This window comes from Physella acuta, unplaced genomic scaffold, assembly GCF_028476545.2.
Source record: "Physella acuta isolate Inbredline_101_S28 unplaced genomic scaffold, ASM2847654v3 ptg000123l, whole genome shotgun sequence".
Taxonomy (NCBI): Eukaryota; Metazoa; Mollusca; class Gastropoda; family Physidae; genus Physella; species Physella acuta.
Genome location: NW_026731642.1, coordinates 25,472 through 138,203, shown reverse-complemented (window position 1 = coordinate 138,203; position 112,732 = coordinate 25,472). Strand labels below are relative to the sequence as shown.

At 37.4% G+C, this 112,732-nt stretch overlaps 6 protein-coding genes and 1 pseudogene across 6 annotated transcripts; 3 read left to right on the top strand and 4 right to left on the bottom strand.

The window, feature by feature from the left end:
• Positions 1-7,936: 7,936 nt before the first annotated feature.
• LOC131934927 (adhesion G protein-coupled receptor L4) lies at positions 7,937-48,027 on the top strand. Its single transcript, XM_059291194.1, has 20 exons — positions 7,937-8,045; positions 21,469-21,584; positions 25,808-25,919; positions 26,801-26,874; positions 28,407-28,598; positions 29,988-30,153; positions 30,588-30,707; positions 31,244-31,307; positions 32,307-32,424; positions 32,612-32,658; positions 33,771-33,888; positions 36,141-36,241; positions 36,385-36,487; positions 37,205-37,355; positions 39,257-39,326; positions 41,460-41,526; positions 42,983-43,068; positions 46,081-46,207; positions 47,171-47,212; positions 47,578-48,027. Exons 1-20 carry the CDS (start codon positions 7,958-7,960, stop codon positions 47,656-47,658), a joined length of 2,043 nt encoding a protein of 680 aa, XP_059147177.1. The 5' UTR covers positions 7,937-7,957; the 3' UTR covers positions 47,659-48,027.
• Positions 8,261-18,245, bottom strand: LOC131934928 (uncharacterized). Its single transcript, XM_059291196.1, has 6 exons — positions 18,100-18,245; positions 13,201-13,288; positions 12,515-12,723; positions 11,864-12,071; positions 10,124-10,207; positions 8,261-9,202 (listed from the first exon to the last, which is right to left on the bottom strand). Exons 2-6 carry the CDS (start codon positions 13,253-13,255, stop codon positions 9,138-9,140), a joined length of 621 nt encoding a protein of 206 aa, XP_059147179.1. The 5' UTR covers positions 13,256-13,288; positions 18,100-18,245; the 3' UTR covers positions 8,261-9,137.
• Positions 48,028-51,676: 3,649 nt separating the features above from the next.
• On the top strand, positions 51,677-67,804 carry LOC131934937 (uncharacterized). The gene is made up of 5 exons (XM_059291207.1): positions 51,677-51,742; positions 61,092-62,244; positions 64,181-64,452; positions 65,395-65,707; positions 66,560-67,804. Exons 2-5 carry the CDS (start codon positions 61,189-61,191, stop codon positions 66,737-66,739), a joined length of 1,821 nt encoding a protein of 606 aa, XP_059147190.1. The 5' UTR covers positions 51,677-51,742; positions 61,092-61,188; the 3' UTR covers positions 66,740-67,804.
• On the bottom strand, positions 54,250-55,494 carry LOC131934940 (tetra-peptide repeat homeobox protein 1-like). Its single transcript, XM_059291210.1, has 2 exons — positions 55,408-55,494; positions 54,250-54,882 (listed from the first exon to the last, which is right to left on the bottom strand). The coding sequence occupies exons 1-2, from the start codon at positions 55,492-55,494 to the stop codon at positions 54,250-54,252; spliced, it is 720 nt and encodes a 239-aa protein (XP_059147193.1).
• A 4,638-nt stretch (positions 67,805-72,442) lies between the features above and the next one.
• LOC131934939 (solute carrier family 22 member 13-like) lies at positions 72,443-79,427 on the bottom strand. The gene is made up of 6 exons (XM_059291209.1): positions 79,284-79,427; positions 78,787-79,017; positions 75,036-75,178; positions 74,048-74,134; positions 73,234-73,322; positions 72,443-72,555 (listed from the first exon to the last, which is right to left on the bottom strand). The coding sequence occupies exons 1-6, from the start codon at positions 79,425-79,427 to the stop codon at positions 72,443-72,445; spliced, it is 807 nt and encodes a 268-aa protein (XP_059147192.1).
• A 273-nt stretch (positions 79,428-79,700) lies between these two features.
• Positions 79,701-80,961, top strand: LOC131934920 (coiled-coil domain-containing protein 1-like). The gene is made up of 2 exons (XM_059291185.1): positions 79,701-79,735; positions 80,490-80,961. The coding sequence occupies exons 1-2, from the start codon at positions 79,701-79,703 to the stop codon at positions 80,959-80,961; spliced, it is 507 nt and encodes a 168-aa protein (XP_059147168.1).
• A 16,128-nt stretch (positions 80,962-97,089) lies between these two features.
• Positions 97,090-108,273, bottom strand: LOC131934936 (solute carrier family 22 member 3-like; annotated as a pseudogene).
• Between the last annotated feature and the right edge of the window lie 4,459 nt (positions 108,274-112,732).

The window sequence follows — 112,732 nt, the reverse complement described above, 5'->3', positions numbered from 1 at the left end:
CACACACACTTTTAATTGACTGATCAAAACATACTTCATTTATAGTTATAGGCCTGCTAATTAACGTTCAACGTGTAGGCTATGTGACCTGGAGGCGGAGTCTTCTTGAAGAACTGAAGCCAACAGGGATGTCTTGGGAGATGTCAAAATTAATAGCCGAGGATAGGAAGAAATGGAAGGAAATGGTGGAGGCCCTATGCTCCATAAGGAGCAAAGAGGACTAAGTCATGTAGGCTATGTGTACCTTGTAAGGCTAAAAAAAAAGATGTTTTGTATGGCAATGGAAAAATCTATAATGAATTGCGAACAATAAATAAATGTCATAAAGAGAAGATCTCTAAACGTGGGTGGGCTGGTCAAATAAATGTCATAAAGAGAAGATCTCTAAACGTGGGTGGGCTGGTCAAATAAATGTCATAAAGAGAAGATCTCTAAACGTGGGTAGGCTGGTCAAATAAATGTCATAAAGAGAAGATCTCTAAACGTGAGTGGGCTGGTCAAATAAATGTCATAAAGAGAAGATCTCTAAACGTGGGTGGGCTGGTTAAATAAATGTCATAAAGAGATCTCTAAACGTGGGTGGGCTGGTCAAATAAATGTCATAATGAGAAGATCTCTAAACGTGGATGGGCTGGTCAAATAAATGTCATAAAGAGATCAATAAACGTGGGTGGGCTGGTCAAATAAATGTCATAAAGAGAAGATCTCTAAACGTGGGTGGGCTGGGCAAATAAATGTCATAAAGAGAAGATCTCTAAACGTGGGTGGGCTGGTCAAATAAATGTCATAAAGAGAAGATCTCTAAACGTGGGTAGGCTGGTCAAATAAATGTCATAAAGAGATCTCTAAACGTGGGTGGGCTGGTCAAATAAATGTCATAAAGAGAAGATCTCTAAACGTGGGTGGGCTGGTCAAATAAATGTCATAAAGAGAAGATCTCTAAACGTGGGTGGGCTGGTCAAATAAATGTCATAAAGAGATCTTTAAACGTGGGTGGGCTGGTCAAATAAATGTCATAAAGAGAAGATCTCTAAACGTGGGTGGGCTGGTCAAATAAATGTCATAAAGAGAAGATCTCTAAACGTGGGTGGGCTGGTCAAATAAATGTCATAAAGAGATCTTTAAACGTGGGTGGGCTGGTCAAATAAATGTGATAAAGAGAAGATCTCTAAACGTGGGTGGGCTGGTCAAATAAATGTCATAAAGAGAAGATCTCTAAACGTGGGTGGGCTGGTCAAATAAATGTCATAAAGAGAAGATCTCTAAACGTGGGTGGGCTGGTCAAATAAATGTCATAATGAGAAGATCTCTAAACGTGGGTGGGCTGGTCAAATAAATGTCATAAAGAGAAGATCTCTAAACGTGGGTGGGCTGGTCAAATAAATGTCATAAAGAGAAGATCTCTAAACGTGGGTGGGCTGGTCAAATAAATGTCATAAAGAGAAGATCTCTAAACGTGGGTGGGCTGGTCAAATAAATGTCATAAAGAGAAGATCTCTAAACGTGGGTGGGCTGGTCAAATAAATGTAATAAAGAGAAGATCTCTAAACGTGGGTGGGCTGGTCAAATAAATGTCATAAAGAGAAGATCTCTAAACAAGAGTGGGCTGGTCAAAAAAATCCCGATGGGCCCCAAGACAAAATCTTGGTGGGTTCCCAAGAAAAAATTTCGAGGGCTCACAGGAAAAAAATCGAGGTGGGCCCTCAGGAAAAATGTTGGTGGGCCCTCAGGAAAAATATCGGTGGGACCTCAGGAAAAATCTTGGTGGGCCCACAGGAAAAAATCTTGGTGGGCCCTCAGGAAAAATTTCGGTGGGCCGACAAAAAAAAATTCCCTGTAGACGCATCTGATGTATTAAATTAGTTTTTTTTTAAATAAACAGTTTGTTGGTATTACTCCATTTTACCATTCCTTCATACTAATTCGGAATATTCATTTTGATGGGTTATAAAATGCTCGGTGAAAAATTCTCTCCACAGTTGGGAGCCGCTTTGAACATTCTCCGGGCCGCTTAGACAAAGCCATTTCTACCTTGTGCCTGTAAATTAGACGCAGAGTTTCTTCCAGGCAACTCTACCCCCCCCCCCCCAAGCGAAATATAATTTATATAGAAAATATATACTTTTGACAGTGTCCGCCCCCCCCCCCCCCCCAACCCGAAATTTTTAGTCGTCGTCGTCGTCCCCCCCCCCCCCCGGAGAAAAAAGTCTGGTAGAAAATTTGAATAGACGGTGGCGCTGTCAACAGTTTTTTTTTTACTGCCAGTCACACTCGGAGACCTTATTGTTTTTTTTTTTGCCCAGCTGGTCGCTGTGACCCCACGATGTGACCCCGGGCGGTGACCCCATGCGGTGACCCCAGTAAATATATTCTTGTCTTGATGTCACTCTGACCCTGATAATGGCAAAGCAATAATTATATAATAATACAATGGCACTACGAGAGTTAGAATAAATAGGGCTTTAAATGCCACGTTTCAGCACGCAGATCGTTAGACTTTAACAATAAAATTCCCAGCGAGTTTAAAAATTACACATCTTGACAGCCGAAACAATAGTTTGAACTAAAAATCAAAATGTAACCTTGGCGTTGAAGTTTACCCGCACTCTGTAATTCTCCCCCCCCCCCCCCAAAAAAAAAGGGGGGGGGGGTTGTAGACAGTGTCGTTAAACCACATTTTCCCACATTGTGGGGTGTAGAGTTTCTTGTTGTGGGGTGTAGAGTATCTTGGTGTGGGGTGTAGAGTATCTTGGTGTGGAGTGTAGAGTATCTTGATGTGGGGTGTAGAGTATCTTATTGTGGGGTGTAGAGGATCTTGATGTGGAGTGTAGAGGATCTTGATGTGGTGTGGTGTAGAGTATCTTGATGTGGGGTGTAGAGTATCTTGTTGTGGGGTGTAGAGTATCTTGTTGTGGGGTGTAGAGTATCTTGATGTGGGGTGTAGAGTATCTTGTTGTGGGGTGTAGAGTATCTTGTTGTGGGGTGTAGAGTATCTTGTTGTGGGGTGTAGATTATCTTGATGTGGGGTGTAGAGTATCTTGTTGTGGGGTGTAGAGTATCTTGGTGTGGGGTGTAGAGTATCTTGATGAGGGGTGTAGAGTATTTTGGTGTGGGGTGTAAAGTATCTGGATGTGGGGTGGTGTAGAGTATCTTGGTGTGGGGCGGGGTGGTGTAGAGAATCTTGTTGTGGGGTGTAGAGTATCTTGGTGTGGGGTGTAGAGTATCTTGATGTGGGGTGTAGAGTATCTTGTTGTGGGGTGTAAGGTATCTTGTTGTGGGGTGTAGAGTATCTTGGTGTGGGGTGGTGTAGAATATCTTGATGTGGGGTGGAGAGTATCTTGATGTGGGGTGGTGTAGAGTATCTTGTTGTGGGCTATAGAGTATCTTGGTGTGGGGTGGTGTAGAGTATCTTGTTGTGGGCTATAGAGTATCTTGGTGTGGGGTGGTGTAGAGTATCTTGATGTAGGGTGTAGAGTATCTTGGTGTGGAGTGTAGACTATTTTGATGTGGGGTGTAGAGTATCTTTGTGTGTGGTGTAGAGTGTAGAGTATCATGGTGTGGGGTGTAATCTTGTTGTGGGGTGTAGAGTATCTTGGTGTGGAGTGTAGAGTATCTTGGTGTGTGGTGTAATCTTGTTGTGGGGTGTAGAGTATCTTGTTGTTGGGTGTAGAGTATCTTGGTGTGGAGTGTAGAGTATCTTGGTGTGTGGTGTAATCTTGTTGTGGGGTGTAGAGTATCTTGTTGTTGGGTGTAGAGTATCTTATTGTGGGGGGTAGAGTATCTTGATGTGGGGTGTAGAGTATCTTGATGTGGGTTGGTGTAGAGTATCTTATTGTGGGGTGTAGAGTATCTTGATGTGGGGTGGTGTAGAGTATCTTGATGTGGGGTGGTGTAGAGTATCTTATTGTGGGGTGTAGAGTATCTTGATGTGGGGTGTAGAGTATCTTGATGTGGGGTGTAGAGTATCTTGTTGTTGGGTGTAGAGTATCTTGGTGTGGGGTGGTGTAGAGTATCTTATTGTGGGGTGTAGAGTATCTTGATGTGGGGTGGTGTAGAGTATCTTGATGTGGGGTGGTGTAGAGTATCTTATTGTGGGGTGTAGAGTATCTTGATGTGGGGTGTAGAGTATCTTGATGTGGGGTGTAGAGTATCTTGTTGTTGGGTGTAGAGTATCTTGGTGTGGGGTGTAGAGTATCTTGATGTGGGGTGTAGAGTATCTTGGTGTGGAGTGTAGACTATTTTGATGTGGGGTGGTGTAGAGTATCTTTGTGTGGAGTGTAGAGTATCTTGGTGTGTGGTGTAGAGTGTAGAGTATCATGGTGTGGGGTGTAATCTTGTTGTGGGGTGTAGAGTATCTTGGTGTGGAGTGTAGAGTATCTTGTTGTGGGGTGTAGAGTATCTTGGTGTGTGGTGTAATCTTGTTGTGGGGTGTAGAGTATCTTGATGTGGGGTGTAGAGTATCTTGTTGTGGGGTGTAGAGTATCTTGTTGTGGAGTGTAGAGTATCTTGATGTGGGGTGGTGTAGAGTATCTTGTTATGGGGTGGTGTAGAGTATCTTGGTGTGGGGTGGTGTAGAGTATCTTGTTGTGGAGTGTAGAGTATCTTGTTGTGGGGTGGTGTAGAGTATCTTGATGTGGGGTGTAGAGTATCTTGTTGTGGGGTGTAGAGTATCTTGTTGTGGGGTGGTGTAGAGTATCTTAGTGTGGGATGTAGAGTATCTTGATGTGGGGTGGAGAGTATCTTGATGTGGGGTGGTGTAGAGTATCTTGTTGTTGGGTTTAGAGTATCTTATTGTGGGGTGTAGAGTATCTTGATGTGGGGTGTATAGGATCTTGATGTGGGGTGGTGTAGAGTATCTTGTTGTGGGGTGTAGAGTATCTTGTTGTGGGGTGTAGAGTATCTTCATGTGGGGTGTATAGGATCTTGATGTGGGGTGGTGTAGAGTATCTTGTTGTGGGGTGTAGAGTATCTTGGTGTGTGGTGTAATCTTGTTGTGGTATGTAGATTATCTTGATGTGGGGTGTAGAGTATCTTGATGTGGGGTGTAGAGTATCTTGGTGTGGGGTGTAGAGTATCTTGTTGTGGGGTGTAGAGTATCTTGGTGTGGGGTGTAGAGTATCTTGGTTTGAGGTGGTATAGAGTATCTTGTTGTGGGGTGTGTAGCATTCTGGGGTGGGTGTTTAGCATTCTGGGGTGGGTGTTTAGCATTCTGGGGTAAGGTGTATTGCATTTTGGGGTGGGTGAACAGCATTTTGGGGTGGGTGTATAGTATTTTGTGGGGGGTGTATAGTATTTTGGGGTGGGATGTATAGCATTCTGGGGTGGGTTGTAACCAATTAATGTACACCGTAACCTCACTCAACTTAAAAAAAACCCGTCAAGCAGACTGACTTAATGTTTAGCAAATGATAGGCTATCGACTGAGCTTTATTTGGGCATCAAACTGAAAGTGTCATTCAAATGCGACACAAAAATAATAGTCTCGGACCCATAAACGTCGACACTTGATTTCTTAAATACCTCGTTAACTTACTTCCCCTGAATATAATGTCCGAAACTCTTCGCCAACTTCATTTTCCTGCATACGATTCTCATATTGTTTAGATCGAGCTAGCCTTTGTATCAGCCTTTGTGAAGATCAGAGCGTTTAGAGGTATCATGGCGATTGTCCCATCACACATTGGGCTGTTGCTACTGACCAGTTTCTCGTTACGTGTTCAGATCACGGTATGTAATGTCAATTTTAAATATATTATTATTTTTATTATTTTTATTGATAGTACCGTGGTAAAGATATCCGTTGATAGAATTATTTGCTGAATTTTTAGATCATTTCAATAGGGTCCCGCTTTTTGGACCATTTCAATAGGGTCCCGCTGGACCATTTCAATAGGGTCCCGTTTTTTGGACAATTTTATCCTCATCGTCAGACATCGTCACGAAAACTAAGACCCCCCCCTCCACCTCTTAGTTAAAGTATTTAATCTTTGAAACTGCTTAGTCAACATCAGTGCTTTTGTCCAAAAACGAACAGTTTTTATTTGAACACAAGTCTGTTGTTAAATGAATTAAAACGCGAACATCCACGTTTTAAAATAGATTCTTCTTTCCGTCTTTGACATCAGTAATAGAGTACATGAATATTTTGCTTACGTTGCAAAAGTAAATTTTAAATTAAATAAAAACACTTGTCAAAGATTAAAAATCCTCGAAGTTGTGGATTAATTAATGAAATACAACAGAATTTATTCTTTGAAAAAGGTACCTGCTTTAATTGAGTGAGGTGAAACACCTCAAGATAGTCATTAAAATGAAGATAATTGGCTTATCCCTACAAGCACCCACCATCTCCCACCATCTCCCACCATTTCCCACCAGCAGCCACTAGCACCCACCATCTCCCACCAGCACCCACCATCTCCCACCAGCACCTACCATTTCCCACCAGCACCCACCATCTCCCACCAGCACCTACCAGCACCCACCATCTCCCACCAGCACCCACTAGCACCCACCATCTCCCACCAGCACCCACTTTCTCTCACCAGCACCCAACATCTCCAACTAGCACCCAACATCTCCAACTAGCACCCAACATCTCCAACTAGCACCCACCATCTCCCACCAGCACCCACTTTCTCTCACCAGCACCCAACATCTCCAACTAGCACCCAACATCTCCAACTAGCACCCACCATCTCCCACCAGCACCCACTTTCTCTCACCAGCACCCACCATCTCCCACCAGCACCCACCATCTCCCCCAAGCACCCACCAGCACCCACCATCTCCCCCAAGCACCCACCATCTCCCCCAAGCACCCACCATCTCCCCCAAGCACCCACCATCTCCCCCAAGCACCCACCATGTGACAGTTATATTAAATTGTCAGTTATGTTAAAGTGACAGCTATGTTAAAGTGACACTTATGTTAAAGTGACAGCTATGTTAAAGTGACACTTATGTTAAAGTGACAGCTATGTTAAAGTGACACTTATGTTAAAGTGACAGCTATGTTAAAGTGACACTTATGTTAAAGTGACAGCTATGTTAAAGTGACACTTATGTTAAAGTGACAGTTATGTTAAAGTGACACTTATGTTAAAGTGACAGCTATGTTAAAGTGACACTTATGTTAAAGTGACAGCTATGTTAAAGTGACACTTATGTTAAAGTGACAGCTATGTTAAAGTGACACTTATGTTAAAGTGACAGCTATGTTAAAGTGACACTTATGTTAAAGTGAAAGGTATGTTAAATAGACCGTTATGTTAAAGTGACAGTTATGTTAAAGTGACAGTTATGTTAAAGTGACACTTATGTTAAAGTGAAAGGTATGTTAAATAGACCGTTATGTTAAAGTGACAGTTATGTTAAAGTGACAGTTATGTTAAAGTGACAGCTATGTTAAAGTGACACTTATGTTAAAGTGAAAGTTATGTTAAAGTGAAAGGTATGTTAAATAGACCGTTATGTTAAAGTGACAGTTATATTAAAGTGACAGTTATGTTAATGTGACAGTTATGTTAAAGTGACAGTTATGTTAATGTGACAGTTATGTTAAAGTGACACTTATGTTAAAGTGACACTTATGTTAAAGTGACAGTTATGTTAAAGTGACAGAAACTATCAATTTATCGCCCCTTGCATTTATTTTAGTCTATAAAATAAAAATGACAAGAACACATCTACTGAAAATCATTACATTTTTATTAAAATAGAAATGTTTCATTTTTTAAAATTGCATATAAGAAACACACAGCATAACTAATGGCACTTTTAAATTGTTTGTTTGTAGAAGATGTTTTTGTTTCTGTAGGCGGAAGAAGGACCGAACAACCTTATGACAAATACTTCAAGACAACAGCAGTTACGATTCTTTCGAAGCTGTTACACATTTCGGACAGATGATGACAGTTATATTTCTCATTATGTTCACCGGATCAACGATGATGTGATGTTTAACTACTGTATTCAGACAGACTGTGTCCATCTCATAGACCCAAGTGGTGCCTTTGAAGAAATACATCTGACAACTACGTCTAGTAAGTGCCAGCTCATTTAGTATCTTTCTATCAAATTGTTATTCCATGGAACAGTGGCGTAGCCAGGAATTGATCATGGGAGGGGTTCAAACATTTTTTGATATATATATATATATATATATATATATATATATATATATATATATATATATATATATATATATATATATATATATATATATATATATATATATATATATAAAGGAGTCCATGGGAGGGGTTATAGCCCCCCATCCCCTAACGCCCCCTTGCCTACGCCACTGCCATGGAACTCATTTAAAAAACTTTTCATTGCAATTGTTGAGCACAAGTTATTTGACGCAATCGATGCAAACAATAGATTATAATTTTTTAATCTTGTGTATTATATAGACTTGAGTAATATAGACTTGTGTAATATAGACTTGTGTAATATAGACATGTGTAATATAGACTTGTGTAATATAGACTGGGAATACTTTGAGTAAAATCAAATCGTTAGATTTAACATAGTTTGAAAATGAATGAATTATTAGACACAGTTTGCTTGCACTTGTTTCTAATGAAGTTGAAGCAAGCAGTTTTCACACACAGTGATGTAGTTCCTAAACTAGTGTTCGTAGTAAAACCAATTATTTTTTCTTTTGCAAACTGTGTTGTCTCTCGTAGAAGAATGGTGAGGGTGGGGTCGGGTGTATACTGAATGATATAAGATTTGGGCAGTCTAAGAAAACATGTTTTACAAATAGAATACCCTGTAATAGTAATGGAATTCTCCAAAACAGATGCTAGGTGAGTTCGCAGGTTTAGCACATTTTCATATCGACTATTTTAACATTAAGAATTTATTGAATATTGTATGGTACACACTATCTTTTAGTGCACGTTGCTAGTTGAAAGAACAAATTAGATGCTTGTTATCAAGTCATTACAGAATTTAAACTATCACAAATTAAGCGCGTTGTTCTATTCCTGATAAAAATCGAGTTATTTCAATTGGTTCTGACGTTTTCATTTTTTTAACATTGTGAAATTTTTTTTTATTACACTTCGCTTTACTAACACAACCTAGCTGTATGTGGTCTCCATTCTATAAGGGGTTTTGTTTCTTTGTTAAGCAAGAACTTTCTGGGCGAGGAAGATGTTGACCAGTGCTCCCATTACCAGTAAGATGAACTCTGTGGAATACATAAAACATGTTCACGAAATACCCACAAACATGAACACATACAATCTTGTTTAAAAAAATTCGGTGTAGGCCTATACAGAAATGTTTATTAATCTGCTCTATCTTGAAAACGTAATGAATGTGTGCGCTATATTGCTATATGGGGATTAGATGTTTATTTTTGTGTTAAAAATGCAGTTCAAGTTAATGTTTCATTTTAAACGAGTCAGGCACACACAAACTTTTTTTTATTGTTGTGCTTAAGTTAGTTTGTATTGGTGAGCTTAAGTTGGTTTGTATTGGTGAGCTTAAGTTAGTTCTTTTATTGGTGAGCTTAAGTTGATTTGTATTGGTGAGCTTAAGTTGATTTGTATTGGTGAGCTTAATTAAGTTGGTTTGTATTTTTGAGCTTAAGTTTGTTTGTTTCGGTGAGCTTAAATTGGTTTGTATTGGTGAGCTTAAGCTAGTTCTTTTATTGGTGAGCTTAAGTTAGTTTGTATTGGTGAGCTTACGTTGGTTGGTATTGCTGAGCTTAAGCTGGTTTGTATTGGTGAGCTTAAGTTGGTTTGTATTGGTGAGCTTAAGTTGATTTGTATTGGTGAGCTTAAGTTGTTTTGTATTGGTGAGCTTAAGTTGGTTTTTTGGTGAGCTTAAGTTGGTTTGTATTGGTGAGCTTAAGTTGGTTCTTTTATTGGTGAGCTTAAGTTGATTTGTATTGGTGAACTTAAGTATTATTAGTTACCCTCTGGTAGGTCTCGAGATAAAAGGCTGAAATTCGCTACCGATTTATATGCACATATTTAATTTAAATGTAAGCAAATACCTGGATGTAACGATTAATTTATATGTAAGCAAATACCTGGATGTAAAACTTAATTTAAATGTAAGCAAATACCTGGATGTAACGATTAATTTATATGTAAGCAAGTACCTGGATGTAACCGACTTTCTCCATTCAGCGACGCCATTGAATACGAGGTTTTCAATCTAGGACGTTCTAGGGGATCATAGTTAGCTGCAAGTAAATAATTGAAACTGCAGTCCTCTACTTTTTCCGATTTTGACGTGTTGGCAACCCTAATTAGTTATAGTACAACGACAACCACAGCAGCAAGTGTTATTGACATATAGTTATATTTCCAAGACAACCACAGAACCACGGGTTGTGGTCTTGGAATGATTGGTCCATGACTATCACAGAATCACAGTTTAGCGACATTCCTCTGTTGTTATCTGGATTCATTTTAAGGACATGCCTCATCTATTGCCCTTTTCGTGTTTCAATTATTTCGGAAACTGCTTCAATTTCCATCTCACCTAGTAGTCTATCATTTGAGATGGTGTTAGGCCAGTGGATGCCTTTTATCCTTCACAAGCACTTAGTTTGGAAAGAATCCGGTGATCTGCCGAAGGAGGTTGTTACTTTCCAGCATTCGCTGCCATATAGTAGGGCATAACTTCTAAAAGTCTGTATCTGGTCGTGGAGGAGATTTTTCTACGATCACGTTTTTTGCATGGCTGTAAAGGCTTGTTAGGCTTTAGAGATGCGTGTTTTAATTTCAGAGGTCCAGTGAAATAATGTTTAGTTTGAGTCCAACTCCTCGTGGCAAGTTGTTAGTGTCCATCTGATGCCTCTCGCTTCGTTTATATTTTGTGTCATCAACCTATCAATTGCTAGGTTTAAAAAATGGGGACAGAACACACCCTTGTTTCACTCCAGTCTGAACCAGTGATATTTGCTACCACATATAACTTTGCATTAGAACCCTTCATATGTGATTTTGACGGTATTTATGATTTTGTTTTGGAAAAAAAAGATGCCATAGTATGATTTTCCAGAGGCTGTTTCTCCCTAGACCACTAAAAGCCTTTTCAAAATAAAAAAATGATGCAGAGGGGTTCTTCCATTAATAGTTTTTTTTCTAGTGTTTGTCGCAAGGTAAACATGTGGTCAATGCATGATACGTTGCCATTACTCGTTTACCGTGTAATATATATATATATATATATATATATATATATATATATATATATATATATATATATATATATATATATATATATATATATATATATAATACAAATATAAAATAAAATTTTTAAGTTAGATTATCTATGATTCCATGTTGTTAGACAAAAAAAGGCTTACATTATCGTTTACTTTAGCACAACATATAAAGAGAAATTCTTCTGGGAGCTAGGCAGCATTCGTTGACACAAGCTGTAGTAAAATATCAGTTACCATAGTGACTGACACAAGCTGTAGTAAAATATCAGTTACCATAGTAACTGACACAAGTTGTAGTAAAATATCAGTTACCATAGTGACTGACACAAGTTGTAGTAAAATATCAGTTACCATAGTGACTGACACAAGCTGTAGTAAAATATCAGTTACCATAGTAACTGACACAAGCTGTAGTAAAATATCAGTTACCATAGTGACTGACACAAGCTGTAGTAAAATATCAGTTACCATAGTAACTGACACAAGTTGTAGTAAAATATCAGTTACCATAGTAACTGACACAAGTTGTAGTAAAATATCAGTTACCATAGTGACTGACACAAGTTGTAGTAAAATATCAGTTACCATAGTAACTGACACAAGTTGTAGTAAAATATCAGTTACCATAGTGACTGGCACAAGCTGTAGTAAAATATCAGTTACCTGGTTTGAGTGAAGAGTCGAAGATGTTGCTACAGTTCATAAATCTCACTCTTCTAGGTTTACCATAAGGTTCTATTCCTGTTATGCGATACAACGCATTTTCAACCAAGGGGAAGAACTTGATTGACACGGGGTAGCTGCCAGAGCAGTAACAGGGGTACGTTATAAATTTGCAATCCTCGGGACCGCACCAATAGAGTGGACAAAGCTAAAAAAAAAGTTTATAAAATGTCAATAGCATTTTTAATTAAAGAACTTTGATATTATGTCATAATGATAAAAGTAATCACCACAGTTGTAAACAGGTAGGTGACGTCTAATCTATATCCGTAAAATTGGATACCAAATTGTGTTCGGCGTGGTTAAAGTTTATGGTTGCCAAAGTCCCGAGTTTGAACCCCCGGGCAGTTAACGCTAGATAGCTGGGAAAATCTACCCTTCTAGGAGAGAAAAAAAATCAAGCAACTGCTGTCTTTATCCATACTTTCTTCTTGGATGGACAAAGACTTAGGAGTCGATAGCCGTTATGGCGAATAGCTAGCATTTTTGTAATACTTATTGTGTTGGAGAAACGCCGTCCAACATTACAATTAAAAACAAAGAAGAAGAAGTTTACCAAATTAATATTAAAAATACCGAATAGCAACCAACCAGTTTCCATGATGTATGTATAGAACAGTTATCTTTCTTTTCACATGCTGCGACGTATATCAACCCCAAGCAATCGGTGTCTGATGGTACATACTCCTCGTAAAGACCAATGCTCCCAATGATTTTGCCTGTGTGGCGGCAACTATAATTGACACAATCTTTCTCAAATTCTGTGATCTTCATATCATATGCCCGCATGGTGACGATATCTGAGGGAAAATTATGTACATTCATTTCATGCAGCTAAGCCAAACTGAGATAAGTTTCGAGTCAAAATATATATTAAAAGGAAAATCGGTTTTTACAAAATTAAGTGCAATAGGCTCATATAATGATTTAAAAATTGTCCTAAGACTTGCCTTTAGTTTTAGTATTTCGGTTTTCTATAATCCAGACGTCTACTGCTAAACTTAATCATTGATAATTTATTTACATAAAAAATAGCAGACATTTTAAGGATCACCGAGAAAATCGTGAAGCTAATTAGTATACATACCATGAAAGTTATTTGTACAGATTTTAAAAAAAACTTTATTTTAAAAAATAAGTATTTATTTTAATTTTTTTTATTTCTTTGTAATAAAAATACATTTTTTTTTTGACAAATGTAATGTTAATGTAAAAGAGGGTTGTACATTCGACTAAAATTGTGTCTAAAGACGTAACTACTTTCGGAAACTACCTACCGAGTAAGCACACCATACAAACAAGGAATATTGAAACCTTCAGAACTTTTTCCATTTTGTTTTGTTCATGCGTATGTGGGAATTCAACCTAAAATGTTAAAATGTTAAGTTAGATTCGAAGCAGTTATTTCCATAGAAGAACAAATTATAACCCAACGTATCATTTATATATGAATATCTATATCATTAACCCTACACGGATGGCTCTATCTAATTCAGAGGCGTAGCGACCCTTCCCGGCGCACAGGGACAAACTTTCAATTCGGCGCCCCCCCTCCGGGAACAGACTTTCAATTTGCAATTTGCACCCCCCCCCCTCAAACCTTCAATTTGCACACCCCCTTCAAACTTTCAATTTGCACCCCCCATCAAACTTTCAATTTGACCCCCCCCCCCCACCATATTAAAAAAAAGTATAATTCAAAACTGTAGCTAAAATGAGATTTTAATTTGTTTTTACAACCCATTTTGGCGCCCCCTAAGGTCGGCGCCCGGGGAACATATGTACCCCCCGCACCCCGTCAAAAGAGCGCACGACAAAAGAGCGCCGACATAAGAGCGCAGACAAAAGAGCGCACTAATTTCCCTACAAAAGAGCGCCGACATTAGAGCGCAAACCAAAGATCGAAAAACCATATTTAATAAATAGGAACAAGAAAATTAACTCAGATCAGAAGGCATTGTTTGATGTTAACTCTTTATTGTTTCATTAAAAAACTAATTGTTCAGTTTCTTTAACTAAAATACTGATATAATCAACGTGAAGTCCAATTATTCAAAACGCAATCTAATAACACATACATAGATTTTAAATGTTAGGCCTAAAGTGAGAATATAAACTGAAATGAAATGTAACAAAATGAAAATAAGTTCAAAGTAATAAAACGTTTCTTTATAGTTGCATTTATATTGCTAAGTTGTGGGCTATACCTCGTAGGTAGTCCATCATTGAATCATTAGCATAGGTTGAAGCAATCGTCTGCAATCTTCGGTTCAGCTGAACATATTTGTTCTTTGAAGTTTCTGGTTGATTATTTCCAGCTAGATTACGTTCCAGTTCCTCGACGGTTTTTCCTTTGCCTCCCAATAATCTACCAGTGGCATAATTGCTGCAGGACTAGCTTCTACCAAATGCTCGAATGCAGTACAGACATCATTTACAGGAACAAAACTTAAGGCAAGCAGCATCTTCACTGTCATTCGACATCTGTAGCCTTCGACCAATATAATAACCTTCAATTTCTGTGATTCCATCTTCTCCATGTTACTTGGGTTAGAAATATTTTCAAACTGCATTCATAACATATTAAACATAATATATAAATAAACACATGTCGTTTTATCGTACCGCCGATTGTTTAATTAAAACAAGTGTTAACCATGTCATATTCGTTTAGCATTTTTTTTAATTGGCTGCGCTCTTATGTCGGCGCTCTTTTGTCTGCGCTCTTATGTCGGCGCTCTTTTGTCGTGCGCTCTTTTGACGGGTCACCGTCTGAACTAATTCAAAACACTAGCTCTGATCCTAACATTAATCTTTAACCAAAACTAACAAACATCAGTTAAAAAAAAGTAATGTTTCCATACCAAACCTGACGGTCTACGGGGAAAGTGAAGTAGATATGAAGAAATAGTGTGGTCAGCACTATGCCCAGCCGCCTTTACTTTTACTAACGTGAGTAAGTACCCATCAGGTGAACACCAAATAAAATGTGCATAATAGTGCGCAATATTATTAGTACTTTATAAATTCACATGCCTTTTTTGAGAAATCGGAAATTGCGAAAATTACTACTTCCGGTCAACGGAAATTACTCAAAATTTGATAGAAGGCAGATAATTACTTTCATTTATCTATCTGAAATAGTACTCAAGTTATAGGTTTTGAAAAATTCAAAGTAGAAAAAGATTTTAATACTTATATATGAAATTTCATCAACCTAGCTGTAATGGTACTCAAGTTATCGTGTTTACACATACACACACACAGACACATAGACACACATACACACACAGAGACATACGGACAAGATTGCAAAACTATGTTTTTTCGACTCAGGGAGCTGTAAAACGTCGAGGTTTGCGAAAATCTCGATTTTTTTTGCTCGATTACAAGACTTTCTCTATACTTCGTATATACGAGAAAGTAAAAATTAACCATCGCGAGCTCCTTACCTATTTCCATCTCTATCCCTGAAGTTTTACTTTAGTAAGACAAACATCGATTGGCTGTATAGAAACACCTCTAATGTATTTCTAAAATCCTTAAAGTTTTAGTAATCTGTACAGAAAACAAGTGAACTCTACTTCACTTGCCCCATAGACCGTCAAGTTTGAAAGGGAAACTTTTACTTTTAATCTGTACTCAAAACATTACCAGTAAATTTGAAAAATAAACCTATGCTTTTGAACATCACGTGATCTAGTTTCACCAATTTTATTTTATATCTATAAAAGCAAATTAGATTCTGTCCGCCTGTTATTCGCACCTATAAGATCTGGTGTTTGCAGGTAAGTATAAGAGGAATTCTCTTGCCGAACTGTGTAGTTACTCCTATACTAGCGGGAAAACTACAGCCATCTCAATAATCGTGTTGAAAGTGACCGAAGACTGACCTAGACTGACCGCGGCCTTATATAAACTATACATTTTTTCAAGTGCTTGAATTAGATCGACCCAGTGGCGTAGCCAGGATCGTCTAATTGGGGGGGGGGATTCAAATTTTTCCAGCATTTTATATATATATATATATATATATATATATATATATATATATATATATATATATATATATATATATATATATATATATATATATATAGAGGGGTCTATGGGGGGAGGTTGTAAACCCCCCCCCCCCTACGCCACTGGATCGACCACTTGGAAAAGCGACTTCAACTTAATATCAGGTTAGGAGATAACACTGGTGCCTTAGGCAACGGGAAAACTATCAGATTATCAGAAAAGTTATATGGAGGGGTTGAAAATAGAACTGCTTAGCCGCGTACTTTTACCTAATAAACTTGTTATTTCACCGTTCTTTTACTACACATACAAATACACGAAGAAAACATTTAGACAAAAGAAAAATTCTTTTGAATGTTATACTAAACTGTTCTCGTGTACATTTAGAGCGCAATTATTTTTAATCATGCAACAATATGGTTTTAGAAATGCTTAAAACGTTTCAATAACAAGCTTTAATTTAATAATGAACGAAAAAGGAAAAACAATAAACCGGGAGTAGTCTCCCCTAAACTTTCTCGAATATTCTTATATGACACTCCGGGAGATGGCACATAGCGATTTAGACATGATTTTTAATTCATTCAACTTTAAAAAATAGAATAGAATCTCGTAGAAAAAAGAATTGCGCATCAAGTGAACTCCAAACAATATGTGTATAATAGTGGGGAATATTACTAGTAATCAGAGAAGTAGCGAGGGAGGGGGGGGGGGGGGGGGCGGAGGGTGCGGACCGAACCAAGTGTCACCATTTAGGGGGTGGCACCAAGGCAAAAAATAGCAAAACATATACAGAAAAATGATAACTTCACCTAATTAAATGATTAATTAGAGTGAATTAAATAGTCTTTTAAGAGCAAAATGGACAAATCCCGACACGGGTGGAGGGGGGAAGGGGTGACAACATGAAGTAAACCTGCTAATGATAAGGAAAACATGCAACATTCAGCTGAATTTATAACTGATTATAGATACAAAACGTTAGTATTATCTGAGCACAGTTTAAAACAATCACCGTGGGGGTGACTGGGGAGGGGGGATGTGAAAGTTACATCAACTCAACGTTGCAATATATAAGCCTGAGGGAAACGGTTTGGTTAAAAATCGTAATAACCTATATGTAAATCCATGTATACACATACGTATACACATCTTACAAGTGTATATGGAATATATATATATATATATATATATATATATATATATATATATATATATATATATATTTATGTTTATGTTTGTCTTACGGGGGGGGGGGGGTTACACCGGGTGACACTCGACCTCGCTACGCCCCTGTTTGTACTTTATAAATTCACATGCGTTTTTTTTTTTTTTTGAAAAATCTGAAATAGAGGAACGTTCTACTTCCATTCACCGGTAATTACTCAAAATTCCGGGTACTTTAAGTTAGGTTTTAATATAATTATCTATTATTAATTAATAGGGACTAGTGGCTTTTATTTTTATAGTAGATGTTAAATATTGTATGTGTTTAATGTTCTGTTACAATTTCTTATAGTAGTTTTCATTGGGGTTTTTTTCCGTTCACTGTTACATGATACTATTGTGATATTATATTTTTGTATATTTAATTATATCACATGATGTTGTTCGCAAGGAGATGGAAAGTAAGTAACAAGCTATTTTCTGTTTCATTATTTGACTCTGATGCTTATTTAATTTGTGTAAAGAACCGAACTATTGAGGAATGGCAGTTGTTGTGTAAGTTAATTTTTAGAATTACGTTACATTGTACGCTTCGCTATTTTGGGGTTAGCTTTACGCAATACACGTTATATTTTCTTAAAACATTTTGTAAACATACGAACATATCAGCGTTAACATTAAACTATAGATATAACTATAATTGACTGGAGCAAAGCCTAGCCGGTAACGGCTAGTTATGAAAAGGTTAGATAAAACCAACAAATCGCTTTTAGCTTTTTTAAATAATTTAATTTTTGTGCGAAAATAGACCTAAAACACCAAATACGCCTAATGCTGAATAAATTGCAACCAAATGGACCATTTGAGACTTTCCCCGTTGTGATCCATTGACAGGTGGTAGATCTAGTCTAGGTCTAGATCTAATATCTTGGTATTGTGACCTATGTAAGAAATAGATCTATCTTTCAATAACAATAAGTTTGTACCTGTGTTTTAGACTAAATCCAAGAATATCCTTTAACCCCACTCCATTTAGCTTTGGTTAAAACGGTACTACTTATATAGATCTTTGTAGCGTAATCTTTGATTGAGCTAAATCAGTCGCGTTGTGAATCCTACGTCCAAGATTGACGCACTCAAGATAGTGCTTTCTGGCTCAAGTTTAAATGCGCTCGGAATTCACAAAGTTTTGCGCACCAAATCAACATGAATGTGCGGTAAATAGTACTTTACATAGAATAGTGTAAATAATTCATTAAAAATTAATTATGCATCTGTAATAATGCATTATTGACCTACTATATAAATAACTGTAAAGAAAAGTGTGGGTCATTATTATATGTATTGAATACCTTTACTAGAATTCAAGTAGCGACCAACGCTTTTATTTCTAGTATTTAAGTAGTAGTTCATTATTATATAGAATGATATATGTTCAAAAAATAGTTTTTTAGAGAGTATAGAGAAAGTCTTGTAATCGTGCAAAAGAAAATCGAGATTTTTACAAATCTCGACGTTTTACACCTCACTGATACGGAAAAACATAATTTTGCAATCTTGTCCGTATGTCTGTGTGTGTGTGTGGTCTGTGTGTGTCTGTGTGTGTAAACACGATAACTTGAGTACCGTTACAGCTAGGTTGATGAAATTTCATATATAGGTATTTTATCAAAATCGTAGATAAGTAACAAATTTTGAGCGATTTCCGATAACCGGAAGTGGTTCTTTTTCTACTTTGAATTTTTCAAAAGCCTATAACTTGAGTACTATTTCAGATACATAAATGAAATTTCACATGTAAGTAAAAGTTCTAATTCTCTATCTTCTGTCAAATTTTGAGTAATTTCCGTTGACCGGAAGTACTAATTTACGCTATTTCCGATTTCTCAAAAAAACGCATGTAAATTTATAAAGTACTAATAAAATTGCGCACTCTTATGCACATTTTGTTTTGGCGTTCGCTTGGTGCGCAATTCTTTTTTCTAGTAGATTTTATTCTATTTTTAAAAGTTTAAGTAAACAAAAATCATGTCTATATTCAGAGTTGCCATCCCACGTAGTGTTATATTAGAATATTCGAGAAAGTTTAGGGGAGATCACTCCCGGTTTATTTTTAGTACATTATTACATAAAAGCTTGTTATTGAAACATTTAAGCATTTTTAAAAATACAATACAGTTGGAGGACAAGAATTATTGCGCTCGAAACATCCAAGAGAATAGTTTAGTATAAAATTTATAAAAGGAATTCTTCTTGTATCCAGTAACACCATCGCAGTGGGAAACCACCGTTCGTCATTGATTGTTGTAACCCACCGCACCGTAATGCACGACGCTCTTTAATAAACCGATAGTGATCTCTCCTAAACTTTCTCAAATATTGTTATATAAAACTACGGGGGATGGCAACTCGGGGTAAAGACATGATTTTTAATCCATTTTTAATTACTTAAACTTTTTAAAATAGAATAGAATCTCGTAAAATAAAGAATTGCGCACCAAGTGAATGGCAGACAATATGTGTATAATAGTGCGGAATATTATTAGTACTTTTATAAATTCATTTTCGTTTTTTTGAGAAATCGGAAATAGCTTAAATTAATATTTCCGGTCGTTGGAAATTACTCACAATTCGACAAAAGACAGAGAATTAGATATTTTATTTACATGTGAAATTTCATTTATCTGTCCACCCAACTCTGATGGGTACCTAACTCACGTTAGGGAAAGTATAGGCGGCTGGGCATAGTGCTGACCACACTATTCTCTTCATATGCCGAGGTCATAACAGAAACAAATGAACTCTACTTCACTTGCCCTATAGACCGTCAGGTTTGTAAAGGGAACTTTACTTTTTTAAATCTGAAATAATACTCGAGTTATAGGCTTTTGAAAAATTGAAAGTAGAATAAGTTTAACTTCCGGTTACACACAAACACACACACACACACACATACACACACATTTTTAGTCCTTTAGCACTCTTTCCGTCCCTTGATCAATTAAGAAAACACAATTACTTCACTTTAAAAAACACCTGGAGAAAAAAAAAATACTTTTTATTACTTGGTTTTGGTATTGGGAACAAAAATAATTACATAATTAGCGAGGATTGATCAAGTAAAATGTGGTAAGTAAAACACAGATATTTTAAATACTGCCTTTTATTTATTTTCTACACTAAACATACTGTTTGCTAATTATTTTTTTAAAATCGATAACAGTTTAAAAGCCAGCTCCTAATTTCCTCTATGTTTATTTCTATCTTTCCGTTTGCGGATAAGCTTGAGGTATTATAGTCGTTCACGAAATTGAATCAGGCGCGTCCGCCGGCGCCCTTGCACGGTTCGATTTGGCACCCTGGGCTATCATGTGAGCGCTATGGTGCAGAATTTTGTTTTAAACAGTGCGATAGACTATGGATAAGAAAGGTTACTATAGTCTTTAACTGAATCGAATTCGGGTGTCCTCCGGTGCCCCGACAGCGTGTTATTTGGCGCCTCGCGCCATCCCGTGTTAGCTATGGCGTTTACGTTCGATTTAGTGAGTGCAAAAGACTATGAATAGATTGGGGTACTACATTCCTTTACTAAGTTGAATCAAGCAGTTCCACCGGCGCCCCAGCATGGTGCGATTTGGCGCCCCGGGCTAAACTGTGAGCACTTTGCGTTTATATTAAAATTTTCATTTAAGATTGTTTTATGTTTGCATTTATATGCATTATTTGCGTTTAGGTTGGCCTTTGTGTTTCTTTTTGTATTTGCGTTTGTGTTTCCTTTTTTGTTTGCGTTTGTGTTTTCCTTGAGTTTGGGTTTGGGTTTCCGTTGGTTGGGTTTGTGTTTGGATTTTGGTTTATTTTGGTTTGCTTTTTTGTTTGCGTTTGTGTTTTCTTTGTGTTTGAATTTGTGTTTGCGTTTGCGTTTGTGTTTGTATTCGTGTTTGCGTTATGTTTGCATTTTTTGTGTGTTTTGGTTTTGGTTGCTTGCAGTTAGGGTTAATTCGAAATGTAATATATTTCCTAAACCCGGGCAATGCCAGGTACATGCTGATTACTAAAGTCAGGGTCTTTTCTGATATGTTTTCAACAGAGGCCAGTTCAGGGCCTGGTCAGGTAGTTCTTAATATAATTATTATCATTAAAATATTTTGCCAACTAATTTTTAGACCTGGTTATACTTTTTTTTAGAAATATTTTGTCTGAGAGATTATGTCATTGATATATTTACTTGGCAAATGATTGTCATTTAACCGTACTATGTAGGACGATTTATATAATTTAGTGGAATAATAAACTTACCTCTAAACTGAGTACGATTAATAAAATGTTTAATAAAAGCAACACAAAACTTGTTACAGATCCAAACAACACGGAATGCTTTCGGTTCAATGAGAATAACCCAAAGGGCATTATTCTGGCCTCTTTTTCCTACCATGGCCAAAACTGCACAGACCCATTTATATTTGAGATGAAAGTAAGTAAAAAAAAATGCAAACCTTTTTACAAGCTTTTATTTAACTCACTTCCTCTGTCGTAAGTCGTCAGTCGACAGTCTGTCGTCAGTCTAGATAGAAACGTAGGAGTGAAAATTCGGACAGTTCTACTTGACCGATACGATTCACACTTGGCACGTGGGTCAAGACATGAAGACAATGCAATCTGAAACTAAATTTGACTTAATTGGATGCCTAATTAATTTTTTATTAATTAATTAAAATTTGGACCGAATCAATAAGCATGTCTATCCAACCACACCACACGCGTCATCACGTTCAATAGCTGCGCCATCACCTTCAGTAGGCGCGCCATCACGTTCAATAGACGCGCAATGGTTTTTAGTCATGTCACACTATTGTAAATAAAACATGTAAAGTACTGAAATTTTTTTTCATAAAAAACGTTTTAATAACAAGGTTTTATGTAATGATGCACTAAAAAGTAGAAAATAAATTATACACTACTATTTAAATTACTATAAAGAAAAGCGTGGGTCTCTTCTCAAATATTAGTAAAGGTATCCAATAGGTACTAAAGTACTAAAGTGACCCACGCTTTTCTTTATAGTTATTTAAATAGTAGTGTATAATTTATTTTCTACTTTTTAGTGCATCATTACATAAAAGCTTGTTATTAAAACGTTTTTTTATGATTTTTTTACAAGCTTTTATTTAACTCACTTCCTCTGTCGACAGTCTGTCAGTCGTCAGTCTGTCTAGACCGAAACGCCGGAGTGAAAATTCGGAAACTTCTACTTGACCGATACGATTCACACTTGGCACGTGGGTCAAGACATGAAGACAATGCAATCTGAAATTAAATTTGACTTAATTGGATGCCTAATTAACTTTTTATGAATTAATTACAATTTGGACCCAATTAGTAGGCATGTCTATCCAACCACACCACACGCGTCATCACGTTCAATAGCTGCGCATCACGTTCAATGGCTGCGCCATCACGTTCAGTAGGCGCGCAATGGGTTTTAGTCATGTAACTCTATTGTAATAAAACATGTAAAGTACTGAATAAAAATTCATAAAAAACGTTTTAATAACAAGCTTTTATGTACTAATGCACTAAAAAGTAGAAAATAAATTATACACTACTATTTAAATTACTATAAAGAAAAGCGTGGGTCTCTTCTCAAATATTAGTAAAGGTATCCAATAGGTACTAAAGTAATAAAGTGACCTACGCTTTTCTTTATAGTAATTTAAATAGCAGTGTATAATTTATTTTCTACTTTTTAGTGCATTAGTACATAAAAGCTTGTTATTAAAACTTTTTTTATGAATTATTTTACAAGCTTTTATTTAACTCACTTCCTCGTCAGTCTGTCGTCAGTCGCCAGTCTGTCTAGATCGAAACGCCCGAGCGAAATTGCAGGCACTTCTAACTAACAGATACGGTTCGTAGTTGGTACGTGGGTCAAGACATGAAGACAATGCAACATGACATTAAATTTGACTTAATTAGATGCCTAATTAATTTGTTATGAATTAATTAAAATTTTGATCAAATTAGAATTCCAGTCTTATCCAACGACTTTGCACTATTATACACGCATCATCGCGTTCAATAGCGCATCATAACGTTTAATAGGTGCGCAATGGTTTTTAGTCATGCAACACAAGTGTAAATAAAACATGTAAAGTACTTAATGTTTTTTTTTTCATAAAAAAACGTTTTAATAACAAGCTTTTATGTAATAATGCACTAAAAGTAGAAAATAAATTATAGACTACTATTTAAAAAACTATAAAGATAAGCGTGGGTCTCTTCCTAAATATTAGTAAAGGTATCCAATACATACTTAAGTGGCCCACGCTTTTCTTTATAGTTATTTAAATAGTAGTCTATAATTTATTTACTACTTTTTAGTGCATTATTACATAAAAGCTTGATATTAAAACGTTTTGTATGAAATTTGTTTTTGAAATATTTATATGCTCCTTAAAATAGTAAGTATAGTTCCCTTTTCAAATCTGACGGTCTATAGGGCAAGTGAAGTAGAGTTTGCTTGTCTCTGTGACATCGACATATGCCCAGCCGCCTCTATTTTCCCTAACGTGAGTTAGGTATCCATCAGAGTTGGATGGACTCAGGGACTGTCTACTGACTTGAACTTGATTCGAACTCGTGACTTACGGTTTAGCAGTCCAGCTCTCTACCGCTAGACCACTCCGTCCATATATGCTTCTTGCATATATCTAAATGCTATATAGTTGTTGAAGTCAAGAGATTAAACAACATCACATAAGATGCATTACACTGGCGCACCAACGAAAAATGAAAATTGGGTAGATCTAGATAAAAAACAAACACGGAAAAGATATGCTGTCAGAAAGCATAAGCATAAATCACAGAAATAATCCATAGGAATGATAAGTGATGGGTAGATAAATGAATGATAGGATGAATGGATGAATGGATGAATGGATGAATGGACGAATGGACGAATGGACGAATGGACGAATGGACGAATGGACGAATGGACGAACGGACGAATATATAAATGGATGAATGGATGAATAGATGAAAGATAAATAGATGAATGGAGGAATTGAGGAGTGGAGCAATGGCGGATTTTATGAACGGGTGAATGAATGAATGGATGAATGGATGAACAGATGAATGGACGAATGGACGAATGGACGAATGGACGAATGGACGAATGGATGAATGGATGAATGGATGAATGGATGAATGGATGAATGGATGAATGGATGAATGGATGAATGGATGAATGGATGAATGGATGAATGGATGAATGGATGAATGGATGAATGGATGAATGGATGAATGGATGAATGGATGAATGGATGAATGGATGAATGGATGAATGGATGAATGAATGAATGGATGAATGGATGAATGGATGAATGGACGAATGGACGAATGGACGAATGGATGAATGGATGAACGGAAGAACGGATGAATGGACGAATGGACGAATGAATGAATGGATGAATGGATGAATGGATGAATGGATGAATGTAAGGGTGTTTGGGTAGTTGAATGGATGGTAGTTAGATGGACTGATTGTAAATATATATTTTAATAGATTTATTTTGTAATTTATGTATTTCATCTAATATATAAAGCTCAATTCTGTATGTAAAAATACATATGTTTGTCGTTGACATACTTCGATGTATTAAAGTGTTAGATAATTACAGTCCTTTTGGTCTAAATTTATGAGTTAAAAAATTAATATTGAAAGTTTTGGGAAATAATTTTCATTTATCAAACTGAAAGTAATAATTGTCGGCACGTTCATTAAACACAAGTTTTAAAAAAATATCATCTTTTACAAAAATTCTAATTATGTCTTCATTTAGTCCTATAGCACTTACTTCCCTTTGATAAATTAGAAAAACACAATTACTTCCCTTTATAAAACCATTGCATTAGTGGAAAAGAATTTACTTTTTATTACTTTGTTTTGGTGTTGGGAAAAAAAATAATTACATAATTAGCGGGGATTGATCAAGTGCAAATTTTGTAGGTATTTTACGGATAAGCTTGGAGTATTATAATTGTTCATTAAATTGAAACAGGCGCTTTCGTTTAAGTGAGTGCAAAAGACTATGAATAAGTTGGGGTACTATAGTCGTTCATTAAGCTAAAACAGGTGATTCCGCCCCGGGCGTTTATGTTCGCGTTAGTGTTTTCTTTGTGTTTAGGTGGGTTTGCGTTAGTGGTTGCGTTTTGATTTGGTTCGTTTTTGTTCTTTCTTTTTTCGTTTTTGTTTGTGTTTTTTTCTTTGGGTTTGTATTTGTGTTTTTGGTTGGTTTTGCGTTTGGATTTGGTTTGTTTTCGTTTGCTTTTTCGTTGTTTTTTGTGTGTTGGTATTGGTGTTTGTGGTTGTGGTTGGGTTTGTTGTTAGGTTTTTGTTTTCGTTTGCTTTTTTGTTTGTTTTTTCTTTGTGTTTATATTGGTGTTTGTGGTTGTGGTTGGGTTTGTTGTTAGGTTTTTGTTTTCGTTTGTATTTGTAATTGTGTTAGAGTTATGTTTGCGTTTTGTTGTTTTGGTTTTGGTTGGTTGTGGTTTGGGTGGGTAATGCCGGGTTTATGATGATTACTAAACACACAGGTAATGGTCTTTAACAGGAAGGTTTTTCACAGAAGCCAGAGCAGGGCCTGGCCGGGACGGCTAGTAATAATATATGATATGGATGAATATAATTTTTTTCAGGCAAACAATACAGCATCTACAAGCGTTTGCTTTTCTGCAGAAATCCCGAGTTTGTGTGATTGTGACGCCATATTGAACGCAACGAGAGAGACACCAACAACAATATCACCAGGTAAGGACGCATGCACTATTGTCACATTTTTGTTTGCTGCTCAAAATTAAATAACACATAGTCAATTGTCTGGCGGATCAAGATGCATGAGCACAAAGAATAGGTAGCTAGAAATTTCCGCATGTCCTTATAAAATGTAAAATAAAATTTCGTCTACTTTCCTTCTCTTAAACCATAATTTTGTTCGTTTTAGGTAAATCTCTAGTAACACGGCATCACGTCACTACAGTGGCGTCACTATGTCGGGTGTTATCCGATGCGGCATTTCGCGGTGGTCACCACCCCTCCCCATGAAACAATGTATATATATATATATATATATATATATATATATATATATATATATATATATATATATATATATATATATATATATATATATATATATATATATATATATATGTGCGTGTGTGTGTGTGTATGTGTGTTGTGTGTGTGGACCTACATAGGCCTGTAATTTAAATATATGCCACATACATACGCGAACATGTATGTTTACAAGCTTTAATAGCTGAAGACGTAATTGCTACGATGTTTAATCTTTACTTTGTTAATAACATATTTGGATGTAGCATAGTTTTCTCTATAGTTAGCAAGTTTACGTCATAGTGTCAGTCCACCCCCTTGTTTTAATGGTTGATTTGTACTTAAAAGACTATTTAACTTTAATTAATTAATTAATTAACTGGCAAAAAAGTAGTTTTTATTTGTAAAGTTTGCAATATTTTAGTGTCACCGCCAACCCCCTAAATGGTGTCACCCGGTGCGTCCCGAAACCCCGCCCCGACCTTGCTATGCCTCTGAGTTACGATTTTGCAACATTAAACAATGTATAGCCTATAACTAAACAGTTAAACGATTGTTTTTTTTTTAATTTAAAGCTCCGACTCATAGTACCTCAACTGCATTGGTGGATCAGACTGGCAAAAGAAGTTTTTTAAAGGCAATGGAATTGGTACGATTTCTGTATTTCCTGGAAAGTACATAGATCTAGATAATTTGAGTGACCATTACCATTTATCTATGTTTAATTATATTTCAAAATTGTGTTGTAGATCTATTTAGATATTTTACTACATTGTTGTGGTATATTTTAAGGGGATATGCTCAATTTATTTCTACTTTTTACAATTTAAGATCTAAAACCTTTTGAATACTTTTACCATGTTTGCACATGAAAGTAAGTATTAAACAGAAAAAAGGGGGTTAAAAAAAATTTTGGTCGTCATGGAAACCCAAAAAAAAACCTCCGTCTTTTTGATATACAAAAATGGACCAGGTATAAAAAAAAATGCAAGAAACACGTTATGACGAAAAAGTAGGATTTTTGTGATTTTGTAATGAACTTATCCTCCTAAAACTTTAAATCTTTATTATAAAACTATAGTTTTCCCCTCAAATGCATTCCAATACGACACACATTTCTTTGTTTATTTTTTGTAGCTCTATTTCAGTGTTTTGTCATCTAACTATATAAAACTAATTGAAGCTCTATGTTTATTCTTTGTAAAATTTCGTTAAACAGAATACATATTGACAATAACTTACGTTCTACATTCAATATTTGTGTTAAATGATCACAATCTTTTATTATTACAAGCTTTCATTTAACTTGCTTCCTATGTCCTAATCCTGTCCAAATCACCGACCTAATCATGTCTAGCTCGAAACGCGAAAGCGAAATTTCGGGCACTTCTAAACGATCAATTTCTTTGAAAATTGGCACGTGGGTCAAGACCCGATGGCAACGCAATACCTATTAAGAAAAGCGTGGGTCGCTTCTTAAATATTAGTAAAAGTATCCAATACATATTATAGCCGGGTCTACGACAAACTCCCGAAAGACACTTGCCCGAATGCCGTTTGCCCGAAGTCCGATTACCCGAATGGACACTTCGGGCAAGTGTCCTTTCGGGCATTTGTTATTAAAACGTTTTTATGCATTTATTAAAAGCAATGTTTTGACAAAAATTATTACAGGTTAAATCGTTATTAATATTTTGGAAAAAATTAAAATAAATTTCTGTTCAAGGTAAATGTTATATCAGTTTTACCGTGTTAGATGGGCATGATGTCTAAAAATAGTTTTGATTAATTTTGAGTAATGCGTATATTTATACACACCAAAAAGGATCCCCATCTGAAAAAAAATCATACCAGTGCCAACTTTGAATCCAATCTGTCAGTTAGAACTGCCCGAAATTTCTCTCGAGCGTTTTGATCTATGGCGACAGCCAGACTGACGACAGACTGGACGAGGGAGCAAATTAAATAGATGCTTGTAAAAAATCCTGATAGACAAAAAAAAAATATATCTGTATATAGATATAATTCGCAGCAAATGTCAAATAAATATTTCATTTTTGACATTGCATTTTATCGTTTACTTTGATTATCCTTAATTTTGCTTTTATTAAAGTTTGTAACAACACAGTCGTACTCGCTATCTTCTATATATAATTATAATTAAACAAGCTGCTATTTTAGGTCAACTCTCTACAAAATGAAAGCATGATCGCCGAGCAAGCAAGTAGGATCATACGTCTAATAGCCCAAGAGCTCAACACTAGCTTTCAAGTAAACTTCACAGCACGGCCCGTAGATATCGTTGTCATTCTACACGCGATAGCTGCCAAGCTGAAATCCCCAGAAATTACCATGCAACCAGATTCATTACGGGTAATGAAATTGATGTAACAAACCTATTTTTGATTAAATTTTAAAGCGATTAAAATTGTATGTGGATTCTTAATTTTTGCTTAATGTCGCTGCTATATTGTTATTAATATGTTCCGTATATAATTTTTAATATTTTTGTTTTTAGTTTATATTTTCTTAATTTTTCTGTTGTTACTATGTTAGTATAGCGTTAATCTGACAACAGAGGCGTATTTAGGGTGGGGGGTAGGGGGCGTGCGTGGCGGCCGTCCCCGGCGCCGACGTAGGGGGCGACGTTGGGGGCGGCAACGGGGTGAAGGTAATCAAAAGCACATTTTGAGCTGTATTACTGAACTATACAGTCTAAATTAAAAAAAAAGACCGCTACTTGGCTTCAGAGTTTCTTCCAGGCATCTCTTCGGCCCCCCCCCCCGAAATTTGTTTACCGCCCCCCTTCCGAACGAAATGAAATTTATATAATTTATATAGAAAATATATACTTTTAACAGTGTCCGCCCCCCGAAGAAAGTCTACCGCCCCCCCCCCCCCCCCCCGAAAATTTCAAGTGCCCCCCCCCGGAGAAAAAAGTCTGGAAGAAACACTGCTTGGCTTTACAGACTCATCTGATTGTTTTCTACATTCATTATGTGACACCAAAGTAAGGCGCAAAACTGATAGTTCAAATTCGCGCAAAATGAGTTTGCTACTTCTATGACTGACAATGTCTTTTTGTTTCAATTTATGTTTTTCTACTGCAGTGCCGGAACTAGACTAGACAAGCTATTTTGGATATAAGACCTTCGTGCCAGAGGCGAAGCGAGGGGGAGCGGGGGAGGGGGTACATATGTCCCCGTGCGCCGACCCTTGGGGGCGCCAAAATGGGTTGGAAAAAGAAATTAAAATCTCTTTTTAGCTGCAGTTTTGCATCATAAATATATGAGGGGGCTGCAAATTGAAAATTTAAAGGGGGGGGGGGGGTGCAAATTGAAAATTGAAATGAAAGGTTGTTCTCGAAGGGGGCGCCTAATTGAAAGTTTGTCCCCTGGCGCCGGGAAAGGTCACTACGCCTCTGCTTCGTGCGTCCACATATCATTTCAGTGCAAAATATTTTCTTAAGAAAAATACTTTGACAAAAAGTGTGACTATAATTGCTATAGAAAGATAGCTCGTCCTCCACAATGGTTTGAAAAATAACAAACTATATGTTAAAAATAGATATGCCTACCACATACTATAGAAAATAAACTTTGGAGGAGGGGAGGGGGAGGAAGGCAATAAAGCGGGTCCCTTATAGATAGCTTGTTCAGTTTATACGTGCATCCGGCACGGTTGTACTGTCTAGTTTTAGTTGTTTGCTAATGTATTCCTACATTATTTTCATCTTATACACAATTTGTTTTTTTCGTTTAGACTTTTGCTTTGGCTGCAGACATTCTTGCGGGTAGCAAAAGGGTAGAAGGCAACGATGCCAGTCAGCAAGATCTGTCAGAAGTGATGTTGTCCCTGGAGGAAATAGTTAAAGGAAGTTTAAACTCTTTGGAGGAGGAAAAATCTGAAATGTCATTCACCAACTTGTGTATGCTAATTTATTTATTCTTTAAATTTCTCAACTCCTACAGAAGCCGATTATTCTAACTCAATGTTTTTGTTAAGATTTGTACAACCTTATGTTGAAAAAAAAACAAACGTCATGTCAGAAATTTCTGTCCATATCTCAGTCTATTATTACACTTTACAATTCACTAAACACTCAGTATAAAATATATCCTTAAATCCTTGTTGTGAACATTAAAAAAAAACCTAAAGTTAACAACAATATGGTTCTGACTCTAAATCTACCATTTTGTCACGAGATCTTGAAGATACGTTTATCGAGATATATTTTGCGTCAACGGGGACAAATTGTTGAATAGGCTTTAAAGTTCAATTTTCTAATAACAATTGTACAGTAATATAATTCAGTGATATAAACTAAGCTTTTTTTCTTTAATACTCATCGAAAACAAACAGTCGTTGGAAGATACATTGGCGTCGGAAAAATAAGCTTCCCAGATGGAGAAATCTTGGAGACCCACGACTGGTCACCAAGCATGGAGAATCAGATAGTCTTAACATTAGATCCCAAAGAAGGTATTATTTTAATATTGATATGTTAAAAAAAAAACCAAGAAGATAAAAATTGAAATATTAAGGGATCGTCCATAAATGAAGTCTCACTCGTATAGGGGAGGAAGGGGTGGTCTGTAATTTTGTCACGATGTGTGTATGTTATCAGTCATTTCGCAGTTTTAGATAACTGTTTTAACAAACTGAAATAGAAATGGATTCAATATCTTAATTTGACCGAGCCCAATCAATATTTCAGAAAAATGAAGTCGATATTTTAAAAAAGAATTCAATTGCATATTTTAAGAGGTATGATGTCATTTTGAGGAGGGGGAGTCTGGCTTTTTGTGACGATGTGTAACGGAGGGGATGGGGAGGTAAAAATCTTCAAAAAAGCGTGACGTCATTTGTGGATGACCCCAATGTCAATAAAAAAATAATTTGGAAACGATTTTTCCCTTAGTAATATATCTCTGATGGTACCGCTATATTCCAGGATAATAATATGCTTATGTTTAAACAGCTGCTGCTTAGTAAAATATTTGACTGTCTTATTTCAGGTACAAAAAAGGTCTCATTTGTCATATTTCGCCAACGTGAAAACCAAATAGTTCCAGATAAAGGGTATTGTTGCTATACTTTTATTTCAAATTTTTTAAACATGTTCAAAACTAAAGATTACAGTTATAAAGTGAGCTCCCCTAAACTTTCTTGAATATTCTTGATTGAATACCTGTATTAAAACTTAATTTGCGAATGTTGCAGAAGTGTTTGAAGTATTATATATTTAAAGAAAATAATTTATTTTCTTCTGTTTTAGCGCATACATATTTTAAACCTTGTTAGTATGAATTAAAAAAAAATCTATTGCTTTTTCCAACAATTTTTATATGATGTCACCAGTAGCTTTTTAACACATCTAGTTTAAACTATTTTAATCAATACTTAAAGTCGTATGTCAAAATTTTTAAATCTCTCAATATTAAAATCAATCGAGTTAAGTGACGTCCGATTTTCTTTTCTTTGGTTACTCCATTCGCCATTCACTGTCTATTTGTTATACTTAATTTCCCAGTGTAACATTGGTTTCTACACATACCAAACAGTAAAAAGGTTTTTGCAGGGAATTATTGACAACGCCTTCCGGATTTGGCGATACATAGGACAGATGAAGTAGAGTTCTCCTATTTCAGTGATTATCAGCACTATTAGCAACCGCCTTTACCGTGAGTCTGGCACTAATTAAAGCTGAGTCGACTCAGGAACGTCCGAACGGATCTAGACCGGGATCCAAATTCCAGACTTTCGACCACGCGTCCCACTAAAACTTCTGTATATGCTTACGTTAGGAAAGTATTTTAGAACAGAAAAGTTCACTCTAGTCTTTTATAGATCATCATCATTCCTTTGTGGCCCCTGGGGAGCAAAGGGCTGCAACCACACATCTCCAGCGGACTCGGTTTTGGGCTGCTCCTCTAATCTGTGCCCATGTGAGCCCAGCTGTTTTCGCCTCTTCTTCAACCGTTCTTCTCCATGTCTTCCTTTGCCGGCCCACCCTCCTTTTTCCCTGGGGATTCCAGTCTTTTACAGATGCTCATATATTTTTTTAATAAACATATTTAGAATACTTGGGAGTCCTTCCCATGACAGAACTATGAGTGTCGCCTCGAATGTCGTTTCGGTGACAGCATTGGATGTAGCTGGAGAAATAAAAGTTGATTTGGTGTTTTCCGTACAAAATGTAAGCTAAAGCCACCCAAAGCAATTGCAAAACATTAAAATCGAAAGATTTTAAGATATATTGTTATGTTCTATTTATAGAAATGAAATATATTCAGAATACTTAAATTTAATTAGATGCTATTTTTGCCAGAAATGAAAATTTAAATTTTGTGAATAATTTTTCTTATCTTTATTATGCGTTTTAGCCCCATCTCAACCATTCTGTTTGTGCCTTTTTGGATGCCTCTTTTGGGTATTATTCTTTTAATATTAGTACATTATATAAGTTAATATTTGGAAATGTAGAATTCGGGCTCTGCTTAGATGCCCGTTGACTATAGGACAATACAAATGAATTAAAGAAAAAAAAATTCTAGGCAAACCTAAAATTAAACAAAATAAAATAAAATACTGATGAATTCAACTAACGATTTATTCTTAAACAAAATATTACTTGGTTATTTTTTAAATAAAATTTAATTTTAGCATTAGAAAACAACTTTTATGAATAGGACAACAACCTACTTAACTTTTAACTATATCGAGAGAAAGTAAAGTGTAAAGTTTCCCTTTCAAACCTGACGGTCTATGGGGCAAGTGAAGTAGAGTTCCCTTGTATCTGTGACCTTGGCATTGGAAGAGATAGTGTGGTCAGCACTATGCCCAGCCGCCTTTACTTTCCCATCAGAGTTAGAAGGACTGAGGGACGGTCTACTGACTTGAACCCGGATTCGAACTCGAGACTTACGGGTTAACAGTCCAGCTCTCTACCGCTAGACCACTCCGTCCGCATATTGAGAGAAAATAAATAAATAATAATAAATAATTTAGCCGTATCAGCCGAAATGCACCCATTTCTAATGTTAGTAGTAAAGCAAATTTACGTTTGATTTTGCCATAGAAAGAAAACAAATCCACTTTTAACTTTAGCTTTGGAAAATAAATTATGTGTAGTTTTAGTAATGGAAAATAAATATAACTACTGTTTGCAATGGCAATGGGAAAAATAATTCTGCTTTTGGTTTTAGCAATTGAAAACAAAATTTAATTTACTTTTAACTGTGTCCATGGAAAATAAATTTACCTTTAATTATAGCAACGGAAAAGAAATAACTTTTAATTTTATCAATGGAAAATAAATTTAATTTTAATATTAGCCATGAATGTTTAAATTTTAGCAATGTGAAAATAATAATTTTTAGCAATAAAAAAATTTAGTTTAACTTTCAGCCATGGAAAACAAATTTATATTTTCTTTTAGCCATGGGAAAAAAAAATTATATTTTCTTTTAGCCCTCGAAAACAATTTGCTTTACTTTTAATTATAGCAATAGAAAACTTAAAATTTTATACTCTTAATTTTAGAAATGGAAAACACTGGTCCGATGCAGGCTGCACAATCACAGCCGAAAATGTGACACACGTAACATGTAGATGCGTGCATCTGACCAACTTTGCCATACTGTTCCGCCCTGGAAGTAACGTAAGCATTAGACACGTATAAAGCTTTGGTTACTAAAATATGTAAAAGATCTCATGAGTGACCAAAGTTTTTATGAAAGATATCAAATTAGTTTTATTTTCTTATTTTCTTATTTTCAATGCATTTAAAAGCTTGTTGATATAAAAGTTTTTTTATATTTATTTTACCTTCTAGTTTTTAGTTATTCCTAATTTATTAAGTCGCCATGACTAAAAATATTTGCTTTAAAACACTATCAGTAGATTGCGATATCTAGAAAACTATTATTTGACCCGTGAAAGCAGCCGTCCGAGACTATATTTTACAGACGACAGTAGGTTCTTAATTTTTATTATCTGCCCCTTTTAGCTTTCACTAGATCGACAGCCTCCATGATTATAAACATTCGGCGTGAACCACAGCTCACCAGACTAGCTAATTATCTCCTCTTCTACTATTTAATAAAGTGATCCTACTAATGATTTTTATTTTATTATCTCCCCTTAGTTCCAAAATTGTTTTATTTATTTTAATGACTAATTGAACATCTACTTAAATATAAAAAAAAATTAAGATTTTATATTGTCATCGAAGTGGAACGTACCTGGAAAGTTTGAAAGAAATCGCTGCATTAGAAGTGGGTCAAAATTAACTTACAAGATTTGCCGCTAACTCACAACTAACTACAAACAAACAATCAAACAAACACATTGCGAACTACATCATAGCACAATCAGAAATACCGCCGAACACTACGCTGAACAGTGACAGGACACAGACTTTGACTTGACCGCTGCTCTTTAACGATCCATTCCAGGATATTTTGGACCGAACACAGATTTCACTATGTTAAAGTTTTACCGCAATTTTCTATCGTTCTATCGTTCAGGTTTAGCGAAATGAAAGTAGATACCATTCATAACAGTACGAATTGCACACCGATATATATATATATATATATATATATATATATATATATATATATATATATATATATATACATATATATATATATATACATATATATATATATATACATATATATATATATATATATATATATATATATATATATATATATAAATCTTTATATATGTATATTTATAATATATGTATATAAATAAATAATTATATATATATATATATATATTACATATATATATATATATATATATATATATATATATATAAATTAATAATAATAGTTTCGCTGTCTGTCTATGTATCTATGTATCTATCTATCTATCTGAACAAGAACGCTCTAGAGAAAACACAAGCAAATTAAACTTTCACAGTAAAGCGGAAGCGAAATATGACGTCATATTCAGCACATAGTAGAAAAAAGTCGGCAGCCGGGAGAGTGCACAACATAATATGACGTCATTGATTCTCGAGTAGAGTAAACATTGAATTAAAAAGCCAATTTTGTCTAATTTAAGTGGTTTGCGTGCAGAGTTTCTTTCATGCACTTGTTCGGGTAGTGGCTAAGCGCGACACCAGTGTTTCATTCAGACTTTTTCCTCCCCGGAGGGGAGAACTTTTTCTAATCTAAAAAGTGTTTAGCGTGCACCGTGTTATTCATGCATCTCTTCCGGTAGGGGCGAAGCACCGCCCAGATTCTTTCTTTAGTTTGTATGATCTACAAATGCGACCAGTGTTTCTTTCAGACTTTTTCCTCCCCGGCGAGGGGTGGGGGTACTTGAAATTTTGGGGGGCGGGGGTAGAATTTTCTGGAAGGGGGCGGACACTGGAAAAATTATATAATTATATTTCGTTGAATGGGACGGTAGACATGTTTTGGGGTGTGTGTGTGGGGGGGGGGGGGGGGCGGAGCCACCTCCTCCCAAGTAGAGTTGCCTGAAAGAAACTTTTGTCATGAATGAGATTAGGTGCACGGCTTAGGGATATGCCTATGACTATATTTTGTATAAATTAAAGTACCAATTCTGGATAAAAATCCGTTTTCAATGTCATTTTTTTGTTTCCGGTTAAATTAAATTAAGATTGGTGATTTTTGGTTTTGGTTTTAGTTTAGAGAAAATAGACAGCACTATCAACATAGCGCCCGTTGTATCCTTCCTCAACGGGTCATTTTTCTCGTATATATATATACAGATATAAAGATATAAAGATATAAAGATATATATTTTATATATATTTTATATATATATATATATATATATATATATATATATATATATATATATATATATATATATATATATATATATATATATATATATATATATATATAATTGTATTAATTGTTCTAGAGACAAGCTGACCCTGCACTTTCATGGATGACTAAAATAGGAGTCTACTTTTCAATGGCTTGTTTGGCCACAGCTTGCCTGATCTACTTTCTAGTTTGGAAGTACGTGGTACACACTTGCAGACATCACTGGTGTTCACTACACTCTTTATACATCGTACAGGATTGTCATATCATACTACATTTTAATCCTTCCTTTGCCTGAAAGTGCACAGTGTTACTGAATAGTTTTTATCGTTCCACAGGGATGTAAAAGATTGTCACACAATTTTGCATGTTAATTTATCAGCGTGCCTGATAGTGAGCTACATCATTTTCGTGGCAGGTAGCGAAAGGATTGAGAGCAGAGTATGTATTTTATTATTTATGTTTCAGTTTAAAACACAAAAAAAAAATAATTTAGGATTTTGTTATCAAAGCCACACTCGGTAGTCTTTTTCTGCGTTTCATAAAATTAAATCAGCTCCTCATTCAACTGAATGGAAATGATCTTTATATGGGATTTACACCACAGTTTTCATACATAGAGTTCACTTGTTTCTGTGACCTCGGCATATAAATAGATAGTGTCATCAGCAGTATGCCCAGCCGCCTTTACTTACCCTAACGTGAGTTAGGTACCCATCAGAGCTGGGTGGACTCAGGGACGGTCTACTGACTTGAACCCGGATTCGAACTCGAGACATACGGATTAGTAGTCGAGCTCTATACTCTGTATACGAAAAAAACAACTGTGCATCTTGAGATAAAGAGACCCGACATATCGCGTTGAATGAATTTTCGATATCTCAAATACCCAAGCGCTGTAATCGATTATAAAATGAGGAAGTAGAAAGCAACCCTAGGTAGTAAAGATGGCCAATGAAGTTTTAGCTTGAGGAACATACTACAGCCCTCTTTTAAACTAAAATGCTATTGGTAATCATTAATTAAGGTCCATATTGAATCCGCCTGTTTTTGAAAATTCTAAACAAATATAATCATATACACATATATGCCTACAAACACATACGCATATTATAACATGTCTTTTATATTAAGTATGTTAACAAAATCTGTCAACAGTTGCTGTGCAAGTTTATAGCTATCCTCCTGCACTATTGTTTCCTCGCCGTCTTCTTTTTAATGTTGGCGGAGGGAGTACACATTTTAAAAACTGTAGTTTTTGTTTTCAACAATACTTCTGTGCTGAAATATTACATATCCGTGGCATATGGTAAGTTTTAATTATAAAAACATAATGTTAACTATTAATGAATATTTATAAATATATATCGTATTTGCTAAACCAAAAAGTCTCGAGTTCGATTCCTCGTTGGATGAGGCTCAAAAACCCATTTATTAGAGGCAACTCCAAAATTTAATAGAAATGGAGCCCCTAAGGCAGGGGTTCCCAACCTTTTTTTACTCTAGAGCACATTCTAAAATATCGGTAGGGTGGCGGGCACCACCTGTTTTAAATCGACAAACTCCTTCCATAGGCGTAGCGACCCTTCCCGTCACCCGGGGACAAAACTTTCAATTTGCACCCCCCCCTCAAACTTTCGATTTGCACCCCCCCCTCAAATCTCAAATTTTCGATTTGCACCCCCCCTCAAACTTTCGATTTCCATCCCCTTCAACCTTTCAATAATGTTTATGAAATAAATTATGTCTCTGTCGAATAGTGAGAGTCGGGCACATACAAATCCTTCGGCGGGCGCCATGGCGCCCGCGGGCACGGGGTTGGGAACCCCTGCCCTAAGGTGATAGGATTACCAACTCCAGTTTCCATTGGGCAGCTCCTGCGACACTGCTGATTCCATGTTGTATAGGCATTGCTTCTCCCTTGGGTACATCGTTGAGTGGTGAGAGGGTGCCAGATACAAGGTTGGGTACATCGTTGAGTGGTGAGAGGGTGCCAGATACAGGGTTGGGTACATCGTTGAGTGGTGAGAGGGTGCCAGATACAGGGTTGGGTACATCGTTGAGTGGTGAGAGGGTGCCAGATACAGGGTTGGGTACATCGTTGAGTGGTGAGAGGGTGCCAGATACAGGGTTGGGTACATCGTTGAGTGGTGAGAGGGTGCCAGATACAGGGTTGGGTACATCGTTGAGTGGTGAGAGGGTGCCAGATACAGGGTTGGGTACATCGTTGAGTGGTGAGAGGGTGCCAGATACAGGGTTGGGTACATCGTTGAGTGGTGAGAGGGTGCCAGATACAGGGTTGGGTACATCGTTGAGTGGTGAGAGGGTGCCAGATACAGGGTTGGGTACATCGTTGAGTGGTGAGAGGGTGCCAGATACAGGGTTGGGTACATCGTTGAGTGGTGAAAGGGTGCCAGATACAGGGTTGGGTACATCGTTGAGTGGTGAGAGGGTGCCAGATACAGGGTTGGGTACATCGTTGAGTGGTGAGAGGGTGCCAGATACAGGGTTGGGTACATCGTTGAGTGGTGAAAGGGTGCCAGATACAGGGTTGGGTACATCGTTGAGTGGTGAGAGGGTGCCAGATACAGGGTTGGGTACATCGTTGAGTGTTGAGAGGGTGCCAGATACAGGGGTCAGATCTGGATATAGTCATCTTACTGCCTAGGCAGAATAGGTATGCGTATACGTATAGGTATACGTGGTGGTATAACTATAGGTATACGCTTACCTTTACGTATACGTATACATGTACGCAGGGGCGTAGCGAGGGGGGGGCGGGGGGGTGCGGACCGCACCGGGTGACACCATTTAGGGGGGTGACACCAAGGCAAAAAATAGCAAAATATATAGAGAAAAACTCGAGGGGGGTGCAAATCGAAAGTTTGAGGAGGGGGGGGGGTGCAAATCGAAAGTTTGAGGGGGGGGGGGTGCAAATCGAAAATTTGAAAGTTTGTCCCTGGGAAGGGTCTCTTTGCCTCTGGGGGGGGGGGGGGGGGTGACACCATTAAGTGCCGCACCGGGTGACACCCGACCTCGCTACGCCACTGCGTGTACGTGTAGGCATACAATTGTGAATGCGCATTTGCATGCATATGCGTATACCGTTTACAGTATACCGTATACGACTGCGTATGCGTATGCGTTTACGTATATGTACATAAATATATATTCTTTATTAATGTTATGTTTTATTGCTGCTTATTCTAGGAGGACCTTTCATAATTGTGGCGGTGTCCCTTATTGTTTCCGGATCACAAGGCTATGGGGATCACACAACGTTAGTTCCATTCCTTACATTAACAATTAAGTTTAATTTACAAGCTTTCATTTTTCGATATCGGATTTAAGATTTACTCTTAAATCATACCTCAGTTGAATTTGTGGAAACAACTTTTGAATATATTGACATGCTTATCCTTGCTTAGTACACGTACACAGATGGACACACATACCTATCTATATCTGGCGACAGGAGAAATGATCTCAGGCAAAGTACCTCACGGACAATAAATGATCTCAGCGTAGACGTATACAGGTTTTCGGTTTAGGGGGAGCGTCAAACCGAGAAAAAGGCGCCATATATATATATATATATATATATATATATATATATATATATATATATATATATATATATATATATATATATATATATATATATATATATATATATATATATATATATATATATATATATATATATATAAACAGTGTATTGACAAAAATCGCACCCCCCGGGCGCCGCCTTTGAGAAATTTTTATTATTTTTTATTATTTTCGCAGAAACCTTCTCGAGAGTATTCCCATCAACTTCCCAAAGTTCGATGGTGATCGGATGAACGGTGTCAAACAGAAATCTACTTTTATTTTTATAAACCGCATAGAGACAAGAATGGAATCACGCTCTTTAATACATACAAGACAAACAGACTTTGTATAAATATAGACTAGCGTACCTGTCCCACGCGTTGCCGCGGAAATAAAATAAAGAAGGGTTTCATAAATTCGTCATAAATCCTATATTCTTAGACGCGTGACCTTGTTTTCTTAAACTCAGTTATTTAAATGTAAACAATGCATGCTCTAGGATCATAAATATCGGGACACGGGTTTACCTACACTACCTCATGTAAACCTTGAGTGTACGTTAATCACTCACCTAAATAATGGTGTAGAGTACACTTCGGTAACCGCCCGTGTGTCAGGGACGTAGAAGGGCGCTCTCAGGAGCCCCCCGATTACACTACCGTAGAGGCGCTACGTACAGCCCCTGGCTACTTAAAACTAACATAGGCGCCATAGCGCTCACGGTATAGCCCAGAGCTCCAAATAGCATCCTGAAACAATGATCCAGATTGCGTCATTCGCTAACGTGCACAAATCAACATGATTTTTCTTTAACACGTAGACTTTTTTTTTATTTGACATGCTATAAACATCAGTGTGACTGATGCAATTTGTTAGCGTAACTAATGGTGTATTATTAGAAGCCCGATCTTAATTTCCGATTGGATAATCTAAAAATAGATGCTAATTGCATCATTCGCAAAGTGACGAACCGGGATGTTTTTAAAGGACAAAAGGAAACAAACCAGTTAATAATCTAACCTTGGTTAATTTTTGTGATTATTTTTAAAAAAGTATTACAGGGCCCTCAGCGGCCCATTTTAGCCTTTGGGGGCCGAAACTGTAATTTTTGTTCGCAGCCGATTCGCACCGTACCAGGCCGCCGGCGGACAAGCCTGTTTCAATTTAGTGAGCAACAGTAGCGCCCCATCTTATCCATTGTCTATCACACTGTTTAGAACGAACGTAGTCGCCAAAAAAAAAAAAAGCCAAAACGCATCCTGCCAGGAGCCGCCAGTTCCAAATTAAATCAACCCCCCCCCCCAGAAACCTTCTCGGGAGTATTCATCAACTCCCTAAACTTTTATGGCACTCGGATTAACGGTTTCGAACCGCATCCGACATTTTTCAATACATCATATATAGAGAAGAAATGCATCCTCCCGGGGCGCCGCCCTTGCAAAATTAAAAATGACTTTTTTTTTACAGAAATCTCAACAGGAGTGTTCCAATCGACTTCCCAAAGTTTGATAGCGATTGGATGAACGGTGTCAAACCGCAATCGACTTTTATTTTTAAAAACCGTATATAGAGAAAATAGCACCCTCCCGGGGCGCCGTCTTGCAAATTTGAAATATTTTTTTCGCATAAACCTCCCCAGGAATATTCTCAACAACTTCCCAAAGTTTCACGGCGATGTGATGAGAGGTATAATAATGCATACAAGACAGACACACACACACAGACATACATTGCTTTTTATATGTAGATATCTTTTAACAAAAGAATATTACACGTATAAAAGCAGCTGGCTAACACGAAATTCTTTTCCTCGCCCTCTCAGTTGCTGGTTGAGTCCTGATCAAGGTCTTGTCTGGGCGTTCATAGGACCTGTGATTCTGATAATGGCAGTAAGTGACATGGACATCAGCGATACATACAAGAGGGGGGGGGGGGGAGGGGATCAACAAAAATAACTCGGCTGTAATTTTATGGCTGGCTAGTCCGGCTCAAGTGGAGATATTTGAGTGTTGTCTGACCGGAGTCTGACTGACAAATGAGTGACATCTATGTGAAATCTGACTGACATCCGACTGACATCTGACCGACATCTGACTGACAGTAAAGGGAAAGTATAGGCGGCTGGGCAATGTACTGACCACACCTTTATAGAGCTGAAGTTCAAATGAAATCTACTTCATCTACCCGCTAGATCCGTTGGTCTAAAGAGTATTTTTTTACTTTACATGTATAAATAATGTCTATTATCATCGAAATTTAATGGATTAAAAATCGAATCAATATTGTTTTGCTGAGTTGCTTTCTAGATCAACATGTTCAGAGACTTAATAGTAATTTGAATGTTAAAACAGAACGTAACTAGAGCAAGCTTTGAGATTCCACATAATTTACGTATCAAACATGACGACTGTTAAACATAAATAACTAATTAAACTTACTAGAGAGAAATTGAACAAATTCACATTTTGCTTTGTTTGTTTTCAATGTAAAACTCTAAACATGGCGTCCAACATAGAGAGTCGCTTCCCTTTATATATCTAGATATTGACTCAAAAGTTGTGTATAACATGAAAAGTAACTGAGTTGCCCACATGTTTAAAGCTCTGACACTCTTATTTCCTTACAGAAAGCCTACGCTTCAAATCTAAATCTGGGGTCGGCGTGGTCGAGTCGGTAAAGCTCATGGTTGCTAAACCGAAAAGTCTCGAGTTCGAACCCTCAGATGAGGCTGGTTAGCTACAGCCACTCTTCTAGGAGAGACAACTCCAAAATTAAACAACTGCTGCCTTGTAGTTTGTTCTTGGTTGGACAAAGGCTATGGAAGCAAATCCAAAAAAAAAGCAGGCTGAAATCGGAGTCAATGGCCTCAATCAGTGTTTCTTCCAGACTTTTTTCTCCGGGAGGGCACTTGAAATCTTCGGGGGGGGGGGGGGCGGACACTGTTAAAAGTATATATTTTCTATATAAATTATATATATTTCATTTCGTTCGGGGGGTCGGTAAAAAAATTTCGGGGGGGCTTCGCCCCCCCCCCCGAAGAGATGCCTGGAAGAAAATCTGGCCTCAATGGCGCATAACCAGTTGACACGTAACGCTTAATTGTGTTGGAGGCGTGGTCGAATCGGCAAAAAGCTCATGGATGATAAAGTCTCGCGTTCAAACCCACTGGCAGATAAATCTCGATCCCCTCTAACACTAATAATTAAGAACGAAGAAGAAGAAGAATAAGAAATCTAGATCTAACTACTCTTCTAAAATACAGAAACTCACTCTGTATGGATGTGCTCTTAAATACTCAATAGCTTGTACTATTAAAAGACAATTTTCGTTATATTTTCATGCCAGATAAACTTCACAATTCTTGCCATCATTGTTGTGACGTTAATGAGGACCCGAACGCTAAGAGACACGTCACGATTCGTCAAAGCAAAGTAAGATTTTCTAAACATCTTAATGATCTTCTTTGCATGAATTCCCTAATCAAGAAAAAAACCTACATCGTGGAGTTAGATATTTTTAAATTTTTGAATAAATTGTTTAAACCCCATGTCTTTCGAGTTAGGTGTTCTAGGAATTTAAGAACATGTTAGGAAAAAAAATGTTAATTTCAAATAATTCTGAAATTGTGTTTGTATTATAACGTCTAATATAAGCAAACAATGTTACCCATAACCAAATATGTAGCTTTATATTACAATATTACGTCACCAGTTACCTTTTAGTACTACTGTTGGAAACGTAACCCCTTTTAGACACCCGGGATTCAAATAGATTATTGAGAGCAAGCAGGATGAAAACTGAAATGTTATCGTTAACCTGTAGCTAAATCGAAGTTGCTATTAAGAGGAAATTAGTAATAAAACAGATAGTGTTAGGTTTTGCGCACAAGTAAGATCGCTTCTAATTTATATCTTAGATGTTGTTCACAAGTAAGATTGCTTTTAATTTCAAATTAAAACTTAGAGTTTTGTTCACGAGTTAAATTGCCTCTAATTTTAAATATGATCTTAAGTTTTCCTTGTAAGGTAAATGACACCTTAAAAATTAGATCAGTCGCCAATTCAAACCCCTTTCGATAAAATGATGTTACGTTTTAGCCTAAGCCCGCATCTCCAAAGTACAATCAAATCAACTATTTCCGTCTAACAAAATAGCAGTTTTAAGTCAACAATAGGTAATTGGACTATGTTTATTACTATTCACAAAAAAGATGTCTTTAAAAATGGGAAATATTTTTCTAAATAAAATTCAGTTTAAAAACGTGTTTTCAAATGCAGACGTGTGCCGTAGATCGTTCTGACTATCCGGCCCAAACATCTCCATCGCTGGGAGTGTGACGTCATTTGTACACATCTTTTATACGAGAAAAATGGCCCGTTTAGGAAGGATACAACGGGCGCTAGGCTGATAGTGCTGTCTCTTTTCTCTAAACTAAAACCACCCCACCCCCCACACCCCCCACCCCCCCCACCCCCCAAAAAAATTGTCTACTGTCCCATTCAACGAAATATAATTATATACTTTTTCCAGTGTCCGCCCCCTCCCCGAAAATTCTACCCCCGCCCCCGAAAATTTCAAATACCCCCACCCCTCTCCGGGGAGGAAAAAGTCTGAAAGAAACACTGGTGTCGCGCTTAGCCACTACCCGAAGAATTGCATTAAAGAAATTGCAAGAAAACCACTTTTTAGATTAGACACATTAATTAGGCGGTAATTTTATTATAGAGTATCGATGAAGAAATTTCTTTTGAGTTAGGGAGGGGGGGGGGGGCTCAGACGTTCTTACGCGGGGGTGGGGCTTCGCCCCTACCCGAAGAATTGTATGCAAGAAACTCTTCACGCAAACCACTTAGATTAGACAAAATTTCCTTTTTATTCAATGTTTACTCGAGAATCAATGACGTCATATTACTGTGTGCACTCTCCGGCTTGAGATTATTTTCTACTCTGTGCTAAATGTGACGACGTCATACTTCGTTTTTCGAATTACTATGCATGTTTTTAATTTGCTTGTGTTTTCTCTAGAGCGTTCTTGTTAGATACACAGACAGACAGCGAAACTATTAGTATTAATCGTTTTAGCGTGCCAGTCTCCCGCGCTTTGCTATGGGTTCAGAAGAAGGGCTGATGAAATATTTCAAGATGATTTCATCAATACCTTATCAATCATAAATTTTTAAACGCGTGAACTTGTTTTCAAAAACCGAATTAACTCAATGTAAACAAAGCGGGCGCTATATTTATTGGATCATAGTTGTTGAGCCGCGAGTTTGTCCAGTTTATCGTCCAGACGCCTTAGGGCGGCTGTGAAGCCTAGCGTGTACGTTAATCACCCTCCGTAATAGTGAGGTAGAACACATTTCAGCGACCACCCCCTACAGGGTTAGGGATGTAGCGGGACGCTCTCGGGAACCACCAGTTACGAATCGCCTACTGCCGGGGCGCCGCCACTGAAAAATTTAAACATTTAAATCTCGCAGAAACCTTCCCATGAGTATTTGTAATAACTCCCCAAAGTTTCATGACACTCGGATGAACGTTATCATACCGAATCCTACTTTTATTTTTATTTACAGTATAATATAGAGAAGAATCGCATCGCACCCTGCTGGTGTGCCAGCCTTGAGAAACTGACATCATTTTTTTCGCAGAAACTTTTCTTGCAGTATTTTCACCAACTCACAATAGCGTTATGGCGATAGGATGAAAGGTGTAGTCATGCATAAAGGATAAACCCACAAACCCACAAACATACTTTCATTTATATATAGGCATATATATATATATATATATATATATATATATATATATATATATATATATATATATATATATATATATATATATGTATATATATATATATATATATATATATGTATATATATATATATATATATATATATATATATATATATATATATATATATATATATATATATATATATATATATATATAATGCGATAAATATAGAAAATTATTATTTCCCAGCGATATAGTAGTCTTGTTTATTATCCGTTTTTAGCCGTGGCAGAGGCGTAGCGACCATTCCGGCGCCCGAGGTGAACTATCAATTTCACGCCCACCCCGCTTTTCTATTAACCTACATAATTTGTGACATACTCCCCTCCCCTCTATTTACCGTTCACTTTTCCATTTTATTATGGTGATATAGAAAACAGTTTTAAAAGTCTGTAAAGCCAATAAAACGTTCATTTTACTAACTTCGACTGTGGATAATTAACTAATGCAGCTTCGGACGAATTTTTTTTTAGTTCATAATGCAGCTTCGGAGGAAATTAATTTCCACCTCGTTTGGCACCGCCTTGAGATCGGCGCCCGGGTCGGACGCCCCACTAGCCCTCCCCTCGCTACCCATCTAAACCGAGGTGAGTCAAGCAAAAACTAAAACACACTTAAGTTTTTAAATTGACCTTACTTCCAGAATAGCACTGCGAGCAATCCTCATCCTTAACGGTATCTTGGGGAGCTCATGGTCTATGGGCATCTTCACTCTCATCAATGATTCCATCATACCGCAATATGTCTTTGTAGTGCTGAGTCTCTTACAGGTAGGATTTTTAAAGTGTTTTTTGTATATATAAACCAGTCACATGTATCTGAATTCAATACATTGATATAAAATAGTTTCAAAATAAATTTTCAAAGGTAAGTGGATAAAGATATAGGCCAATATATAAATGTGTATAAATAATTAAAAAAATGAATGAATGAATGAATGAATGAATGAATGAATGAATGAATGAATGAATGAATGAATGAATGAATGAATGAATGAATGAATGAATGAATGAATGAATGAATGAATGAATGAATGAATGAATGAATGAATGAATGAATGAATGAATGAATGAATGAATGAATGAATGAGTGAATGAGTGAATGAGTGAATGAGTGAATGAGTGAATGAGTGAATGAGTGAATGAGTGAATGAGTGAATGAGTGAATGAGTGAATGAGTGAATGAGTGAATGAGTGAATGAGTGAATGAGTGAATGAGTGAATGAGTGAATGAGTGAATGAGTGAATGAGTGAATGAGTGAATGAGTGAGCGAGTGAGCGAGTGAGCGAGGGAGCGAGGGAGCGAGGGAGCGAGGGAGGGAGCGAGGGAGGGAGGGAGGGAGGGAGGGAGTGAGTGAGTGAGTGAGTGAGTGAGTGAGTGAGTGAGTGAGTGAGTGAGTGAGTGAGTGAGTGAGTGAGTGAGTGAGTGAGTGAGTGAGTGAGTGAGTGAGTGAGTGAGTGAGTGAGTGAGTGAGTGAGTGAGTGAGTGAGTGAGTGAGTGAGTGAGTGAGTGAGTGAGTGAGTGAGTGAGTGAATTAATTAATTAATTAATTAATTAATTAATTAATTAATTAATGAAAAATAAAAATAATATAAATAAATGAATAAATGAAATATAAATAAATAAATAAACAAGCAAAATTATATATATATATATATATATATATATATATATATATATATATATATATATATATATATATATATATATATATATAAACATGAAATTTTCAGGGCGTCTCAATCCTGTGCTTTCAGTGTTTGTTTAACCATGAGGTACGTTGCTGCTTCGGTTTACGTTTTATTTCATTTTTTTGAGCTTTTTCTTGTTTTATCTGGGTTTTTTAGGCGTTATATTATTAGAATTTAATCAAACAGTATGACTGAAATAAATTTATCACTACAACCACCGTATAGACTCTTCAGTAAATGTTCATTTTGTTCAAAATTATCAAACAAGCTACATTACTGAAATAATGTTAGCAACAACACCATTTAATGAAAATTATTAGCCTATATGTTTATATTTATATTCTCATGTCTAAAACAGTATCAGACATTTGTTATAAGTGAATCTACCACATTTGTAACGGTTTGGAAGTACCTAATTGTTTTTTTTTTCTATCAATTTACAATTCTAGGTCCGACAGGGATTAAAAAAAATATTCTGCAAAAAAAATAATTCAATTGACGTCGCTGTTCTGGGATTGAGCTCTTTCTAAAAGCAAGAGTTTAACTTGAAAAACATAAGATGCCAAGAATTCTTATTTCTTTTAAATAATTTCCAGGAGTTCTTTTACCAAATCCAAATTTAGATTATAAAAGAACAACTTACTAAAACATTATTTGTTCGTTTTCATATAGTTTTATTTTTGTTTGGACTATATTAAGTGTATGGCCTCTCTACTGTCTATGGTTTTTGTACTGCTGTACACAGCAAAAATCTACACTAAGGCAATTTTTGTACATATTATATCCAGCAACCGTCCAATGTAAAGACCACTCTGATCTAAATTGTGTTCTAAATAAATACATTATGTTTGCATGTAATATGTCGTTCAGTTTGGTTTATTAGAATATACACTGATCCAATTACTCTGATTCATCTGTATATATATTGTAATATTTGTCTGATTATTAATAGTGTAATTGTTTGTAAAATCTGTGAAAGATGTATTCCATTTTAGCTAACACGTTATTGGCATTTATATACTCTTATATATATATATATATATATATATATATATATATATATATATATATATATATATATATATATATATATATATATATATATATATATATATATATTTATCTTAACATTTTAAGATATGTAGTATTATTTTAAATTTAATCTCCTTACCTGACACTTAAATAATTGCATTTATCCTTAAAAAAAAGAACAATTTTATGTTTGTATTATTTTGTATTATTTGTTTATTTTCTCCAATTATTAGAACTACCTTTAAATGTAAAACTTGATTGTACATAGCTTTTTTAAATCTATAAAATTAAGTTCAAATCTCAAATTTTTCATCACATAAATTAATTTAATTCATATTCATAAACTTATATTCAAATGATATGCCATATACAATTCATAAAACTGCATTTTAATGCCATGCCTTATTTTTATTGTAAATAGATGTATTTATTTAATAAAACTGAGTTTAAATGGCATACCATATTGTTCAGTACTTAGCTTTATTAATTTCATACAATTTTGTACAAATGCCGTTTCCTACTTTTCTTAACATAGATTTGTTTAATTTAATTCATATTTGTTGTACATGGCTTAATTAAATTCATAAAACTACATTAAATCACATTGATTTTCTGTACAAATAGTTTAAATATCATACCATTTTTTTTCCTGTAGATAGCTTTATTTCATTCATAAAACTGTGCTTTGAATTTTGTTTTTGTTTTTGTATATAAAGTTATACAATTAAAAACAAACAAACTTTAAATGACGTTATTTTTTCTGTAACAAGATATATTAAATTAAAAAAAATGCCTTCGTTTATATGCCATAAAATCTATAAGTTGGTTAATAAGACGTATTCTTTATTAAATTCATAACGATGTGTAATTTACGTGACTTATACACACCTCCACCTAACTTGTGGGCTTTACTCTATAGTTGAGTCATCGTATACCCAACAGCCCTTGCTTCTCCATCCACTGTCCTTCTCCAAGATTGCTGGCCGACGTTTCTTTTCCCAAGAAAGAAGTGTACTTTGTCACGTTGAAGAATTCACTTTCACCAACAATGCTCAAGCATAATAAAAAAACAACTGTTAAAATTTTTTTTGTGTTCTTTTAAAAATATTTTGAATTGTGTGTCTACAATGATATAATTTGAATGATAAGTGTGTAAGAATAATCTAAGAAATAAACACGCTTGTCAAAGTTTAAAAACACTCGAATTGATGGTTTCATTAATTGATAGCAGCTGAGGTCATTAGATGTAAACGGTGCTTGCAATTACTGGATTATAGTAATTAAACGAGGCTATATTGGCTAATCCCTACAAGTTCCAACCAGCACCCATCAGCACCTACCAGCACCCACAAGCACATGAGAGAGAGTGAGAGAGAGAGAGAGAGAGAGAGAGAGAGAGAGAGAGAGAGACCCGACCTAGCGACGCCACTCACTGCTACATTACTTAAACAGACACAGTTCTCTGAGTTAAACCTTAGTACTTTATTCTTATAAACAGACAGCTATCTGTCTCTGACTCTACCTTTCGTTAACGGACTAACAGGTACACATCAACAACACACAACGGAAAACACAGTGAACACTCAAGGGACGTGACCACGATATACATAATACAAGGGACGTAACAATGACAATCAAGACATCATGTAACAAAGACTGGTAATATTGCTTTATCTTTGTGTATATAAGAAGCGAATGCAGGCTTTCTCTAAATGGGACTCAAGATTTGAAATGTTTTGTATTTTGTAAATTTATCAATCAGAAATGAAAAGAATTGTGGGAATGATATTACGTGTGCATTTAAAGGTAATTGTCAAAGTCATGTCATCAGTTTGTATAGCCTAGAATGTACACTAGCTCAATTTGCGTGGGGTCTATTATTATGTACACACTCTGGAACGTCAATGTTATCTGGTTAACCCAGTGGCGTAGCGAGGTCGGGTGTCACCCGGTGCGGCACTTAATGGTGTCACCCCCCCCCCCCCAGAGGCATAGAGACCCTTCCCAGGGACAAACTTTCAAATTTTCGATTTGCACCCCCCCTCGAGTTTTCGATTTGCACCCCTCTCAAACTTTCGATTTGCACCCCCCCCTCGAGTTTTTCTCTATATATTTTGCTATTTTTTGCCTTGGTGTCACCCCCCTAAATGGTGTCACCCGGTGCGGTCCGCACCCCCCGCCCCGCCCCCCCCCCCCTCGCTACGCCCCTGGGTTAACCGCAGTAAAACTAAATAGGATTTTTAGAAAGTTCAAATAGATTAATTAGTATGATGAATAACCAGAAGGTCCTTGAAATTGATAGTGAAATTTCACTGCATAAGGTTCCTCAAAGCGAACTCAGCCAGCTAAAGGCAAATGCAACCATGAAATAGCAGAATCAAGAAAAAAATAAGATTGGAAACAAAGAAAATATCCACCGCATTATTTTGTAATGGACCTTTTATTAAGAGCCTTCTTCAATTCTGGAATGCAGGTATTGGAAAAGTAACATACATGAAGACATTAGTAAATAAATAACTGAACAAGTACTGCAATTGAAAATAACTAGAATGTCCCACTTTATTAGCCTGTTAATATAAACTTAGCCTAAAATTAAACTAACATAAAAACAGCTAAAAAAAAAAGGAACGTCAATGTGTTATCTGTCGAGGCGTAGTGGAACTAGGCACAGGTACTTAAATGTTCAAACAAAACGTGTAATTAAATTACTTCAACTGAGATTAGAAAAGGTTTAACTACATTGCTAATGTTGCGTAAGATTTGTGGGTGCCGTGTAGGTTTGTTCGGGGTTGTTGATGTCACGTGGGTTTGTTGATGTCACGTGGGTTTGTTGATGTTACGTAAGCCTGATTAGATTCTTGATGTCATTTGAGTTTTCTGATGTCACGTAAGCGTGTTGATGTCACTTGGGTTTGTTGATGTCAGGTAGGGGTTTTATGTCACGTTGGTTTGCTGATGTCACGTTGGTTTGCTGATGTCACTTGAATTTCCTGATGTCACGTTGGTTTGTTGATGTCACGTGGTCTGATTATATTTGTTGATGGGCTTCTCTGTTTAGGTCTAGGAGGTCTTTAAAAATGTCAAGAAAACTGAAATCAAAATTGGCGGTTTTTTAAATTGAAAAAATAAATCCTTCAAATACATTTTTATCGTTCTCAACAATATTTATTTTGGTTTCGAACCTTAAAAAAACCCAAAAACAATCGCAGTTATCGTTCCTGCTCGAGTTGTCGAACTTTGGCCCATGTAAAAAAAACTGGGGCCGTCAAACGACAAACTATTTACTTTCCTACAGAGTGCGGGCGCCGTACCAGGGTAGACTCTCCTGCTTTAAAACTCTGCGACTCGAAATTCCTTTTAGAGTGACAAAGCTACAGATCGATGATATCGATTAGTGCGGGACCAATCAGGGCTGAGATTGAAATGTCTGATAAACCGGGGGGGGGGGGGGGGCGGTAGGGTGTCACGTGACTAAACCTTTATAAACAGCATTTGTTTGAGGTGGGTGTTGATAGGGACTGCTACAAGCGACCCGAGACTTCTTGAACGTCAGCGCAGCTTTTGTTTTTTCTCTGCTCACAGGTAAGGTAATTATCTATTGTTGTTTTTAAAAGCATTTTCTTACAAACATTTTAATCGTATTTAGGAAACAACATATAAAGTAGCAGGTTTTTTTTATTTTATTATGTTTGCGGGGATTTTACTTCGAATTTTTTTTTTTAATAATGAGACAGGAAAGTTGGAATTTTCGGCCAAGTTATTGCGATAGTTTAGAATCACGAGCATGAATTAGTGATTGATGTTTTGAAATAAACATGGGCTAAAAGTTAACATGGGTTACTTTTGTCTAGTGGTAAAAGTTAACATGAATTACTTTTTGTTCAGTGGTTAAAAGTTAACATGGGCTACTTTTGTTGTGTGGTTAAAAGTTAACATGGGTTACTTTTGTTCAGTGGTTAAAAGTTAACATGGGCTACTTTTTAGTAGTTAAAAAGTTAACATGGGCTACTTTGTCGAGTGGTTTAAAGTTAACAATGGCTACTTTTTAGTGATTAAAAGTTAACATAGGTTACTTTAATCTAGTGGTTAAAAGTGAATATGGGCTACCTTGTTAAAATGGTTAAAAGTTAACATGGGGTACTTTTGTCGAGTGGTTAAAAGTTAACATAGGTTACTTTTTGAGTGGTTAAAAGTTAACATGGGCTACTTTTTTGAGTGGTTAAAAGTTAACAATGGCTACTTTTTAGTGGTTAAAAGTTAACTTTGGGTTACTTTAATCTAGTGGTTAAAAGGTAACATTTGCCACCTTATTAAAATGGTTAAAAGTTAACATGAGGTACTTTTGTCGAGTGGTTAAAAGTTAACGTGGGTTGCATTTGATGAGTGTTAAAAAATAACATAGGCTTCTTTGTTAAAATAGTTAAAAGTTAACATGGGCTACTTTTGTAGTGTGGTTAAAAGTTAACATGAAAATAGGGGTTCTGTCTTTTCTTATTAAGGTATATTAGGATGGGAGGGGTGTTAGGGTTCGAAAGGTTGTTTTAAGTTTGTAAATACTCCTAAATCGGTTTGGTTTTAAAACCTTTACAACAGACCTACTTTTTGTATTAGACGTAAACATGATATTAACAGACTAAAAACACTGGCAACAAAATCGGGAATTCCTCCTGCCGAAACTAGATCTACGCAACTGACTTCGGGTATTCCCTGTGAAAACGAAATTAGGCTTTCGCACCAAGCCTTCTATAATAAGCAATACAATACGTCTATTGTAGTTATATTACGGTTCAGTGTAACTTGCACATGAATGCACGTCTGACTCTATATTTAACTTTGTACCTTTAAATCCGACCTTGACATCTGACCTTCAACAACAAGAAATATCGAACACCCCGTGTTTGCGGAGTCTCTGGATGAAAACATGCCCCAGTCAATACCGGAATCTCGGCACCAGTGCATTCACCGCATTCACAAACTGCACTGACAGTTTTTTAAAAAGTTGGCCTGGAAAGTAACCCGAGCCGTCAAAAGTTAATGATTGAGAGATTTGTTGTTAGCAGACGTTTACATTTTTTTAAACATTTTTTTTTCTTTCTGGTGTAGAAGTACCTCCCGTTTTATTTATAAAATGGAATAGTTAACGTGTAATTATAGCTAGGGGGTGGCTATTCATTGGGGGAATTATCATCATATTTTCCCGTTCTTGCCCACGACAAGACCCATAAGGCAGATGTAGTAGAGTTCATATGTTTTAGTGACAAAGGGATAATGTGGTCAGCACTATATCCAGCCGCCTTTGTTGCCCTAAAAAGAGTTAGGTACCCATCAGAGCTGGATGGACTCAGGGACGGTATACAGACTAGAGCCCAAGATCCGAACTCGAGACTTTCTGGTTAGTCTGGTTAGCAGTCATGAGCTCTACCATCCGACCACGTCATCCCATTAAGGGAATACAATCAGGAGGTGCCTGCGCTCCCACCCCTCTCCCCCCACAGGGAGCACGTCCACTTTACGAAATTGAAAAATATAAAATTTATATAAAAATATGTATTTTAAAATGTGTCCACCTTACCCTTCCCCCACCCCTTGAAAGTTGATTTTCTCGCCGAAAAAATATGTCTGGAAGAAACCCGATTGGTGATCACATTGGTCTTGAAGTAAAGCACTGAACTTCGTGTCTGAACGTTTCGGGTTCGGATCCCAGTGCATATTCCCAAGACTTTGACGACTGGCTTTTGATTAAAGGAGAAGGCAGCACGGCCTCAGGAGCGTCCCGTCATAACATGACGACCCATGACAAAATGGCCCCGATAAAACGGCCCCGTCGATTTGAGTTTCGTCAGTACCAACACACCACCTCATCAAAGATAGATTAGATAGAGACGCAGCGCTAGACTGTCAAAGGCAAACATTTCTGATATCCACGCTTCGTCTGGGTAGTGAGATACAGGTGTGCTATAAATAGACGAAAGCAGTAAATAAAACATACGATTCAGAATAGTTCGATCTAGATAGACTATGTGATTTCAGGTAAAATGCTGGTAATTGATTACCTAACTAAGCGGAATTGAGTACCTGCAAAAGGTGATTCATCCAGGTGCTGGGACAGGTGCTGTGACAGGTCCAGGTGTTGGGACAGGTCCAGGTGTTGGGACAGGTCCAGGTGTTGGGACAGGTCGAGGTGTTGTGACAGGTCCAGGTGTTGATACAGGTCCAGGTGTTGGGGCAGGTCCAGGTGTTGGGACAGGTCCAGGTGTTGGGACAGGTCCAGGTGTTGGGACAGGTGTTGGGACAGGTCCAGGTGTTGTGACAGGTCCAGGTGTTGATACAGGTCCAGGTGTTGGGGCAGGTCCAGGTGTTGGGACAGGTGTTGGGACTGGTCCAGGTGTTGGGACAGGTCCAGGTGTTGGGACAGGTCCAGGTGTTGTGACAGGTCCAGGTGTTGTGACAGGTCCAGGTGTTGGGACAGGTCCAGGTGTTGGGACAGGTCCAGGTGTTGTGACAGGTCCAGGTGTTGTGACAGGTCCAGGTGTTGGGACTGGTCGAGGTGTTGGGACAGGTCCAGGTGTTGGGACAGGTCCAGGTGTTGTGACAGGTCCAGGTGTTGGGACAGGTCCAGGTGTTGGGACAGGTGTTGGGACAGGTCCAGGTGTTGGGACAGGTCCAGGTGTTGGAGGGAAGTGTAGAAGAAACAAAAATAGAAAATCCTCTTTGAAGGTTGTCTGTGACAAAGCAATTAAAACAGCAGACAATGTAAAGTATTCTTGACAAGGTAGGGGTTGGGTAGTGGGGGGGAGGGTCGTTTATTTATGACCGGGGCGGGGGGGGTCTGCAATAACTTAAGGTGCTGTTACAAGCTTATTAGGATAGTAGGAGACTCTGATTTAAAAATAATTGTCTTATATATATATATATATATATATATATATATATATATATATATATATATATATATATATATATATATATATATATATATATACATATATATATACATATACATATACATATACATATACATATACATATACATATATATATATATATATATATACATATATATATATATATATATATATATATATATATATATATATATATATATATATATATATATATATATATATATATATATATATATATATATATATATATATATATATATATATATATATATATATATAGAAGATAGAAGCGAATCTAGATGAGATACCCATCTTTGCTTTGACTTACATACCAGAGCCAACCCAGGTCTGAAAGAAGTCTTGCCCGTTGTATTTTGAATCTGATAAACAACTGGCGTCTCTGTTGGTTTCCCACTTCCCAGATCTCATCCTTGCCCCTTCCCTGCCCATACGTGAGTAAACTACGCAGTGACCCTCATCGTAGCCCCCGACTTCTCCCAAGTCTAACTTTTCGATAACCTCATCAATACCAATCGAATCAATCTATTCCCAAACCAAACACAACCACCAGCCAATCGGTTCAATACACAAACCGATCGTACATATGTGTAATCGATTATCGATCGATTACAGTTTTTTAAAACCTACTTTAGCGCGGTATTTTTTATAGGCCACCGGGGCACTTACACCTAGGTATAAAGCATTGACATATGAAAGCTTTGAGTGAAGTATTGGCCAGATTTTTAAAAATCTGGCATAAAACGACAAAAGGCCAAAACACGTTTTCTAAAAAAAATATTTTCTAAAGACTTAATTCTTTATGATAATCTTTTATTATTGTAATTTAATGTAATGAACTAAACCTTTCAACTGCCGACTCCCTTAACACGGTGTAACTGCTTTAAATGTTACTTAAGCGAACGGTCTCTTTCTTTGAAGTGTAGTAATTATCGGGAAATGGGTTTCAGTTGAATGTATTGTTCGCTAGGGGGAGACGCCGAGGGTGGGTCATTAATGGACTTCATGGGGCGATTGTGCGGGGGTTGAAAGGTGAACGGGATGTCATTAAACTGGTTGCGTGTTTGGGTTGACGCAAAGATAGCCACCCAAGTTTTCTCGGGGTAGGTCATGGTGACCTGGAGTTTTAATGATAAAGTGGTTTGTCTGATGTGGAATGTGTAGGCAGTGGCGTCGCTAGGTCGGGTGTCAACCCGTGCGGCACTCCTTGGTGCCACCCCTTCCCATATATATATATATATATATGTAACTAGGTGTAGTTACCAGAGATGATAACAACGCAATAGTGCAGGTGTTAGGCTGATAACGATCACAAAGCCGCTGCGCAGTTCACAGGCTGACGTCACAGTGCAGATGGCTTATTAATCGGACTGTACGACAGAAGCGGCGTAATTAACATTCTGATGCAACGATTAGAATCGATTACGATTACGATTACGATTACGAATCCGATTACGAATACGAAGGGATATATAGGAAGGCGACGGCTGAGATCGGGGGAGACAGAACGAGGATCGGATGATCAGTGAGGATCAGTCAGTCAGTCAGTAGGAGAGTGGCAGTATCAAGTTGGTTATTGAACGGGTTAGCCGTATTGTGTTAATAAGGACGATAGACATGTGCATTCAGTTATGTGAAGACTAGTGAGGACTGTTGGGGGTCAGTTGATTCATTATATTATTGTGAAGCATTTCTTTTTGATTCATGTAATAAAAGGATCAATGGTAAACCTGCATCTTCGAGTATCTATATTGTGGTCAATGTTGTGTAGACTGAGCAAATAGACTCGTTACATTTGGCGTTGTCGAGCAGAAGATGCAACTACACTCGGTCACATATATATATATATATATATATATATATATATATATATATATATATATATATATATATATATATATATATGTGTGTGTGTGTATGTGTGTGTATGTGTGTGTTTGTGTCGGCCTACATAGGCCCATAATTTAAATATATGCCGCATACGGTACATGTATGTGTATATGCCTTTTTGCCTTGGTGTCAACCCCCTAAATGGTGGCAGCCGGTGCGGTCCGCACCTCTGCCCCGCCCTCGATACGCCTCTGTGTGTGTGTTGTATTTGGTTGCTTTTTTTTTTAATAAATTTAGTCCAGATTTGGGGGGGGGGGGGGCGACAGGGCTGGTAATAATATTCGTAGTTCGGGACATTTAATTTGCATTTTGTGGTATGCTCATAGCCTGAGACATTATTAAATGGAGCGTTCATAAAACGAAGCATTAATATATCTGGGAATATGTAAAGCGGGGAAATCGTAACAGGAATGGCCACAGTCCAACATTTTGTAAACATATACACGTTCGTGAGCATATATATATATATATATATATATATATATATATATATATATATATATATATATATATATATATTAGTATGTAAGGGAGGAGTTCATAAAACGAGACATTAAAAACATAGTTTTGAATATTATAACGCCGTTAAATGAACTTTGTTTATGAAGTCAATGGACAGCACGCAAACATTTACTACTATGTCTTTCATATTTAATTGCTATTTTATTTTAAAATGTTGATATTATTTGTTTCTAATACGGCCAATGTGGAAAAAAATACCTTCGCCATGGCTTCTAAAGCACCGCTATAAGATAAAGTGTATTATCTATATATATAATTCTCTTCTGGGAGACGTTAGAAAACAAGCTGCAAGCGCCTTGCAGTCCCCTCTCTTCCTCTCTATCCCTACCACAACCCCCCACCCCCCACATGATCTGGTGAGCCGTTGTCCACGCTAAATTTTTACAATCACAGAGACGGGTTTGGTGACGGCTATAAGGGGCAGATAATTTAGTTTGAAACGATTTTAAACTAAGAGGAGGTAACTAAGAGGAGGCTGCTTTCCCGGGGGGGGGGGGGGGGAGGGGAGCATTGGTACTGTCGAATTCACAAATTATGAATTACTGAAAAGTAGAAAAAACAACAACTAAATAGCGGCGTATGATACACCGCGGGTCGGCTCGTTATTATTATTATTATTATTATTATTATTATTATTATTATTATTATTATTATTATTATTATTATTATTATTATTATTATTATTATTATTATTATTATTATTATTATTATTATTATTATTATTATTATTATTATTATTATTATTATTAAGCCCTTTCTTCACGCTACAACACCATGGTAGATTTATAGAACTCCCGCGACTTATATCAAAGACGTGCAAGAGAGACCTGTATCAGAGACCAGAGTTTCTGAGCCCCTCCCCCCCCGTTCCCCCCGAAGAAAGTCTACCCCCCCCCCCCCCACGAATTAAATGGAATTTATATAGAAAATATACTTTTATATACTTTTAACAGTGTGCGCCCCCCGGAAATTTTAGTCCCCCCCCCCTGAAAATTTCAAGAGCAGAGGCGCCCGGGGACAAACTTTTCGATTTGCACCCCCCCCCCCCCCCTCGAGATTTCGATTTCCACCCCCCTCAAACTTTCGATTTGCACCCCCCCCCTCGAGATTTTGATTTGCACCAACCCCCCCTCAATCTTTCAATTTATTTTTCCAACCCATTTTGGCGCCCCCTAAGCTCGGCGCCCGGGGACATATGTCGTCCCCCCCCCCTCGCTACGCTACTGTCCAAGAGCATTCCCGGAGAAAAAAGTCTGGAAGAAACACTGCCAGAGACGTGTACTCAGTCGCTAGACGAGACGTCTGGCACAGATATTAACTGCTGCACGAAATGTCTGACACAACCAGCACTTGTTGGACGATTGGACCGTCTGTCACCCCCCCCCCCCTCCTCCACCTCCCTTCCCCCGCCCTCTTGCAAGACGCATACTTCAACATTTGCCGTACGACTTCCTGATTGCCCGATTGATGATGTTTGATCTAATAATCAGTGATGATGGATGATTGCTTCCGTGTGTCGTCATCAGATTAGCAAGCCTTTTCTGGAATGTTTGATTTTAGATAAAACACTCGGGGTTTCGGAACTACTGAAAAAACCTCCCACGGCATTACTATTGAAATCACTCGCGGTATCAGTATACGCCCCATATAAAGCACTCATTCTCTTGAAAATTCCCAATATAAAGCATTCACCCTATAGGAAAGTACCCATATAAAGCAATCGCTCTTTCGTAGTCTCCATATAAAGCATTTTCTATCTCGGAAAGTCCACATATAAAGCCTTTACTAAATCGAAAATTACCCATATAAAGCATTCACCCTATCGGAAATGACATATAAAGCACTCACCCTATCGGAAACTACCCATATAAAGCACTCACCCTATCGGAAACTACCCATATAAAGCACTCACCCTATCGGAAACTACCTATATAAAGCACTCACCCTATCGGAAACTACCCATATAAAGCACTCACCCTGTCGGAAAATCCCCACTCACCCTATCGGAAACTACCCATATAAAGCACTCACCCTATCGGAAACTACCCATATAAAGCACCCACCCTATCGGAAATTACACATATAAAGCACTCCCCCTATCGGAAAATCCACATATAAATACCTAAAACAGAACAAAACAAGAACTAGACACCACGTGATAAGGTTCTAACGGGACTTTTTATTATAGGGAAAAAACACAACAACTGCTTTTAATAAAAACTTGGTGGAAACGGCTTTAAAAAAAAAGAAAGGTTGATGGTTGGCAGGTATCACATCGGTGACAAGCTGACTCGGCTGTCAAGCCTCTAATGAAGTCTAACAAGTGCTGGATCAACAGACGTACAGCGATCCGTTCAACTAACAGCCGTCGACAGCTGACAGCTCGTATGACAGGGCTGTCAAATATTGTCACGCCATGGTTCATGGGGGGGGGGGGGGGGGGGAGAGACACACAGAACGGTCACGTGACCAACTAGGCTATTGTACAGAGGACAGCCCGTTGGAAGTGCTGCGCTTTTAGAAAAGCTAGTACTGATGAACTCAGTTGATGCTGTTATTAGTTGTATTCAAAAGTGCAACATTATATTGTCCAAACATTTGATGTCAAATGTTATATATATATATATATATATATATATATATATATATATATATATATATATATATATATATATATATATATATTTATAAATATATATATATATATATATATATATATATATATATATATATATATATATATATATACATATATATATATATATATATATTATCTAACACTGTCTAACTTTTTTCAATTACCAAGGGCTAGCTGAGCCTTTATAAACAGTGTCTTCAATCTTATTCTGTGTATTTTTCATTCAATTATTTTTTCTCTTACATATTCATTCCGCAGCTAGCCAAATTTATCACCACCTTATTGGCATTTCAAATTTTGTTTAGGTTTGATACTTAGAGTGGCAAAACACTCGCACTGGAGGCGCTAATAGGGTGGGCCCAGTTACCCGAATAAAGTGTTTAGCACCGAAATGTGTCTTTGAGGCGACACTTGCGAAAAAACGATTCGCATTGATCAGCCGTCCACTTTAATTAAATTGAATTAACTTAATTTTTTTTTTTTTTGCATTTGAAAATTGTGAGTATAAAAGAACACATTATTTCCATTCATTAACATGTTCATTATCACTAAACGATACGTCGTGCTACATTTATATATGTATATATATATATATATATATATATATATATATATATATATATATATATATATATATAATTTTTAAATGCGAGACAATCTTTGTCACAAAGATAATATGGTCAGACACTCGAAATCCCCCCCCCCCCCCACCCTCACCACTCTAACCACCCTGACCCTAGGTAAGCAAAGGTAATACAATATGTTATACATATATAATACAATAATTATTTTACGTTTAGCGAAACAGATTCTCGTGTTGAAAGTGATTTATCTGTTCATCTCACAAGCTCACAAACTTTGAACATTTAGTATTGTTTGTAGAATATAATTTCCCAATTAGAAAGCAGTGAAGTTAATTAACTAATTAATTAACTGAATTTCTTTTTTAAATCTGCAGTAAATGTTTGTGTGTAAAGAACTGTCAACAAGAACCAACCAATGAATGCGCGGTCCTGTTATCTTGAATTCTGATTGGACAGAGAGTGGGATTCAAGATGGGAGCCTACTCCAGCGATATTTTAACGTTTGTTCAACTGGCTAAAAAGGGGGAGAACTCTAGAAAAATCAGAGGCCTTCTAGAAATAGCCCCATTGGAGGAAGTGATGTCATGGCGGGACTCCGACGGCCTAGACGTCATGCATCACGTCATCATCGGCAACAACAGCGAGGTGGTGACGTTTCTACTGCAGCACGGCTACTTTGTCAGGCCGCACCTGCCGGAAGTCACGCCATATTGTCACCTGGCCGCGCTGCTAGGGGCGAGAACTGTCCTGCAGATTTTACTCCAGCACCGACCGGATGATTATCTCCCCTCGAAAATACCCATCCGCGTACCGGAAACAGTTTTAAATAGCATCAACGCCAAACAATCAGAAAAACCTAGTCCGATTATCACAATGTTGCATATTTACAACAGCAAACCAAACAGCTCCAACTCGTCTGCTTCTTCTTCATCCTCGTCCTCTTTAACGTCATTACCTCATGGTCGTACAAGCTATCAAATCCACAGCCTACAAGATCTCTGCTCCATCTTGAAAAACAACCACCACGTAGCAACAACCCCTCTGGAACTTGCCTCGCGGGTGGGGAACCTCCCGTGCGTCCGCGCAATTTTAAACCAATGCATCCTGAAGGCGCACGCTGCCGAGAACATGGTCGACAAGAGCGACTTCACCCTCGCGTGTCTGGCCGACAGCCCGCAAACCCTGGCTCTGCTGCTTCACAGCGAGACGCCCACCCGCGGGGAGTGGGAGTCAGCTGTTGACGTGTGTCTCCACCACGCCTACCCCGAGTGTCTGGATCTGCTGTTAAGTTTAGGACGAGAAACAAAACACATGTTTAAGGGCATGAACTTCTTCCACGTGTTGTTTACCTACACCTCCGTTCAGGGGATCAGGAGTTACCTGCGCTTGGCGCAGACGACGGAAGTGTTGGTGCGGCACGGACATGACGTCAGTGCTAAGCTGCCCTGCCGGACGTACCCCATGTACAGCCTGTTGACCCACGCCTTCTGTTTCCATGACTACTCCCATACACAGTATTACGTCAAAGTAAGTCTTGTTGCGTTATATGTTAGGTCATGGGAAATTTAGTCACATAGGACATTAGGTCATGGTAAATTTAGTCACACTTTAGGTCATGGGAAATTTAGTCACATAGGACATTAGGTCATGGTAAATTTAGTCACACCTTAGGTCATGGGAAATTTAGTCACATAATACATTAGGTCATAGTAAATTTAGTCACACAATACATTAGGTCATGGTAAATTTAGTCACACAATACATTAGGTCATGGTAAATTTAGTCACACAATACATTATGGCATGGTAAATTTAGTCACAAAAACATTAGGTCACGGTAAATTTAGTCACACGATACATTGGATCATGGTAAATTTAGTCACACAAGACATTAGATCATGGGAAATTTAGTCACACAATACATTTGGTGATAGTAAATTTAGTCACACAAAATATTATTTGATAGTAAATTTAGTCACACAAAACATTAGGTCATGGAAAATTTATTCACACAAGACATTAGATCATGGTAAATTTAGTCGCACACAACATTAGGTCATGGTAAATTTAGTCACACAATACATTAGGTCATGGTAAATTTAGTCATACAATACATTAGGTGATGGTAAATTTAGTCACAACATTAGATCATGGTAAATTTAGTCACACAAAACATTAGGTCATGGTAAATTCAGTCAATCTAGTAACGTAATAAACAGCTGTATGACAGTCATAATGAAATACGTCCGAGCACCTTTAGTTGTATTATTCTCTAATTTGAATTTTTATAATTTAGAAAGTTATTTTAATTTTTTTTTTTTACATTTTTAACCCATGTTTGCATTCCTCAAAGAGGCCACCCGGGGCGGACCCCCCCCCCCCTGCACCCCACCTAGTAACGCCACCGGATCAAGACAACCCATTATCTTTAATTAGGTCCGGTAACTCTGTTACCGTCTAGCCCGATTTCGATCACGTCGTGTTAACGAGATCAATAACAACAAGCGGGACTTCGATAAAAATATGACCACGCACGCGTGACCCCTGGGTCTATCGACCTCGTTACCCGGTGACCCTGACATACCTCGGCCCAGACAGTGACGTGGCTCTGATAAAATGGCAGCTTGTTATATCCCGCCATAATCATTGATTTAATGATTACATGAATCGTTCATTGTTATGATTATTATCATCAAGATAACATTGAATTGACCAGCTAAACAATTTTATTCGCCGGCAGAAAAAAATTAAAATAATAGTAAAAAAAAAAATATAATCTCCATAACTGAAAGTAAATTTCCGGGTAATTGACAGTTGATATGGCGGGTGAAGTAGAGTTTAGCTTTTTTTTGGTGACCTCTGCACAAGAAAGATAACGATGTCAGTTATATGTTAAGCCGCCTCTACTCTATCTAATTAAGTCAGATACACTGCTAATTCGAGATTGGAATTGAACTCCAGCAGTTCGGTCTAGCTATTGAGTTCTGTGGCTCGACCACAAAAATTGTGTGCAATAACCAAAACAAAAAGTACCCTTTCGAATCTTACTGGTCCCTGTGGCAGGCGAAGTAGAGTTCACCTGTTTCTAGATACATACGAAAAAAAAATGAAGATATATAACAGAAGGTTCAGCCTGCCAATCATAGTATATCATAATTAAGCTACGTGGATTGAAACAAAATACTTAACACACATATGCATCCCTTTACCCCACCCCAACCCCAACATCTCGGATTTCAATCGAACCAACATTCGTCAAGGGACGGCGTGGCCTAGCGGTAGAGCGCTAGACTTCTGACCAGCAAGTCTCGAGTTCAAATCACCCAGCTCTGATGGGTACCTAACTCTTTTTAGTGAAACAAAGACGCCTGTGCATAGTGCTGACCACATTACCCCCTTGTATACCGCGGTCATTGAAACAGATGAACTCTACTTCATCTACCCCATGTGTCATTCATCCACAGACCCTACGAGTTCTGCTGAAGAACGGCGCCGACCCGAGCTTCGACGAGACGAGATTTGAGCGACGCCACCCCAAGCAGGCGGCCAAGAAGGTGACGGGGCGCCAGGCATTCAGCTCCGCCCTGCACTGCCTGCTGCAGACGGTAGAGAGTTATGCCCAGTACCTGCAGTCCCCGACCCTGGGGGTGAAGTTTGTGGAAGACTGTGCCGGGGTGCTCATGAACAACCACGCCAACATGAACCACGTGGGTTACGTGGGAAATCCCGATAAGATGTAGGTCATTTGTCATATTCTTTGTCCTAGTTGTTGATTTGAAATAATCTTTTTGAAACATACACACGTTTTCAGTTTCGTATATTTTGAATACATTCTTTGTCTATAGAAATAGCTAAGAGTTTTGAAAAGAATCTTATATTAATGTTTTTTTCCAGAACTTCTTCAATGTAACTGTATCCATAATACCTTAAACGCATTTTTCCTAAAACGGTCTAACAACCCTTTTCTTAATGCATGCTCCCCACCCCCACCCCTATAATATTTTCAATGCATTTTTCCTAAAATGTCCTTCATGCTTCTAAAAATATCTTCAATACATTTTAATGCTCATTTATGCAAATGATAACCAAGCTTCCCATTTACTTCCCATAACATCTTCAAACTTTATTTCCAATTACATCTTTAAACTTTATTTCCAATTACATCTTCAAACTTTATTTCCAATTACATCTTCAATACTTTACTTCCCATTACAACTTCAATACTTTATTTCCAATTACATCTTCAAACTTTATTTCCAATTACATCTTCAATTCTTTATTTCTTATAACATCTTCAATGCTTTATTTCCCATTACATCTGCACTGCTTTATTTCTTATAACATCTTCAATACTTTATTTCTAGCGGTAGAGAGCTGGACTGCTAACCCGTAAGTCTCGAGTTCGAATCCGGGTTATGTCAGAGACCGTCCCTGAGTCCACCCAACTCTGATGGGTACCTAACTCACGTTAGGGAAAGTAGAGGCGGCTGGGCAAAGTGCTGACCACACTATCTCTTCATATGCCGAGGTTACAGAAACAAGTGACCTCTACTTCACTTGCCCCATAGACCGTCAGATTTGAAAGGGAAACTTTACTTTTCCTATTACATCTTTAATATTTTATTTCCTATTACATCTTCAATCTCTCCCCCCTCCCCACCCACCCCCACCCCCCCAGCATCCTCCAAGGGACCGTCCTCCACCAGATGGCCAAGTCAAGCGTGACGCTGGGCGTGGACCCGGCCATGGTGCGCTGTGTACTACGTCACGGGGCCAACCCCAACCTGAAGGTAGACGGCAAGTACGCCATCAACGTGTACTTTGACCAGCTGTTCCAGCGCCTGGGTACGCTGAAGGAGGCCGACCCCAAGAGGCATCACATGGACGACGCCCTGACCATCTGCCGACTGTGTATGTTCATGCGACAGGGCTGTATACGGGACTGTTACGTGATTTTTATGAAGGACCACGGCAGAGCCTTGTCGGAACAGGTGGGTGTAGATAAGTGTTTTTTCTCCGGGGAGGGGGGGGGGGGGCACATACAATTTTCGGGGGGGGGGGGGCGAGGGTCGGACTAAAATTTCCTAATGACCTAGGGGCTGAGTGGGGAGGGGCAGACACTGTTAAAAGTATATATTTTAAAAAAATAAATTCTATTTCGTTCGGGGGGGGGGGGGGGGGGGGGGGGGAGAAGGGCTGGGAGCCCCCCTCCTCACCCCTCACCCGAAGAGATGCCTGGAAGAAACTCTGGTGTAGAAGTGATAATGAAATCTGTCCTGTATCCCTTTCTTCACATCACACACACCATGGTAGATTAAGAGATGTCCCATTACATACATAAAGTCCCCCTTGCCTTATATTGTTATCTTTATAAAATAAGGTTTTATGATTATGATTATTTGATGGTACGGCGTGGCCTCATCGGTAGAGTACTAGGCTGCTAACCCGAAAGTCTCGAGTACGATCCCGGGTTCGTCAATAGAACATCCCTGAGTCCACCAAACACTGATGGGTAGCTAATTTACGTTAGGGAAAGTAAAGGCGTCTGGGCATAGTGCTGACAACACTATCGCTTCATATGCCCAGGTCACAGAAACATGTTACGGTTTTATAGCTAGAGTTAAGGATCATATTTTACAACTAGATCTTGAGATAAGGGTTAGAGCTAGTTTGTGAACACAGCGTAACTACCAATGTAACCCTACATCTATCAATAGAAACATACATATTCATAACTCATAGCTATATTTTGAAATACACTTTGAATAACATAAGCTATATAAAATAAAAGTATTTGAGTAATACTAAAAGGCTGAGTTAAACATTGTTTTTTTCCCCCGTAGGTTCAAAACTATGTCAAGGTCGTGAAAGCTGAACTTGACCGACGAAGTCGTCAGGTGCATCCCCTGAGAGACTCCAGCGCATGGGCGGTGTGGGAGGCGTGTGGGCGTAGGACGGACAGGGTCCATGGGCTTAGTATACCCTCGGAGCTGAAGACTTACATCCTGCCCATGCACTTCTAGCGGTGCTGCGGTTTGATAAATGACTGAGCTGTTGGATTACGGGGATAAAAGGAATACGACTAAGGGAGATAAAGACAACAGGGGATATAAACAAAGGGAGAGAAATGAGATAAAAACAGCTGATTCTGTCAAACTAGGGGAAGTAATATGCCAAAATGGAGACAATAACTTGTTGATTGGTAAATTTCCTGTTTACTCAAGTGTTTGGTATAAGCTGCACGTGAAATCTAAGTGAAACTAAAAGTTATATCTAATTATGTCTCGTAGAGCTAAATTTATAACTTGTCAAAAAGATAAGCTACTTGTAGTCAAGTTTCAGATACCAATTTTTTTTTTAAATTTACAACAGTTTAAATCTTGGATGCCCTTTGTATTTTATTGTAATGCAATTTGATTCAATTAGTCGTCAACCCATCCAATCGCTGGTCTAACATACCCTAAAATTGCGATTAGATTATAATGATTATAAAAAAAAAAAAAAAAAAAAAAAAAATAACCGCTATTCTAACATGTCAAACCCTCGCTGTGATGTCTACGTTACCAGAGAAAAACATAACGAAAACAAACGTGCTAATGCGACCTTCGATATGACAGCAAGATTAGTAGAATCCCATGTTCTGATAAATTCTGCATAGCTGATGGGAAGACCCAGTTAGTCTATTTAACAGTATATGGGCATCCCAAAATCCATTTACAGTTCATGGGGCAGGTGAAGGAGAGTTCCTCTGTTTCTCTAAATACGGTGTATGAACTAGTAGTGCGGCCAGCACATGGTCCCACCGCCATCTCACTTCCCGAACCCCGTCAGTTGCTGATCGAAGCTGGGTGGGGGGACCGGAGAGGTTGTAGGTACTCGAACCTATGAAGCAACCTTCGTGTTAGTAGTCGTGCGCTCTACCACGCGACCACGCCGTCCCACAAAGAACATTCCAGTGTTTGATTTTAATCTACTTACGCACTACGTTCACGCGGTTTTGAAGGCTTTACTTATTTTAATGACTTATTATTTCAAGACACCACTTTAACGACGACTGAATCAAATAGGCAACTGAAACATTAACTTACGGAAGATGTCTCGACCAAACTTTCATTCAACTCAAAACATGTTTTCAAGGCACGGTCCAAACCTTTATTTGTTCTCATCTTCACCATTTTACCACAAGCCCTCGACCCTAGCCGCTACCAACAAGCCCTCGTCTCTAGCCGCTACCAACAAGCCCTCGACCCTAGCCGCTACCAACAAGCCCTCGACCCCAGCCGCTACCAACAAGCCCTCGACCCTAGCCGCTACCAACAAGCCCTCGACCCTAGCCGCTACCAACAAGCCCTCGACCCTAGCCGCTACCAACAAGCCCTCGACCCTAGCCGCTACCAACAAGCCCTCGACCCTAGCCGCTACCAACAAGCCCTCGACCCTAGCCGCTACCAACAAGCCCTCGACCCTAGCCGCTACCAACAAGCCCTCGACCCTAGCCGCTACCAACAAGCCCTCGACCCTAGCCGCTACCAACAAGCCCTCGACCCCAGCCGCTACCAACAAAACCTCGACCCCAGCCGCTACCAACAAAACCTCGACCCTAGCCGCTACCAACAAGCCCTCGACCTTAGCCGCTACCAACAAGCCCTCGACCTTAGCCGCTACCAACAAGCCCTCGACCCTAGCCGCTACCAACCAACCCCTTCACAATCGTTCACTCAAACATCTATACCCGCACTCGACCATGGGATAACAGTACCTAAACACCCCGGGGTTAACTCAACTCACACACGCCTCTCCCCTACGTTTTAGACTATTCTAACCGATTCTAATCTAACCTACAACAAATGATCTGTAACCGAAGAGAAATTCGTGGTTTTAAGAACATACTAGACAAAAACATCCCACGACCTAATATCTACAATAGTACTAGCTGAGACAAATTCTAAATCACACAACTTTAGGACACAAAGTTCTAACTTAAGTCCACATTGGCTGTAAGATTCGTGCACACCATCTCACCTGATTGATCGCTACTGCCTACTGTTTTACCCGCTGATATTGGTTCAAGTAACCTTTAAAATTTAATTTAAAAAAAAACTTTTTAAAAGGCTATTTTAAGGGCTAATTAAATATGCGTAAAAATTCAAAGAAATTGTTCCGTTAGGAGTGGGTAAAAAGACGGAGCGTAATATTTCAAGAACACAAAACAAGCCAACTAACACTAAAACAACTGCGTCCTTTTTTTTACTAAAGCTAAAACGTTTTGTAATTCAACGCGCGGATTTAAAAGCTTAATTTAAAAATATTTGCTCACACAATCCCCCCCCCCCCTGCTGCAATTACTCCCAACACACCAGATTAATCTGGTAATCGAACCCGCAATTTGTAAAGATGAAACGATAACTGGTAATTGCCACGGCAGAGTTCTGTCCCCTGCCGGGTCTTTGAATTTAGTCCGCTGGCCAGAAATTTAAACAAACACACTACCATGTCCGTTGGTTATTGAGCTCTTAATTGGCCATTTTATCGCCTGCCGTTTGTCAATGGTTCTTTTGTCCGTCCTTTTTATTTCTTGAATTAATGCACAGGTTGTACTTAATATTCATTCTCTGTTTTTCGACAGCAAAGTTTTAAAATAATTGTTACGCGGTTGTTGTTTTTTTGTGTTTTAATTTTTTAACCCTTTTCCCATTTAAAATAAAGAATATTGAAGCTTTATTAACTTCTTTTATTATTTTTTTTTAATTTAGCAAACACAAATTTATTAAATATTTCGGTTTAGCAACCATGAGCTTTACCGACTCGACCACGCCGACCCCTTCATTTCTAAAATGATATAAACAGATCTTACTTAACACAGAGGTCCAACCTTTTAAAGGAAGTTATTGTGAAAAATTCAAATTGACGTTCATTTTCACAATAACAGTAAACTTTACTGCAAATATAACTAAAGTTTACTAAAATATCTAAAAACAAAACATGAATCCTTGCAATGGTTGTCTTTACAATTAAAAAAATAATCTAAAACGAGGTAAAGTACCCAATGCAATATGTACTTTTATTAGCTACATCTTTATTTATTGTTATATTGGAGTTACGTCCCTTAATTTCCCAGCATGCTGCATCATGGAGTATTCTAGGGCATGACGCTTCAATCTGTACACTTACACTGCTGTTCGTGTAACTTAACTTATTTGTTTGCATTCTAAAGTTCTTACAAATAAGGCAGAAATCATAACATTGCCTGTTGGAGCTATATGTTTTACCACTTTTATCACTCATACACAGAGGCGTAGCGACCCTTCGAGGCGCACGGGGACAAACTTTCAATTTGGCGCCCCTTCGGGAGCAAATTTGATTTGCAACCCCCTCAAACTTTCGATATGCACCCCCCCCCCTCAAATTTTTGATTTGCACCCCCCCCCCCCCCCCGTCAAACTGTTTATAATGCAAAAATGCAGCTAAAATTACATTTTAATTTGTTTTTACCACCCATTTTGGCGCCCCCTAAGGTCGGCGCCCGGGGACATATGTACCCCCCCCCCCGCCCCCCCCCATCGCTACGCCTCTGCTCATACATCATTACATATACAAGCAAAGTTATCACAAGCGAACAGCAAAATTACGATAGGGAGATGACCATTTCAAATTATTTTAATGATCATCTAAAATTATATTAACAACAAAAAAAAAAAAAACCTTTTAAAAACAAATGTTGAAGTGATTTATTAAAACAAGTTTGGAGGATAATTAATTTCACGTTTGAAATTGTGATAGATATTCTAACAAAAATTAAATAGAATTTAGTAAAACATCATCTTTCTAAGAAAATTGCGATACTTGTCAACAAGGCGAGGCTTGAACTTTAAATTTTAAAAATCTTGAATTAGTCACTTTTAAAAATGAATGAAGAAAGTGTAATAAAACCAAGTTTTTGGAAAAGCATAATTAACGACATATTTTGAAAAAAATTAGAAAGTTTTTAAAAATGTTTTAAGAAATATCTATCCTAAAATATAATAAAATAATTTAACTTTTTTTGCCTGATGCTAAAGTTGAGTCGAAAACTTAATTGTCTTGTTTAAGTTTTTTGGTCTCCGTTTCCTGAATCATATCTGGCAAGCTCTGGTTGTGTGTTTCCGGTAGAGGGAACAGCGTCAGGGCAGCTATGAACGAACACACGCCGAATATGATGAAAGCATCGATGTCCAAAAGAGATTTACTCTGTAAAATTTCAGTTTTAGATATATATATATATATATATATATATATATATATATATATATGTATATATATATATATATGTATATATATATATATATATATATATATATATATATATATACATATATATATATATATATATATATATATATAATTCGACATCAAGCGTATTTATAAAATGTACATACACATAGAAATCTCAATAATAAACGAACTGTTTCTAAATTGATCATAATTTGATACAACTACCCACCCGGTGAATTTGTCTGTGCGGCCACAATACCACCCACACTTACCCAGTGGTTTATCTGTGGTGCCACAATACCACCCACACTTACCCAGTGGTTTATCTGTGGGTCCACAATACCACAAACACTTACCCAGTGGGGCCACAATACCACCCACACTTACCCAGTGGTTTATCTGTGGGGCCACAATACCACCCACACTTACCCAGTGGTTTATCTGTGGGGCCACAATACCACCCACACTTACCCAGTGGTTTATCTGTGGGGCCACAATACCACCCACACTTACCCAGTGGTTTATCTGTGGGGCCACAATACCACCCACACTTACCCAGTGGTTTATCTGTGGTGCCACAATACCACCAACACTTACCCAGTGGTTTATCTGTGGGGCCACAATACCACCCACACTTACCCAGTGGTTTATCTGTGGGGCCACAATACCACCAACACTTACCCAGTGGTTTATCTGTGGGGCCACAATACCACCCACACTTACCCAGTGGGGCCACAATACCACCCACACTTACCCAATGGGGCCACAATACCACCAACACTTACCCAATGGGGCCACAATACCACCAACACTTACCCAATGGGGCCACAATACCACCAACACTTACCCAATGGGGCCACAATACCACCCACACTTACCCAGTGGGGCCACAATACCACCAACACTTACCCAGAGGTTTATCTGTGGGGCCACAATACCACCCACACTTACCCAGTGGTTTATCTGTGAGGCCACAATACCACCAACACTTACCCAGTGGTTTATCTGTGGGGCCACAATACCACCAACACGAGCCCAAAGGCAGCAGGCGCCCATGCCAATGTTTCTATGGAGTAAGACAATAGTATATATATATATATATATATATATATATATATATATATATATATATATATATATATATATATATATATATATATATATATATATATATATATATATATATATATATGCTCACACAATCTACACATATACAAAACCTTCAGACAACACAAAAGAAAACGTTATTTGCACATTCACTATTTTCACAAAAACCAAAAGTAGTTTTTTAAATATTTACATATTTTAAAACAATTTAAATTTTTTTAATGCCATGCGATGATCTGCACTTATACTTAAACCTAGTCAATAAAAAAATTGATTAAAATAAAACTACCAAATAAAGCTACAGTAGAGACTTTAAAATAAAAAGACAACACGACATTATATCTGTATTATCTGATATCTGAAGTATGTTACCTCATAACTGTGGGGTAGATCTCTGACGTGTACACAAAGATCATGGCATACTGGCTACACGCTGCACACAGTGCCACCATTGCCATGGCAACCTTCACGTAACTGTTGTCTGAAGATGGGGAAAAACCTGGCTCATTATCTAAATATGATGGTGTGGTCGGGTTGTAGAGCATCTGACTGCTAACCCGAAAGTCTCGAGTTCGAATCCGCGGTTTCAAGACAGTTGAGCGTCCCTGAGATACCCCAGCTTTAATGGATAACGAAGTCAGGTTAGGGAAAGTAAAGGTGGCTGGGCATAGTGCCTGACCACTCTATCCTTTCATATCCCGAGGTCACAGAAACAGGTGAACTCTACTTCACTTGCCCCATGGACTATTTGGTTTGAAAAGGGAATTTAACTACTTTACTTTACTTTACAACTTATCCAAATATGATGGCGTTTTCAGGTGGTAGAGCGATCGACTGCTAACCAGTTTATCTGTTGTGCCACAATAACACGACACCAGAAGCTAACCCGAAATTCTCCAGTTCAAATCCCGTGCTCGAGCTCATATGACGTCAATTAGCCCCCTCCTCCCCCAGATTTACTTCTAAACTGTATCTGTAACTTGTGCAGTAGTGATTGCTTGTTACTTATATTTACTGTTTTTCATTATTCAATGGAGGGCTGGTAAGTAGGTCACCAACCAGTTCTACGGCTCAATAAAACCTGCATGAGCCATAGAACTGGTTGGTGACCTACTTGCCAGCCCTATTACTGTTTACTGCCCTAAATACACAACCTTACCAGATAAAAAATCGTTCAAAAATCCTGTCGCTATAAACGCCACACCTGCTACTATCATAGTTGCCATAAGGGGCTTTTTACGACCAAATCTGAAAAAAAATATCAGCCGATTTTAAAATTAAAGAAATATTGTTTCCGGAATGGCGCAAACAAATTTTAAAATGTGCAAAATAAAAAATTTTTTTAGAGAAAGTTTTAATAAAACTATAATTCAACTTAAAATAAAATGTTAAGTTGTGAGTTAAAGGATTATCATCATCTTCTTTTCCTGATTATGCGTTTGTATTGCAGATATGTTGACCAGTGTTTCTTTCAGAACTTTTCGCTCCGGGGGTGGGGGGGGGGGGAATACCTGGAAGAAACTCTGATGTTTACCATACAATACGTTCCACTGTGTAAGTAATTAAAATCGTGAAATTCTTTTTAGTCTTGATTTTAAAAAGTACAATTTTATAAATATAATGACTAATTTTATATGTCATCATCAGCTTTTCCCGTTCATGCCCAAGACACATGAGGCAGATGAAGTAGAGTTTATCTGTATCAATGACATCGGCATAGAGGAGGATACTGTGGTCAGCACTATACCCAGCCGCCTTTTTTTTCCTAACGTGAGTTGGGTACCCATCAGAGCAGGGTAGACTCAGTGATTTGAATCGGATTGAAACTCGAAACTTTTTGGTCAGCAGTCAAGCGTTCTATCGCTTGGTCACGCCGACCCTTTAAAGGATTATTAAAGACTATTATGCACATTGTGTTTTAAATTTTGAGTAAATATTAGTTAAATGACCCACTCAAATGGAAGTCCACTCACCTATTCATCATGGGCAAATTTAGCAAGTACACTGACGTTTCGAACACACCTCCAATACAGAAGAGTAGATAGACGTTGTCATGGAGACTGGAGAGTTTCAGAATGAGGCCATAGTAGCAGGCTGATAACACTAACCTGTAGACATTGACTAGTTCAATGGAGCCAAGTTCAATTTTTTTTTAATTTTTAAAACTTGGGAGTAAAATCAAATAGATTCGAGAAATTGATATACACATTCGTATTATTTTTTTTATAAAGAATTTTATATTTATTTTTTATGCATAAACACTCAACATGGTTTTTCTGAACACCCATAAAGTGATAAGTTACTAAAGTAAAACATAACCATACAATAATCAAGATTAGGATCTCAAGGAAATAAACAAATTTATTTACATGATCGGTGTTGGTATATGAGGGTAGGGGAGGTAAGTCTTATGAAATAAAGATTTAATAAAACCAAAAGCACCCTTCGACCAACTGAAAAACGTGAATTTCCAATGACATATCATTCGTAATTAAATTAAAGTAATAAAACATCTGAAAAATGTGTTTTAATAGTCTTACAGACACGGAGAACCGTTCTATAAGAAATGAGAAGCCGGGCATGGCCTAGCGGTTTGAGCACTAGACTGCTATCCGGAAAGTCTCGGGTTCGAATCCGGATGCAAATCAGTAATGAGTACCTAACTTCCGTTAGCGAAATGAAAGACGACTGGTCATATCATATGCCGAGTTCAGTGAAACAGAAGAACTTTACTTCATCTGCCCTATGTGTCCTGCTAGAGACAGTTTGAGAAATTAATACAAGAAAGATGGTTTACCATTGGAGTCAGTTTGAAGAGACTAACATAGAGAAAATTGATTACCCTTGAAGGTAGCTGAGGAACTAACTTATCAAACTTAACACTGCAGGAATTTTAAGAAACTAGCATAGACTGTTGTAAGGAAATATTTTTCAACACAGGACAACACAATATTCACCAACCAAACGTAGAAGAGAATGAGAGATCTTTGTCTCATTTGTCCATTGCGGACCAAGTCAGTCAGGTTACACTGTCGCACTTGTCCGTCCATTGATGTGTTCGTTTCCTTTTTCACTAGTTCCCATTCTTCGTCAGGGACTGGTATCTGTTGGATTATTAACTATTTAGTTAAAAAATGTGTTTTGTATTTTCGCCAAATAAGCAGTTACTTGACTTCTAATCCCTTTAAATATAACAATTCGTTTATGTTAAGGTTGAGCTTTTTATTAAAGAGCAAAACAAGAGAGATGGATGAGACCTTATAAAATGGTTGTATTTTTATTTCCATGCCTTAATAGATTATTAATATCATTAAAGCATTAAGTTGTTGTTGTTTTTTTTTTTGCTACCGAAGCCCTGGTGTAGGAACACAATACGTAGTTTTAAAATAAACCGGGCGTGTTCTCCCCTAAACTTTCTCGAATATTCTTATATAACTTGGAATATAGACATGATTTTTAATTACTTAAACTTTTAAAAATAGAATAGAATCTCATAGAAAAAAGAATTGCGCACCAAGCGAACGCCAAAACAAAATGTGCATAATAGTGCGCAATATTATTAGTACTTTATAAATTTACATGCATTTTTTGAGAAATCGGAAATAACGGAAATTACTCTAAATTTGATAGAAGGTAGGGAATTAGATCTTTTACTTACATGTGAAATTTCATTTATCTATCTGAAATAGTACTCAAATTATAGGCTTTTGAAAAATTCATAGTAGAAAAAGTACCACTTCCGGTTATCGGAAATCGCTCAAAAGTTGATACGGATCTACGATTTTGATAAAATACTTATATATGAAAGTTCATCAACCTAGCTGTAACGGCACTCAAGTTATCGTGTTTACAGACAGACAGACAGACAGACAGACAGACAGACAGACAGACAGACAGACAGACAGACAGACAGACAGACAGACAGACAGACAGACAGACAGACAGACAGACAGACAGACAGACAGACAGACAGACAGACAGACAGACAGACAGACAGACAGACAGACAGATAGACAGGCAGACAGAAAGACAGACACACAGACATACGGACAAGATTGCAAAATTATGTTTTTCCGTATCAGTGAGGTGTAAAAAGTCGAGATTTGTAAAAATCTCGATTTTTTTTTGCACGATTACAAGACTGTCTCTATACTTCGTGTATACAAGAAAGAAAAAATACACCAATATTCTACTTTATAATACTGAAGAGCTATAGATTCTATTCACTGTCATCAGGGGACAAACTGCTTGGGAATGATAATCAAGTGATGATGGAAAGGGAGACAACAATGAAAATTGTGTGATTGTGGAAAAGTGGAAACAAACTAAAAGTGTGTGACTGTTGAAAGGGGAAAAGACAATGGTTGTGTGAATGTGGAATAGAGAGACATAAAAGGTAACTGTGACTGTGAAAAGGGGGAGACAACATTGATTGTGTGATTCTAGTCAACACAGACAGGAATGGTAACTCTGTGATTTTAGACAAGGGAGAAAATAATGATAAATTATTGGTGAACAGGGTAGATAACAATAATAACTGTGTTACTGTGTGAACAGGGGAGGTAAATCAACTATGTCAGTTTATGCAAGCGGAGACTACAAAAACAAAAGTAAAACCTTATTGAAATTGCAGATTCTCTTGATGACGTCATAAGCTTCTTTCGTTTTCCCCTTCATGATGAGCCATCTAAGAGATTCAGGTACTATCCTTTAAGTAGAGGCAAATTATTTAAAGGGGCATAAGCTAGGCTTTATTACATGTAAACGTGTATGATGGGAGGCGACTCAAATACGATTTCAAAGGATAGACAAACATTTAAAAAAAAATAAGATACCGAAGTAATAAGGGATATGTTTATGTTTTTTTTACAAGTAAATAGGAAAATAATTGTAGAACGCACGACTGCTAACCTGTAAGTAGTGGCTCGAGTACCCGGCCCTGACAGTGTAGTACTAGTAGCTAAAACAATTTATGGCATTGTAAACACTATCTCCAAACTTAGATCTTTATGGTCGTACAATAATTGTGGTTTTTTAAATCTAAATGCGTTCATACTTAAAGTGATCTCATTACACTATTTCTGTGTTAATGCCTCACTAATTTCATTATCTTTTACATTTTGTTTTTATACATTATGTTTGTGCTTCTAAAATGTTTTTGATTAATTAAACACTGTTACTTTTATATTTTAAAGGAAAATAACCAAAGTTTTGTACTATAAACTAATTATTAATATCACTCTAGGTTACGATGTAAACGACGTTTTATTGTGAGATAGCTCTGTTTTATAAAACTGTACAGGTACAAAATAGCTAATATACACTACACCAATAGATGGTTGACTAGAATCTTTCTATAAGAATTTAAAGTTTTCTACTTTCGCAGTGCTGACGAAATGCAAGTGTCTATAGCGTTGTGTCAGTAATGGAGTAACGGAATGACACACTACTTAGCGGCTTGTAGTATAGATGTATTGTATTATAGAACGTAGCCCTCATTAAAAGTACCAAAATACACTACAATATTGATTTGACAGACTGTCAAGATATACAACGTTGTCCCAACAAACTACATAAATACAACATTGACAAAAAAAAAACACCAATATACAACATCAACCCAACAACGCACCAAAATACAACAATAGCTCAACTACCCTACAAGATACAACAACAGTCCAAACAACCCTAACACATACAATATAGACCTACAACCCACCCACTCACATAACATGGCCCCAAAAACCCAACAAGATAAAACGTTGCCCAAAATAACAAAACAAGATAAAACATTGCCCAAACAACCCAACAAGATACAACAATAACCCACCAACATACAACAACAACACACCAACATACATCAACAACCCAAAGAACCCACCACGGATGTGCCAGTGCTGTGACCCCCACTACACTGATCCCAATCTGCAGATGTCGCCAGTTCCTCAACAGATACGCCAGACCGGCGAGGACGAGCATGCTGAATCCGAAGAAAAATTCCATCAGCACTCCAGCAAATGGTCGATGTTTTGCCACATACAGCTCTACCGCCATAGTGTATGCGGAAGTTTGAAATCCCTGAAATTATATGTCCTAACTTTAATATCATTCGTGTTATGGTATTTAGTGAACGAGTAAATGGGAATGAATGGGGGTGAATGTTGTTTATACTTGGTACACTATTCAATTTGTCCCTGTTCAGTTCTCGTGCAGTGAGTTATAATAGTCCGGTTGGTACCAGTTTATGTAAGGGTATATAAGGTGTGTGAAAACGTGTGAGATTGCAGAGTTTCGTCCAGATCTCATCCAATGTTAGTCTATACTGCTAGTTAGCCACTGTGTCTTGTAAACGTAATTGACATATAGTAATACCTGCATCAATAGCCCCTGCAAGAACCTCAGGACCACGAACATTGTGTAATTGATTATCATAGTATTACCTGCATCAATAGCCCCTGCAAGAACCTCAGGACCACGAACATTGTGTAATTGATTATCATAGTATTACCTGCATCAATAGCCCCTGCAAGAACCTCAAGACCACGAACATGGTGTAGTTTATTATCATAGTATTACCTGCATCAATAGCCCCTGCAAGAACCTCAAGACCACGAACATGTTGTTGTTGATTATCATAGTATTACCTGCATCAATAGCCCCTGTAAGAACCTCAGGACCACGAACATTGTGTAATTGATTATCATAGTATTACCTGCATCAATAGCCCCTGTAAGAACCTCAGCACCACGAACATGGTGTAGTTGACGGAGAAGGCGATGATGACCCCCAGGACCGATGACGTGTAGAGGGTGAAGAGCATGACGGGAAGACGGCCGTACCGGTCAGCTAAATCACCAAACACCAGACTACCAATGGTGACGCCACTGAAATAAATGGTGGTAGCCAGGTCGACAAGGTAAGCATCGGAGCAGACGAGATCAAACTGGAATAAAAGATAAAACGATTATATGTGAGAATTTTATAAAAAATAAACCGGGAGTGCTCCCCGAAACTTTCTTGAATATTCTTATATACAGGGGATGGCAACTCGGGTTATAGACATGATTTTTAATCCATGTTTAATTGCTTAAACTTTTTAAAATAGAATAGAATCTCGTAGAAAAAAGAATTGCACACCAAGTGAACGCCAAACAAAATGTGCATAATTAATATGGCCCATAAATTATGTATTTAAAATGCAGATCTGACCTGGCTGACGATGTTCCACTCGTTGTGTACAGGTGTGTACATCCACTGTCCCGCCGTACACAGTACAGTCTCGTTACGGCCGTCAGAGAAGTAAAAAGTAGTCGAGCATTGCCAGTGGGACGTGCTAGTGACGTCATTGGACATTTTGACATCATAAACTGCTGCTAAAATGAAAAGATTTCACACCTCGTAATCTGGTTAAAAAAAACCAGTCTAAGTTTAAGTTTGAAAACTTTCAGTAAAGCATGAAGAAGATCCTAGCTTTTGATGTTTCAAAAAATGGTTAAAATTTTTTTTTTCATTTTTTCCCCAGTGCTCCATCAACCCGAAGAGATGCCTGAAAGAAACTCTGATTTTTAGGAATAGCTAAAACATGTTACTCGAAAGAATGTAGATGATGGCCTAACATCATCTTCTATGATAGACTACAAGGAGAGAAGGAAATGGAAGCAGTATCCGAATTAAATGAAAAAAAAGAAGATGGCGCTGGATGTGGCACGGCTCATGAATGAATCCAGATGATATTGTAGGAATGGCGCTAAACTGGACGCTTCAACAAAAAATAAATAAATCAGGAAAGGTCAATGGAGACTTGGAGGCGCACAGTGTGGAAGCAGCTGGCAGAGGAAGGACTGTCATGGGGGACTGCCAGGAAGCAGCTGGCAGAGGCAGGACTGTCACGGGGGACTGCCAGGAAAATTGGGGGAGACCGACAAAAATGGTGGGAGCTTGCTGTGTCATGGGCACAAAAAGGAAAATATGATGATGTAGATGATGATATTGATGATGATATAGATGATATTTATGATGATATAGATGATATAGATGATGATATAGATGATGATATAGATGATGATATAGATGATGATATAGATGATGATATAGATGATGATATAGATGATAATGTAGATGATACAGATGATGATATAGATGATGATATAGAAGATGATATAGATGATGATATTGATAATGATATAGATGATGATATTGATGATGATATAGATGATATTGATGATGATATAGATGATATAAAAGATGATATAGATGATGATATAGATGATGATATAGATGATGATATAGATGATGAGATAGATGATGATATAGATGATGATGTAGATGATACAGATGATGATATAGATGATGATATAGATAATGATATAGATAATGATATAGATGATTATATAGATAATGATATAGATGATATAGATGTGATAAAGATGATGATATAGATGATGATAAAGATGATGATATAGATAATGGTGTAGATGATGATATAGATGATGATGTAGATGATACAGATGATGATGTAGATGATGATATAGATAATGATATAGATGATGATGTAGATGATGATATAGATGATGATATAGATGATGATATAGATGATGATATAGATGATGATATAGATGATGAAGTAGATGATGATATAGAAGATGATATAGATGATGATACAGATGATGATATAGATGATGATATAGATGATGATGTAGATGATGATATAGATGATGATATAGATGATGATATAGATGATGATATAGATGATGATATAGATGATGATATAGATGATGATATAGATGATGATATAGATAATGATATAGAAGATGATATAGATAATGATTTAGATGATGATATAGATAATTATATAGATGATGATGTAGAAAAAAGATATAGATGCTAGAGAGGATGATATAGATAATGGTATAGATGATGATATAGATGATGATATAGATAATGATATTGATGATGAGATGATGAGACTTACATGAATTCCCTACACTGGCCATGCATGTATGGGGGACCGGCAACCCATGGAAGGCCATGATGACGTGATGAAATAGAACATTGATGTAGGATACAGCCAACAGGACGTGGACCATCAACTGGAACTTGCCACGTCCTCCTAGAGCGGCCATCAGGTTCTCCAGGCTGTCCACACTGTAAGTCATGGTGGGCGGTGCTGGGATATGTGACTTTGGTTGACTGAAGTTGACTTTGGTGGACTTAGTTGACTTTGGTGGATTCAACTTGACTTTGGTGGACTTAGTTGACTTTGGTGGACTTAAGTTGACTTTAGTGGACTTAGTTGACTTTGGTGGACTTAAGTTCGCTTTGGTTGACTTAGTTGACTTTGGTGGACTAAGTTGACTTTGGTAGACTGAAGTTGACTTTGGTTGACTTAGTTGACTTTGGTTGACTTAGTTGACTTTGGTAGACTGAAGTTGACTTTGGTTGACTTAGTTGACTTTGGTTGACTTTGGTTGACTTAGTTGAATTTGGTTGACTTAGTTGACTTTGGTAGACTGAAGTTGACTTTGGTTGACTTAGTTGACTTTGGTTGACTTTGGTTGACTTAGTTGAATTTGGTGGACTTAAGTTGACTTTGGTTGACTTAGTTGAATTTGGTAGACTTAAGTTGACTTCGATGGACTTAGTTGACTTTGCAGGACTTAAGTAACATAACAAACGGTTGACTATGCCTGTTCACGCTGTTTGGCTTAATTAAGCTGACTATGCAAGGCTTAAATGAATCAAAGCTGAATTGATATAACTGTTTAGCTTTGTTTGATGTGAACACAGTTTTGCATACATCAATAACAAATTAGACCAACCAGTCTTTCTTAACATGTTAATATACAAGTCCAAAACTCAATACCTAGTTGTTATTTTTTTGTGTTTTTTTTGTGTGGGTTTTTTTTGTGTGGGGTCAGTTTATGACGTTAACACACTAGGTAGCATTATACAAGCTATAGGCTCCTCGAATGGCAAATGTTAGTCTGGAATAGAAGTGTTTAGAACAAATTAATTAAAATAAAGATAATTACTTTTAACGAGTATTTAAAGATTATGGCCATCAATAAGATACACTCCCTGTATGATAATCTACTGATATAACAACCTACCAATACAACAACCTACCAATACAACAACCTACCAATAGAACAACCTACCAATAGAACAACCTACCAATATAACAACCTACCGATACAACAACCTACCAATATAACAACCTACTAATACAAAAACCTACCAATATGACAACCTTTTGAAACAACAACCTACCAATAGAACAACCTACCAATAGACAACCTACCAATAGAACAACCTACCAATATGACAACCTACTAATATAACAACCTACCAATAGAACAACCTACCAATAGAACAACCTACCGATACAACAACCTACCAATATAACAACCTACTAATACAAAAACCTACCAATATGACAACCTTTTGAAACAACAACCTACCAATAGAACAACCTACCAATAGACAACCTACCAATAGACAACCTACCAATAGAACAACCTACCAATAGACAACCTACCAATAGAACAACCTACCAATAGACAACCTACCAATAGAACAACCTACCAATATGACAACCTACCAATAGAACAACCTACCAATAGACAACCTACCAATAGAACAACCTACCAATAGACAACCTACCAATAGAACAACCTACCAATATGACAACCTACCAATAGAACAACCTACCAATAGACAACCTACCAATAGAACAACCTACCAATAGACAACCTACCAATAGAACAACCTACCAATAGAACAACCTACCAATAGAACAACCTACCAATATGACAACCTACCAATAGAACAACCTACCAATAGAACAACCTACCAATAGAACAACCTACCAATATGACAACCTACCAATAGAACAACCTACCAATAGAACAACCTACCAATAGAACAACCTACCAATAGAACAACCTACCAATAGAACAACCTACCAATAGAACAACCTACCAATAGAACAACCTACCAATAGAACAACCTACTGATAGAACAACCTACCAATAGAACAACCTACCAATATGACAACCTACCAATAGAACAACCTACCAATATGACAACCTACCAATATAACAACCTACCAATAGAACAATTTACTAATATGACAACCTACCAATAGACCAACCTACCAATAGAACAACCTACCAATATGAAAACCTACTGATACAACAACCTACCTTTATAACAACTCCTGCTTGAATGTGGTCCCACGTACGTAACGTCTCAACAGCAAGTAATTAAATGCATAATTAATTTAAAAAAACCCATCTAATTATCTGATAACTTAATGAGAATGTGGGATGACATGAGAAAAGATGAACAATTGTTGGGGGGGGGGGGGGGGAGGGTGGAGCTAAGCATATTTCGTCGTCTAAAAAGCTTTATTCACACATGTAAGCCAACATGATTATAGTGTGTTGAGCTTTTGTTTTTATTTATTTATGGGTAACATATGCTATACTTACACGAGCTTTGAAATGATTTACATATTTAAACATATTATATTTCGCAAAACTGGCAAGTAAAAAATAAGACTTGACTGTTCGGATCTTAGTTTAAATTATTTTACTTTGTAAACAATAATTGGAAGAAGTTTGAATGATGACATTGAAAAAAAAAATTACTTGTAGACAGTTATATTTGCGTTTAACGAAAATTTGACTTATTTAATCACAATTAATTTTAAAATGTAAGCAGCTGTTGCTGTATTGGGTTTCAACGAGGAAGGGTTATAAGTGTAGGATTGTAACGTGTAGGATTGTAACGTGTAGGATTGTAACGTGTATGATTACAACTTTTAGGATTATAACGTGTAGGATTGTAACGTGTGTGATTACAAAGTTTAGGATTACAACGTGTTGGATTGTAACGTGTAGGATTGTAACGTGTAGGATTGTAACGTGTATGATTACAACGTGTAGGATTACAACGTTAAGGATTGTAACGTGTAGGATTGTAACGTGTATGATTACAACGTGTATGATTGTAACGTTTAGGATTGTAACGTGTAGGATTGTAACGTGTAGGATTGTAACGTTTAGGATTGTAACGTGTAGGATTGTAACGTGTAGGATTGTAACGTTTAGGATTGTAACGTTTAGGATTGTAACGTGTAGGATTGTAACGTGTAGGATTGTAACGTGTAGGATTGTAACGTTTAGGATTGTAACGTGTAGGATTGTAACGTGTAGGATTGTAACGTGTAGGATTACATTGTGTTGGATTGTAACGTGTAGGATTGTAACGTTTAGGAATGTAACTTGTTGGATTACAGCGTGTTGTAGTGTAGAGAGGATGGAAGCAGGCGTTGTTACTGAAATAGCAATATTAACAGAAAAAGATATTGTTGAAATATCACTTTCTGTTAATATTGATAACTTGTTGGATTGTGACGTGTTGGATTGTGACGTATTGGATTGTGACGGTAAAGTTGTTGCGTTGTAACATAATGGGTTGTAAAATGTAGGGTTGTCTTGTTTTCATTGACTTAACCATTTAACTTCTGTCTAGTCCAGGGGTCGGCAACCTTTTGAAGCGGGAGAGCCAAAAGTTACAATTTTCAAAATTTCCCTGGTTTTAAAGAGCCACAAACATTTTTTTTTATTTCAAATATTTTTTTTTATTAAGATTATTAGTATTTGTTCAAGAAGCTGGAGAGCCGCATCTTGATATCAAAAGAGCCGCATGTTGCCGACCCCTGGTCTAGTCATTAGCTTAGTTTTACCATCCGCCTTTATTTTCCGATTTATTTTCCCTAATGTGAGTCAGGTACCCATTAGAGCTGTGTGACTCAGCGGCCTCACACATACTCAGTATGTCTCAAATCAAGTCAGGGGTTCTCAGCACAAATGAACAAAACACCTATGAGCTAACACATTAGAATGAATTTCTACAAATGCATTGTTTCCACAGACTGTTAATGTTATGTTCCCTTAGTCGAACCTGACGGTCCATGGGACAAGTGAAGTAGAGTTCTCCTGTTTCTGCGACCTCGGCATATGAAGAGATAGTGTGGTGAGCACTATGTCCAGTCGCCTTTACTTTCGCAAACGTGAGTTAGGTACCCATCAGAGCTGGGTGAACTCAGGGACGTTTACAGACTTGAACCTGGATTCAAACTCGAGTCTTTCGGTTTAGCAATTTAACGTTGTACTGCTAGTTCTACTACAGCTCTAGTTAAAAGAATTTTGTTGACAAAAAAAAATTGCTCTCTTCTAGTAAACGTTAAAAAACAGTTACAAATACTTTAACATAATCAAAAAATAGTTTTTAAATAGTAAAAAAAATTGTAAAAAGAAATAAACAAAAAAATTATTTAAAAACGCGTCGTAAAGAGTAACCAGAGTGTAGACTTCTTAGGCGTTTTTATTTTATTTGTAAGATTTTTATTGTGTACAAATTATTGAACCATTAGTTGGAAACATACAAATTAAATTTATATAATATAAAACATTTAATCCTGTTAATGTTTCAAATTTAAACATAATTTACATTATAAAACTGAAATGTATTAAATGTTAAGAATGCACAACAAATATAACATATTGTTGTATAAATTTATAGTTGAATAATTAACATTTATTTTTTAACTAGTTGTAATTTTAAATATTATTTCTAAACGACTTTATAGAACAAAATTATAAATTATTTCCCCTTTTTTAAATAAAATTTGATACATGGGAAGTAACGTACACAAATTAATATTTAATATTACTCGTTTTATTTTTTCACCTTCTATTATGTATAGTTATACTAGGCATACTGCCTAGCTTCGCTTAGGTTTTTAAAAAACATTGAGAATTTGAATACTTAATAATTTAGCGATGGGTTGGGTGTGGAGTGCTTTAATTTAAACGGTAATGCTATCTTTAGAACAAATGTTTTTGTTTGTCATTTAAATGCCGTTCTCAAAGAAATATTGGAAAGTACGCAATCTATAACTAAAACGGAATTAGAACTACACAGGTTCCATAAACAGTATATCTAACAGTTTATATTACATTGCCTTTTGAAATTTATTTGATTATTTAATTAGGATACGTAACTGAATAAACAACTTAATTTTGTACTAAAACAAATGCTATACTTCGTCATTTTCTGTTTCGGTTGAAAATAGTATACAATTATTTGAAAAATATTAATTTTAAAAACGTTACCTCCCTTGAAAACTGAACGTATTACGTATGTCTTTGTTTACTGTTGTTTGCAAACAGTTGCTATGCTTAGATAAGAAATTACGGTATATGAACATATTTAACGACTATAATGGCTGTTTCCGACGGGAATAAAGTTTTTTTGTTACCCTCCAGGGTCGGTCTACGACGTCATATAATACTAAGGGGATCATTCGTCAATTTATTTAAATATATATCTCATATAAGGAGAATTTCACTCACGATCATCTTTTAGCCCTCGTCGAGGGCTTTGAGTCTGACCAACAGTTTTTCCATACGGCCTAGTCATCTATAGTAGTGTATGCAAAAACTTAGCATGATGTACAGACGTTAAGTAACCTAAAAATTGTGTTAAAATTTCCCTGTTTTTGCGATAAAATACAAAGATTATATAGGGAAATACGACTGGTCAGTTTTGACCCATTTCAAGATTTTTCCAGAACATGGCGAGTTTTTTGTGACACCCCCAGGCATTCTCCTACCACCTCACAAAATTTCAAAGGGGGTCGTCGGAGCAAAATTTTTTTCGTAATATATCTCATATCATGAGAATTTCACTCGCGGTCACTTTTTAGCCCTCGTCGAGGGCTTTGAGTCAAACCGACAGTTTTCCCTAAAGGTCAAGCCATTGACCTAAACGTATGCAAAAAATTAGCCAGATAAAATTTCCCTGTTTTTGCGATAAAATACAAAGATTATATAGGGAAATACAACTGGTCAGTTTTGACCCCTTTACGAAGTTTTCGCAGATATGCCGAGTTTTTTGTGGCACCCCAAGGCATTCTCCTACCACCTCACAAAATATCAAGGGGGGTCGTCGGAGGAAATTTTTTTCCGTAATAGAGCTCATATAAAGAGAATTTCACTCGCGGTCACTTTTTAGCCCTCGTCGAGGGCTTTGAGTGAAACTGACAGGTCAGCCGTACGGCCAAGCCATTTACCTATAAACATGCCGAAAATTAGCGAGATGTAAAGAGGGTAAGTGCCCTAAAATCCGTTTTGAAATGACCCTCTGTTTTTCCCATAAAATACAAAGATTATATAGGGAAATACGACTGGTCAGTTTTGACCCACTTCCCGATTTTTCCGAGATATGCCGAGTTTTTTGTGACACCCCTAGGCGTTCTCCTACCACCTCACAAAATTTCAAGGGGGGTCGTCGGAGGAAAAATTTTTTCGTAATATAGCTCATATGAAGAGAATTTCACTCGCGGTCACTTTTTAGCCCTCGTCGAGAGCTTTGAGTGAAACCGACATGTCTGCCCTACGGCCAAGCCATTTACCTATAAGCATGCCAAAACTTAGCCAGATGGAAAGAAGGTAAGTGCCCTAAAATCCGTTTTGAAATGACCCTCTGTTTTCCCCATAAAATACAAAGATTATATAGGGAAATACGACTGGTCAGTTTTGACCCCTTTACGAAGTTTTCCCAGATATGCCGAGTTTTTTGTGACACCCCAAGGGGTTCTCCTACCACCTCACAAAATTTCAAGGGGGGTCGTCGGAGGAATTTTTTTTCTTAATATAGCCCATATCAGGCGCCGGTCAGTCGAGGTCAGTTTTGACCCCCTCTCCGTAGACTTTTCGGCCAACCGTCACCGGCCCTCGTGTTCTATCGCCCGAAGGCACCATCGTGCCAAATTTGACGCGCCTGCGGCGCCGGGAAGTGCCCTATCGGGCACCCGACCACTTTCCTTTATATATATAGACTAGGCATACTGCCTAGCTTCGCTTAGGTTTTCAAAAAACCTGAGAAATTGAATGATTAATTAATAGGTGATTGGCTGTTATGTTAAATGCTTAGGGCCTAAATTTATACAGTGGGGTACTTTTATTGTGCCCGTAAATTGATGGAATATTCGCAAACTTATTACTCGCAGGTTAATAGAACTGAAAGGGCTTTCATAAAAATTATTAATCAAATATAATACTAAATTACTTTTGCAATTAATTTTACAATTTCAATACAATACAAAACTTAATTATAACAAAATATCCATTTAAAACAATTCTATACATTATGAATTTTGTTTCTTCTTAAAAAGAGTATACAAAATATTAAAAAATTGTTACATTAAAAAGTTACCGCCCCTGTTCATAGACCAAATGACCAAATCTCGTATAATGAGAATTTCAATCGCAGTCATTTTTAGCCCTCTTCGAGGGCTTTGATGCTGACCAACAGTTTTTCAATACGGCCCAGTCATCTATAGAGGTGTATGCAAAAAATTAGCTAGTTATACAAAGAGTAAGTACCCTAAAATTTGTGTAGAAATTACCCTGTTTTCCCCATAAAATACAAAGATTATATAGGGAAATACGACTGGTCAAATTTGACCCATTTACGAAGTTTTCCCAGATATGGCTAGTTTTCTTGTGACATCCCAAGGCGTTCTCCTACCACCTCACAAAATATCAAGGGGGGGGTCGTAGTAGGAATTTTTTTTTCGTAAAAGAGCTCATATAAAGAGAATTTCACTCGCGGTCACTTTTTAGCCCTCGTCGAGGGCTTTGAGTGAAACTCTCAAGTCTGCCCTACGGCCAAGCCATTTACCTATAAACATGCCAAAAATTAGCCAGATGTAAAGAGGGTAAGTGCCCTAAAATTCGTTTTGAAATGACCCTCTGTTTTTCCCATAAAATACAAAGATTATATAGGGAAATACGACTGGTCAGTTTTGACCCATTTCCCGATTTTTCCCGGACATGGCGAGTTTTTGTGACACCCCAAGACGTTCTCCTACCACCTCACAAAATATCAAGGGGGGTCGTCGGAGGAAATTTTATTTCGTAATATAGCTCATATAATGAGAATTTCACTCGCGGTCACTGTTTAGCCCTCGTCGAGTGCTTTGAGTAAAACCGACAGTTTTCCCTAAAGGTCAAGCCATTGACCTAAACGTATGCAAAAACTTAGCCAGATATATCGAGTTTAAGTACCCTAAAGTCTGCGTTGAAATGACCCTATGTTTTCCCAATAAAATACAAAGATTATATAGGGAAATACGACTGGTCAGTTTTGACCCCTTTACGAAGTTTTCCCAGATATGCCGAGTTTTTTGTGACACCCCAAGGCATTCTCCTACCACCTCACAAAATTTCAAGGGGGGTCGTCGGAGGAATTTTTTTTTCGTAATAGAGCTCATATAAAGAGAATTTCACTCGCGGTCACGTTTTAGCCCTCGTCGAGGGCTTTGAGTGAAACTGACAGGTCAGCCGTACGGCCAAGCCATTTACCTATAAACATGCCGAAAATTAGCGAGATGTAAAGAGGGTAAGTGCCCTAAAATCCGTTTTGAAATGACCCTCTGTTTTTCCCATAAAATACAAAGATTATATAGGGAAATACGACTGGTCAGTTTTGACCCACTTCCCGATTTTTCCGAGATATGCCGAGTTTTTTGTGACACCCCTAGGCGTTCTCCTACCACCTCACAAAATTTCAAGGGGGGTCGTCGGAGGAAATTTTTTTTCGTAATAGAGCTCATATAAAGAGAATTTCACTGGCGGTCACTTTTTAGCCCTCGTCGAGGGCTTTGAGTCAAACCGACAGTTTTCCCTAAAGGTCAAGCCATTTACCTAAGAGTATGCAAAAAAAATAGCCAGATGTAAAGAGGGTAAGTGCCCTAAAATCCGTTTTGAAATGACCCTCTGTTTTCCCCATAAAATACAAAGATTATATAGGGAAATACGACTGGTCAGTTTTGACCCATTTTCCCGATTTTTCCCGGACATGGCGAGTTTTTTGTGACACCCCAAGGCGTTCTCCTACCACCTCACAAAATATCAAGGGGGGTCGTCGGAGGAAATTTTTTTTCGTAATAGAGCTCATATAAAGAGAATTTCACTCGCGGTCACTTTTTAGCCCTCGTCGAGGGCTTTGAGTCAAACCGACAGTTTTCCCTAAAGGTCAAGCCATTCACCTAAGAGTATGCAAAAAATTAGCCAGATATACTGAGTTTAAGTACCCTAAAGTCTGCGTTGAAATGACCCTCTGTTTTTCCCATAAAATACAAAGATTATATAGGGAAATACAACTGGTCAGTTTTGACCCCTTTACGAAGTTTTCCAAGATATGGCGAGTTTTTTGTGACACCCCAAGGCGTTCTCCTACCACCTCACAAAATATCAAGGGGGGTCGTCGGAGGAAATTTTTTTTCGTAATAGAGCTCATATAAAGAGAATTTCACTGGCGGTCACTTTTTAGCCCTCGTCGAGGGCTTTGAGTCAAACCGACAGTTTTCCCTAAAGGTCAAGCCATTTACCTAAGAGTATGCAAAAAAATAGCCAGATGTAAAGAGGGTAAGTGCCCTAAAATCCGTTTTGAAATGACCCTCTGTTTTCCCCATAAAATACAAAGATTATATAGGGAAATACGACTGGTCAGTTTTGACCCATTTCCCGATTTTTCCCGGACATGGCGAGTTTTTTGTGACACCCCAAGGCGTTCTCCTACCACCTCACAAAATATCAAGGGGGGTCGTCGGAGGAAATTTTTTTTCGTAATAGAGCTCATATGAAGAGAATTTCACTCGCGGTCACTTTTTAGCCCTCGTCGAGGGCTTTGAGTCAAACCGACAGTTTTCCCTAAAGGTCAAGCCATTTACCTAAGAGTATGCAAAAAAATTAGCCAGATGTAAAGAGGGTTAGTGCCCTAAAATCCGTTTTTTAAATTACCCTCTGTTTTTCCCATAAAATACAAAGATTGTATAGGGAAATACAACTGGTCAGTTTTGACCCCTTTACGAAGTTTTCCCAGATATGGCGAGTTTTTTGTGACACCCCAAGGCGTTCTCCTACCACCTCACAAAATATCAAGGGGGGTCGTCGGAGGAATTTTTTTTTCGTAATAAAGCCCATATAAGGCGCCGGTCAGTCGAGGTCAGTTTTGACCCCCTGTCCGTAGACTTTTCGGCAAACCGTCACCGGCCCTCGTGTTCTATTACCCCAAGGCACCATCGTGCCAAATTTGACGCGCCTGCGGCGCCGGGAAGTGCCCTATCGGGCACCCGACCACTTTGCTTTATATATATAGACTAGGCATACTGCCTAGCTTCGCTTAGGTTTTTAAATAACATTTGAGAATTTGAATACTTAATTATTTAGCGATGGATTTGGTGTTGAGTGCTTTAATTTAAACAGTAATGCTAACTTTAGAAAAAAAATGTTTTAGTTTGTCATTTAAATACCGTTCCCAGAAAAATATCGGAAAGTACGCAATGTATAAGTAAAATGGAATTAGAACTACACAGCTTCCATGAACAGTACATCTCATAGTTTTTATTACATTGCCTTTTGAAATTTATTTATTTATTTAATTGTGATACGTAACTAAATTAACAACTTAATTTTGTACTAAAACAAATGCTATACTTCGTCATTTTCTGTTTCTGTTTAAAATAGTATACAATTATTTGAAAAATAATATTTTAAAAAACGTTACCTCCCTTGAAAACTGAACGTATGACGTATGTCTTTGTTTTTTTTTTACAAACAGTTGCTATGCTTATATAAGAAATTACGGTATATGAACATATTTAACAACTATAATGGCTGTTTCTGACGGGATTAAAGTTTTTTTGTTAGCCTCCAGGGTCGGTCTACGACGTCACATAATATTAAGGGGATCGTTCGTCAATTTATTTATATATATATCTCATATAAGGAGAATTTCACTCAAGATCATATTTTAGCCCTCGTCGAGGGCTTTGAGTCTGACCAACAGTTTTTCCATACGGCCTAGTCATCTATAGTAGTGTATGCAAAAAATTAGCCAGATATACTGAGCTTAAGTACCCTAAAGTCTGCGTTGAAATGACCCTCTGTTTTTCCCATAAAATACAAAGATTATATAGGGAAATACAACTGGTCAGTTTTGACCGCTTTACAAAGTTTTCCCAGATATGCCGAGTTTTTTGTGACACCCCTAGGTGTTCTTCTACCACCTCACAAAATATCAAGGGGGGTCGTCGGAGGAATTTTTTTTTCGTAATAGAGCTCATATAAAGAGAATTTCACTCGCGGTCTCTTTTTAGCCCTCGTCGAGGGCTTTGAGTGTAACCGACAGTTTTCCCTAAAGGTCAAGCCATTGACCTAGGAGCATGCAAAAAATTAGCCAGATATACTGAGCTTAAGTACCCTAAAGTCTGCGTTGAAATGACCCTCTGTTTTTCCCATAAAATACAAAGATTATATAGGGAAATACAACTGGTCAGTTTTGACCGCTTCACGAAGTTTTCCCAGATATGCCGAGTTTTTTGTGACACCCCTAGGTGTTCTTCTACCACCTCACAAAATATCAAGGGGGGTCGTCGGAGGAAATTTTTTTTCGTAATAGAGCTCATATAAAGAGAATTTCACTCGCGGTCACTTTTTAGCCCTCGTCGAGGGCTTTGAGTGTAACCGACAGTTTTCCCTAAAGGTCAATCCATTGACCTAGGAGCATGCAAAAAAATTAGTCAGATATACTGAGCTTAAGTACCCTAAAGTCTGCGTTGAAAAGACCCTCTGTTTTTCCCATAAAATACAAAGATTATATAGGGAAATACAACTGGTCAGTTTTGACCCCTTTACGAAGTTTTCCCAGATATGCCGAGTTTTTTGTGACACCCCAAGGTGTTCTCCTACCACCTTACAAAATTTCAAGGGGGGTCGTCGGAGGAATTTTTTTTTCGTAATAGAGCTCATATAAAGAGAATTTCACTCGCGGTCACTTTTTAGCCCTCGTCGAGGGCTTTGAGTCAAACCGACAGTTTTCCCTAAAGGTCAAGCCATTCACCTAAGAGTATGCAAAAAATTAGTCAGATATACTTAGTTTAAGTACCCTAAAGTCTGCGTTGAAATGACCCTCTGTTTTTCCCATAAAATACAAAGATTATATAGGGAAATACAACTGGTCAGTTTTGACCCCTTTACGAAGTTTTCTCAGATATGCCGAGTTTTTTGTGACACCCCAAGGTGATCTCCTACCACCTCACAAAATTTCAAGGGGGGTCGTCGGAGGAATTTTTTTTTCGTAATAGAGCTCATACAAAGAGAATTTCACTTGCTGTCACTTTTTAGCCCTCGTCGAGGGCTTTGAGTGTAACCGACAGTTTTCCCTAAAGGTCAAGCCATTTACCTATAAGCATGCTAAAACTGAGCCAGATGTAAAGAGGGTAAGTGCCATAAAATCCGTTTTGAAATGACCCTCTGTTTTCCCCATAAAATACAAAGATTATATAGGGAAATAGGACTGGTCAGTTTTGACCCATTTCCCGATTTTTCCCGGACATGGCGAGTTTTTTGTGACACCCCAAGGCATTCTCCTACCACCTCACAAAATATCAAGGGGGGTCGTCGGAGGAATTTTTTTTTCGTAATAGAGCTCATATAAAGAGAATTTCACTCGCGGTCACTTTTTAGCCCTCGTCGAGTGCTTTGAGTGTAACCGACAGTTTTCCCTAAAGGTCAAGCCATTTACCTATAAGCATGCCAAAACTGAGCCAGATGTAAAGAGGGTAAGTGCCATAAAATCCGTTTTGAAATGACCCTCTGTTTTCCCCATAAAATACAAAGATTATATAGGGAAATACGACTGGTCAGTTTTGACCCATTTCCCGATTTTTCCCGGACATGGCGAGTTTTTTGTGACACCCCAAGGCGTTCTCCTACCACCTTACAAAATATCAAGGGGGGTCGTCGGAGGAAATTTTTTTTCGTAATAGAGCTCATATAAAGAGAATTTCACTCGCGGTCACTTTTTAGCCCTCGTCGAGGGCTTTGAGTGTAACCGACAGTTTTCCCTACAGGTCAAGCCATTGACCTAGGAGCATGCAAAAAATTAGCCAGATATACTGAGCTTAAGTATCCTAAAGTCTGCGTTGAAATGACCCTCTGTTTTTCCCATAAAATACAAAGATTATATAGGGAAATACAACTGGTCAGTTTTGACCCCTTTACGAAGTTTTCCCAGATATGCCGAGTTTTTTGTGACACCCCAAGGTGTTCTCCTACCACCTCACAAAATTTCAAGGGGGGTCGTCGTCGGAATTTTTTTTTCGTAATATAGCCCATATAAGGCGCCGGTCAGTCGAGGTCAGTTTTGACCCCCTCTCCGTAGACTTTTTGCCGAACCGTCACCGGCCCTCGTGTTCTATCGCGATAAGGCACCTTCGTGCCAAATTTGACGCGCCTGCGGCGCCGGGAAGTGCCCTATCGGGCACCCGACCACTTTGCTTTATATATATAGATATATAGGACTTTCTATAATAGTTACCTTATAGATAAAACACTATTAAAAGCTTATGTTTATTGACGTGGATAGGTTTTAGCATGTTTAAACAAATCAAACTATTAATACATTTACTGTTATTTTTCACTTGAATGTTACCTTCTCATTCCCCCCCCCCCTCCACCTCCCCCCCCCCCCCTCTCCGGAGTTCGTCTAACGCCCCGGACGAAATATAAATATATAATTTGTATAGAAAATATACACTTTAACCAACCCCCCCCCTCCCACACACACACACTCATTATAAATCCCACACTCTCATGTGATAAAGTAGGTCAAGGTTGTTGTACCATCTATAAATAGGGGCGGCGTGGCCGAGTGGTAAGGCATTTCCTTTCCTAACCCGAAACTTTAGAGTTCGGATCCATATGCGCCCACCCATATCTGATGGTTACCTGACACACGTGAAAAACTTACTTCATACAACTATTGATATGCCCGTTAACTCAGCCTTTTGAAAATGAATCTGACAGTAGACAATTTTAATGTTCTGTGTATTCATAAAAAGTGTCAGAATTATATTTTATTATTACATTATATTGTTATAATACGACGGAGTGGCCTAGCAGTAGAGAGATATACTGCTAACCCGTAAGTCTCGAGTTCGAATCCGGATTCAAGTCAGGAAACCGTCCCCGAGTCCACCCAGCTCGGATGGGTACCTAAATCACATTAGGGAAAGTAAAGGCGGCTGGGCATAGTGCTGTCCACACTATCCCTTCATGTGCCGAGATCACAGAAACATGTGAACTCTACTTCACTTGCCCCATAGACCGTCATTTTTGGAAAGCGAACATTACTTTACTAAAGCCATTACCTCTTTTTGCCTATAGAGGATTGGAGTTTTTAGTGGGAAGTTTTTTTTCGCAACAACATGAGATAGTGAATAAACAACAATGCATTCTTCCTCTAAATGTTACAACGAAGCTAATAATGTGCGAAAATTATTATCGTGAAATCAAACTTTGTATTATTTTTAAGTCGGATATCAGGCCACCTCAAAAGCTTGTCCGAGTACTCAGCTAAATTAGGTAAATGAACCCTTTAGTATAGCAGTACCAGCAACCGGGTAAATATGACTGGCACGATTGAGTTGTGTCCCTTGCATCAGCGGTGTACAAGTTGCTGGTCATAAGTCGATAAAGGAGGCTGGCAAGATCAGGGAAGTGCTCAAGGCAGTTGCGTAGCGAGGGGAGTCGGGGTACGGACCGCACCGGGTGACACCATTTAGGGGGGGGGGTGACACCAAGGCAAAAAATAGCAAAATATATAGAGAAAAATGATAATTCCACTTAATTAAGTGATTAATTCGAGTGTGCAAATCGAAAATTGAAAGTTTGTCACCGGGAAGGGTCGCTACGCCTCTGGGGGGTGACACCATTAAGTGCCGCATTGGGTGACACCCGACCTCGCTACGCCACTGACGCAAGGAATTGTTGTTTTTTTTTTAAATCTATCTTTTTTTTTTTTTGCCCCAGACATGTAATTTTGTAATTGACAGCGTCAGTTTGCCTAGCATGTTCGCTTTAGTATTACAGTTTTCGCAAAAAATTGACCACATTGAAGCTTAAAAACCATGAAATATAACAAAATAAAAGTGTATTAGTATATTTTTGTATTTGCGCATTTTTCTGGAAATCGACAAAATAATAGAAGGGGAAGTAAATATTTGATCGAAGATTGGGATAAATACTATTAGAGATCGATGGGTGATATTAGCTCATTCTTAGCTTTTAGCAGCAATATATAACAAGCGCTGGTATTACTGTATTCGAGTAGAGTTGCTTCTCTTGAGTACTGTATGAAGCGCATTGTTTTTATTCTTTAGGGGAGGGGAGGGGGGGGCAATTATAACGCACCACCAGGGGTAGGCGGTGTCTTTGAAAACTTAACAAAACTTGTTTGGAAATTTCAAAGAGTCGGTTCTTTTAATATTTCATGTAAATACATTTATGATGACTGTTCACGGTAACGTATGTAGTAGTGTGTGATCAGTTTAATAAAAAAATATTTTTGAATATAAATAAAATCTGGCGTAAAATGTTGTTTTTTTAAAAATTATTTTGGTAATTAAAGTCGAAGTTTCTTTTTTTAACCTGACGGTACATGGGACAAGTGAAGTAAAGTTCTCCGGTTTCTGTGACCTCAGTCTATGAAAGGAAATGTGGTCAGCACTATACCCAGTCGACTTAGCTTTCTCTAACGTGAGTAAGGTACACATCAGAGCTGGGTGGACTCAAGGACGTTCTAAAGATTTGAACGCGGATTCGAACTCGAAACCGCTACAGCATGCCGTACCCTTTATATGTAATTAGAATTTCGAAAATAAGTAAATCATGTAATTCAATTTTACGTAAAAAAATTTCTTTATCGATTACATCTAGCAAAATCAAACATTTATCATTAAATGAACACGTTTTCTTATTCATTAATATTATTCGGACAATAGTCTTTTGGGAAACTGCCCGGCATCCATGTATCAATTAGGGCTTCAAAGATGTTTCAGTAGAAACTTAAGAAAAAAAATAAAACAGTCTATTTTCTAAAGGTTTAATAGAGGTTTTGAAAAACATCATATTTTATCTGATACTAGACTAAACTCAAAAGCTTCATGATTTTGCTCAGGTTTTTTGGTCTCTGTTTCCTGCATCGTATCTGGCAAGCTTTGGTTGTGTGTTTCCGGTAGAGGGTAGAGTATCATGGCAGCTAGAAAGGAACACACGCCGAATATGATGATAGCATCAACGTTCCATAACTCTTTGGTCTGTAAGAAAACAAGTTAATAAAAAGTCTAGTGACAATTTAAGCGCAATTTCCTTAATTAATATTTTGTGACCGCACGAAAGGATATTTTTGAAAACTTTCTTCGGCAATATTGTTTTAAATTATGGCAGGAATCGATTGGTAAATGTTTCAAGTCGCTAAATGGTCTGGTTGCCGAGATATGGGCCAAAAACTGAATTTTTTCGAGTTTTTTTGGCTTTTCCGGGAAATCCAGGAAGGAATTCCGGGAATTTCTTTGGCCCACAATCATCATCGGAACTTGCTTAACATATTTGCTTTTGGAACTAGTCCTCGATATTGCTTCGTTGAGGAGGAGATACGACTTAAAGCTGCGGACACACATCGGACACACATCCATCCAGAACGAGTTAATAATCGCAATTGTACGTATGGAAATTGCGCTAAAAATCTGAGCATTAGAAAACAAAGACCAACCTACAAGTTTGACGGGAAAATTACACTGAGAGCTTTTAGAGTTGTGGAGTTAAGATGATTCGGTACTTGTAAGACGCGTTAAAAGGACGCTTAGATATAGCGACTTGACTTGTCTTAACTCTACACCTGATCTCGTCTTATCCAGAGATTTTTTTTCCGGTGGGGGGTAGGGGGGGGGAAGTGCACTTGAAATTTTCAAAGAGATGCCTGAAAGAAACGCTGGTCTAATCACTGGCCGTAGCCTTAATTTGAATCTCCCTCATAATTGACGTCACGCTTTGAGACCGCTTATTGTACACCCCCCCCCCCAAGACGTCACACATCAACAAATTATCTCTCCTTTTCTCCTTATTTTCAATCACCACCCACACTTACCCAGTGGGGCCACAATACCACCCACATATACCCAGTGGTTTATCTGTGGGGCCACAATACCACCCACATATACCCAGTGGTTTATCTGTGGGGCCACAATACCACCCACATATACCCAGTGGTTTATCTGTGGGGCCACAATACCACCCACATATACCCAGTGGTTTATCTGTGGGGCCACAATACCACCCACACTTACCCAGTGGGGCCACAATACCACCCACACTTACCCAGTGGTTTATCTGTGGGGCCACAATACCACCAACACGAGCCCAGAAGCAGCAGGCGCCCATGCCAATGTTTCTATGGAATAAAAAAAAAATACATCGGTAGTAATCTCCCCTGAACGGTAAGTTGTCGGTATTTTAGAAACTGAAAATAGAGTCAAGCACGTCAATATGTCAATTGATATGATCCTACCTCATGACAGTGGGGTAGATCTCAGACGTGTACACAAATATAATGGCAAACTGGCAACTTGCGGCACACCGACCCGCCACGGCCAGGGCAGCTATTAGATAGCTGTAGCCTGAAGATGGGAAAAAACCTGGTCTATTAAACAAATTTCAAAAGATTTTGTCGGACCAAAAAAAAAAACAAAAAAAAAACGTTAACTTTAACTTCTAAACCGATATTATATTAATATTTTATCAGAAGACGCAAATACATGTTTATAATACAAATATTTTCTTCCACAAATCCATGTCCTTACCAGATAAATAATCATTCATAAATCCAGCTGCCAGACAAGTCACAGCAGCTACTATCAGGGTTGCCAGAAGGGGTTTTTTACGACCAAATCTGAAATAAGGACGACCACAATTTAAAGGCTTTTCTAAACAATCTCTAGTTATATTTTATACGTTCAAAATCTTCGGTTTTAAACACTAAAATATTTTTTCTAAGCTCACTTTAAATAATGTATGAAGCTACATCTTAGTTGTACGTGAAAATGATTAGCATATTAGTGTAGAAATTATTTTGGATTAAATGATAATTAAATTGCCAACGAAAGTGGAACTTCTCTCACATTTTCATCATGGGGCAACTTATCGCATACGCTGACGTCTCGAACACACCTCCGATACAGAAGAGCAGATAGGGGTTGCCATGGAGACTAGATAGTTTGAAAGTGAGGCCGTAGTAGCAGGTTGATATCACAAGCCTGTAGTTAACAAAAAGTGATTTAAAAAAAAAAAGGTACGTTAATTTACCTACGTATCGTTGGAGAGATTGTCTATAGGCTACTCATTATGGATGTAGATAATTTAAAATTTTATTTCTTTTGAAGTAGCTTATCTACAGATTACTAGATACATTGAAATGTATGTCATAGAAGTAAGTGCAACAGATATTAACACTCTAAAAACGAGGTAAGCTAATCACAACAAAATATTCACCAACCAAATGTAGAAGAGTATGAGAGATCTTTGTCTCATTTGTCCATTGCGGAAGACGTCTGTCAGGTTACACTGTCTGATTGGTCCTGCAGTTGATTTGTTCGTTTCTCTTTTGATTATCTCCCATTCTTTATCTGGGACTGGAACCTGTTCAATTGAATGTATGGTAGGAGGGGGGGGGGGGGGTAAGATCGTACCTTAGGTTAAACGACTTTATACTAAATGGTCCTTTCATACACGATATATATATATATATATTATATATATATATATATATATATATATATATATATATATATATATATATATATATCTTATATATATATGTATGTATATATATATATATATATATATATATATATATATATATATATATATATATATATATATATATATATATATATATACATATATATATATATATATATATATATATATTATATATATATATATATATATATATATATATATATATATATATATATATATATATATATATATATATATATATATATATATATATATATATATATATATATATATATATATATATATATATATGAAATATACTGAAATGCGTTATTGTTGATGGGGGTAATTTAATTTTGCTTTTATGAAGGAACATGGGAGACAACAATAAATTTCCAGATATTTATCCAGGGGAGGTAATACCTTGTTGAACTTGCAGATTCTCTTGATAACGCCATAAGCTTTTTCTGTTTTCTGTTTCATGATGAGCCAACGAAGAGATTCGGGTACGATCCTGAGGTAGACAAAATGGAAAATTTCAAGTAAGAGGAAAATAAATATATCTTATGGTTAGTGAACTTTAAAAATAAGAACATGATGTTACGGTGTGGTCAATGGATAGAGCACGCGACTTCTAATCCCAAAGCTAAAGTTCGAGTCAGCACAAACATCTTAGAATGCATACACCAGATGATGTACTTATGATGATCAAAAATGTAATGTTTAAGTTTTTAAAAAATCTGTACTTTGTCATTTTGTTCAAGATAGGAAACCTTATACAAAAATCTACCATCAACATGGACGTACCACCCCACCAAGGATAAACACAATCTTCATACAAGATACAAAAAAATCACTATCAATCCATCAGACTACCAAGATATAACATTTCGGATTAATCCCTACAATTCAACAACATAAAACATAACTCAAAATCTCACCAACATACTCCACTAACCCAATAATTAACCAACAAAGTACACTAGCCTAATAACCCACCCATACACAACATTAACCCAACAACCCACTAACGTTTAACATTGAGCAACAGCACACCGACATACAACATAAATGCAACAACCCAACAACAAACACAAAAAACCCAACAACCCAACCACATATAACATTTATTATATTAGCAAAAAACTCACTAACAGACAATAAGAAACGCAACAACCGATCCACATTCAACATAGAATAACAACCCACCCTCATACACCATAGCCCCAACAACCCACCCTCATACACCATAGACCCAACAATCCACCCTCATACACAATAGACCCAACAACCCACACTCATACACCATAGACCCAACAACCCACCAACATACACCATAGACCCAACAACCCACCAAAATACACCATAGACCCAACAACCCACCCTCATACACCATAGACCCAACAACCCACCAACATACACCATAGACCCAACAACCCACCAAAATACACCATAGACCCAACAACCCACCAAAATACACCATAGACCCAACAACCCACCAACATACAACAGTAACCCAACAACCCACCAAGGATGCGCCAGTGCTGTGACCCCCACTACACTGATCCCAATCTGCAGATGTCGCCAGTTCCTCAACAAATACGCCAGACCGGCGAGGACGATGACGCTGGAACCAAAGAAACATTCCGTCATGACTCCGGCAAACGGTCGATGTTTGGCCACATACAGCTCAATCACCAGCGTGTACGCGGACGTTTGGAGGCCCTGAAATCAATGGAAATGTCAACAGATAAATACACGCATTTAAAATACATATATATTCCGAAGAATGGGGAACAGAGTAGTCGAAAAGTAAAGCTCATAATTTCTTTTAAAAAATAGTAATATTGTTCTTTGTTTTTTAATTTAAAGAAGCAACCACAACCCTATAATTTTGTTTTCAATTTTTAAAACTTGTTTTAAACAACGCATCAGCAAACCTTGCAAGAACATGTAATTCACAAACCTGCCATAGTTAATAATTATTTACCTTCACCATAAGCCCATGTAATAACACCAGCTACACGAACATGGTGTAATTGATTATCATAGTATTACCTGGATCAATAAAAGCGCAACGGAAAAAGCGCTTTTGTTTGTTTATGTTTGCGCCTTATTCTGTGTGCGCTTTTTTCTGTTTGCGTTTTTTCTGTTGCGCTTTTTTCCGTTTGCGCTTTTTTGTTTGCGCTTTTTTCTGTTTGCGCTCTTTTATGTTTGGCTTTTTTTCTGTTTGCGCTTTTTTCTGTTTGCCCTTTTTTCCGTTGCACTTTTTGTTTTGCTTTTTTCCGTTGCGCTTTTTTTCCGTTGCCCATCTTTCTGGGAACCGTGTAAAGGAATATCATAGTATTACCTGCATCAATAGCCCCTGCCAGAACCCCGGGACCATGAACATGGTGTAGTTAATTATCATAGTATACCTGCATCAATAGCCCCTGTAAGAACCTCAGCACCACGAACATGGTGTAGTTGACAGAGAAGGCGATGATGACCCCCAGGACCGATGACGTGTAGAGGGTGAAGAGCATGACGGGAAGACGGCCGTACCGGTCAGCCAGATCCCCAAACACCAGACCACCGATGGTGACGCCAGAGAAATAGATCGTCGTTGCCAGATTGACAAGGTAAGCATCGGAGCAGACGAGATCAAACTGGAATGAATATTGCTATGTTTATTGAACTCAGTGCATACACAAGTTTCGACCTCTGAACGCCCAGTCCAGAGGGAGTCGTACTACCCTCCTCTCCACCATTTTATTTTAGTTGCACCTATTTTTGCTGCTCGACAAATTTTACATCCAACCACACCTTTTTACTTTTTACAGCTCAATATCAAACATTATTTTTTCCCTCTATTTTAATTAAAGGAATAAATACTTTGGGCTTTTACATCACTGCATCCTCCTCTGTCCCACATAGTCTTTCACAGTAACTAGAACCCTTACATCGTTTATTGATGACGTTTACGTCAAATGAAGAACAAAGTCTTTAAATGTATAAAATAAAATATTGTTACAACTCTCTGAGATAATTACAATTTTCACTTGTCATTGTCTCATATGAGAAGCAAGGAGTGCCAGGCTTTCGTGGGCGCAGTTAAAGAAAGCTGCCCAAAAACAAAGTTCGGTACTGAAGTGAGGCTGCAATCCTTTGCTCCTCATGGGTTCAAGAGGAAAAAAAATCAAGTAAGGGGGGGATGCATAAATGACGTCACGCTTTTTTGACGATGTTTACCTCCTTCCCCTCTTGTCTGTCACACATCGTCACAAAAAGCCAGACCCCCCACCCCCCTAAAATGACTTGACACATCAGCCTACGATTCCCCTCATTATTGCAGTTGAATTTTTCTAAAATACGATATTTTTTTTTCCAAATCTCGTCTGAACTCTGTCAACAGAGTATTTTAATCAATTCCTATTACAATATATAAAAACAGTGTTCTAAAAAGCGAAATAACGGCTACAATTCCTTTTCTAGCATTGCGTTTTTATGATGCAAAAGTGTGACGTCACACCATCTGACCCCCCCCTTCCCCTTCTCACGCACCGTCACAAAATTACGGACCCCCCCTCCCCACTACGAGTGTGACGTCATTTATGGACGAACCCTAAGCCATGTCTCATCAAATAGTTCTAAATTTTCAGTTGTGAAAGGCCTATTTATTAATTTTAAAGTTTTCAATAGTCTGTGACCCACTGAATGTTTCTAAAAATGCAGATCTGACCTGGCTGACGATGTTCCACTCGTTGTGTACAGGTGTGTACATCCACTGTCCCGCCGTACACAGTACAGTCTCGTTACGGCCGTCAGAGAAGTAAAAAGTAGTCGAGCATTGCGAGTGGGACGTGTTCGTCAAGTCATTGGTCAAGTTTCCTTGTTTCCTTCAAAGCTTGTTGCTAAAATTAAAATATAAACACCTTACAGTTACTGGCAAAGCACTATGACTTGTATGAAAAAAAAACAACAAATACGATGTATATACCCGTATAAAGGAGAATGATATTTCTGTTGACGTTAAAACTAAAAGTAGAATATAGGACGTTTGTACACAATAAACCGAAACTCCTGAAGGAAAGTTTTAAACTTATCTCTTCATCAGTTTTCGGATTTAGCTGTTAGATAATTAACTACTTAACAAATAAAAAAGAAACTATAGTATTCGGGACATGGACGATTGACGATTTCATAGGGTAATATGCTAGGGCCTTTGATTTTTTAGCAATGATAGACTAATTTACACGCCACATTGTGTATTCTTTTTTTTTAAAACTTAGACGTTAAATTTCTTTGGAATTTTTAATCAGAGGCGCTGGTTCAAAGCAACTTGCGTCAAGAAAAAACAAGGTAATTAAAAAGTTTAGTGACAATTTTAGCGCAATTTCCTTATGTTATCTAAAATAGCTCTGTCGTAGCGTAAATCAAGAGCAGAGTTAGTAAAACCATTGGTTAGTTATTAAAACGTTTTTTATTAATTTTTTGTCCAGTATTTTACATGTTTTATTTACAATAGAGTTACATGACTAAAAACCATTGCGCGCCTAGCTACCGAACGTGATGTCGCAGCCATTGAACGTGATGGCGCAGCTATTGAACGTGATGACGCGTGTGGTGTGGTTGGATAAAAATGCCTACTAATTCGGTCCAAATTTTAATTAATTCAAAATTTTTTTTGTGACCGAACGAAAGGATATTTTTGAAAACTTTCTTCGGCAATATTGTTCTAAATTATGGCAGAAATCGATTGGTACATGTTTCAAGTCGCTAAGTGGTCTGGTTGCCGAGATATGGGCCAAAAACTGCATTTTTTCGAGTTTTGTTTTTGGCTTTTCCGGGAAATCCATGAAAGAAACCCGGAATTTTTTTGGCCTATATTCATCCTCGTAACTTGCTTAACATAATTTCTTTTGGAACTAGTCATCGATATTGCTTCGTTGAGGAGGAGATACGACTTAAAGCTGCGGACACACATCCATTCATTCATACATTCATACATCCAGAAATGACGGGTTTATAAACGCAATTCTCCAGAATGGAAATTGCGCTAAAAAGCAAATATGTTTAAATAAATTTTAATTCAGCACATAATGTAAATACTGACTCACATGAATTCCCCACACTGACCATTAAATAATGACTCATTCGAAAACAATGACTCACATGAATTCCCCACATTGACCATGCACGTATGGGGTACCGGTGACCCGTGGAAGGCCATGATGACGTGATGAAAGACCAGGCTAATGTAGGAAGACGCTATCAGGACGTGGGCCAACAACTGGAACTTGCCACGTCCTCCTAGAGCGGCCATCAGGTTCTCCAGGCTGTCCACACTGTACGTCATGGTGGGCAGTGCTGGGATAGGGTGACTTTGGTGGACTTAAGGTGACTTTGGTGGACTTCGGTTGACTTTAGTTGACTGAGCTGACTTTGGTTGATTTAAGGTGACTTTGGTGGACTTAGTTGACTTTAGTTGACTGATCAGACTTTGGTTGACTTAAGGTGACTTTAGTTTACTTAGCTAACTTTGGTAGACTTAAGTTGACTTTAGTTGAGTAAGTTGTCTTTGGTGGACTTCAGTTGACTTTGTTGACTTTGGTGGACTTAAGTTGACCTAAGTTGACTTTGTTGACTTTGGTGGACTTAAGTTGACTTAAGATGGGTGGTTAACTTTAGCTGACTTGGGTTGACTTAACTTGACTTTGGTGGACTTAAGTTGACGTTGGTTGACTTAAGTTGACTTTGAATGGTTAACTTTGGTTGACTGAATTTAAATTTGTATGTAGTTTTTTTTCTTAGGTAGACGCAGGATGAGCTAAGTGTGACTTTTGACTTTAATGATATGTTGACTTTGAAAAATGATGACTTTAATGATCTGCTTTTTTAGGATAATAGCCGTTGAATTGGTTTGTGTTTTGAAGACTTTGGAGGGCCTTAAGCCTCAAAAACTCTTGTTGACTTTATATATAAAGCTGGATAACTTGCATTCACGTTGTAAGACTTTGTTTGACGTTGATTTAATTACAATTGTATTGTACTGTTAGACTGAGTTATTTATAAAAGCGTCCAAGTTTTAGGCTAACGACTGTCCAAATGTTATAGACACTGATTGGCTGTTCATCGCGATCTGAAGTAGGTCAACATATCAAGTCATAACAAACATCCACATCCACATAAAAGCAGATGACACATCTGTTGTGTGAAACAAAAAGTTCATCATTAACACGTAGGTAATTTAACATATCTCCTGCCCAATGAAAATGTCATGAAAGTATCATTCTCTTCCTAAATTAATCCGTGACCAACATTTTTGTTGGACATTAGCATTTTGATGTGTTTATATACCGTTATAAATAGTACTTATGAATTGATAGGATTAATTCTATTAGAATATGGTTATTTTGAAATATAATATATAAACTGAATTGCATCATACTGAATAGACTTCCTACTGAATGAAAACTTTTGCAAACGGATCGTTTATTGTCTACATCACTTTAAGCTATGATAAACAATATGTGAACATTATAATATGTTTAAATAGCAAAAAAAATAATAATTACGCGTTATTTAATAGAATTACCTCTATTAGAATACAATAATTTTTAAATAATTAAACTGAATTACATCTCCCTCGTATAATATATATATATATATATATATATATATATATATATATATATATATATATATATATATATATATATATATATATAATATTTCATATCAAGACCTAGGGCGAGACACAAGTCACTGTCCCAGAGTTTCTTCCAGGCATCTCTTGGGGGGGGGGTGGGGGTGGGGGGGCTTGTGCCCCCCCCCCCCCCGCGAAAAAAGTCTACCGAATGAAATGAAATTTATATAGAAAATATATACTTTTAACAGTGTCCGACCCCCCCCCCCCTCGAAAATTTCAAGTGCCCCCCCCCCCCGGAGAAAAAAGTCTGGAAGAACCACTGCACTGTCCTTTACAGATAGGCTTTTCACAAACGCCAGAGCAGAGCCTGGCATATATATATATATATATATATATATATATATATATATATATATATATATATATATATATATATATATATATATATATATATATATATATATATATATATATTTATATTTATATATATATATATATATATATGTATATATGAGAGAGAGAGAGAGCGAGAGAGAGGGAGAGAAACGAACACACACACACCTATAAATCAACTTTGATCTAATTAGCACGTGAATTAAATCAACTAGGCACGCGCTACGCGTATAAAAATAAGGTATAAAAAAGCTAATGAGAAAACTGAACTGACCTAACCAAGGTTACAGCTAAGCTAAAACAATGTAGATTCCAGAGATACTAACACACACAGTGCCTCAAAAAAGTCAGAATTGTTTTTTATTGCCTATGTGGAAAAAAGTGTTACATACTATTTTTTTAAAGGAAGTTCTCAGTAATATATGACTGAAGTATTGTTACATATCTATCTGAAGCGTGGCATGACTTTTTAATCAACTTGTTTAATGGCCCAGTTTTCAGTCGCATGTCGATAGCTTTTTAGCACTAGACCTATGCTGGGGCTATACAAGAAATATTACGTAGTGATGTCATTTGAACACTTAAATTAAATGACTATCCTAGAAATTTTACATAGCGATATCGTTTTAACACCTAAATTGTCTACACAACAAATATTTCACAGTAAAAAGGTAAAGTAAAGACTCCTCTTTAGACCTGGCGATCCATTGGACAGATAAAGTAGAGTTCATATGTTTCTTATGTCAGCATATGAAGGGAAGTTGTGGTCAGCACTTTGCCCATCCGTCTTTACTCTCCCTAACGTGAGTTAGGTACTCATAAGAGCTGTGTGGACTCAGGGACGTTCTACTGACTTGATAACATTACATGGTAATATATCTTTAATACTTAAATTACTATCTTAGAAATACAACAGATCACTTGTATGATAAAAGAAAGTTAAAAATCATTTTTAAAAGTGATGTCAAATATGTACAAAACGTATTGATTGATACAATTCTAGAATCTCTTCTACCCCCCCCCCCCACCTCCCATTCCCCTGACTCTTCGTAAAATGACGACGCAAACAATCTTACACAACAAACATTGAAGTTTTTGTTTTAAATTTACAAATTTTTAAAATAATAAGTTAATTGCGTTAAAATTGAATATCTTGATTACTTTTTATCACAATGCACAAAATAACATCTTTCAGAATTAGAAATAACTGCAATCTTTTTTAACGTTCACTCATATTTTCAAGTTTTAAAGCGTCCTGTCAACCTTTCTATTTCAACTCACCAAACTCAAAACCTGCCAAAGTAACGAATTACCAATTCAAAAACCTGCCAATATAAAAACCATCAACAATACACCTTAACAACTTACCTCGTTGACGACTCAATAACACCACACAAACTTACAAGAAATTAACACGTTAAAAAATTAACAAACCAATCCCCCAAACGAGAATGTATAACAATAATAAAACATCACATAACAAATTGACAGTCCAAAAAAAAAACATCTGACGCCTACCTCTAACTGACCTATATACATACATACATCGAGATGTTAATATACAGCAGCTGGCCTTTTGAAGGCTAAAACAAATACAATTATGAAATGACGTCATGAAGCATAAATTAAACATGTACAAATAACGCCCAGAACCATTAAAGAAAAAAATTATCATTTCAAAAAAAAAAAAATCAATTTTTAAAAATTATTTCGAAATATTTCTTAGTTTTATGTTATTCGTATATGTGCAATAATCTTAATTTTCTTAAGTAGGCTATTTCTTCATGAGTGTTTTCAACTTGTACAACAAGTAAAAATCTATAACGACCACATTTCGAAATTAAAACTTTAAAATTTTCAAGTCTGAATCCAATTGTTTGCTAAACTTTGCAGTCATGTAATGTACTGATACAGCAGCAAAAGCAGGATTTTGTTGTCTTAAGAGGTGTTTACAAGTATGTTTTTTTTTTAAATCACTCAAGAACCAAATTGTTCTTATCATTGTGGCGTCACACGGCGGGGTCGTGAGGGCTGTCAGCACCCGGTGACAACATTTACAGGGTGACACCACAAGGAAAAAATCGTAAAATTTACTGTCAGAATTATGTTGTATCCAGTTAAAATATCTAGTAGAGGGAGAAGGGTGTCATAAACCAAAAATGTTTAAATATTGAAGCCGGTTGAGGTGACACCATCGGTTACCGCACGAGATGACATCCTCAGTTACCGCGCCAGGTGACACCTTCAGTTACCGCGCCAGGTGACACCCTCAGTTACGGCACCACGTGACACCCTCAGTTACCACACCGCGCCAGGTGACACCCTCAGTTACCACACCGCGCCAGGTGACACCCTCAGTTACCGCGCCAGGTGACACCCTCAGTTACCGCAACAGGTGACACCCTCAGTTACCACACCGCGCCAGGTGACACCCTCAGTTACCGCGCCAGGTGACACCCTCAGTTACCGCAACAGGTGACACCCTCAGTTACCGCAACAGGTGACACCCTCAGTTACCGCACCATGCGACATCCGACGTAACGACGTCAATGTTTCTAACTTAGTTTGTTTGCAAAACAAATATTTCACGTTGTTTTCTTTTACTGCTATGTATTAAGTACTTGGTATTAATACTGAGAGATGTGGCCATTACATTTTATCAAGTCTAAATCATCAAGGTGTATATATATATATATATATATATATATATATATATATATATATATATATATATATATATATATATATATATATATATATTTATATATGGACTATATTTATTTATTTATTTATTTATATATATTTATATACATATATTTATTTATATTTATATATGTATTCAATTACTTATTGGCACAAGGCAAGTCTCAACTGACCAATCACAACAACATCCTGGTCAGATAACAAGTGACCTGTGACCTAACGTTTCCGTGAAAGCTGATGACGTGTTTGTCATGCGTGATTCACCAACAGGTCACAACATTAGGCACACGGTATAAAACTATTGTCGTCAGTGCTTGATTAACACCAAATACAAATGTATCCATGCAGTGGATCACTAATTTGACAGATGTCGCAAGCTGAGTGACAGCTATCGGTGTCCTTGTCGCTTTTAATGCTTTCTATTTCAAAATGTTAAATGTCGACATTGTACTTACTTAAAACACACACATATACACGCACACACACACACACACACACACCAGGGGCGGAACTACAGTGCCGCCAGACCCCGCAATGCATTTGCCACTTTTATAAGATTGATTCTAAAAATATTAAATTTCTAAATTATTTTCTGGATTTAGTTTTGAAATATATTTTTTTTAATCTCTTTGATTACAAAATTTAAAAAAAGGAAAAAAAAAACCCGTGATTTTATCCATGTCAACAATAATGATGGAGGGATCCTCGTCCACTTGGTCATGTCTATTGGACATCAGGAAACATTAGCCTAGAAAGGAGAGGCGTCTACATTGTTACATAGTGTTTTGATTAATGGCATATTGTGATGTTATACTAAACTCAAATATTTAAACCTACACTTAATTAACTCAGTAACAGATATTTAACCGGTAAAAAAAAAGTATAAAAATAATGTCGATTACATCTGAGGAAATGTAGTTGATGGTGGTGGGTTTATGAGATAAGTGGATTGTGGGTAGTTAATTCTTCTTCTTCTTCTCCGTTCTTAATTTTAGTGTTGGAAGAGTTCCCCCTCCAACACAATTTAGGATACATGTCAACTGGTTATGCGCCGTTGAGGCCATTGACTCCGATTTCAACATGCTTTTCTTTTTGGATTTGCTTTCATAGCCTATGTCCAACCAAGAACAAACTACAAGGCAGCAGTTGTTTGATTTTGGAGTTGTCTCTCCTAGAAGAGTGGCTGTCCCCAGCCAACGAGCCTCATCTGCCCGAGGGTTCGAACTCGAGACTTTTCGGTGTAGCAACCATGAGCGTTACCCACTCGACCACGCCGACCCCGAGTGGTTAATTAAAAGGAAGTTGATGTGTTACGATGAGAAATCAGATAAGAAAAATTATTTAAGTTTAGTTAGGGATACAAGTAAGTAAATATACACTTTAGAATATGGCGAACCATGGTGCAGGTGAAGCAGAGTTCACCTGTTTCTGCATCCTCGTCATATAACGGGATAGTGTGGATACAATTTGCCCAAACGTTACTTTCCCTCACGTGACTCTGGTACTCATTAGAGCTGAGTTTAGTTCCATTTTCGTACCTGACGGCCGACGGTCCAATAGGCAAGTGAAGTAGAGTTCACCTGTATCTTTGAGCTCAGCATATGAAGTGATAGTGTGGTCAGCACTATGCAATGCCGTGTTTACTTTTATTATAATGAGTTTTGTACCTGTAAGGGCTGGGTGGACTCAACGACTTTCTACTGATTAGAACACGAAATTCAAATACATATTGTCGGGTGGTAGTGTGTTTTTGAATATTTTCTTTTTCGCCTCAGACATGTAATTTACAGCGTCAGTTTGCCTTGCATGTTCGCTTTAGTATTACAGTTTTCATCATCGGATTGTGGGGACTGATACAGATTTACAATAGTAATACTTCTTTCTTACTTGTAGCCTACTTTCAATACTTTCATTAATTTAAGATGGTTTATTTATGCATAACTCTAAGACAAAACGTCTAATAACAAATTATATTTTAAATTTAATTTTTTTGGTTTAGTTTAATATTGTTTCTCACTTGCTACTTCCCCAATCGAGCAAGGGTAGACAGCAAGAGCAGGTTTACATGAGCATATACACACATGAAATTTAATACATATTTAAACAGTTTAATCTGTGCTTGTCGTATTTTTCGAGTCCTTCTGTCTTCTTGTTTCACCCGTTTTTACTTCCGGTTTCTTGGTTTCCTTTAAAATAAAAATTAACATAGATTACATGACAAAACATGATCGCTTCTCGTAGTTCTTTGGCCTTTGTTCTTGCGTGTATTACAATCTTGGTTGGGCGGTGGTTGATGCTTAGTTGGGTAGTATCAAGTCTTGTAGTTGTAGAGTCGTTGTAGTTTGAGAGTATCAATGAGGGATGTTGCGTTGGTGAAAGGGCGAGTCTCGTGTCTGTTGTCTTGTCTTGGTGGTAGAGTTGTTCGAATGGAGAAAAGCTTGGAGAGGATAAAAGAGGTGGTGTCTTCGTGTTGAGATATCGTTTTTCATACGTTGCTTTGTTTTATTGTTTATTGTAGTTTGAGAGAGAGAGAGAGAGAGTGAAGTTGTATCATAGGGTATTCTTGCGTAGTCAAGTAGTTGAAGTGGGCGAAATAATGTTGTTGAAAAACGTTTATTTTTCGAGGGTTGAGTAATCGTATATTGCTGTATCGAGGATGAGAAGAATTTGAGAGTGGTCGAAAGCTTGGTCGAGTAGTTGAAATGGGCGAAGTGACGCTGTTGATGAGTGTTTATTTTACGAGAGTTGAGTAATCGTGAAGTTGTTAGATTAGTTGGTCTTTGAGGGATGTCGAGTTGATTTGCTGGTATTTGTGACGGAACCTCCCATCTAAGATTTCTCCTAGGTGGGTGTCGTCAGAGTAATTGTGAAGTTGTTGGTAACGAACTAATTGTGCATTGTAGATGAGGAAGTTTTGCGTAGTTGATCTTTAAGAGATGATGAGTTGATTTGCTGGCAATTGTGACGGAGCCTCCCACCTAAGATTTCTCCTAGGTGGGTGTCGTCAGGCTGAAAAAAATAGAAAGTTGAAAATTAGCCACTCGTACATTTGAAGCCACCCAATACAAGTACTGGGTGACTCATCTCGAGGGCATGTGCGCTTCGAGGGATGTGTGGGAGCAACCCCACAGCGATCGATGGCGAGATTTGTAATTGATTGCTTGATGAGTTGAGTAGAAGATTTGACCGCCTCTCAGCCCCGGCAGCCAGCCCTA

Bases quoted from the DNA above. Each gene is read 5' to 3' on its own strand.
- LOC131934927 (XM_059291194.1), top strand. From the start codon at position 7,958: ATGTTTAACTACTGTATTCAGACAGACTGTGTCCATCTCATAGACCCA. The intron at 28,599-29,987 runs GTAATGAAATTG...TTTTTCGTTTAG, and splicing joins TGCAACCAGATTCATTACGG to ACTTTTGCTTTGGCTGCAGA. The intron at 36,242-36,384 runs GTACGTGGTACA...ATCGTTCCACAG, and splicing joins ATCTACTTTCTAGTTTGGAA to GGATGTAAAAGATTGTCACA.
- LOC131934920 (XM_059291185.1), top strand. From the start codon at position 79,701: ATGATAGACTACAAGGAGAGAAGGAAATGGAAGCA. The intron at 79,736-80,489 runs GTATCCGAATTA...TAGATGATATAG, and splicing joins GAGAGAAGGAAATGGAAGCA to ATGTGATAAAGATGATGATA.
- LOC131934937 (XM_059291207.1), top strand. From the start codon at position 61,189: ATGGGAGCCTACTCCAGCGATATTTTAACGTTTGTTCAACTGGCTAAA. The intron at 62,245-64,180 runs GTAAGTCTTGTT...ATTCATCCACAG, and splicing joins ATACACAGTATTACGTCAAA to ACCCTACGAGTTCTGCTGAA. The intron at 64,453-65,394 runs GTAGGTCATTTG...CCACCCCCCCAG, and splicing joins GTGGGAAATCCCGATAAGAT to CATCCTCCAAGGGACCGTCC.
- LOC131934939 (XM_059291209.1), bottom strand. From the start codon at position 79,427: ATGTCCAATGACGTCACTAGCACGTCCCACTGGCAATGCTCGACTACT. The intron at 75,179-78,786 runs GTAATACTATGA...ATAATCCAACAG, and splicing joins TACAGGGGCTATTGATGCAG to ATACCAGTCCCTGACGAAGA. The intron at 72,556-73,233 runs GTAAGGTTGTGT...CCCCATCTTCAG, and splicing joins TTTGAACGATTTTTTATCTG to ACAACAGTTACGTGAAGGTT.
- LOC131934940 (XM_059291210.1), bottom strand. From the start codon at position 55,494: ATGAGATCTGGGAAGTGGGAAACCAACAGAGACGCCAGTTGTTTATCA. The intron at 54,883-55,407 runs GTTGGCTCTGGT...GCTTTGTCACAG, and splicing joins AAGACTTCTTTCAGACCTGG to ACAACCTTCAAAGAGGATTT.
- LOC131934928 (XM_059291196.1), bottom strand. From the start codon at position 13,255: ATGGAAAAAGTTCTGAAGGTTTCAATATTCCTTGTTTGTATGGTGTGC. The intron at 10,208-11,863 runs GTAACTGATATT...ATTTACTTGCAG, and splicing joins CGACTCTTCACTCAAACCAG to CTAACTATGATCCCCTAGAA. The intron at 9,203-10,123 runs GTACTTGCTTAC...TGTATTCCACAG, and splicing joins AGAAAGTCGGTTACATCCAG to AGTTCATCTTACTGGTAATG.